Genomic DNA, 144179 nt, shown 5'->3' with positions numbered 1-144179 from the left:
AGGAGGTATAAGATTATTTATCGGGGATACAGAATGTTGCTCGAAAGGCTGGCTCAAGTATCCCGCAGCCTATGACCAACTTTACCAATAGTAACAGCCACAAATCGATGGATTTTGCGTATAATCTCCTCATATGTGCTATTCATGAAGCATGTGGACGCTTTTAAAAAGATTTTGCTATTGTAGATATTGTTCAAACTCCCCTGGTGGTCTCTAGAATTACAAGCTGAAAGATGTCTCCTCAGAGCTCTGAGAAGAACACTGGCAGCACATGTACCAAGAGAATGGCGCATAAATGAATTTTATAAGGCGCCGGCTTTGTATAAGAAACACATAAACCAGGCGGAACTATTCTTCTGGAGAAATGGTTTAGCTGAACTACACAAGCCTATGGGCAAGCGTGCAAAGTTGTGCAAAGGAAATATATTCCTTGTAAGAAACCCTAATGCACAAGTAGTCAGGTTCCTACTGGACATCATTTTCTACAAGGATAATCCCGGAGATGATATGGAGGAACACAGGAAAATTTTTCACACAAGTCTTCGCTATCAACAAGATGGAGAACTGCCTCTTACAAAAGCAGAACTGAAAAATATTATTAATCTCTGAGCATCTCGTAAAGTCTCTGGCCCTGGCGGGGAAGACAACACCTTAATCCTTGGATGGCTGCGAGATTAATAAATTCCTTTTTCCCAAATACGCGCGATATCTGTCAGTTTTAAATTTATAATGCGAGCAATGTTCGTTTGCACCCACTGTGGTGTGTAACTGGAATGCGAGCTGAGTCTATTGATGACAATCAAAATATAATCATGATTATCTTTCACGAGCACCAAGATATGCTGATGGCCTTCCTGACAACATGCTGCGTCTACGTCACATTCCTATTGTAAAAAAACTGCCGAAGTAGCAATGTTTTTGAATTAGAGGAAAGTCAGAAGCCATCACACGCAGTCATAAGCCAGACTGCTTACTGCCCTTTGGAGCAAAACTGTTAGATAGGGTGCTACCTGTAAAGCTGACGTATTATATGACTATCTCTGAGGGTATATACCAAGATCAATTCAGCTTCAAAGCAGGTTATTCCAACGAACACGCTTTAACCATACTGATGGACATAGAAAGCGCCAACAGAAAGGAGGATAACACAGTGATTATTACTGTTGATGTCAAGTGTGCCTTCGAATCCCTCTGGCGGCCGGAGTTTGTGAAGAGCCCGGATAACTTGAACTGCGCAAACTCAACACAGAACATGCTCAGCAACTCTCTAAAGTACGCAAACCACACTAGACAGGAAAATAGTACAGAAAACCTTCCCACGAGGATACCCACAGACCTCGTGCTCAGTACTGACCCTGTGGAATCTAGTAGCAAATTCAATATTTACTCTGTTGGAGAAAATGACAGGAGTGACTTTATTGTCGTATGCAGATGATTTTCTGTTAACGGCGTTGCTCCGCAGTGATCTGGAGAATGATGCACAGGAGTACTTAAAACTTTTGCACAATGCTCCACTGCAATTATGCGCTCCCAAACTGCAAGTTCTAGTTACAAGACGGCGTACACTCTTGAGAAGAAATCCCTGCTTCAGGCTCCTATGATCATCAAGAGCTTAAACATTTGGTAATAGTGCTTGAAAACAGACTGTCATTTCTCTCGCATATCTACTCCCTCAGAAATAAAATTACCTCACTCACGGCCTCAATGAAACCTATAACCTCGAGCAGGTGAAGCATGTCAAACAGATTACTTCTCATCTAGTATAAGATAGTGGCGGTGAGGATTGTCCTTTATGGAGCTGCCATATGGGGTACCAGGCTCACATCTCACGCGAGACGAATTACACTCTCCTTATAAAGTAAATAGCTGCTAGTGATACGTTGAACATACCGCATGACATCCACGGCAGCGCTGTACATTCTGGCAGGTGTGCCACCACTGGATTTCGCAGCTGAAAGGCAGTTTGCGATATCAGATGTTAGTAGATTACAGGGCACGATGACGCTGTGGGACTAAATCGACATTCACACGGATTAATGAGCAACATAGATTGCTGACTCCTTTCCATCCAGCACGTAACAACGTAGAGGAATCGGAACACAGGAGCTTATGAATATCAGTGATGTATATACAAGTGAATTAAAAACATCAGTAGGCACGGGTAGTGCTTTCTGCTGCGTTAAACAAGGCAATCTTATACATGAATGGAAAAGGAAACTGAGTGTCCATAACTCCGTTTAACAGGCGGAACTACTCGCTATCAGAGCAAAACTCTGATTCATAAGGAGAAATCCAACGCTGCCAAGACAATTATTTAGCGATTCAGCCTCCAGCTTGGCTGCGTAAATGAGCAAAACTCTCTAAGCCCTATCGTGAGTAGCATCCAAAATATAATGTTACAGTTTCCGGAAGTTCGCAAACCTTTATTCACATGGGTGCTTCTCCATACGTGCCTAATAGGAACGAACGAGCGGATCAGATGCAACAAGTAGCAAAAATCTGAGAAAGGCCTCTACCTGCAAACCTGTGACAAGCTTAAAAAGGCAAAGCCTCCAATAGATAATAAGCAGGTGGCAAGCTGAATGGGATCAGGCTGCTACAGACCGACAAGTATGTAGATTCATTCCGTCAGAATACCGAACATTGAATACACTTTCCACCATTAACTTACGGGCCACCCTACCTCAGGAGGTTTGGTCTTAGAGTTGACGAAATTGTGAGTATGGGGTGACATTAATAATAACCTAATGTCTCACAATTACATTAGTAATAACCTAATGTAATTGTGAGTACTGTGACATTATTAATAACCTAATGTCTCTACAACTTCTGTGTACTAAGGCGACTTTGACTATCTGGTGTTCTCCTGCCCGCAGAGATTGGCAACAACTTAAAGAAAGCTTATGAATAACTTTTGGATGCAAAACTATGAATTGTTTTATTTCAAAATTTGAAACGGAACAAATTCGCACAAATAAAATTAAAGACCGTTCTGGAAGACTGTACAGGAAAATATGCCAAATAATGGAATTACTCTTTAACTACAGCACAGATTATGTAATTTAGTTTTAAGTGATTATATATATATATCATAATACGAAGAGGAAGTGTAATCATGTCATAACATAATAAGATATTATAAAGAGCAGGAGTTACCGTGGCATAGCACTGTAACTGTACATCTAATTACATTATTACATTGAGTACAATTTTAACATGGAAATTTATGATATTAAGAGATTTATACTATCTATCTAAATACGGAGAATTGCAAACCTGTCTTAATAGTTAGTGCATTTAGATAGTATTATTTTTAAATTATGTAAATTAAGTATAGCTGTAGTATTATATATTATACACTGATGTTCAAAATTTTAGGACGAGAACGGTCTTTGTATGTAACGTCGTGTAAAAGTGTTTCACATCGAAGTAAATCATGCCATAAGATCCCCAAGCTGTGAAAGTATGGGACAAGTGATCAAAACTACTCAAACAATGAATAAGAAAGATAAATAGGCACTTTGCTGAAAAGGTAGCTCCAAGCCCAATTGAAAAGAAGCCAGAACCATTGATATGACAGGCGTCTTGCAAAAACATCCAGTCCTTACAAACGGATATGATCCTCCCTGACTGTGATACAGAAATTACAACGTCTTTCCATGCTGACGAGAAGGCTGTCAAAGAGCTGTTGAAGCATCACGGCCCACTCTTCTTTCAGAGTTAATTTCAACTAATCACTTCTGACGTATAGTCACATGCTGCCAAGGGTCTCTCGAGGAGGTCCCACACCCATTCTATGGGACTGATATCTTGAAACTTTGCAAGTCAACCGGTGCATTGAATAACTTCATTTTTCAAGAGCTCTGAGACAGTTACTTTAAGATGAGTTGTAGAGTTGCTGTCCATGAAGAAGAAGCTCGAACCCACAGAATGTCTAAACAGATGTATGTGAAGCAACAGAGCCTCGGTATAATAGCCGGCAGTAGTGACTGAAACTCCTTTGAATATCTGAAGGCCAGTACGGCTACCAATTATGATACCACCCAAATGAGAATTTCAGCACCTCCAAAACTGCCCCTTTCGATGATATTGGAGGGGTAATTGCGTGTTCCATTCTCTCTCCAGCTGTGTATACGTCCAGAATTACTCTTCAGACTAAATTGGCTCTCATTCTTAAAGAGCAGACTCGACCACACTCCTGTTGTATCCATTTCTTGTGTTCCTGGCACCTGAGAAAACGGCATTTCAAATGAGTAGGCTTTAATGGCACACATCGTACTGGTCATCGTGCATATAGACCACGTTTGTACAGCCTCCTGGTCACGGTAAAACGAGATATCGAACTTACAGTAGTCTTTGGCATATCCTTGTGATATATGCCGCTGTAGAACAATATACCGATCGTCTGCCGCCGTTGGTGCTCGTGGACGACGACTACTGAACGCTCGAACAGCTGTTCCTGCCTTTTGAAATGCTCTCCAGGCTTGTCAAACGATTCGTTGCGCGATATTGAACTTTTACGACGCACCTCGATCTTTTTCCAACTTCCCAATGGCGCGGTCTCGGGTAACGTCATCCAGGTGATGTGTCCTGGATTGCCTGTTGGCCACATGATATGGTAGTAGAGACTCGACGTCGTTGAAATCACTGTACACCGTGTAATATCTTTCACTAAATTGCTGAGCATACACCGCCCGTGTGCTTTATACCCTTCCGACACTCCTTCCCCCTAAATCATGTGCCATTTATGCGCATGCCCTACTATACCGGTCTCAACCCTATGTCCTGATTGATTGGTATTTTTGTACACTGCGCAAAAAAAAGGGGGGGATAGTTCTATATCTTACATTCTACTGGGTCTATTGACGAAATTCAACTTGCGTTTTTCATGTCTCCAAAGCGCAACTTAGGATATGTATTAGATTTATATATAACATTGTTTTAATATAGGTATTTTGACTCAAAATCGGGCTTTTTTCTGCAATGAGATGCCAATTTTTTTTCCATATTTCGATTCTACGACTCTAATTATGCCAAACTACCACGTTTCGTAAAAATCGCACGAGTACCTTTTTAAAAATTGGCTCTCAACATTTAAGTTCCTCAGTGTTATCTGAATTTGATATGTATTTATTAATATCTCTTTTTTATTAAACTTACTTGATTCCTTCTTCCAGAATTCTCGAAATTTAGGCTTAATCCAAATATAATTCGCACATTTTTTATGATTTCTTTTTTAAATTTGTATTTTTAAATATTTTTATAAGTTTTTTGTATTATAACTTATAAAAATTTTAATATCATATTAGAGTAAATGTATTTCTAAGCATATCTACCAAAAATTAGAGTTTTTTATTTGAATTTTCTAAGATATACGTGAATTTACATTTTGGCACGTTTTGATAGTTGGCGCATTTAATATAAGCGGTAATAACGAAAATGAGGTTTAAGCACTTTATTAAAATTATTTGAAATAATGAACGATGGACCATTTTTTCTCTCGTGCATCAATGAAAAAATAATTAAAAGTAAGTAGGTTAGTGTAAATTAAGAATTCCGCCAAGTAAACTATTCTGAAAATTCCGAACTGAGAAAAATCCGCCAAGATAAATTTTTTAATTTAATAAATAATATATAATTGCCGACATTTGATTATCTGCAGGGGTTAGTTTGTGAGCAACTAACCGTTAAATTGAATTGTGTAGTCTTTGATTACTAAATCCTTTTAAATTTGAACTTAATTGCTATGTTAAATTCGCTCGCCACAAGTGGTTGGCTGAATTGTAATCACGAGAAGTAAAGGGTGGTGCAAGAATACCCTCACGATTTTAAATTAAAAAAGTTTATGAAAAGTAAATTTCCGTTTTGAAACACATAATACAAAGTGTGTTTTTTGAAGTTTTCATTCAAAAAACTGATATCTAACAAAGGAAGTCCTCTTTCGCGATGACAAATTATGAACTCATTTTAGCACATCTATCTTCCATCTTCGCCGTCTTCCTGCCCTCCTTGCGTCTCTTACTGAGCCAGTATCTTCAAATTTGGCAGCAAGTTGCAATATCGTAGGGTTAGAAGGAGCATGCCTGATATTAAAATATCTTTGAAAGTTTCGCTGAGTAGAAATAATGCTTCTTCCCTTTTCCAAAATAAACATTAACGATTAAATAACGATTTTTATCCTTTTTGCAAGCGTGTATCGCTCCACTTCGAAACTCCCAAGTGTTTATTTTAACCTAAAAAGTGAAGCTGAATAAAAATTAATTCCAGAAAGAATTATTGAAATTAAATTTCGTGAAAGTACTTTTAAGCTACCCTGTACACTTTATGTTCAAGTTCTGATTTAATGAAAAATTTGGTTTTAAAATCCTCTTTAGACTCTCTAGTTAACTTTAAGACTTAGCCATAATTCGCTGTCTGAGTAAAGTTTGGATACAATTTATAATAGCTAAGAAAATTAACCGTTATATGTATATGCATGTTATTTTATGCGAGTACACTATACAGGCATAATAGCGCCATCATTTGTACTTACCCTTTTTCAAACTAATAACACACCTCTTGTTTGCATCCCATTCTTAATTTGGGGATTAACTAACAATGAACTGAACAAGTACATTTAGAGACTCTAAGCAGGTACTGTTTATATTTCAGTAGGGCAACAATATAGCATGCGAATCTGTAATACACTGGTGTGCAAAAATTAAGGACGAAGTCGAAAAATTAGCATATCAGCTGAACGAAGAGGCAGAGCGGACAGAAAGACCAATCAGGAGATTAAGTAAGGTGATGTACGGTAGCACATGCGCAGATATGCAGGTAGACGTAATGGGGGAGTGTCTGAGTAGTATAAAGCATGTTGTCGGTGTAAGATCAGTATTTCTGGCAAAGAGATTGCACGCCGTATAGCAGTTAAAATCACACCGAGTTGCTGCCTCAGCGAGAAATGGCGAATAATCAATCTGTTAGACGACATCTGGATGCTTTTACCCGAGGTCGAATCATTGGGAAGTTGGAGGAAGGCCGCAGTGTGATAAGTGTGGCTGCAGAATTTGGAATTGCTCACAGCATCGTTTCACGACTTTGGAGACAATTTCAAACTACAGGAACAGCTATCCGGGGGTTTAGTAGTGGTCGTCCACGAGGAACCATACCCGCAGATGACCGGTATATTGCCTTTCAGGCCAGAAGAAACAGGCGGCAGACAGCGGGAGAAATCGCTAGACACACGACACAGGCGACTGGACGACCGATATCGCGTTTTACCGTGGCCAGAAGGCTGCACGGTGGTGGTCTGTTTGCACGACGCCCTGTACGGTAAGTACCTCTAACGCCTGCCCATCGGAGAAGGCGTTCTCTGTGGTGCCGGGAACACCGGAATTGGAGAGACAATGAATGGGGACGAGTGCTCTTAACAGATGAGAGCAGATTCAGTCTGAGTAGCGATTCTCAACGCATACTCATCTGGAGAGAGCGGGGAAGCCGCAATCATCCCTCGAACATCATTGAAAGGGACAGGTATGGAGGTGGCGGTGTTCTCGTTTGGGGAGGCATCATGCTTGGTAGTCGTACAGACCTTCACATCTTCGACGCAGGTTATCCCATACAGTCAACGGGACCCGTTATTGTAACGAGATTCTTCTTCCATATGTGTGTCTTTTTAGAGGCGCTATGGGTCCGCAGTTCCTTTTCATGGACGACAATGCACCATGTCATCGCACAGTAGCTGCCGAACAGCTCTTAGAGAGTGAGGATATTGAACGTATGGATTGGCCGGCACGATCTCCGGATCTCAATCCCATCGAGCATGTATGGAATTTTCTAGGCAGACGCTTGGCAGCTCGTACCTTACCACCAGTAACGATTCCGGAGCTTCGATTGGCGCTGCAAGACGAATGGGCAGCAATGTTTCAACAACTCATTGACACCCTCATTCTCAGCATGGACAGACGCTGTGAAACCTGCCTAGCAGTCAGGGGAGATCATATCCCCTATTAAAGACCGGATGTTTCTTGCTGGACACCCATCACAGGGATGTTTCGGCCTTCAGTCGCATTGCGCTCCATGCTACTTTTTCAATAAAGCTTCTTTTTATCCCTCTGATTTCTCTTTTAGTAAATGTTGCTTACATTACTCATGTCCTTACGTATTGAGGATCTTACGGTATTAAATGTGTTGATTTGGAAAGCTTTTGTACAAAGTTATATTGAAAAAAAACCGCCTTGTCCTTAATTTTTGCACCAGTGTATAACATTATACAGAAGGATTTTTCGTAATATTGGTGTTACGCTTTGTAGCAAGATGTGCTCGTGAGATCATTGTTACAGATTTTCTGTAAGCTCTCGTCTGACAATACTATGAGATAAGTTTAAATTTTTTTACCTACCGCACGTTATTTTTTTGTTGAGTATGTTTGTGTATAGCGCTTAATTTCTAAAACTGGAAGCGTCGGAAACTATGGACGAGTGTCAGGGAGAAAGGCAAAATTAAGTAAATAAAATAAATATTAATTAAGATAATAAAATTAATAAATTAAATTTAAAGAATTACAAATAGATAAATAAAATTAATAAATTAAATTTAAAGAATTACAAATAGATAAATAAAACATATAAATTATTAAATTAATTATAAATAGTTAAATAAAATAATATAATACCGGACCTCGTCTTATTTTTTGCTCCGGCTGGAATTACGATTTCACTTAAAAACTAAGAAATAGCTCAGACTCCGGCTGAATTTTAAGCCTTGATTATACGATATGTACTATTTCAATGGATGCATACAAAAAGCATTCCTTCTGTAGCACAATCATGAACAAAGATAAAATGTTTAAAGCATCACTAATGAAAACAGCATGTTAAAAACAGCGTGAGAATGCTAGAAAGAGTATTAGAAAAGTGCTAGAGAGAATGTTAGAAGGTTGAGAGTATAGAAGGAAATTTTAACGGAGAACTATAGCTTTGAAAATAAATAGGAAAGAGTCCAATATATTCTGATCGTGATGCCCTGGCGATGTAATTTTAGCCATCAAGGAGAAATTTTCAGTGAAGCTGATTCGATAACAATGTAAGAATAAACTTTAGGCTCCTCTATACAAGCGACACTTGTAATCCCGTGTTTGGTTACCGTTGTTTAAAACGTCTGCAGTAGGAAGCTACTAGCGTGATACATGTATAAGACCAGAGTGTTAGCTTTTTCCGGAACGAAACAGTTATTCACTGTCATAAATTCGTTGCAATTCCTGGAAAATAAGCATTTGACAAATGGTTCGGATTTTTCTTTTCTTAAAATGTTTCAACCTCTGTCCAAGACTTGTGCCCGAAGGAAAGGCAAACGTGCAGTCAAAAGTTAGAATCGATTTTTAAGACATATTTATTATTGAAGTAAAATTTGTCTCCTGAAATTGCGGTTTTTGTTCTTCACTTACATAAATTAAGTGCCGGAGCCCTTTTATTTAGAGCTCCTGTGCGCTGAGGCTAGAATTATGATTTATCTCAGAACCTGAGAAGTACCGGAGCCAGGTTCGGTCTGATCCGGTGCAATTTAAGCATTGACTGTGCAACATTTTGATATGAAATCTTTTGCACTTTACGTACTACGTATAATCATTTCGGTGTGTTTAATGAAATTATCTTTGTAATTTTTATGTGCATGACTGTGTGATTCTATACTTTTACTTATGATTCAATAAATGCCCTCTGAGGTGACGGCCAGGCCCCTGGGTTGTGCTTGGCTGATAGCGACATTTCCTGCTGAGTTGATGTCTCAATTCGGAACGCTTATTTTATATATCTTGGCCGGAAGCCAACTGAGTGATTTACAATCACTAACCACTTAAGAATGCAATATCAATTCTATGCCAGATGAAATTTTAGGTACTACTGAGGAAATTCTGATAGGGTTACAGATAAATCTAAAAGAGTATTTTCTTCCAGTTCATATGCACAAAGCATGGATAAGCAACTTTTCACAATTAATATAGAATCAAGACGGAATTACTGGATTCAGATACTGAAATCCATTACCGAACTATCTTGTGATACAGCGCTCAAAGGCAGGTTCGACAAAATACCATTGAAAGCTTTTTGGCTGTCCTGTTGTCTCATTCATTTTTAGCACAAAAGGCAATTAAATTTCTAATGCTTTTTGTTACAATTTACAAATGTGAAACAACCATGCAGGCCGTGCAACCATGCAACCATGCAGACCGTGCAGGCCAGGGCAGCAATCGAAATCCCTGTGTATCGAGGAAGGTCAGAACACGATGTGCAACATGTGGTCTTGCATTATCTTGTTGGAACATGGAGTTTGGGAGTCTTGAAGATAGGACACAACCACTGGACGTAAGATGTTAGAAATGTACCCATCTGCGTTCAAATTACCGTCGATACGAACTAGAGATGTGCGTGTGATGTACCCAATGGCTGCCTAAACCATCACACCAGCTGCAAGGCCCGTATGCCGGTACCGAATAAAAGAAGGCGACTTGCATTCTCCTCGGACACTCCAGACACGTATACGGTCATCAGAATACTGCAAGTAGAACCGGGACTCGTTTAAAAAGGTGACACTGTGCCACTCTTATACCCAGCTTTCTTGTTTGGCGCATCAGAGCCGCCATTGTCAAGGGAAGCCGAAGTAATGGTCACCCTGCTGCAAACGTCGACGCAACTTACGAGTTGATACTAGAAAGGCTGCAAACTTGCCCGTTTCCTGACTAATGGTCCGTGATGTGGTTGTACGGTTTTGCACGGCTAGACTTCACAATATGTCTGCCCTCTCTGGCGTTAGTCATGGGAGGCGTTAAGATTCTATATGCCATTCAGTATGACCCTTATAAATCCATTGATTACGTATTTGCACGACAATGGTTGGATGTCGACCAGTGCGATGGGTTATGTCACGGAACGATAATCCACACTCTCGATAGGCAACGATCCTGCCTCTGTCGAATTCCGACACTTGCTGGTAAGCATTTCCTCTTCTTAGTCGAGGCATAACACGATATTCTGAATAAACTCCGACCTTACAAAGCACTTTCCGAATGAGAAATCCCTTATGAAACTCTTCTTTTATGCAGTGCTTCAGATATCGTTTCTCCCTCCTGCGTCGTCTAAATGTGCTGAAATACTAATCATTTGCATATCCCAACTTCTTCTTTTCGTGTGATTTTGACGTGCGTCAGATCATTCCTTCCTGGTGTTGCAATTTTAATGGTTAGCAGAGTAGAAAACAATTAGAGGGTGAAACAAATTTAAGAATAAATTTGCCACTTTTTCTGTAGCCTTGAAAATTCTAGTTATTAAGAACAGCACTCCACTTCTCATTAAATCTTTTTTATTGTTATAAGCATTTTACTGGGTTATAAGGTATTTCTCCCACCTTCTTACCGTGCCTTCATGATGTAGTGGTTCTGCACGCTGGGCCGGTATTCCAGAGGTCCGTGGCTCGATTCCCGGCGAAGGCCATTGCTAATTTTTCATCTTTCCTGCTTCCAAAAATATACCTAATGTCTCTACATTGGCGCCCGAACTAAAAGAGTGTTGGTTGAGGATTCTCCACACCCAGGATTTGGCGATTGGGTTCCCTAAAAACCTCAGTCGCCGTTTAAAAAGGGGAGTATATAAGGTATTTCTCCCACCTTCTTACCGTGTCTTCGTGATGTGGTGGTTCTGCACGCTGGGCCGGTATTCCAGAGTTTCGTGGTTCGATTTCCGGCGAAGACGTTTGCTAATTTTTCATCTGTCCTGCTTCCAAAAATATACCTAATGTCTCTACAGGGTTACGAAGGAAAAATATTAAAATGACCTTGTCAGCAAAAAAAAAAAAAAAAAAAAAGTTTGGGAAACCCTGGTCTAGGTCATTATAAGTCAAATCTAAAATATTTGTCTTAACGTCATTCCACGAGCATGATACAACTGATGTTCCAATGTGTTGCACTTAATCAAGAATCACATATGGGATCAAATACCTTTTTATTTTTATGCTGTGTTTTATGCCAAGTTTTATATCTATGTAGTAAGAACTATATCCATGTAGTACGTCCCAATGTAGCGAAATACAAGACCATGTTTATCCATTTAACACTTTTACCCGATTTAATAAATGCCGTCTAATTTGTAAGCCTGGCCTTGGGGCTGTTGTCTGGCAGATAGTCACTGACATCTGCTAAGTTAGTGACCAATTTATGACGGATGTAGGAAATATACTTGGTTCGGGAGGCAACTCAGAGGTTTACTTACCTAACCATTATTCCGTCTAGGAGGCAGTTTACTAATGGCATATATTCTAATTTGGTGACAAAAGGTTCGCTGCACAGTGATGTCTTTCATGAAGGTGGCGGTGCTTTTATGCAGGGCCGATGGAAGCCGACCTGTAACAGACCCTTCTCTGACAGTAATCAACCACATGAATTTTTTTTAATAATTATGCATAATTATTAATAATTATGTTTATAAATAAATATTCGTTAACAGAAAATTAAATATTAAGTTAACAGAAAAATATGTAATGCTAGAAACTGAGTTTAATACAGATATATAATGTAAAATATCTTTAGAATGAAAATAAGAAATAAAACTTAAGGTATGCGGAAGCACAAGGCGGTAAAATTTAGAATCGGGAAAATCTACAGGTTCTGAACGGTAAAAAGGATTTATAGGTTCTAAGACGGCCCCCTACGTATGTTTTCAATATTTCTTTGTAAAAACGTCTGTTATATCTTTTTCTTTCGTCATGTTGTTGAAAAGCACAACAGCTCTGTACAAAGCTATATTATCATTAAATTCAAGCTCAATTTAGTCATCTGTACTAGGCTGTTTGTCTCATAAAATATTACAGCCTTTATTTTTATATTTCTACATCTGCACTTTTTTTGTTTCTTTCATTCGTATTTTCAAACTCCTGAACACCAGAAGTCAGAGGATCGATATTTTTGCCTTAGTATCGCCAGGCCATTCCTGTTTCACGATAGCAAGTGATCATAAATTAGCATTGAATTATATTCATCCAAAGGATAGCAGTGAGATTCACTGTGCCAAAACTGTAAGTTCCTTCCAAAAGCTAAAATTTCAAAAGTCATTTTCTGTTCCTTGCTCCCCCCCAAAAAAAAAAGAGCTAGCGAAATTTTGCGTGACGATGCCCGGATAGACCGGATAATTCACAGATGCATAACCGGGATTTCAGTGTATTTTCAACTTCAGGGCCCATCAGCGGACAAGTGATAAAGGAGCTGAACACTGGCAGCTCGCCCTGGGTACGATTCCAAGAATTTCTTACTCCTCTCCCCCCCCCCAAAAAAAACGTTCCTGATTATATCTTATAACGTCTTGTTTCCTTGGCTATCATAAACTAAACTCGACGTTAGATGGCAGTTCAGTGAATAATCTCTAAATCTTTAAAACACTAAAGTCGGGAAAAGTGTGTAAAGAACCCTTTATTAATTTAAATAAGGTTCACGGACGGCCTTAACTCGTGCATGCAAAAGCCAGCAGTTTTGACTTAGCTCAAAAGGTAATGAATAACTTTAAAATGATGAGATTAAATATAGCCTATAGGGTTCACATGTTAACTATCGAGCAAGCTGGCTCTGACCCGAAAAGTCGGCGTAAACAAGCCTAACGGTAAGTATTGCTCAATACCACAGAAATCTAATCTCCAGATAATCAAAGTTAGCAATGTGGCTTTCAGGCAGGCAGAACGCGCTCTGATTTCACCTTCCAAAACGTTCCCGTAAATACTAACTTCTTTCTGCTTCACTTGATTACACGCGCGCTAGTCGATTTGCAATCTGACAAGAAAGTGTGGCTTGAAACTAAGAACGGTAGGAAAGCTACTTGAACATAAAATAACTGTTAAGTAAATTAAAGAAATCCCCCCAATCTTTTATGTCTAGTTTCCTCACTTTTACGCCTGTTTTTGCAAAATTCAACTCAGAAGAGAACATTATTGATTTTGGTAGAATACTTCTTGCGAGAACACTTTTCATTGTTTGTCATTGCATTATTGTTTTTTAAGTCAAGCATTTTAAATACCGGGGCTAGATTAACCATTAAGCAATATATGCACGTATTTAGGGCATTAAGCAAAGGAGCCACCAAAAAATTTCCCATCGTCGGTTTTACCGTGGAATGTATGGTGCAGCTAAACCAAAACCAAGAGGAAGAATGACTGAAGGAAAAACTGGCGTAAACATATGGTGGGGGCACCAAAATGTTTTAAGTGCTTAGGACCTCTTAAGGTCTCTTGTTATTTTTCAGTGTTTTGAAAATATTATTGAATAATTATTATATAGATATTAATAGTCTGTCAATAATAATTTATAAACTGTTCAGTATTATTAATCATTCATTAATTAGTTACAAATCTTACTTACGTAGCAGTATTAAAAAAATTGAACACATTTTAAAAATCATTATTAAGAATTTTAACTATTTAGAAAATTAAAATAAATAAGATACTAATAAAATTTATTTACATAAAATTCGCTTGTAAATGTTAAACTGGCTCATTTTATGGGACATTTATCGTTTTTGTTGTACTCCTTTAAATGGATAAACTGTGTGTTGAGTAAAAACGCGTTAACAATTTCATAATATATCTAACAGCCGTCTGTAATGTATTTAACCTTCCTCTGCAGCCTTCTGTTTGATTATGTAACGAAAATATGCATGGAATAATTTTCGAAAATACTGAACATCTGTGGGGTTCCAAAATATTCCAGGTCCGCTCCGACTCCACTGCCCCAGAAGTCCTGTCACTGCAATCAAAATATAATCACAGTAGTTTTAATTCAGAGCTTGAAACTTTAGCAGTTTTGATAGGAAGGCTTTCGTAATATCTTCTGTTACATAATTCCTGACATGCAGAATTTTAAATGATTTTTTTTACATAAACTTCTACGGAAAATTCAGGTCAGTTGCATTTGCCTCTTATGCCAGGGCACAAAATTGAGAGAACTTGAAACTGTGCTGCCATCTATTGGTAACGTCTAATAATAATTACCGGAAATATATTAATGGTTCCGGGACAACAACAGAGGAAAAAAAAGACTTCATTTAAATAAATAGGTCAGTAAATAAGAAGAGAAGTTGATTCTTATATGATAGGTTGTTCTAGTTACAAATTATCTTTACAGTTACATAGGTGTGCTCGACAAATTTAAATATACGTGGCAGATAGTTATGTAGCAACTGTCAAGAAAGTCGGGCATGCTTTGTTCTGGCACTGCAACAGTGACGTCATACAATACATGTTGAGGGATAACTTGAGAAATAAATATTCGTAATGTAATAAACCTTAAAAAATATTTACAAAAATTTTTTTTCTGCTATCCTTGTCTAAAATCCAAAAAGAGCATTGTGTACCTGTTCCTTCTTGAACGAAATAATCCAAATGATCAGAAAGAATTTTCCTGGAGAAAAATCTTGACCACGTACAGAGGGACCCGTTAAGGAATATTCATCAAAAATGGAAAATACTGAAGTTCAATAATCGCTTCAAAAGATGTGCGAAATCAAGTCTGGAATTATAAGAACAACCTTCTTTCAAATTTTACGGCTGTGATTTCTAGTGGATCTGCAGCGCCTTGATCTAAATTTTTTTGATCCTATCCAGAGCAGTTTTTCCAAAATATTCTAAAGCAAAGCCTTCAGTATTTCTAGGCAAGTAACTCTGAATGTTTCTTTCCTACAAATATTAGCCTTAAGTTACTCATTCTAAAAAGAACAATTTAGTGAGGAAGGTAGAAAAAGTCATGTCTTTAGAAATACACATGTATATAAAAATTACAAATAGATTAATTATTTTAATTAGTGATAGTAACATTCTGCTTTGCTTATCTCTGTTGTAGTCATCCGAAATCTCCTGGGAGGATATTTAGACGCGGAGAATTCTAGCGGGTGGCGTCCAGAATGCGGTCAGGAAGGGGACTTTGACGTTAATTGCGAAAGGCAAAATAAACAGGTGCGTAAGGGATCATAAGGGAAGATATATTGTAAAAGAAAAGTGTTTTTAGGTCTCATTCAGTATCAGTATATCAAAAATAAAAACCTCAAGGGAGCTACAGAGTTCTCCACTATTCTTCACTGTAAATCCGTAATGTACATGGTACTAGAATGGAGACAATTATATAGGATGCGAAAAGTTTTGAAGTGCTCTCTTGTGTATTTATTATACATTTTAATGATATTAGTATGCACTTTTGGGGATTATAAATAACATACATCTCCTTATAACTGCAAATTAAATTATAATTATCAAATGAATTTAATGATTATATTTATTTGTTTATTAACATTTCATTATTACATTATTTTCGTCTAGGAATTTCCTTCCCCCCCCCCGAGCATTACATACATGTAAGTCACGAGGCTGAAAAGTACTGCTATAAACAAATAATCCGATCCAATTACAGTTGAACAGCACTAATTAGCACTAATTGCTTACGGAAAGTATCCTAGTTTTGAATTTTTGTGCTTATTTAATTGAATATGGCAAAGCATAAAAGGGTTGGCTGGGCATGATTTCATGGAGAATTTTCTAAGGAAAATCGGCTCAAGGAAATCCACGAAAATCCTTACAAATAGTGGTAGGCTGTAGGAGGGCTCGTTCAATCCATTTGTTAACTTTGCATCTAATGTTCAAGTGCCTTCCCCCTTTTTTTTTTGGCTAGTTTATGCATTCAAAGGCAAATACATGCTACTCATGTATTTACTACTAACTTCGCACTTTAGTCTGAATAACCGTTAAACCTGATGAACAGTATATTTCTGTGACAAGGAGAGCTTTCTGACTGCACAATCTATTTTACATTTAGCGAGCTTGTGACGAATAAGTTTATTCACTATTTTATTTAATTTCTGCAATATTGAACTTTTCTTGACAAAATAAAGCTTGATTTTCTTTTAATGCTAGGTGAACAACATTTTGGGCCATGAGAAAAATTAGAAGTTTATCTTTCAAAAAATCTCAAAAGCCAATGAAAAAATACGTTACTTTGTTTTTATAATTTCACAGGTATTTTAAGATGCATACATGTTTAACAGGAGTAGTTTAAAGTCCAGATGAAAAAAAAAAAAGTGCTTGATAAAGAAGAATGCTTTTAGTCTTCTAGTCGATATGATGAAAAAAATTCTTTTAATCGTGAAAAACGTTCTCTGAAAATATAATTAAAGGTTGAGTGCGGCAAGCATTAAAAAAAAAAAAAAAAAAAAAAAAAAAAAAAACTGAAGCACTACATTGATGGAGGAAAATATGGTGAATCATCCCTTCATATTTTCTGCTTTTCCCATTACTTCTAAATCTTTGTAAACCAGTTAATATCAAACAGCTATTTTTTTTTTTTATATTTATCTCCAATTTCAATCCTCCCTTCTAGTTCTTGTAAAAGTTAAGGATAGTTTGACAAAATAACTACAGCAAAAGTAAGGTGTTCGTAAAAGATATCTTTGGTATTACCCAAGGGCGGGTTAAACCAGTTGGGGGCCCTGGCGGAAAAATTTTTGGGTTTCCTGAAAAGTATTTACTTACCTATATGTTTGAAATATCGGTTCGCAATTAGTGTTGAAGCATAATAAATAATTAAATACACATTATTACTTAAAATTATTAATATTTTAATAAAATGATGAATAATACTTTTAATTCTAAATATTAGTATATTTATTCAAGACTAAAATACATAAAAAATTAAATATTCCGTTGCAGATACTTTTATGAAGGTTGCTCAACTAAAGCTAACAGCTGAACTTAACCATTTCACAGTCCTATAAAACTGAAATATTTGCTTTCTTTCGTTCTTTTTTCTTCCCCTTTCCCCTCCAAAGATAAACTTTTTGCGTCTGAAGCTGGCCTTAGAAATGTTTTCCCCCTCTTTCACTGGCTGTCAAGACCTATTTAGAAAGGCAGCCTACGTAAGAAGTGGCTGTATACCGTTCTGAAAGCGATTCAAGTGATTATTCTTTAGACATAATAATAGGAGGAAACATAAAAGAATATTCGCAATATGTCCCAATATCTGTATCAATCCATTTCAACACTACAAATAAATTTATACGAGGTAAAAATAGCTTTTTGAAATGGATATATCTGTAAAGGTAATATATTTTCCCATTTGATTCAATTTTATAAGTCTAGAATTGAAATTATTTGCCATAAACTAATTTTCTTGCACTGTGAGATGAGTGAATCCATCCATATATCCAAAATAATATTTAATAATTGGACATGTTAGCTCTAATTATTAACTCTAACTAATTAGAAATGTTAATTTAAAATTAGAATATTAATGTTAGCTGTGTTAATCATACAAAAAAAAAGTAAATAAATAAAAGTAAAAACATAATTTTGTATGAAAAATACATATTACATATACATAATAAAACTTACAAATTCTTACAAATGCATAACATATTAACTAAATAGGTTTTACTAAGATTAGGAATTCTTAGAGGTTGAATTTGTTGAAATACATATTCACAGGAAAAATGATGCAAATATTATTTTCTCTTAAAAAGTTACACTGCTTTTTGCTGTTTAACAAAATTAAGCTCTTGTTATTAATAATCTAATTAAAAAATAAAAAAAGTACACTAAACAATTGCAATTAGTGTTTTACCATCTTTAGAAGTTTAAAAGCACTTTAACTCGTTAAAATTGAAATTTAAACAGTTATTTTGGTATCTGATTGACCGGAACAATTTTACAGTCGTTTTTACTATATGCATGCCAAACCTATTCTAAATTTCGTAACAAAAGTGTTACGAAACGACCCTCAGAAAGTTACGGTCTTATCAGACGGAACAAAATAGAGGAGGGAGTTCATATTGAGGTTATTAAAATATACGTAATTTTGTATTTTTTAACACTACAAGTGATAATGTCATCATTATAATTTAATAAGAACAAAGTTATATCATTTAGTTTCATATGCAAATCGACAGGACCGTTCCTAGGCCACTGACTGCCCGCGTACTTTTCTAAGATTGTCGGCCCCAAGTTTAAATAAAATGCTCAATGATTAACAAAATTTTTATATCATACTCACTAAGTACTTACATATGACAAATTGTAAAAAAAAAAAAAGTACTTACATATGGCTAGTATTACAATGAATTAAAAATATTTAGGCGTGCTGATGCGAGAGGCCGGCCGCCCCTCATTTTGGCCGCCCGCGTACTTTTACGCGCTGCATCCTTGCTAGGAAAGACCCTGCACATCGATTGTATACGCATGTGGGAAGAAGTAGGATAAAATGGTTTTAATTTAAATGCATTTTGATCTAAAACCATAATAATTTTCCCACTACAATGAATCAACTCCTTTTAAATGAAAATTCTTTTTCTCTTGACGACGCTACATTAAAAGTACTTAAGGAATATAAAGTATATTGTTTAAAGTATCAAGTTTCTGTAAATGAATTTAATTGGAAAACACTCATATAGATAAAGGCCAGTTATAAAATTTTATCGTTAATTATTATGTTTTATTTTTCATGCAAATGAAAGTATATGTTTGGAAGAAAAATTTTTAGCAATGATACTTAGTATATTCCTTCCGAAGCATCATTTATTAACTATACTAGGGGTGAAGACGTTAATAAACTTATTGCAAAATATTTTAAGAAACCAATATTGTTTTTATATATGTCACTTTGGCAGGGAATACGCTGCTGTGATATGAAAGATAAGTGAAAAACGGTACGTGGCATAATTAAACAAAGTTTCATTGTTTTATTTCAAACTAGATTTTATCAAAAATTAAAATATAAACACCAGAAAGAATTTTCTAATATTATTAAACTAGCGGAAGTACCAGATGCCAGTTAAGTTAGATTGAGAGTAATGTATTATTTTACTCATGACATCATTTGAAAATTCGCATAATAGCATATAACACGTCATAAGCAATATGATGCGTCATTGTAATGCATAAAAAATGCCAAAGAAACAAAGTAATATTCAATAGATGTACCACAACTGACTACGTAATTATAGACTCGTGTGGTATATATACTCATATGACATGGCATTTTCATTTGGGTCAGCAAAAATAAAAACAAATACATCATTATTTTGAGCAAAAAATACGATTCATAGTCATACAGTTTTCAGTCTGATGCGATGTGGAACCCACAAAAGAATTTCGATAAGAAAAATAAACTAATTATCTCTAATGGTATCACTGTTACCATTGTTGCTGATATCAGCACTGTTGTCACTCGGAAAAATGACTTATTTTGTCTGGCTTTGCTCTCCCGGCCTCTCGTTTCGAGGGGGGGGGAGACATGTAAAATATAAAAAATACAATGGCTTTGCTCTACGTGAACAGGCAACCTCTAATTAACTTTCCGCAATTTCAGGATCTTCCCCCTAGACCAGTACTTTCGAGAACATTCTGGCATGTTATATAATCACTACTCCAAATGTAGAGTTCGCGCCATTTTTCATCAGATTGCTTTTCTTCTCCTGCCGTTATAAGACCCTTGCTGCCGCTCTTCCCGTCTGTCTTTCTTTGTTTAAATAGTATGACGCAGTAAATTTAAAGTCAATCCTCTTTAGTCTAAATTACTATCGCATATGTAATGTTGGAGAATATAAAAGAATAATGATTTGCTATTTGAATTGAGTAAAGATGTGGAATCAAAATAGCTAACTTCTGTGTCACCATTTTATGCCAAGCTTCATTCATGTGCCCGACTGCCAAAATAACATATGTATATGTGTGTATGTATAAATGTTAGAAAGTACTGAAGAGAATTTTAGCTATGCTGGATATTTATTTCGATATATTATATTAAATTTTAAAAAAAAATTGATAAAGCTGAATAAACAGCTAAACTGATTATAACAAAGAGGTTTTACATCTTGATACAATCTCATAGAACCTACTACTCATACTGAGATGTCAGGATTACCCAACGATGTGCTGAGTATACATTATTAATTATTTTTGATTTTATAAATATGAACTGTGAAGTTTTATTGTTAAATTTAAAACGATGTATAGTTTTTTCCATATAAAAAGAAATCAGTTCTAAAGCTAGCATTTATGAATAATGCAACAGAATAGTAAAATAAGCAAACTAATGACAACGCGACAAAGATATATTCAAGTTCAGGTACAAAGTATCTGATGGAATATTGCGCCCTTTGATGGGATATTATCACCAGAAAAAAAGCTTATTTAAATAAATTGTTTAACACTTCAGTGCCCTATTAAACTTAGTAGTTCAGGCCTCCCATATAGCTCACCCCGTATCCGAAATTGACAATGATGCCTTTGTCTAGGTCTAGAACATTCATCAAAACTTTTCGGCGCTGCTTAAAATTCATCAGTGACACGCTTATTATAGAGCTGATTTTTAGCTGTATATTGCATTAAATAAGCAGTAGCTTGGGCCATATTCGAAATAAATATAAATCCGAATCCTTCGAAATGATTACTTCATCAAGCAATTGTGTTTTAATCCCAAGTTTATAAATGTTTCGACCAAAATAAACAATGAGTAACATAAAATGCAGAAGTGTTACTTTTTTATCATAGTTTCGCGTCTCTTCTTATCAATATAGAAACTGATACAAAAACTGCACTGAAGTGACACGATTTGGAACTCGTTTTTTGCTACTGATTATTACTATAGACATTCCTTTAGAAAACCATGTATTTAGATTCCGATTTCGAGGAAAATGAATGCAAGATTTAAGAAAGGACTAATTTCTCGGAATGAAGGAGATACACCCACGTGAAATTTTAATTCAGAATTCAGTGTCGCCCTCTATTGCCTATGAAAAAAAAAAAAATATTTTTCAAGCAGTTTTCATAAATTGCGCTCTATGTTTTAAATAAATTGCTAAAAATTGCTAAGTGTTAGTTTCTCGTATTACTGGAGGCAAAAATAATTAAAAAGAGAATAAAATATTAAAGCACTGGATACTTAAAAATAATTCATTAAAACTTTGATGCTGATTTATTTTTAACTCATATTCAGCATTTCATATAAGGTAGTTCTTTAGGTACCTAATTATGGAAAAATATTCAAATTGCAAATAATATTTTTACAGCAAAGACTATATAAGAACATTCTGTTTATAAAACTAGTATTTAATATCAGTTTAAAGTTTACTTTCTTAAGTTAGACTACTAATGCGAATGAAATACCAAAGAAATAAATTATAAAAATATTTTCGTGTTCATAATTATACAAGCGAATTTAATAAAAAAAAATACGGCTGGGAAATATACATGACTGGGAAGTAAATGATTTCTTCTTACCACTTCATGTAAAGGTCTTGGTTTCATGTAAAGGTTTTTTTTTTTTTTTTAATAATAATAATTGCTGTGGTTTCACGACTGCGTGACGGAAATAACATGTTTAATGTTATATCTCAGACAAATATGAACATATTGGTACAATTCATTTTCTTTTTCAGAAAATTAGCTCTAGAGTTTCTTAAGATAAATTAGAGATAGCCGGTGTAAGAGGTTAATGACGTGGTTAATAAGAGGGGTGGGAAAACGTTTATTTCGATTAGATGATCAGAAATACTAATAAGATGCTAAAAGAATATGAAAATCGCATGAAGTTTGTAATTTTGTTACGTTTCTTTCGTTAGACCCTATATTCAGCTATTCACTTGCTGCATAGTCTACAGCTACTGACTAGGATATAAAAAAATTTCAGATAATAGAGAATTAGTCTGAAAAATTTGACGTTTTCTGATAGAAATTCACAAGAAATTCAAAAGTATAACAGAAAAATACGTCAGTCCCAGAAGAATGACTAAAGTAAATTTTTTCATGACGAACTTTTGCGTTGTTCACCGAGATATTATAAATGAGGACGCTAAAGCCATTTTCTATAAATGGCCCAAAAACATTTATAATGGGACAGCCAAGACCAAAACTGCTAATTTCGACTTACATTTGGTTTGGGAAATTTTAAAAACGAGTTCCTTTCTACACTTCATATGCTTTTTACTTTCTGTTTGATGTTTATAAAGTTGAGATGTGTTGTGTGTTTGTCTATTCTTTCTGAGCGCGTTTCAATGTTTTGCTCCTTCGACTCTACGTTCTGATTTACCGAAGATGCCATAATCTGAAGGTTAAAAACGTAAGGACATTATTTCGACTCCCTCAAATTCCTATCTGATTGGAGATGAAAAACATAGGCTTTTGTTGGTAGTCAATCAAGTTTAAAGATTATTTCAGTTATCTTACTACTGCCGTTCAAGCTTAATATCATCATCCTTGAACCGGCAGGTTCCTTTCAACGGGCGCCTGGACGGAAGGGTCCTATCCCGATCGAAGTTGCGTCTCTTTTCGAACATTATGGGCATAAGTGTCGTTCGGCAGAGTGATGATGGCATGTCTATAAGCAATGTGGATGACATACAGTCCAGCAGAATGATGATTTGATGATACCTGCACTTGGGGAGAAGTATTCAGAGGCTAACTCCTAGGTTGAAAGTCGCTGCGCTGAGGTATAGTAGGCGGCGTCGGTGGGCGGAGAGATCTTGAAATCTTCAGGTCAGGTGGGTGAAAGTGTCCAATAGGACAAAAAGTTGGAATTTGGAAATAGAGCTGAGGGGTCTCATGCAAGCAAGTGTATTATGTTAACAGATCAAAGATATAATTTAAGAGTTTTTTTTTTTCTTTTTTTTTTCCTATTATTTAGCTAAAGATGTTAGCTTCCTCGCAAATAGTAAAAAGAATTAATAGTTTCTCCATGGGTGTGTCTGCTGCTTTTAATTGGTGTAAGTTATTTTTGAGAGTGGAAAAGAATTTAAATATGTTATTGTGGCCGAAAATATTATTGAGTTCTTTTAGTGTAGAAAAAATGTCGGTGAAAATGTTCGCGTTAGATGTAGTGTTGGTAGTCTGATTTCTAATGTCTTGTGTATTGTTGGAAGTAACTTGTGCGTATGTTCTGCCTTGTGTAAAATTTGGGGTGCTATTGCTTGGTGTAAAAGTGTGATTTGGTGACTTATTTGTGTTTCTGTTTTTGGGGAATTTCTCGCAACCGCGGAATGAAGCTGGATGATTTTTTTGGCAGTTTGCGCATGTGGGGTTATCTAATTTACCTTGTGTTGGGCAGTCTGTTGTTTTATGTTGTTGTGCGCATTTAACACACCTAGGTAGGAAGAAACAATTGTCTGATGAGTGATTAAAACGTTGGCAGTTGTGGCATTGTGGTGTAATGTTTTTGTTGATATATTTTTCGATTGTGATAATGAACATACCTAGGTGTGTTTCACTGTAGATTTTGTCGATGTTTGGTGTTGGCATGAGTTGTATCTGAAATAGTGGCATGGGTTGTTTGGTCTTGAATCTTGTGAGTTGTACTACTTTGTGTACAGTGTATCCGAGGTGTGTGAGTTCCGTGGAAATTTCATGTGTGTCAGTGGTAATGGGTAGGCCTCGGAAATACGAGCTTCGCAACAAATGAAAAACCAAAGTAGTAATACCAGTTGAAATAATGCGAGTTAATTCGCCAGGTTTCTAGCAGGATTTGATGTTTTGTAACAAAATGGCCTTTTTTTTTTTAAATAATACAAAGTCTGAATGGCTATCCGCACTGACTCATAAATAAATATTACAGTATTATGCTCAATAGGCAGCTTTGCGGAAAATTCTTTAGTACCATATATGCGGCATTTAGACGTTGCCCCCCCCCCCCGATGCACCGCATGAAGGTGGATCTGAACACCGGTTATTGTGGAATTAAAGGAAACAGACGAAAGATGTATCCAAAGGTCATGTATTTAAAAGTAAAGTTGTACATATTTTTATCATTTTTATACACCTGTGTTTTGCATCCAAAATATATTATTTTATAGTCTTACATAAATGAAAAATGCTGTTACAATATACAGTATCCCACTTCTTGAAAAATAAATTTTATACCGTAAATACATTTCTAATTTTCCGTTAATAATACGTTTTCTTTTCCGTTCGATCATATTTTAAACGAAATTATGCAGCACACAATACAATTTATTTTGATTTTATCGGGTTTAAGAACTAAGTATTGAAATAAACTTGAATTGGAAAGACTAAAAATGTACTTCTTTGTAATTCTGATTTTTAAAAAAATCCAGACAAATTAAGTTAAGGAAAACTAAAATGCGAGGATTTATAAATATATAAAAAAACGGCAAGACAACAGTCAAGTTTTCATATTTTTCATATTTTATCCTTGGAAGACAGCACTTTCATTTTAATTTACGGTTATTTAATTAAATTAAATTTCATAGCGGAAAATATGAAAATCGTTTCACTGATATGTGTTATGACTTCTAATTGTTATTTGAAAAGGAAAGGAATCAAGAAGCTTAAAACTGAGTAGTAAAGTTAATAAAAATATGTTTCTAAGAGATAACATGGACTTATCTGTTTGAATATTTTGCAAAATCAATGTTTCCAAAACTGCATTTCAGTTTATTAAAATTTTCATCATTTCAGAAAATGCGTAGCTCTCGAATTAGCTAGTTGCCTAGGTGTTTTCTCCATGTGTAGCATTGAATGAAGCCAGCTTCCCTTAAAATATCTCCCATTAAGGCATCCTTCAATAGCGCTTTGCCATAAGCTGTTAAACAAACTGAAAATGCAAAGCACTGATAAGTTTTGATCATGATTTGTTGTGGTAAGATCGAAAATCTTATAATTAATAAAAACTTACTCCAGCAAACTGGAGAGCAGCATGCGGCTCGCTTCGTAATAAGCAGTAATTTTATTTATGAAGAATATAATTAAAATTTTACGAAAATAACTTCGCGCTTACGATTCTTGTTTTTATGTATCAGTAACGTAATTACGTATTTTTTTGACAACATTATTTGCGTATAATAAGTTCAAAATGTATACAACGCGTTAAATAAAGTAATAAACGAAAGAAAACAAAACAAACAAAAAAAACTATAATCAGGCCTCTTTGTGTAAAATTTTAAAGTTATGCGAAACAATGCATAGTTCAGTTTTTTATAGGTTCCCCCGTTGTTTATGCTAAGGCCTCGTTCTTGAACTCCAACAGCTGTCTATGGGAACCGTTGAATAACTATCATTATTATCATTATTGAAGCTGAACAGCTATAAACATTTACTGCAATGATTGAAACCTTGTCAGAGCATGTAATAGGAATGTATTTTAAAGCTGAACGATAAACGATACAGTTAGTTTGCTACAGAGAAATGACCTAAAGTGAAAAGGACAAAGAAAAATCTGCAGACATCGATCTTCAAATTTCTAGGCAATGAAATTACGATAAATATGCGTTTTTAAAAATTCTTCATAATAAAGAAATTTGAATTTTTAAATTTCGTTTTATTTATTTAAAAACAGGAAAGGGAAAAAAGATTTTTTAAACCTGTCATCCTATCCTGTATGTATTCATTTTTCAGTTAGTCCGATTTTAAATAGTCTGGGTAAATAGTGGACCGATTAGCCGGGCTATGCAAGGTTATTGCTGTATCTCAGTTTTGCGTGAATCTGTGTGAAAGACTTTTGTTTTCAATTTAAGTTTAAATTACATTTTATTGTTAATCAATTTCAAATCCATGTGAATTTTATTTGACCATTATCGGGTAATTTCAGGGTTGAAAGAGTGGAGCATATACGGTATTCTCCCTTCGGGCGCCACTTGTAGAGTTATTAATTTTTTTTTTTTTTTTTTTTTTTGAAAGCCAGAGAGATGAAAAATATGCAACCGCCTTCGCCGGGAATCGACCCACGGACCTCTGGAATACCGGCCCAGCGTGCTACCGTTACACCACGAAGGCACGCTAGGGAAGTGGGAGAAGTAATTTATAAGCGAAGCTTGCTTCTTATCTTCTTCTTTAATTTTAAATTATTAGCGCAAAGGAGAGTTAACTCAGAAGGGCTATCAATTTCGTTTCGTCATTTTGCTTCGATTCACTATAAACGGCAAATCACTTTTGAAATTGTTGCCACCAAATATTATTGCCCTGTATTGCATTTAAAGAAATTAAATAATGAAGAATCTGCATGAATCTATGTATGTTTTCCGCACTGTGAAACAATAAAGGTACCCAGAGACTTCAAATTTTGAATAACGTAGTCCTTCACTCAAATATAAGCATCTGGAAGCCAAATTTGGAATTTGTTTTATTATCCATTTCATATTTTCTAACACTTTAACGAATTTTTGATTAGCAAACTCAACGATTTCAAAGCGAGCAATGGCAACACTGTACGGGGAGGGGGAATTTATCTCCACCGCGCAAGACTGTTTATCGGAAATCCTAAAGATATGCTCTTTTAAATATTTTGCGATATTGCTGTTGGAATGAATTTTAGGGTTTAAGTGCGAAGAACATGATATTTAATAAATAAAGGTAAGACACAAAACGTTAAAAAAACATCCCTTTGGGCGTAATATAAAATTGGAAAGCTTTCAGATTTTTTTTTTAGTCCAAAGGGGCTTAGTCCCTGAAGGACTATTGTTTTCGTTAAATTAAAATTCGTTAATTGTTTTCGTTACAAATATGCAGTTGTGCGCATGGATAACTAGGAGAAGAGGAAATTAAGTGGGGTACAGAAGTTTTAGCTAAAAATCCACTATTTTCCTTTTTGGCTCAAAATCCACGTTTAAAAGTGGACATCACCAAATTTCTACGGTTTTGAAATGTCCGGGTATCCTTGAATGTGATGTGTTGATTCACCCTTGAAGGTGAAGGTTTGAAATATAGCATAAATTATTTTATGAATGGTAAAACATTTTCTCAGTTGTATACTTTGGATGTAAATGTTGGTAGCTCATTTCCCGAACTTAATGTGGTGGTTGTTGCGTATGCTTTGATGCCCTGTAGAAGAAGGAAGATCTAAAACAAAGTTTTCAAGCTTTAAAAAGGACAATGCTGGATGAAATCCGAAAGACATTGTAATTAGTTTTGAACAAGCCGCAATTAAATGCCTTTTACGTTGCTCATTTACCAATATAGAAATGATACGATATAATTACCATTTCGTAGCAACACTATGGTGGTGCTACTAAAACATGAGAATAGTAAATCTGTATTTTAAAAATGAAAACCTCTGACTAAATGTCAGAATACGCGTAACATTACAGCATGTTCTCCAACAAATGGTTGATGAAGAAAATTGCTTAGATAAACCTAAATTGAGAGAATTTGTTTGATTAAATAAAAAAAACCATTGTTCTATGAAAATATAAGAGAATCATAGTGCAAACAATACTGTTGAAGGGTGGAATTACAAGCTCAGCAAATGTATGCAAAGACCTTGTCTGAAATTCAGGACGTTCTTTAAAATATTTAAAGAAGGTTCAAAATACAACGACTACTAAATTGATTGTGCAGATTAGAATTTTTCTGGAAAGAAGGGGAAAAAAAGAAAGAAAAATTGCATACAAGCGGATAAAAATTCCAAAATAATCTTAGTTAATTTAGAGGCAACGAATGATGTAAAAATATGCCTAAAAATTCTATTATGCATCGCAAAAACCGGAATACGCCTAAGAATGTACAAACAAACACTCATGATTTTAATTGATAGTTTTTACTTTGATCACAGAAAACTAATAGACCCATGATTTCAAAAATAAATGCGTAAATAAATTTTTGCTTCAACGATGAAAAGGCAAATCCTTTGATAATTGATTAAAGAGGGAAATATTTTTTACGCGTTCGAAACCGGATTAAAGAGTGAAGAAAAACATTAAATGCTTGCAAGATAGATTTATAATTCTTTGCACAAATACACGTTTACACGCACATAATTTAATATAATGTGAAAATCTCTATTTATACATTCCACTAGTACGAGTAATAATTCTTTGCACAAATACACGTTTATACGCACGTAATTTAATATGATTTAAATATCTATTTATACATTCCACTAGTTAAAATTTTCTAATGTAAATTAATAATTAAAGCATACTGAAGGACAATCAAGTGTAATGAGTAGTTTTGTAAATGCTGCTAAATTATACAAATTACGACTATCTGCAGAATTGTAAATATTTCTTTGTGCAGAAATGCTCATGAATTTTACTCTTAGGAAGTGATTTGTATGGAAATGCCATTAAATACTCTTTGACATATAAATCTTAAATGCCAATAAACTATCTTTCAAACAGTACCATCTTTAACAAGAAACATTGTATTCATTCTGTATTATATTTTAAAGAACAGCGTTAATTCAAATTATTAACTGCCGTTTATGTAATTTTCCGTACAAGAATTTTTAGTTAACTTTCCACACCTATGATTTCGTTTACATTTGCATGTGCTTAAACAAAATCTAATAAGTTGTAACGTTGCGCGCCTCCAACTTGCACGCAACCAAGAGGTGACTGTGACAACTGGATAAAATACAGAATCTTGTGAAGGGTTTAAGTCCCTTTTTTATTCAACGTAATAAATTACAATTGCGTGCTCTTGACGCTCACAGACTGCGCCTACTTGGCGGTTAAATAAAAATAATAACCTGAAAAGAAACTAAAGACAAGATTCTAACTACGAGGCTCTCTAAAATAACTAACTCACCGCGTTTTACAATATCGCTGCTAATTCAGCAGACTTGAAGCTCACTTGACGATTAACACTACTTCCCGCCAAGCACATAGGCCGAAACGCGGGGTTCTTCAATTCTCGCTAACTCCGCGCTCGTGAACCTCCGCGCTCGTGAAGTAAGAATATCACACCGAACTCGTTTCCTTCTATTTAAATCATAATACTTCCGCTGATAATTTGAATCCTTGCGCGTTCTACTAAAATTTACATATTCTGGCATTGGCAGTTCCAGGGGAAAGTAAGGCTTGACAGGAAAGATAGTTTAAACTTAAAATAAATGTTAGTTAAAATAAATATAAACTCTACATTTGCCGCTGCCAGAATTTGGAAAACTTGGAAGCAGGTCCTACAAACGACCTGTTGTAAGTTTCTCTAATTCTGAACTAACTGGCGAGAACCTCGTTTACACAAAAAAATCTTATGTAACAATTTGTATACTAAAATTCTGTTGATCGTTATAAAGCTCTATTCTTACAGCAACTTTTCCTGGACTTCATCAATCAATCTTGGTCTTTCCTTCCAGCATCTGGAAGGAATAAGTATCAGTATCTTTCTACATACATTATAATTTACACTTTCTTGACACAATAAATTTTTGTTTTTAAACGATTCGTTTTTCTTAGTTATTGCTTAATTCACATTCATTCAATTTTTCAAGCATTAATTTAACTTTACCCTGGCTCTCCACCGTGTGTGGTGTCAAACGGGAATATTCGTGTTTTAGTCTTACAACACTTCCCCTAACCACCATGATTTGTTAGAATTCAACGACCAAATAGACACACCTTACTCGACATTCTACAACTCAATGAGCTACTTTAATATTCTTAAAAAATTCAAATGTAGGTGGAGAACCCTACAAAACACATTCATTCTAACTTCCCCCTCATTCATCTTTAAACATGCAGGCTTTCGCTCTAAAGCATGACTTTACAGTTTAATACTTAAATTTTGACTTCATTGCTTTTAAGCATTCACTTTTAGCATCTACAATTTTATGCTTCTAGACTAAATTCTACTTTTACATAACATTCAAGTATTTACGTACATTTACAAAATTTTAATACATATGATTTTTACAATTTACCATAAAATGAATAAGAGAAAATAAATTTTTACTTTACTCATTCTTCGCCAAGCTGGCGGCACTGAAACTAAAATTCTTATTAATACAAGAATACGAAGTTATTTTTATCTTCGGCCAAATTTTGGCTTTAACATAACAGAATTAGTCTTTCGACCAACAGAAAATGCTTGTTTTTAGCTTTTACACTTAAAGAAAATAATACTTTTGCCTTAGCTAAATAAAGTAAAACAAAACTAAGTCTCAACCGAGACATATTGACTTTCGTCAAAACATAGAACTTCGTACTTATGCATAACATTTCGGAACAAAAGAGAAAAAAAATTATAGAAGGTTTTAACTTATCTTTGAGTTTTCGATGCTTGAAACTCCGTCATTCGTTTTTGGCAAAATTGTTCCCAAGTTAGAGGTTTCATGGATGTCAGTCTTCTCCTTATTGCCCTCCGAGTATCGTCCACACTTTTTCTTTTGCGTCCTCTACATGCTGGCCTCTTGGCGGAGTAATCGTCTGGTTGTTGGCATTTCCGTTTTTCCCTGGGACGGCTGGTCTTGACGTCCTCCGGTCTGGAGTCCTTGAATTTCTTCTGTTCCTCGTATTTTTGTGCCTCCTGTTGGCGTTTCAGTTTCCGGAACGGCGGCCTTGCTGGCACCTGACTCTGTGGCCGTGTGCGCGTTCTCCTTGATGTATAATTTTTCCTGCAATCCTTTGTAGGTGGTGTTTTTCTCTTTACCACGGTTTCTTTACCCGGTGCATCTGTATATCTGTATTTTTGTTTTTCTTAAACGCTGGAGTTTGAAAATTATTTTTTCTTTTTGATACCGACGTCCGGGTTGTAGAAGGGCTAGGTCTCTCTTCAGTTCTCTGTTTCTTGGGTGGTGGAATAGTTGTTGTAGTCTCTGGACCTTCTACTTCGTTTAGTCTTGAGTCCTGCAAGAAACTTTTAAGGATTTCAAAATCATTTGGATTATAGTATTTTTTCACCTGGTCGGGACTTGCTTTACAGATTTCCCCTCTCTCGTTCTTAAGATATAAGACTACTCCTTTGATTTCCTGAATTACATAGGGGCCTTCAAACTTTGGAGCTAGCTTTGCCATAAAATTGTCTGGGGCACTTGATAAAGAAAATTTCCGCTTCAATACTTTATCCCCAACTTTAAAATCTGCTTCACGGCGTTTTCTATCATAATATATTTTCTGCCTATTTCTTGCCGTATCCGAGGTTTTAAGCGCCTGATCAATCAGCTTTTGCACATCTTTTTGTTTAAACTCCTGCTCTCTTTGTTGCACAAAGAATAATTTATCTAAAGGCGTAATTAATTTTCGGCCTAAGAATAATTCTGCTGGAGTTTTTCCCGTAGTATCATGATGTGCCGTTCTTAAAGCATAAGCTAATTCATTTATGTAGCCATCCCAGCGCTTGTGATGTGTGCTCACGTAACTGCGAATTATTTTTACTATGTTTTTATTAACTCTTTCTGCTATGTTAGCCTGTGGTCTATACGGAACCATTTTGATATGGCGTATGCCAAGTCCATTGCATATGTTTTCAAATATTTGACTAATGAATTGTTTTCCGTTATCGCTAATGACTTTTATCGGTGCACCGTATTTTAAAATGTATCTGTGTAAGAATGCATCTGCGACTGTTTTGGCTGACGCGCGTTTAAGTGGAACAATTTCTGTCCATTTTGAAAAATGATCTACTATTACTAAAAGAAAACGATTTTTATTTAACTCGCTCTGGGGGAAGGGACCAAGGAGATCTATGCCTAAAATTTCATTCGGAAATGTAGCGCGAATGCTATTTAAGTACCCGGCCGGGCTGTAATTAATATCATTTATTAACTGACATTGATTGCAGGACCTGACATATGCCGTTACTATTTTGTATAATTGCGGGAAATATACCGCCTCGCGTACCCTTTTTAAAGTCTTTCTGACCCCTAGGTGGCCCGCTGTTTTTGCTTCGTGCAACTCCTTCAAAATGCTTAATCGAAGCGAGGCTGGGATGACTGGTTTATACTCAAGATTCTCGTTTGTTGTTTTCGTATAAAATAATAAATTATCTATTATTTCATAGTTTTTTGCTCTATTTTTTATCGCATCGATATCTGTATGCTCAAAGCTTTCGGGGTCTTTCAAATAAGCATAGATATTTCCAAATTCAGGATCAGCTTTCAGTTCAGTAATAACCGTATCTCTAGAATCTAAAATTTTTGAAGTCAGCACAGCGCATTTAAGTTCATTTCCTTCATCGTCCAGTTTTATACGAGAAAGTGCGTCAGCTACATTGTTTTCCTTACCCGGTTTATATTTTATTGTGATATTATATTCTTGGAGTTTTAAAGCCCATCTTATTAACCTGGGCGTTAGGTTTTTCCCCGAGTAAAGTCTACCAACAGCCGCATGATCCGAAAAGACTGTTACTGGCGATTTGCCGAAATAAACTCGAAATTTGTGTACAGCCATTAATACGGCTAATGTTTCTCTTTCTGTAGCTGTATAATTCCTTTGTGTCTGATTCAACGTTTTACTAAAAAATGCCAGCGGATGGTTATTTTGCATAAGAACCGCACCCACCGCATAGTCTGACGCATCTGCCGCAATTTCCAGGTTTTCGTCCCCTTCCGGGAATTTTAAAACAGGGGCATTAATAAGCGCTTCTTTTAATCTTTCAAAAGCTGTGTTAGCTTCCGCTGTCCACGTAAATTTAGCCCTTTTTCTTTTGATTACTAAGAGTGGTTCAACAATATTAGCGAAATCTTTTATGAAAGATCGATAGTAAGAACATAACCCAAGGAAGGAAGAAAGTTTCTTGCCGGTGTTGGGCGGTGGAAAATTCTTAATAGCTTTTATTTTTGAATCTTGCGTTTCTATACCCTTTTGCGAAATTTTATAACCGAGATATTTAAGTTCTTTAGTTGCGAACTTGCATTTTGAGGCGTTAATTGTAAGACCGGCCTCTTTTAATAATTTAAAAACTTGTTCTAAATCATTAATATGTTGTTCCAACGTACTACTCGTTATAATTATATCATCTAGATAAATTAAAGTTGACTTTTCTAGGACAGGCTTTAGAACAATGTCCATAGCTCTCTGGAATGCTGATGGGGCCCCACACAACCCAAAAGGCATGCGTAAAAATGCATAAGTGCCCGATTTTGTTATAAACGCAGTTTTATGTATATCTTCCGCTCTCATAGCTATTTGATAGTAGCCAAACGTTAAGTCCAAAGTAGACATATATCTTGTCGATTTGATCTGTCTAATGATCTCGTCTATAACCGGCAAAGGGTAAACTGGAAATTTGGTAATACTATTTAGTTTTCTGTAATCAATAGCAAACCTCCAAGCCCTTTTATCCGAAGGAGGAAACTCGTTCTTTTTCCTACATACTACGACTGGACTCGCGTACTCACTATTTATGGGCGTTATTATTTTATTCTTTAACATCTCCTGAATATGTTCTTCGATGATTAAGTCTTTTTGTTTGTCATAACGGTATGGCTTAGTCCTACAAGGTTTTTCGGCATTTAATTGAATCTTGTGCGTCACTATTTGGCAGTTTCCTGGTTTTTCTGAAAACAAATGAGAAAAATTACTCACCACTTGCTGTATTGCTTTACTTTCATGGTCATTCAGATGGCTAAGGTCCAATTGCGGTGTCTCCACAGGTTCCACCACCCTCTGGTCCATCTCCAACACCACGGAACTATCTTGAAAATTTAATTTGGCCCTCGCGGCCCTTAAAAACTCCATACCTAAAATAAGAGAATGTTGCAGATCTTTCACCACAAAAATTAATACTTTGAGACTTTCCTCTTTTACCTGTAAGTTTAATGATAATTTCCCGATGCAGTGACATGTTTTTCCTTGCGCCGCTATAATTTCCGTATTTTTGGTTTTAAATAGTCGTACCCTATAAAAATTCTTTTTGAAGAAATTTTCACTCATAAAATTTCCTTCTGCTCCTGTATCGATGAGGGCTTCTACTGGTACATCGCCAACCAGGACTTGTATAATTGGTAGCTGTGAGTTTTTTACGATGACCGTATTTAAATGTCTATTTGAGGGTTTTTTTAAAACTTCCGGGGTCTGGACCCTCCCTTTCACAGGCCCCTCTACTCGTTTAAAGCTTTCCTTTCAATTTGTGTCTTCTGGGTACGCGGATGTTTATTTTCAAATTTTCTTTTGGGGCCTTGACCTTCGAGTTTCGATGCGTTAGCTTGATAGTTCTTTCCCCCATAAGAGCGATTTCCATTTCTGGTTTCCTCATTTGAAGATTTCCTTCGGGTACTTTGAGAATATGTTTCCCCTCTCGCTTTTTCCGCTATTCTGCGATTTTGAAACTTCACCGCCAATTCGAAGAGTTCCTGCAATGTGCTTGGGTTTCTAATTTCAAAGTAGTCTTGAACAGCGGGTAACAATCTTGGTAATATTATTTCAATAATCTCCGCATCGGGCTTCTTTCCATACAGCATATCCGTTAGCTTGATTTTTCGTAGAATAAAGTCCGTAAATTCTGCTGTATCCCGTTGATAGAAACTATATAGTTCGGCTTCCAGCCGTGCGCGATCTTTCACTATGGGGAAGGCCTTTACTAACGATTTTTTGAAATTTTCAAATGTATACGTCTGGCTTCCAAATTCCCCTAATAAAAATTTGCCTATGTTTTTCCACCATAGCGCGGCCTGTCCTCTTAGTGCTGATGTGGCGATGGCGACTTTTTGTCTTTCGGGAACAGGGTAGAGCTGAAAGTGGTTTTCTAGACCTTCTAGAAATACCGCTACCGAATTTTTTCCGTCGAAATGGACGTTTGGCTTGATTGACGCTCTCAAAGTCTGGACCAGGTATCCAAATCCTTCTAACTGGCTTGTCATTTCTTGGTGTTGTCCAGCGGCTTCCATCCAGTTTTCGGCCATTTCAGTTCGATAAGTGTTCGGGCGCCAATGTAACGTTGCGCGCCTCCAACTTGCACGCAACCAAGAGGTGACTGTGACAACTGGATAAAATACAGAATCTTGTGAAGGGTTTAAGTCCCTTTTTTATTCAACGTAATAAATTACAATTGCGTGCTCTTGACGCTCACAGACTGCGCCTACTTGGCGGTTAAATAAAAATAATAACCTGAAAAGAAACTAAAGACAAGATTCTAACTACGAGGCTCTCTAAAATAACTAACTCACCGCGTTTTACAATATCGCTGCTAATTCAGCAGACTTGAAGCTCACTTGACGATTAACACTACTTCCCGCCAAGCACATAGGCCGAAACGCGGGGTTCTTCAATTCTCGCTAACTACCTCCGCGCTCGTGAAGTAAGAATATCACACCGAACTCGTTTCCTTCTATTTAAATCATAATACTTCCGCTGATAATTTGAATCCTTGCGCGTTCTACTAAAATTTACATATTCTGGCATTGGCAGTTCCAGGGGAAAGTAAGGCTTGACAGGAAAGATAGTTTAAACTTAAAATAAATGTTAGTTAAAATAAATATAAACCCTACAAAGTAAATGAAAATTATGAATTCAGTAGAAATAAAAGTATTGGATAATCCAATAAATAACGGGTATTTTTATATTTCTTTTATTTTTCAAAATTAAGATAAACAATTTTTAATCTAAAACATACTTTCCTTCATCGAAAGCTGGTTTCTTAAATAATTACGATGCTATTATATTCCATCAAGTTGTAGAGACATTAGGTTAATTGGAAAATCCGGAGAGATGAAAAATTAGCAAAAGACTTCGCCGGGAATCGAACCACGGACCTCTGGAATACCGGCCCAGCGTGCAGAACCACTACACCACGAAGGCACGCTAGGAAAGTGGGAGAAATGAGAAATACCTTATAATGTTTTGCAGGGCTTCCTCATTAATCTCTGCAGACCTTCAAGGAAGAGGCTCGTCTTCTAGTACTAGGAATTTCTGGAACTAGTACTAGGAATTTCTAGAACCATCAATGACACTGGCTTACGATCTCGATATATGCCATTAATATTCTTATTAAAAATTATTTAGTTGAACACATAAAGCAAATTATGCTGAATATGCTCTCTTCTCATTTACTTTGACATTTAAAAAAGCAGCTATTAAAATTGAAAATATTCAAAACTTGCTCTAATAATAAGAACAAAGTAAAATTGCTACCTGTATTTATAGCAAGTCGATGCAAGTAGTTTATTCGTCTCCATCAAACTTTTAGTTCACGTAAAAAAAAAAAAAAATATTTATGGGGTGGCCTAATAATTTGCGATGTAATGTGTGTGTGTGATTATGGCAAAGTCTCGAGGGCTATCTGCGTAAGGGCAGGGATGCCTTCGTGGAGGACTTTCTAAGGGAAACTGGTTCGTATAGACGTTACACACGGGGAAAACTACGAAAACGCCCATGCAGCCAGCCCGTTCGCGGTATTCGAATCTCGGATCGAACTACCAGTGTTCAGCGACTTTACCGCTCGGCCGCTGGTGGGCCAATTCGCGATGTAAGTATGTCTGGGACTACGAAATTTAATTCATCGAATTTATTCACAGATTTGTTGTTAAAGGCCTTGTTTGGCATAGAAAAGACATTTTTTCTTTAAAAATGACATACGTTCAATGTACGTATCATTTATCATGTTTAGAAAGTGGATCTATTTGAGCTATACCCTTTGAAAGATTTCATCTGTTATTTTTAATGCAAGTAATCCGCATTATTACTTTTAAGAGGTAAAGGTAATAACTACACCGCTTATTTCTTTTAAGAGGTAAAGGTCATAACTTGTCGATATATAGGGAAAATACAAGCTACGTGTGATTGCGTATGCTTATTTTTGTATTATTCATAAACGAGTATTTGTGTCAGAAAGCATTTAATTATTAAAAAATATTATTCCTCAATGATTGATGTAAGAAAAAAGTATGTATTTTTTATAATTCCTTTCTCCATGCAATGGAATTAACAGAAAAATAGAGAAATGTTGGCTCAAGACTAAAGAATGGAAATGAAGTGAAATGTTAGAAAGCGAACAGGTAACTTCAAGAAGGATAGCAGTAACAATGAATTTTAGCTTCAGTGGTGAATTAAAATTCTGGTTCTGGTTTGGAGGATCTCACTATTCCTTTTTTAGAGGTTTGGTTGGTCAGTTACTGATGTAATGTTCGACAGTATCCGGTAATGTAAACATGAATGACATAAGCCACTTGGAATTATTCCCCGGACAGGGCTTAAATCCCCCGCTTAAAGGAAAAAAAAAAAAAAAAAATCATTTTTCATTTGTGCCAATTGGGGGGGGAGGAAGAAAAAACAAGGGTGGAGGGAAAGATTTTCACAAATATCTGAATAATTTTCTGAACAAAATTAAACGCTTACAAAAATTTATTAAAAAAAAAAAAAAAAAAAAAAAAAAACACGCATATTTTATGATTTTTCATAAACACGTGAATAATTCGAACTTGTATTATCTATTGTGTAAGACTACCACTGCCTCATATGAGTTTATTATTTGTCACTATGCACATACAAAGCCAATTTGTATTTCGCCCGCCTACAATATTTCTTGTATACATAATATTTTTTATGATAAGCCTGTAATCATGTTTCTGATTATCTATAATAAAATGTCTGTAACATCTGTGTGCCCCATCTGCTTCCACACTTCACACTTTTGCTTGCATATTGACTCCAGAGATTGAAATAATTTAATTAGTTGTTTAAGCGACCCTTACGCTAAAATATAGTAGATGCTATTTCGTAAAACCTAATGCTTGGCATTAAGGCTGAACCATATCATAAGATTTCTAATTAAAATTTTACTTACCAGAAAAGATACGACAGTAATTTTTAATTACAATACATTCGGAATAGTTGTAACAGTTTGGAGATAAAGCACTACCACCCTGTTGGCATGGCGGTAGGGGAACCGGCTGTCGTAGCCTTAGACCCGAGTTCATCTGCTATGTCATGTTCATCCCAGACTAGGCATGTCAAACTTGCGGCCTTTAACTCATATTTCGGCGGCCCTCGGTTCACTCCGAGAAACTAACAAAAGTTTTATAATTATAATGCACCATATTCCCTCGCATATCCCCCATAGACTTTTAACGCTAGGTTCTTATTGGTAAATTGTATTCCCTTGATTACTTTTATCTTATTCAGTGTATTCAACTTGTAACTGCGTTTCTGTATTATCATTTCATCCAATTTATTTTCTCTTGCATTTATTATTTAAAAAGCATTTTGTACCGCCATTTGTCGTTAAGCCTCCCAGACCTGGCAGGTCCTCTCACACTTCAGAAATTTTCGAAACATCTACTTTCGTCTTGCTTCTATTGTTTACAATCTAGCTCATTGTAGCCTTATCTACCGCTGATGTGTTTAAGCTTTAGAAATCCGGGTTTTTGTTTAACCCCCTCCCCCCAATCACCTTCGTTCCTCCGATAACGTTGGTTGACGGTAAAAAATTGCCGCCTTTAACAGTTTTTAAACAGGAGACAATGCTGAAAAGTAAACTGCCTCATGGTATCACAGTTAGGTTGAAACACATAGGCTGGATGTTGTCTGATTTACTGAAAGAGTGGTTTAAAATTGTATGAATGTTCTATGAAATAAAACAATATTAGTCTTGCACAGTTTCCTCGGGCATCTCATGGAAGATATAAAAAAATGAATCGAACGAACACTGTTCTTGTCATTATTCCAGGAAGACTTGTATTGCATTTCTTTGAACCAGTAGAAGTTCAAAGACTACCAAACTCAATTCAAAGGTCTCTGAAAGTTGAACACCGAGTGGATATCAGAAGAGTAGCACAATTTTACTAGATCCGCGAAAATCGAGAGACCATCCACTGAATTGATTTGGTCGAGTATTTTGGCTGCATGGGTTCTAATAAAGCAATAGTAGTGAATATTTTCAAGAAAACGGAGATATCTAATGCTCTATTTCTGGAGAACATGCTCTAGTGGCAGGAAAAAGAACTTAACTGTGGCGATATGCAAGCTACAGCAGACGAAGTAGACAACAGTTTCAGCAGCACTGAATGATTTGAGGACTAAGGAAGAGCAGTGAACAACAATATGAATCGCAAGATTCCAGTTACTGGGAAGTAGAAATAAAGTTATTTTATGAAATACTGTAATGTTAATATTACTATGTATTCTTATTGGAATGTAGGTTTAACATATAGTGTTATAATTATAAGGTATTTCTCCCGCCTTCTTAGTGTGCTTTCGCGGTGTGGTGGTCTGCACGCTGGGCGCGTATTCCAGAGGTCCGTGGTTCGATTCCCGTTGAAGACGTTGCTCATTTTTCATCTCTTCTGCTTCGAAACTGCCTAATGTCTTTACAGCGGTGCCCGAAGAAGAAGACCCATGGCAGAGTTTCAAGAAGAATTTGATGTACCTGCAGCATCGGCTCAGAATCCAGATCTGCCAGCCACCAGCCTAGAAGGATTCGGCTGCATCGTCCAGATCATGCGGTCAGCAATGAAGCCGGCGACAAGCTTCGATGGGAATTCACCGGTGAATACCTTTTTGGAGAAACTAGATGTCCATTTTATGTTGTATCCAGTCCACGAATTCCAGAAAGTGACCTTAGCTACCAGCGCTTTGACGGGTCAAGCGCTTAATTGGTTCAAGTGCATCGGAAAGAATCTCTTGGGTCAACTTCCAGTGGAAGCTGTCTGAACACCAGGGTACCTGGGGAACGGTGTCTACCCCTTGTAGAAAAGTTAAAAATTTCGAATGATAAAAGCAAAATTACCGAGATATACATGTAAGTACCACATTTTTTTAAAATTAAAACATAATAAGATACTTTTAATAGTTAATTGGATAAACTAGGTAAGTGCTAGCATGTAAATCGAATGAGAAAAAGCTGCGAAAAGCCGTCGAACTGGTGATCAAGACTGTGTAACTAAGGGAAGCAAAACATCTAAGGTAGCACGAATCAAATGACACTCTGAACCCTTGAGAAATACAGCAAAGATAATGCAAGTCATACAAATTAAAAATACACAAGAAGCAGTAATAAATGCTAGATAATAATAAATAACTAAATGAGGGTGAGATTGGATTAACTTGCAGTAGGCAACAGGTACAAAGATGTAAACAACTATTGTAAACACTGAATTAAAAAATATTTAATATACCGAAATAAAGAGTATTTTGGAAAACATAGAACACAGTATACAACGTTAGTAAATAAGTAACATTAAATAATGTGAGTAATTAGTTGTTATCCACAGTACCAAACATATCTTCGAATATTGAGAAAACGATAAACAACTTATCTATTGCGTTACTTGTGGCTTGTATCTCAGGTACTTTTAAAGTGATTTTGGCAGGAATTTCACGGAGGGAGATTCCCCGAAATGTTAATGTTGATAAGTGCCAATTTGCAGCTACAGAATTACGTTATTTGGCGTATAAAATTTCTTAGAAAGGAATTGAAACAGATAAATGGAAAATAATTGCCATTCAAAATTACCCGCTGTCAAATACTGCGAAAAAATTATCTTCTTAGCTAGGTATGTGTTCATACTACAGATCCTTCATAAAGGATTTTGCCATTATTGCTAAACCGGTATTAAAATTAAAACGAAAGAAGGCAAGATTCTCCTGGACGGCCGAAGCTAACACTGCTTTTGAAAAATTAAAACAAGCATTAACACAAGCCAATAAAAACCCCAGTCGCCCTTTAAAAGGGGGAGTATATGAGGTATTTCTCCCGCCTTCTTAGTGTGCCTTCGTGGTGTGGTGGTCTGCAGGCTCGACGCGTGTTCGCGTGTTCGAGAGATCCGTAGTTCGAGTCACGGCGAAGGCATTGCTCATTTTTCATCTTTGTTGCTTTAAAAATTGCTATTGTTGTTGCTATTTTTCATCTTGCCTGCTTCGAAAATACCTAATGTCTCTACAAAGTTACCAATAGTTTATCCAAGATTGCTTTTCATTTGTTATGCCTCTATTGTAACCGTGTCTTTCGGGAATTAAATCTTTTCTTTTCGGGCACTCGCATAAGTTTTTCCTCTCAATTTTCAGACGATAATATAAGTACAGAAAAAGAGGGAAAATACTCGAATAAATATACTATTGACAAATATTAGAATTTCACTCAATATGAAGGGGCATATAAACACCTCAGGTGCTGAAAGGAGTTTTGAGACGGTCTCTTCACAAAAATAATTTTCAACCAATGTTCAGTACGAGCGAACCCATTTACAGACGGAACTAACAGAAGTTCAGTGAAACTGAACTCTAAAGAAAAAATTTAGTGAAGTGGATATCCCCGAATTTTACGAATATTTACCTGCTTGTTTCTCAAAATGCCAAAAAAATTTGCATCGTAGGGGATTTCCATATTCAGCAGTACGTATCATCGGGAACAACTTTCCTCACTTGCGAAAAAGTCCCCAGCGAGATCCAGATTAACATTCATCCGATTTTTTTTTTGCTGAAAATCGCTATTGCGTATAGCAGCTTAATTTCAGACATCACAGAGCTGATTCAAGGAAAAAGATGCCTGGTATCAGGTAAGGAACACTAGGTATCCATCCACTACTAGGATTTCCTTCAGAAAAAAAGATGTCAGTTATCAGGTAAGGAACACTAGGTATCCAACTATTACTAGGATTTCTTTATTTTCCTTCTAATTTTTAAATAAGCTCAGTATTAGGTAAGGTTTCATGTATTTGTGTATTTTTTAAATACATCAGTAAGCATGAAAACGATATTTCTCCTTGCGTCCCGCATTATTATACACTGATGAGTGTTTGCCCGCTTCAAGTGTTGAGTTTGACATGCCTGCTCTAGACCCTACCAAATTCAGATATTTTAGATACATTAATTTATGAGATTAAATTACGTTCATTTTTATACATTTAATTAAAAATACAAGGTCAGTCCTAGTTCTATTAATGAAATAACGTATTGCTTCCCATCGCAGACGAAAAGAAAAAACCGCTCAAAAATAGCCTCTCTTTTGTTCTTACTAAGTTATATATCTTGTTCCTCTTTCAGCTATAAATTTAAGCTGAATGGAACATCATGTATTTTAATTTCCGGTGATTTATTTTAAATAAAATTACTGCAACGTTTAAATACTTCCATTAGGCACTTTTCCACTAGAGAACAATCGACCATTTTTTAATTTAATTTCTTTTATTTTGTTACACATACTTTATTGAGCGATTTCCTGTCAATGTTCATCATCATTCCATGGCTAGTGTTTTTCTCTATTTTTCTTTCATACTCTAAGCTTAATTATCCATCTTCATTTGACGGCTGGTTAAGTTTCGGGTTTTCTGCTTAGTAAAGCAAGTTTTTAAATATTTTTTTTAACGACAGGTATTTAAGGTATTTAAGGTACGACAGGTAAACTTATTTTATGTATGTATACATTTGTCTGCGAGAATCGAGCTATTTTAGTAAAGCAAATTACTGCAGAGGCGTGGAGACTGCGCGTCGCCTAGAAGTTTCAAGAGGAGGGTAGAAATTATTGATTTTGGGGAGTGGAAAGCTTGCAGTTGAACGGTAGGAAAGCTGCTCGCTTTCCCCCATTCGTGGTAAAACAGAAGTGATATAACGTTAACTCACAAACGAAACGTTTGTTAAACAATTCCTCGCATGAGAACGAAGTCATTTCTGTACCGTACTCCATTTTCTATTTTTATTACTTTGAGAGGAAATATTATTTATCTTCAATTTTTATACAAAAAAAAAAAAAAAAAAAAACAATAAAAATCAGTGATTACTACATTTGTACAGTTTCACATTTGACTGTGTTACCTAAGAAATGAATTACTCACGCACACACACAAACGAAAAACAAAACTGCTAAGATGAAGAAACACTTCACTTTTTTTTAGATAATATAATTTCGTGACTCTAGAAAAGCTCCCTTTTTAAAAGATTTTTCATTTAATTTTTCAGAGCTTTTCGGCTAATAAAGGCCTTCGAAATGAGCATTTTTTTTCGCTGGTACTCGTTCATAAGTATTTATCTTTCATTTCTTTGTAGGGTTTATATTTATTTTAACTAACATTTATTTTAAGTTTAAACTATCTTTCCTGTCAAGCCTTACTTTCCCCTGGAACTGCCAATGCCAGAATATGTAAATTTGAGTAGAACGCGCAAGCATTCAAATTATCAGCGGAAGTAGTATGATTTAAATAGAAGGAAACGAGTTCGGTGAGAGAGTTATTCTTACTTAGCGAGCGCGGAGGTAGTTATCGAGAATTGAAGAACCCCGCGTTGCGGCCTATGTGCTTGGCGGGAAGTAGTTGCAATTGTTCCAGTGAGCTTCAAGTCTGCTGAATTAGCTGCGGTATTTGTAAAACGCGGTGAGTTGGTTATTTTAGAGAGCCTCGTAGTTAGAATATTGTCTTTACTTTCTTTTCAGGTTTTTATTTTTATTTGACTGCCTAGTGGGCACAGTCTGTAAGCGTCAAGAGGACGCTATTGTAATTTGTTACGTTGAATAAAAAGGGACTTAAACCCTTTATAAGACTCTGTGGTTTATACAAGCTTTCACAGTCACCTCTTGGTTGCGTGCAAGTTAGAGGCGCGCAACGTTATATCTTAATTTCCTCTTTTAATCGTATGTCCACTTCCTAAACATAAATTTTCCATTTTTTATTGAAAATTTTCTCTTTTTTATGTTAGCCTGAAAATTTTTTTCTTTCTTTTCTTTTTTTTAATACGACATTAACGTTAATATGGTGTCACAAATTCAATGTATCCTGAGGGTTAATTGCATATTTTATTTACTTCTTAAAAGTAACCTGAATATAGTCAGAAATTTAACGCTGTTTGCAGGAAAAGCTATGAATATAAAAAGATTTGAGGTTTTATTTTTTTACTTTAGTATTGTTTAAACTACTTCCAATCTCTTTTTCGAATTATTTCTTAGATTTTATTCGGTCACTCATATTTTTGTTGTTTTTCTGCTATAAATTCTTCTAGAAAATGAAAACACTGGTAAAAGAAATCTGAAAGCCCTACAATATGCATGAACAGAGAAGCCTCAGTACCTAAGCTTGGTTATTTTAACATGGCAAGGGCTATTTGTCTGAGTGAAGGGGTGTCTTCCAAGTGGGCTACACGTTAAACATGGAAAATATTACTAAAACTAACCATATAGTCAGGCCGTTCGCCTGGAATTGAACCCAGAACAAACTTCCAGTATTTAGTGCTCTTTGTCTATTTTATTAATATTAGGTTTGAAGAGGAGCTGGGGGTTAAAACTTGAGCTCAGTGGATCATTTAGCACTTTTAACAAAGCTGAGCAGTTCCTTCAGTTTTAATTTATTTCTTTCAAAAAATTTTCATTTTTTCGATTAAAAACAGAAAAAGGCGCGAAGGTACTTCAGTTTTTCTGAGTGTTTTGAAGTATTTTGAGTAGAAAGGATATAGAACTGCTGGCAGCTGCTCGAAAAGCGATGAATGTCAGTTTTCTTACCTCTGTGAAAACGTCAAGGTCACGTTCTCACAGTTCTGTTTTGGGACCGTTTGAGATTTGAACAGTAATTTATGCTTAAGCGTTTCCATACAAGAGCCGTAATAAATCCGGATATTTTTCCGAGCAGTGAGAATTAAAGGGAATAAAAATATCGCCTAACTAAAAAGAGATGAGAAAAAAAGAAGTTCAAATCGCACAAGAAAATATACATCACATGAGAATACGTACTACATTTCACTAAAAAATTCAGTCGCAATTTGAAAACATAATATCAGTTTAAAAACATTTCTATGATAACTTTAGCAGTCTTTATTCACTTATCTATTTATTTAACTCTTTTTGATTTTAATTGTGCAATAATATCCTGAAAACATTTCGCTACATGCATCAAAAATGACTGCAAATTCTTGCAACAGATAAATTACTGACGCTGTGTTGACACTAAAGTATTTGTAAAAATTTGTGAGCAAACATTGAATTACGTAAGGCTCGTCTTACAGCAGAAAAATTGCTTAATTAAATTGTTTTCATGGGTAACATTCTCATCGATCTAAATAAATTATTTATTAGATACTTCATTGGTTTACTTTGAAAGATTTCACCCCATACATATTTTAAAGTGAATAATAAAATAATCATTCTTTTGCCTGCTTTGAGTTTCTCTTAGCCCAAAGATTTCCATTCTTTACCTTGCATTGACCCCTTTTAAAGAAATGATTTTTCCCATCGATCCCTTATATTGTTCTATATAATTTGCAGCATAAAACATAATCATAATGCAAATAATTGCACATAAATCACTTAAAGATAAGAATTAGATTAAAAATATGAACAAGTTTTAAGAAATGGTTTCATGACATTTATGTTTAATTATTTTTCGGATTATTATTTTTAATTTTACAAATATAAACAAGCTTTCGGGAACAAGATTATAGATTCTAATTGCATAAATGTTCAATTTTAGTTAATGTATTGGCTATGCTTTACTGATGCAGTTTTCTTAATATTTGGCACACAACTGCTAAATTTAGTTTTTAAATCATCTCATTTAAAAATATTCAACCTTGATTTTTTGTTTGTTTGTTTGTTTGTTTGTTTGTTTGTTTCCCATTCTAGTTTTGCGTTTGTTTAAATGTATTTTTTTGGTGTTCTTGTTTTTATTTTTTTCATATTGCACTTATATAAAAAATATACAAAAATGATCTCCTATGAAATATAAATTGAAAGTCAGACAATAGATGTGTACTACTGCAGAAATTAATAATTGCAATTTGTAAATAATTAAACTGGAATTTTTAATTAAAATGCAAAACTAAAGACTAAAATAAGAGAATTATTGTGATTCCATAGAAAGATCCCGACTTATCAAAGGGAACTGGAACCTCTTCATACAACCACCAACAATTCATGAGGAGCGCGTTTCACATTTCGCATTTTTGAACAAAATCTCCACTTAAATTAAAAAATTTCAATCAATTTTATAAAATCCAAATTTAAATCTTAAAGAAACTCAGAAATGTAAAGTTCTGTATGATTTAAATTGATTAGTCGGGATCTTCCTAAGGAAATCAGCAATATTTTTTTGTTTTATTCTTTAGTTCCGCATTTTAATTAACAATTCTAGTTTAATTATTTACAAATTGCAATCACTAATTTCCACAATAGTACACATTTACTACCTAAATGTCACTTCATATTTCATATGAGATAATTTTTCATTTATGTACTCATGGAGATCCATTGAATTTATCTAACAGTTAATTTTTATTTTAAAGTGACTTTCCTTTGGTTCTCATTTTCACCCACGCTTTCTGGTCAGAATGTTAATAAGCTAACGTGCGTGCATTCAAATCAGGTAGAAAGAAGTAGTATTTAAAGAACAGAAAACAAGACAGACAGACTACCAGAGACGGGCTCCTGCACTAGCAATTTGACCTTTCAGGAATCAGCATCCATACCATCCAAGCGAGTGCAGTCCCACGGTCCTCACCAGGTCACAAAGGCACTGGAAACCTGGCCTACCCTGGCCGCAACATAAACAAATGATGGTGGATCTCCGTCTGAAATGTCAGTCGCCCCGAGAGAAAGAGGCTCCCAGACCCAGCCGCTCGAGGCAGCCACACACGATTAAAAATGCCTCAACCTCCGGAGGCCATCACAACCCCTCGGTCAGTCCACGAGGACTTAAAATGTCACACAAAGTCTGGGGTTAAAAATATCAACGCTTAAAATACAAAGTCAGCGCGCAAAGTTAGACATCGACTGTCCCCCAGCCCTGACCAAGGGGAACCCAATTCCTCAAGGAAAACCTGCGATATCTAACAATGTCCGTCCCCACAGCCAAGGGACAGACAAGACAGTACCATTACGGTGCCTGCCCAGCCTGAACCTACCAACGAATAAATGACGGATCTAATCACGGTGTGAAGACAGTTTATTTACCCCAAAAGTCGAAGCTGTCTAGATATGTGTTTAGCCAGTACACTTGGGATGGTGAGTCCCAATCGACCCCCAGGGATGGTTATCCGAATATAGTCAGTCCAGGCGAACCTTGTTGCCTGTGAGGCCACGAGGAGGCCTATGCCGGATTAGGACAGTGAGAGGCTATGCGGTGCGCATCACTGCCCCGTAGCTATATCCACTCTCAGAAGATCCAGGACAAACCCTGGGTCTCCTCCCATTAAACGGTCGGTTCTGGGAAATCTGATCCTTCCCAACCTCGAGGAAGCACAACTACTCCCGCCAGTATTTAAAGGAATTTTGGAAGGTGAATTTAGAGCGTGTTATGCCTGCTTGAAGGCCACGTTGTTACTTTGATTTACTAGCGATTTGATTCTGGGGCCTTCAATGCTTCTATACATTGGGCTTGTTTCCACCGGCTTCTACGAGTCAGAGCCTTCCTGCGCGTTTAAATTACGTTATTAGCCATTAGGATAGTTTAATTACATTTTATTTTGAGTTCAAGTTAAACCAGAAGGGTTGGCTTTGCGTATGCCCGAATGGGGCCATTTGTGAAAAAATATTGAGTGAATAAAGGGTTCTTTAATTAAGATAAAATAACATGCCGAACAAGTATTCATTTAGATGTCAAACAACAAAAATCAGCGTTATATTTGCTAATTTTTACAGGACTAGTTTCGATGGTTTTACCGAACCATCATCCTGTGCTGCCAAAGCGCAAATGAACGAGATAAGATATAGTGATTAGATAAAATAAGATAAGAATGGCTAATCAGGAGTTAAGCTACTGGCGCCATCTATTTCTGAAACAAGAACTAAAACATAATTTCCGTAAAGGCTGAAGGCAAAGATGGATTGCAATTAGGGTCGTTATTTAGGAAAGAAATATTTTTTAGACGTCTCACATTCAAAAAAATATTTCTGTTCTAGTTAATGAACCTAATTGCAATCCATCTTTGTCTTCCGCCTTCAGGGAAATTGTGTTTCAGTTCTCATTTCATCAATAGATAAATTTAGTAGAATGTATCGAAATGAGGTAACCCAGAAGTATTAAATTTAATTCTTAAAATTGTTTTTTAAAAGGAACTTGAATGTAAATCATGAAAAAAAATTTAAGGGAACTTGAATTTACATTATGAATAACAAAAATTCCAACTTTGTAAAAGAAAATTTAATAAACCAAGTAATTATCGTCATTGATCGGAAATTAGTTGACTTTTCGAGGGGAACAAACAAACTCCCATTCAATGAACAATAATTAATAAATGGCAAGGTGTTTCGTCTTTTACTCAAGTAAGAATGAAGATTCCAAACTGGCAAATTTAGATAAGTCCAAAATTGTAGTTCCGTAAAGTTATTGGATTTTTAGAAAATTTGAGACATTAAAGCCAAATTAGAGTACCAAAGAACTCATTCTGAATGTATCATTTTCGCTAAGACAATAGATTCTTTAGAAATTTTGAGTGAATAGCCAAATTATGTTGTAAAAATTACATGATACTTGACAACGCAACTACTTATCAATTAGCAAACAATACAGAAACATCTATAATTAACAAAATTAAAACTTTTCATAAAAACTAAATACATCTTTAAATCCAAAATACAACAGATTTACTAACCTATATGTTCTTCTCAAATTCCATAAAACACCATTAACATTCAAATTATAGCAAATGGAACTAATAACTACAAGAAAAATGTAGACTATTATTTTGCCCTTCAGCTTAAAAATTTTTTAAAAATTATTTTTAACGATTGTAACACTAATCATATTGATGGATCATCCAAAATAACAATCCTGTCATTAATGCCATTCAGACTATCGACATACAAAACATTAACTGCTATGACTTTGAAAACTTACATACCTCACTTCCTTTAGAAGAAATCTATACTAGTCTACTAAATCTGCCTAAACTCGTCCTTGCTATGCTCACGATTATGAACTTGAGTAAATAGAAAACCTACCTAAAATGCACCATTTTCATAACTACATTAAATTTCAAAGTCAACTTTTTAAGCAAGTCAGAAGACTTCCAATGGGCGCACATTCAAGTACTTCCGTCTATAATCTCTTTTTATTTGTCAAAGAATTTACTTTCCGAAAAATTTTACAACAACAAGAATTAAATTACTACACGCACATTTACAGATTTATCTTACTTACGCACACTTACAGATCTTATTACATTTAATAATTTTAATAAGACTGAAAACTCCGAGATTTATCCAGAATGCCTTACACTTAATAAAATTAATCATTCGCAAAATATCATCGACTATCTTGATCTTCAAATAATTAACTACCATAAATTTTACTGTTTGACAAAACAAGAAGCTTCAATTTCAATATTAACAAATTAATAAATTGGACTTCCAACATCTCCAAAAAGTTATTGGTAATACTATCTTAAATCAAATACAACGTATTAAAACTATTTGCACAGATACAATAAAGCAAATATGCTCCTTATTAAAATTCTCAAAAAAAATCTAATCGGTTTATTAACCATTGTCTTAAAAGAGCAGGCGTTAAATACTCTCTCTAAATCATTTAACTTATAGGGATATGAAAATTTGTTCCTAAACCTGAAAAGGCGGTATAAGTTTGATGATTATCAGTTGGAGGATTTGTACATAGTGCAGTTACAAAATTGTATATAATGTAAAATATCATTGTTTTCAGACTTTTCTTATGCTGTTACTAAAAACATGAGCCTATTTCATACTCTGTAGTCTGCTAAATAGTTCGTTAGCAATGAAAATTACTATATTTCTCTTTTCTTTCTCGTTACGCCATGACAATTATCCAGAAATTAATTAATTTCTATTCACTAGTTAGTATATTCAAAATTTAACAGACACCTTTTTCACTCACATGAAAACTCCGCAACAACCTTCCTCACACATATCACGTCCCTCCCACGTACCAAAAATAGCTTCTCAAAGGTTCACCGCCTGTAATAATACAAAGCATCCCCACTGCTGATGAGGGAATTTCGGATAGTATGGCCTACAACACCTCTTCTGAGTAAGAAACAGGTGTAAACACATTATCGACATCCCACTAGAAAGAACGTAAGTTAATTAATTCATATTCTGGCCATTTGTATTTTTCATGTACATTTCACATTGTACATTTCATTATATCTTATTATTTATATTTTAATTTTTCAACTTTTATTTCATTTGTTTTGCAAAGACAGCATAGTTTATTATGTTTCTTGTGTTTCTTATGTTTCTCGTGTTTATTTCAATTACTTTGAGTTCTATTTCATAAATCCAGTTTAGATTACTACACTTTATTATTTTTATAAAAATAGTTTTGAATTAACACGCATGAAAGCGAGGATGTCGGGGGACACTTTACTCAAGTATCATGTAATTTTTACTGCATAATTTGGCTATTCACTCAAAGTTTCTGAAGAATTTATTGTCTTACCGAAAATGCTATTGTACATTCAGAGTGAGTTCTTTGGTACTCTAATTTGGCTTTAATGTCTCAAGTTTTTTAAAAATCCAATAACTTTACGGAACTACAATTTTGGCCTTAACTAAATTTGCCAGCTTGGGATCTTCATTCTTACTTGAGTAAAAGAAGAAACACCTTCGCATTTATTAATTATTGTTCATTGAACGGGAGTTTGTTTGTTCCTCTTGAAAAGTCAACTAATTTCCGATCAATGACGATAATTGCTTGGTTTATTAAATTTTCTTTTTCAAAGTTTGAATTTTGTTATTCATGATTTAAATTCAAATACGTTTCAAAATCTTTTTTATGATTTAAATTCAAGTCCCCTTAAATTTTTTTTTCCAGGATTTACATTCAAGTTCCTTATAAAACACAATTTTAGGAATTAAATTTCATACTTCTGGGTTACCTCATTTCGATACATTCTACTAAATTTATATTAGAAGATAATATAATCAATATTTCTTTAGTAAATGAATTATTATTATCTTACTTTGTAGCTATTACGCAAGTATTAGAAAAATTTGTTTTCGATTTAAATGAATTTCAGTTCATTCAATATATATAGAGAGAGAGAGAAAGAGAGAGAGAGAGACAAAAAATAAGAAATTTAGAACCCAATTCACAGTCACGAAAGAAATTAAATTCAATAAAAAAAATTTTAAATATATTAAATATTCTTAGTGTATTTTCCCCCTTATGTTTATTTTATACAATTTCTTCCTTACTACATGATACGACTTTACATCAATAAACAATTAGTTAAGAGTTTCATTAATATTATTTTATAACCAATGGGATATAAAAATTATTATGCTGATCTATTATTATGCCGCATAAATTAATTATACTGATCCATTGCCAGTGTATATTCTGTTATCGACCCCTTGATCATCACTGACCACTTTTAAAACTTCATCAACGGCCAGAGGATTCATACTGATTCCGCTAGGAACCTCTGTTCTTAGCCTATTACTCGTCAGAGTTATGCTTGAGCAGCACCTCATGTGATTATAAGTCAAGTGAGAAATTCCGGAGCTATTTCTTCTAATTTAGTAGTTTTATGGTAGTTAATTTCTGAATTATACGTACAAATTCTAAAAATATTACTAATTTTACTGTATTTTTATTAATTTTACTATATCTAAAATATTACTAATTTCATTTCTTTTTTATGCGTTTTGATAATAGCTTATTCATAATCATTGGGATGTTTACTCTTTATATTGTTATCGTAACTGCAAAAATTTCCAATATAAACACGAAAACTTTCACGATTTCACGAGATTTTGCCTGACAGAAAGTAGCATAATGACGACGAGCGTAGAATAAAAACAACAGATATGGGTTTCTGAAAAGTGAAACGACCGTTTAGAGAGAATAACAGAAGACGAACAGGAAATGAAACAAAAGACAACACTTTAAAGGAAAGAAAAACTGTTTATTACGGACAAAAGTAAACAAATGTTCTACATGGTCACAGTTGCTGTTAATAGTACGCTTCACCGTCAACAGTTGAGACAACAGTAGTACGAAACACGTTAACTTGGATATTTAGTGCTTTCATCATGATGCTTTACTTTAAAACACTCAGTGTATTTGAATTATTATGCAGATTAGATACTTCTAGAGTCAAAGACTCATCGGTGTTAAATCAATGGAAAATAGAAGTTATGCAGATGGAGAATGGCATGAGATGACGCTATCGCCATCATGATCTTGAGGAAAAAAGCAATGAGACAGAGTTCTGCATCCCTATGACAGTTTGCCAAACATTATGTGTCTATAATTCAGGTATAATAGTATATTATGTGATATTATATATTCAAGTATATTATGTGATATTATATATTCATAATATACCTGAATATATAATACTCAAATATTATATATTCATGTATATTATGTCTCTTTAATTCAGGTATAATCACTGATGCATAGCTTGTGGTCTCGGATGTTGCAGAACCTCTAGCTGAGCGTTTTTCGAAAAAGCACAGTGCAAAAGGGGGTGATCAATCCCCGTTCGCGTAATGGCAAACCGCACATTGAGTTAAACAGTGTTAAACGAATGTCGCATACTGCGCATGCTCAGAAAAGAATTTGGCGTAATAACTATGTTGGCGCGATTTGAAAAGAAGATAAATACGGTATATGTACCGCCATCTGATTGTAAACAAATCTGGCGTTTAAAACTTCGTAGAGTATAATGTAAATGTAAATTAATTACTGTGTTAAAATACTATTTTTTGCTGTACTGCTCAAACAACTAGAAAGCTGAAATTATTGCGAAGTTATGTGAAGCAGTGTTTGCATTCAAAATGTAAGATATAATACTTCTGAAATTCTGCACATTCCTTTGGAACTGTACAAATTTTCTTTCAGAAAAAGACTGAAATTTAGGATATATTAGTTGAAAATTTATTCATTATACTTTTAAGCAATAAAAACAATTCAGGATTTACCATACGTTCCATTCGTACATACATAAAGAAACAATGAGGAATTTAACAAGTGCTTGCAAATAACACTGAAGAACTTTTACAAATCTTTAATGCTAGTTATTAAATTCTTCGAAATGAGAAAATAAAAGCGCGAATATACGCTAACAAACTAAGCGAGATACTCCAGTTTACAATTACTGAATTATAACATGTAAACAAATTACATTTAAATAACGAATTATTACGAACATATTTTAACAAATATTAAATGCACTGTTATTGACAAATTAAAATGAAACATATATTAGAAAAATAAGCAAGTGCAATCGTTAAAATAACTAATAAGCAAAGTTCCACAATATTGCAATTTTAAACATCACTCGAACACACTCGACAGCCATGGAGATCACGAATAAGCTAACGTAGGGTTGCTTAGTCGCCAATATTTCTCCCCGCGCCAAAGGTACACAATCAAGCATGCGCAGTAAGGGAAATTCGCTTAACACTGTTCAACTCAATGTGCGGTCTGCCATTACGCTCCCCGTTCCGATCCATTTTGGCATCGTGCGAAAGTTAAGTCGTACCAATAAACACAGTTCCTCGTCTTCGTCGGTCCTTAGATTTCGTAATGGAAAGTTAACGGCTTCTACATACCAGCTTTGAAATATGAATCGTTTTATAAGAGTCGAGATCTTTATAGGGTATCGCACTTTACCACAAAAACAAATATATTCATCTTTAGACACAAATATGACAGAGTGAAGCTATACGCTGGATAATGCTATCACGCTGATAATAATAATGCTATTACGCTGGATATTAAACTAAGTCTCCGTTTAGACAGCATGAAAACTGATAAACAAGAAAAACTTTTAGTTAGCTTAACTAAGCAAAAAAACATCTGCGATTTACAGAAAAAAATTCTTATCTGCAGTTTTTCTCATTCTGGCTTAAAAAACTGAAAACTGACTTTTATTGTTATTTCTAGCCAACGCTACTAGTTTAAAATGCTGCACAGCAGTTAAAATTTCAAACACAATATTTATACAGTTAAACTGAACCATTGCAAAACCTAAATTAGACGTAAAAAATGTAACTGCAAAATATTACGGAATTTCCTCAAATATTTCTCTACCCGACAAAAAAATTAATTAATTGAGAGTATTATAAAATTGTCGATTTGCTGCTCAATATATTCTCTATTGATCCTCGAGGTTTGTACGGGAAAACTCTTGCGAGATAACATTACATCATTTCATCATTGATACATTTTCTGTATAAAACTGGACACCATCATCAAATATTGTATTTGTGCGTTAAGTCAACGAACAAACCTCAAGGTCATCAACTGAGCGACAAAATTTCGTAACCTAAATGGTACTCCAAAGAATATGGATGGTTGGGAACTTTGAGACTTTATTTCTTTTCGCGGATATCGCCTGCACGCAAAGGCCCTTTGTCTTAACAGAGTCAAAGCTTACAATGTAACATAAACACGATCAGCAGACATCAATATTATTTTTCTATTTATTGCAGCTTTCAGTTGCCTAATGATAAAAGAAATACTTCACAAAAGAAGAGACACACTTTCTAAACTGATGATAATCGTCAGCTGAACTTCTGCAATAATTAAATTAATGCAAAAATATTTTGATTTTTGTTGCTTTTTCTTAATAAATTTTACTTTCTTGTTCTCATTAGGAAAGAAAGGTATTTTATAGATTTTTATTTACATGTATTCATTTCTTGAATAACTAACAGTGACATATGTAGCCTAATAAGAAAGTTACTTTCAATACTCATTAGTAAAATACAGTGAGGCAGCTAAAAATAAATGCATTTCTACTTAATGATTTTTGAAATCATATACAAATATACTTGTTTGTCAACTCATATACAAATATACTTTTCCACGCAGATTATTTCAGTTTTACTATAGCATTGAAATAGAATTTAATCCTTTAGCATTTTGTGCTGCTAAAAACCAACCTTTATTAACGTTTTGCCGTCTTCATTATTTTTCGTTTAAACTTCTTCATTGTTTTTCTTCGAATCGAAAACAAAGTGTTTCATAGCCAGAAAATATGGGCTCACATAAATTTTCTTCGAATATTTTACGTAGTTACACAAGACATGTAATTATAAAATCTAGCTTTGACCAGAAATCCAAATGAAGCTTTCTTGAATTAGCCGCTACATCGCCCACACTTGCAATACTGCAGTCGACCTTTCTTCTTCGATTAATGTAGTAGCTTTTAGGATATACAGTGGTTGGACAAAAATATGGAAACACCTTGTGAAATGCATGTTTGAAAAGAAAGATTGATTTTAATGAAATATGTAGGTGCGCTGGCGTTTTAGACTACTGACGCCACCTATACAACTTCGTAAATGTGCTAAACAGTTCAGTTGTTGTCGGAGTACTGTTATGTGAGGCTGTCATTGCATTATGTCAGAGTTAACAGACTTCGAACGTGGGCAAATTGTTGGAGCACGTATGGTAGGTGCTTCCGTAAGCAAGGTAGCCGAGGTGTTTAGTGTTTCAAGAGGTACTGTATCGAAGATTTATTCCGCATATTTGAAAAGTGGAAAACATCATCTGCTAAATCACAGCGCGGACGAAAGTGTGTCCTGAGTGATCGTGACAGATGATCATTAAGGGCAATTGTGACGAAAAATAAGAAGATCACAGCTGCAAAAGTTACTGCTGAAATGAATGTTGTGTTACCGAACCCTGTGAGTACCAAAACAATTAGAAGGGAGCTTCATAAACAGGGAATTGCTGGCCGTGCTGCAATTGAGAAGCCACTCATCAGTGATGCTAATGCCCGTAACAGGAAAAGGTGGTGTTTAAGTCATAAAGCCTGGACTATAGAGCAGTGGAAGCGAGTAATATGGTCTGACGAGTCTTCTTTCACATTGTTTCCCACTTCTGGCCGAGTTTACGTCTGGAGAACGCCATCTCAAGCCTATAATACAGACTGCTTGTTGCCAAGAGTGAAACATGGCGGGGGTTCTGTTATGGTTTGGGCAGCCATATCGTGGTTCTCTGCTAGCCCCATGATAACTGTGTCAGGGCACATGACTGCCAAGACTTATGTGAACATTTTGGCCGATCAAGTTCATCGCATGGTACAAATTTTGTTCCCCGATGGTGATGGTGTCTTCCAAGACGACAAAGCCCCTGTTCACACAGCTCACATTGTGCAGGACTGGTTTTCTGAGCTCGAGGATGAGTTGTCCCATCTCCCCTGGCCACCACAGTCACCAGACCTGAATATTATCGAACCTTTGTGGTCTACATTGGAACGGAAAGTGCGTTCTCGTTATCCACCGCCAACATCGTTATCTGAACTTGCCACCGTTTTGCAGGAAGAATGGTATAATATTCCCTTGGCAAACATACAGGAACTGTATTTATCCATTCCGAGAAGACTGCAAGCTGTTTTGGATGCCAACGGGTTTCCTACACCATATTAAGCAAAGAAACATGTTTTTTTAAAGGTGTTTCCATATTTTTGTCCAACCCCTGTATCTTCTCCTGTACGATATTCGATACTATAAATCCATGGGAATTATTTTTAGATGGATGACATTTAAGATGGAATGAATATTGGGAATATTGGGACTGATGGATGACATTTAAGATGGAATGAATATTTTAGATGGATGACATTTAAAATGGAATGAATATTATAAGAATTATCTACCCTCTCACAAAAGAAATGAAATTTAGGTGATTTTGCAACAACACTCATTGCGGCTATTATACTCGTTAACCATTTTCCTTTAATAATTTTCCATCACGATAGTGAATGGAATGTTCACTTCAAAGTAAACTACGCTATTTCATATTCATGTAATAAGCTATTTATTAAATTATATTGATGCTTTATCCCCTCACATTCCTTTTTTCTAATTTATTCTCCCTCATAGTTTTTCGAAGAAAGCTTATATCTAGAAGTTAAAATTGACAAAGACTGCAGAAATGTATCATTACCCGTGGATGAACTGTATGTCATTTAGCCAATTCCCCCTTTTTTCAAAAAAAAAAAAAAAAAAAAAAAAAAAAAAAAGAACAAAGGAAAGAACGTTGCAGTTGTGTCACTAGCAATTAGTTGGAACTAACCTAGAAAAAATTGTATTTTTAGTTAGCCATCGCTGGAATTACGCAGTAATGTTTCATTTAATGTAGCATTTGTACCTAGTTATATCTGTCTGGTATCGAAGAGGAAGTATAAGAATTATCTACCCTCTCACAAAAGAAATGAAATTTAGGTGCAGCAGTGAATATCACAAAAGGTTGGTTCTCTGATGTTAAAACTTTTCAAAAAATTTAACGTTTTCAGATTTAAAAGATAACATAAATGTATTTACTAAATCCTTCTTAAGCATTATTTTTTGCATATAATTTCCCTGTGCTAATTAACTTTTGTTTTAAAAAGTAAATTGTGTTTTTACCACATTTCCTTCTTTGCAATCATCGCAGCACAAAAGTCATAATTTTAAACACAACGCTGAATTTATAAAGATTTTATCATCAAATCAGTTTAATTGTTTGCGAAACAGTAGATTACTCTCAGAATAATAATACAAAACAAGAAAACAGAAAAGATTTAACTCAGACTGCTCACTACCAGATTTACCACTTTAGAGACTATGATTAAAAGATGTATATTTAAAAGAATTTAAAGTTTCAATTTAAAATGATATTAGTGCTTCTCATAATAACAAAGCATGTAAAAATGGAATACATCTCATCCTGAAGCTTTATGATGGCAAATTAGCAAATGAAGACACTGGAATTTCTGTTCAATGAATTGAAAAATTAGACTAGATTTAATTCCAGCAATAGTTTAAGGACAAAATTAGTTGTAAAATTTTAAATCTAAAAGAACCTCAGACTTAAGAAAAAACACAAAGTGTACTGGCAAACATTTTGCTGCATTTGCAAAATCGATAAAAAATTCCAAACTAGCATATTATATACAAGAAACTAGCATATATACAAGAAAACTAGCATATTTTCATTATTTCTGTAATTCAATATTTAGAAAGTAACCAGAGAGCTATTGTCCAGAATGTATCCGAATTCTTAAAGAAAACAGATTCTAATAAAAAATACGCCAAAGATGGAGAAACTATTAAGGCAATGCTTTCAAAGAAGTCATGGAAAAGTCAGTTCATAAATTTTCTAAGTGTTACTTATGGCCCAATTTTTCAGTATCTGCAAATTCTAATTTTTTTCAATCATCGAACAGAAATTCCAGTGTGTGTCTTTATTTGCTAATTTGCCATCATAAAGCTTCAGGGTGAAATGCATTTCATTTTTGCATGCTTTGTTATTATGAGAAGCACTAATATAATTTTAAACTGAAACTTTAAATTATTTTAATTATACACCTTTTAATCATGGCCTCTAAACTGTTCTGCTTCAAATAATGTAGCCTTCTGTTTAATACTTTGATTGCAAAAGATTCTAACACAGATATTTAGCATATAACGGAAGTGTAATTTTTTTCTGGTAATTAAATTAAAAAACAGCTTAAACTGCAAATGATTTAATGTAAATAATATGAAAAGTATGAGCTCAGCGTTGATTTACCCAAAGTCTTCTTTATTGATTTGCCTAGTAAAATGAAACAGAGTTAATCTAGTAGCACAGAATTATCTCAAATATTCTTCTAACGTTGGTTCAAATTACGAAAGTGGAGACAGTTGTAAATATTTTTTGGTTCAGTAACTCAAATTGAAGAAACAATTAAGGAAAACATGATTTCTGTGATAGATATAGTATATCATATTCATCTTGTGTAAGGCGTTACCGATGAGGAAAAAGTAACATTTCAGGTAAATAATACAGGTTTTTGTTATTATCAAGTAAAAACTGTTTCAGAGGTATTAGTTTTTCAATAATTGGTTCAGGAAGTAACCCGATAGTATTATAAATTCGACTTACCATCCCAAATACTATTCATACTAAAAAATCATAATTATTATATTCTGGATCTTTCCGATAAATAAACATTAAAAAAATGTAGAGTAATTTTATTCATGATATTTTAAAAATTATTTGCATAATTTTAGATGCTGCAGAAAAACTTATTTCTTGAGCGAAAGAGAAAATGAGCTAACAATAACAAAGGCAATTTTTATTTTGTTTTTCATTTCATTTCAGGTCTAAACCTTAATTCCTTGTATTAGGATTTTCCGATTTGGCACAATGGAAGTTCCAGAATTAGAAAATTTCCTTGTTGAAGAGTAAGTCGGAATTTTTGTTACTTTTTCTAGTTAATGAAAACTACACAATCTATTTTTTATTTAATTGACGAATTTTGTGGACATTGAAAGCAAATGGTTTCATTTTTGACTAAACTATTTGTAGACTAATATACTGCTACATATGTATGTTATGACTAATTATATAAAAGATGCATGACACATTGATAATAAAATATCTTTTTCACATAATAAGTACTTAAAGGACTTAATACTGGAAGCATAAAAGCAGATTTTTGAGTAGCTTTTGTAAGGTTTCTTGGCTTGAAGACTGAATTTCCTCTCAAGGAAAGAGAAGCAGATTTTTAGCGGTATCTCCTTATCCTATATATCATCTACAGGGTGATTATAATTAAAGTGACCCTATTCAGACCCCTGTAGAACCCCTTCTGTCTATCGGATTTTGATGAAACTTGGTATATATGTTACATAGACTATGGGGAAAAGATTTCTGCAATTAAAAAAAAAATAGTTCAAATTTTGACCACCAGATGGCAATTTTCAAAAATTCCTTATTCAAATTAGTCAAACCTATAAAAAGACTTGAAGTCAGAACCAGAAAAATCATTCTGCGTGCCTTTGTTATCGTTAATCATGCCTTTACATAAGAAAGATCGAGCTTTACTGGTAAAACTGTTTTATCAGAACGGCAGCAATAGCTTAGCTGCATTGCATGAATATCATTGTTAAGAGCAAAAAGGGCCCATGTTGAACTATTTTTAATTGCAGAAATCGTTTCCCCATGGTCCATATAACATATATACCAAATTTCATCAAAATTCAATAAGTAAAACAGGTTCTAGAGGGGTCTGAATAGGGTCACTTTAATTTTAACCACGCTGTATATTAAGGTAGGACCCACCAGTGGTGCTACCAATATTTCAAGGCTTAGAAACCATGAAACTCTGGTAGATACGTCCGAAGTCCAATTGTCAGAGATGACATTGGTTAGGCAGTTCTTTTCACATGCAGAGTTTATAAGCCAGTTTCTCTAAACGCTTTTCAGATGCCGTCCATCTAGACAGATAGTCCCAAGTGCTTGGCCTAATTAATAAATCAACTAATCATCTTCTTAAAACAGCCCTCTACAAAGGCTTCTCCCCCCTTAGAAATAAGCCTTGAAAACTTTGGTACAATTTGAAAAATAATATGGGTATCTGACATTTCTAATTTTACATATTCATCAATAATATAACAAAATGAAGTACTAATAAAATCTACTACTTACTGAAAATACTTACTGAAAATAAATGTACAATTAATGAGAGAAAGGCGAATCTCGTTTGAGTCCGAGAATTTTCTGAAATGTAAATTTAACAATTTTTAAACTTGTCAGTTCTTCTTTTTCTAAATTCGAATAATGATATATAAGAAATAATATTTTTAAAAGAAAATTATTCTACTTACTTAATAATGAAAAATTGAGGATGCTATATTTTTAAATGTATTAATTTCCGCCAGTAATAAATACGAAAAGTAAATTAAATGCACATACTTTTCTCTATATGCATAGATATAATTTATGTTCTTTTTTATTTCAAATTGATCCCGGTGTTCCATTGCTATGATGCTATTTTATTATCAATTAAGGCATGTGGACGTTTGCATGTATGTAATAATAATAAAAAAAGAGACTTAATTATTCAAAATGGAGCCGTGAATATTTTACTCTGGACGTCGTATGTACCAGAGGTGCAAAACATATTTGAAGTAGTAATTCATTTCAGATGAAGTAGCGATGGTTTTAGTTTTTCCAAAATAGGAAATCAGAGTAATGATAACAATAACACCTACTACAAAATCTTAAAAAATATTCTAATTACTCATCAAGATAGAATTACTCAGCAAGCTAGAAATATAAACTAGATTTTAAAATAAGAAAAATATACATCTACGAGATTCAGAGATACATCCTCTCAGCTGCAGCCACACGAACTTTTTTTTTTTTTTTTCAAATCATCATGAATACTGCTGAAAGACTTTTCTGCAGAGCATATCCCTACTGCCGCAGAACTTGAATGCTGTTTGTGAAAGCAGTTTAATAAAAAGCTTAAAACTAAATTTGATTGGTGTGGTGAAAATTTGGATGTAATTGACCCATACCTAAAATTATAGCCTTGGCAGATAGTGTTTCAGATGTGATCATTTATTGGCCTATTTAATAATATTTTAAGATAAAATAGACTCAGTATTTTTATAGAAAATAATAAAGACGTTGAGGTACCCGTAATATTTATCTGGGTAGATAAAAGAGACATTGCGTGAAATGCGATGATTCAGGGTCCAAATAATGCCAGCTGAAGTTTGAACAACCACCAACTCTTATATTAAATGAAAGAATTACGGTGAAAAACTTCTTCAAATCTTGAAGAATAATGAGGATTATTTTTTATTTTATTACATATATATACATATATATATATATATATATATATATATATATATCTGACGTTTTTAGTAGTGTTGCTCAAAATTCACGAACTCTAGATTTTAGTCATCCAGTCAAATCCGGAACATTTCTAAATAATTTTCTGGAAGTTCTCGAGAGTTCAATACGAATTTTTTCATATGTATGTATTGCTTCCAAGCCATTGTGATTTAACTACCCGTAATAAAAAGTAAAAACTTAAATTTAAAAGATAAGGATGAGGGAGAGTCCAGTGTGACTACTTTAAAACTATCAACACAGTCCTGTTCGAAATGCTGCTTGCAATAAAACATTTTCTCCAAATAAATATGAAAATGTCTGTTAACTTTTTTCTTTTAAACGGAAATGAATATTTTTGAAGCCAAATTATGTCTCTTGAATCCTTTAAACTTTTATTCAAGTTTTTATTCTTTGTTAATTTGAATAAATATAAAAGTGATCCATGATCTGCATATGAAAATTTTCAGGTGCCTGAAAATATACAAAACGTTACTTGCGAATGAAATATCATTCCAGGAGCGCATCAAATTGGAATGCACAGATGATGAGTAATCATACTGTATCATTCTAGAATGACAAAAATCATGATAAGAAATTTAATAAGGTATATACAAAAAATCCAAGTTTGGGGAAATTTCTTCTCATGGGAAAAATCATCTGTTCGGTGGATGAACATTATTTTTGACGGATGGATCTTGGGAGAAAACCTTTTCACAGAGAAAACTTTCTGGAAGAAGTGGTAAAAGAGTAAAACAAGTCATGATAGATTCCGTATCCTATTACAACCAAATTCTTGAATTAACCATTAATAACCATGTGTACATATTTGTGCGGTTATTTAAATAATTCTTGATTAAGATACTGGAGAATTCAATGAAAAATAATGACTTACCGAACATGCTCTGAAATGTAGCTATCTCGGAATTTCGTTGAAGACTTGCACTGAAATATGTTGCCACTGTCTGTTTTCGCTTGAGACTTAGACACTCTGGTAAGAAGAATTGTGTATTTTTCAGCGCAATTTTTTTCATGTATTTAATATTTTCCCAACTTATAATTGTTCCCTAATTTTTCATGTATTTATATTTTTCCAGCTTATAACTGCTTCCTAATTTTTATGTATTTTACCACCCTTTCATTCATGGTTTGGACAGTTATCTGTCTACACTTGCTCAGATTCCCCTCACTGGTTTCTTTACATTCATCTACAGTTGGAGAGGGAGCTGTATAATCCCAAATGCAGGAATTTACTGTGTCTATTGTCACTTACATATTTATCAATCTCCAAGACATTTATTCAATTTTTAAACTGTATAGAACTAAGTTTCTTGAGAGACTCTTGAATATGAACTTCAATTACCCTCATCAATCTCCTTTCCTCTCCTTTCTTTATGTTCAAATAAACTAACTTCTTCAGTGCTAAATTTCTCCCCCCCCCATTGAATCTCCAGCTTTTAGTTTGATGAACAAAACTTCATTCGTTAGTCTTTTATATAGTCTCGTATTTGCCTACAAGTTTAGAAGATCCCATCCAGAAAAGAAACCCAGTATTTTATTTGATTGCTTATCTCGAATTTGCCTACAAGTTTAAAAGATCCCATTCATAAAAGAAACCCAGTATTTGATTGCTTATCTCGGATTTGCCTACAAGTTTAGAAGATTCCATCCAGAAAAGAAACCCAGTAATTACTGCTTATCGTACATATCAGCTGGTAAAGTAATTTTATCTGAAGCTGTCAGTATTTACTCAAAATAAATAAATAAATCACAAAATAAATTTGTGAAACAAATTATACTTTTTAAGTTTTCATTGTTTTCTTGAATCAAAGTCTAGGACACGAAAGAATATGAGATTTGGGCAAGTTCCTTTCTTAATAACATGTGGGAAAGAAGTGTGTCCCTTATTTTTCCTCAGATAGCGGTTATGTATAACTGCTTTTATTTGTTAGACATTTAACTTAAAATAGTTTTATCTTTTTGAGTAATTAAATTTCCTGGTATAGGATAAGCTTCTAAAAAATCACTATTTTCTGGCATAAAGAGGTTTTTGTTTGGTGAGGAAATACGGAATGACTTGCAAAAGTACTGATCTCTATTAATGCTGCGCGGTGTTTTTAAATCCCTAAACTCTCGGATTACTCCCGTTTAACTCTCCAGCCCGTTTGAGTTCTCAAAATACGAGGAATTAGAGGCTCCAGGCTCTTTTATTCCTCGTATCCTGGTGGTGAAATTCTGAATTTCGTATCTCGTAATCTAACCCCTTACGAAACGTCACTCGTTTAACAGATTCGACTCGCTAGCTGATCGAAGTCGGGGGAGTCTGTAAACGGCGAATACTGTGACTATATTTGATTTGCTTAGCTTGGTATCTCGGTATTGTTGGTCATTGATTTTTCAAGGCGCATGCGCTTGTCTGTGCTGAAATGGGCAGAGACAGGCGTTTCAGTCAGTTGTAGAGGCCGAGGATGAAGATTCGACGGTATACCTTAGCTGGACTTTGAAAGACTTTTAAGATTTGGGAGGCCATTTGGTATGTTCTGTGGTTTAGAAAGGTAAAATATTACAAATTTAATAGTTATTTTTAGTACCTTTTAAGTCAAAACTAAAGTCTAATTTACCTGTAGTTAATGGTTTTGCTTACATTCCGAAACTGAGTGCGAGTGGTTCTTGGGCATGTAATTAAGAGTGAAAAAGTTTTATGAGTAAAGATCGAAATGTTTGAATTATGAAAAATTTATGTACTAATATCTATCTTTAGCAGTATTTTGGTAATTCTTTTATCTCAATGAGCGCATCTGAGAACTTTAGAAGAGATGCAAAATGTATGCGGCAAATTCCTGCATTGCGTTGCTCACTCCTTCCCTCCTATCCGTCGGAAAGTTAACAAACTTGTGAAGTTTTGTAGTACTCTGAAAGTTTCACGCGCTCTTGGGACTCGATTGCACTTTAATTTTGAAAATATTAGACAGGCTGCTTTCAAGCTTTATTAAATGTAAATAAAAAAATGGATGGAGAGAGCCTGAAAGATGTGGATAACTTTGCTATTTACCCTTTTTTTTTCCTTCGTTATGTAGAAAAATATGTCAATAAATTTTATTATTATGCTTCTTTAATTTTAGTTTATGGCATTGAAATTAAATGAGTATGTTTTGGGGCGAAATATATGTAGCTCACTTCTTTTCACTTTTCGTTCTATATTTGAAGTCCGTTCAAATAACAAGAGTTTAAATGCATATAATATTCAAGAGCAACAGTTTAAATTACATTTTATGGCGAAAAACTAAAATAAAAAAAAAATAGTTACGTTACAGTTTTCACTTTGAAAATCAATAAAAATTTAATTCAATAATTTAGAAATTTTTTTACTGTGCTTAATAGCTCTTTTCGCTTTCTAATCTTAGAAATAAATTGAGTTGCGGAAAGGTTTTGAAAATTTTAACATGTAGCTAGTTTATTTGCTTGTTCTTGTTTCTTCACCTTCTTTTCCATTAGGGATTGTTTATTGACATATACACCATTAGCAAACCCTTTCCATTTAATTGAGCCATATGTACTGAGGTTAAAATATATTTATGAACCTAGACCCTTAGATTTATTTTTAATACCTACCTAGGGAAAAAAAGGGCGTTATGACATTTATTTTAGGCCAAGATCACTAGTCTAAGGAGTGTTTAAGTGTAAAGCTACAGCGTCTAGACTTAAATACTCATTCTCTTGGCTATCTTTCAGCTAGACAATCATTATCTCTCGTGAATTTTCGCCCTCGACAGAAATCAAACTTTACAATAAAGGAGAAAAAATTTTAGTTTAATTTATTTAAGGATTACTTATGATTTACAAACTAAAATTACTGCAGACTTGGGAGAGCTGAAACAGACAGCAATAATTTATGGTTACTAAAGCACTTCTTTACCCTGGAGAAACGTCCATGACACTTATATCTTCCTAATAAAAACAAGTTAGGCATAATTGCTTTTTAACCAGTAATATCCAGTCAGCTCATATTTAGTTCTAATTGAAAGTGTAGTAGTAGCGAGACGCTATAACAGCTTCTTAGTCACGCCTCGAGCTAACAGTAACAACGATCATAATCAAACTTCCGCGTTTCTTCTTTCCCTTTTGTTTTAAATTTAACTGCATCTTTTGGAGAGAAATGGTGCATGTTAGAAATACGAGAGTCAGTACGACATCGTAATTAAAATTTTAGCAGTTAATCCTCAGCATAAAATTAGATGAAGTTCCATATTAAAACAGAGATCATTCCTGTAATTTCATTTATTACTAAAAATTGCATTCCTCCTTAATGCTGAATTCTGAGCTTTCAATTTTTGAATTTTTTAAAATTAATATGATATGAAGTATGTGTTTTTAGTCTTTTCTGTAATGCAAGAACGAATGTGACAACCAGCAGATATCACAGAGCCCATAAACGGAGGGTTAATTTAAAGGAAAACACTGACACAGGAGAGATGTAATACACAACGTACGGTACATACTAAATATGAATCAGCCGGTACTTTACCCTCAATATTAGTCGTTCATTAGAAATCATCAGTCTGCAGCATTCTTCTGAAATGGAGATTTTTTTAAAAAAAGAGATAGGTTATTATTTCAAGGTCATTACTCATTAGAGGTTGACATTTTGCTAGTTGTTCAACAAGGTAATAGTTGTTTATTAAATATTTTTTAATTATGCAGATGATGACCAGACTTAATCCGGTAATTCTCTTACTGTTTGTTAAAGTAAGCTGTTGTGCTATAGTCATTTCATTGTATTTCGGACGTTGACAAACTTGCGAATTTTTAAGTAGTAACAACAAAATAATCGTTCTTCCAAGTTCTCTTACGAGTCAAACATGCGCCATTCATACCTTAAATCGCGTATTTAATTATTATTACGAGGCCCGGTGGCGCAGTGGCTAGCGCATCTCGCAGCAGTACCACAGGTACGGGGCTCGACTCCCGGGCTGGGCAAGGTCAGCTCAGCCATTCATCCCTTGATTTTCTATCACTTGGGTCCATAAAATGAGTACCAAGTTCGCTTGGGGACCAAACACTGGAGGTCCTGCGACAAGCTTGACCACTTCTTCAGGGCATATGGTCAAGAAAGCAGATTTCGGGCACTGCAGGCCTTGGCCCATCAGGACTGTTACGCCGCTGAGTTTTTTAATTATTATTACATAAGAAAATCTGTCCATTTTTGAATTCTTTGGCTTTTCTCAAAGGCATCGAAATTTATGATTATTTTAACCTCCGGCCTTCTTCTTGCTGACGAATTAAATAATTATATAGAACAAACTTACAGTGTGAAAAATATTTGTTGGTTATAAGGTATTGGTGTCATTATTTTTAAAGCTTAAATAAATATTTTTCAAATGAAGTGTGAAAGTTATTTGCCTTTCTAATCTGTTTATTAGTCATCTGTTATTAGCCAAATCCTTAGCACGATATAATTTTTCGTGCTATATCTAAACAATACTTCCATATTTTATAATTCCCCATATCGGATATTTTTATTTAGGAGAACTCTGCTCTTAAAGCAACTTAACATGTACTTTTTATAAAGCATTGACGTGCTTAATGGACTTAATCTGATAAGGTAAACAGAGCTGGTTAAATACAAACTTCAAATTAAATTATGTAACTTAGCAGCTAAACTCCGAGAAGATGCTCAAAGCTTAACATAGCGTTCTGGTTTATAAATATTTTCTGAATTGTAAATATTAAATGAAATATCATATTTGATAAAAACTATTGGTAAATAATTCAATAAATTTTCATTTACCAAACATTACAAGATTATATAAGTAATCCTTATCAATGTCTCTTTTATATTCGTTTGTTTATATGTATATATTATATACATAGACTGCCAACTTCCTAACTAACGCGAGTAGATATCTGAAAGTGTTCTTTTTACCCTCAACGATCTGGCTTTCTGTAATTGACTGAAATCTTTCAAATTATTTTCCTCCTTTTATCACTGTTTTGAAGAAATTATTAAATGCCAACGCCAAATATCGTATAGACAAATTTATCTGAATACGTGGGTGTGGTATGAATGGAATATATTGTATTCATACTGAAACTCACAGGAAAGTCAAGCATCTTATGATACATAATAATAAAAAAACCAGTATTTTAGTCATTTAATTCTCGAACTTCTTCTGTTAGATAAATTCATCATAGCCCTCATGTGATTTTTCATAACCGACTGAACAAAAAGTCTCAAATTCATAAATGATTTTCGGAAAAAAACGGTAAGTTAATCATAGTTTATCTAGGGAAAATTTTTAAGACGATAATTTCTTCGATAATATTTAGAAAATTCTCCACCAAGACATCCCTCCTCAGGCAGACATCCTACACTGATTTATAGTAATAAAACAATCAACCAAACAAACGTCGATAAAGATAAATTAATATGGCTTTAGACTGTTAGTTAACATTCTCTTTTCAGGAAGGGATGGGGTCTTTTTTATCTTTAACAAATCGCTCTTCCGAATAGCAGCAATAAACTCACCGCTTGTTATTGCTTTCGATAAAATTTCGGATATGAAATCTCGCGGTCAAGCAACTCGAAAACTCTGTTTGTTGTTGTTTATGAATAGGAATGAACTTTGAAATATCAGAGATACTTTTATTATCAGACATACTAAAGATTTACAGAATTGTTAAATATCGATCGGATTTTATGATAATGCGGTATTTTCAATTGACAAAACTTCTCACTTTGAAAATCAAATTTCCGGCGAGGACTTAAGGTATTATTTTAGTAAAAATGAAGATATGAATATCTGAAATATCCCATGAGTACTGTTTTAAAAAATGAAGGTATGAACTCCTGAAAAAGCCTGTGAGATGAATGAGCACGAAGTAGAGTGAACTCCAATCTAAAAAAGGCATAAATTAAAAGCAGTCTGTTTAGTTACTCAGAGTCTGGTCATGCAAATCAAATAATCTTCATGACATGACCTCTTTTAAGGATTAGTTCATGAAAAGAAATACGTGAATTAGGATTGTCATTCATTTAAATACTTTTTCAGATATGCTAGTTGAATGAAGCAGAGTGTGAATAAATAATTTAATTTCGATGCATTAAAATTTTTTTCGCTGTTTTCTAAAACAATATGAAGGTTAGTACGGCGAATGACAATGACCTTAAATAAACTAATCTATTTTGTCAAAATCTAAACTTAAGGCATGATTCATAGCGTCTCTATTTCAAGCCATAGATAAACGATTTGAAAAGTGAAACTATACACTGTCACTAGAGAGGAAAAATATCGATCCATTATCTTTGATGAATTCCGTTGAGTGGGTGTTGAAACTGAATTAATCTCCCCCCTTCTCCAGTTGTAAAACTGAGGATAAGAAAACGAGTATTCTTCCTCCTCCTTAATTTGATCTTCATGTAATCTCTCAACTACTTGTAGAATTTTTTTCGATAGCTATGATTTTTTTTTTTTTAATTTCTGTTCCGAAAAATCAACTGCCTCTCTATCTGAGAAGAGGAGAGACGTACTCTAAAAAAGAAGAAAACTTCAAAATCAAAACAAGCAGAATCAAACATAATTCAAGTATTGGTTATGGATGTTAGTATATTTCTAGAGCTGCCATGATAAGAATATGACGAGTGAAGCAATCAGGCAATTATGGAAGAAGAGATATAAAGTTAAAATTAAATATTAATGAAAAGTTGTAAAACATGTATTCAATCGCTATTTGTTTTCTTTGGAATGTTATCCAGTTCAACTTGAAATTAGCCGTATCTGTGAGAATATGTATCTTCACATCAAAGTGTCTCTTCATCAGTCACACTTATATAGAATAACAGGTACCAAGTTGCTTAACTATTAAAAATTAGGCACAAAATCAACTTGAAATTGGAGTGTAATTGATTTGTTTGACTCCGGCAAAGCCTCGAGGGCTACCTGCCTAAGGGGAGAGATGTCATCGTGGAGGACTTTCTAAGGGAAACTGGTTCGTATACACGTTACACATGGAGAAAACCACGAAAGCACCCATGCAGCCAGCTCATTCCCTGGATTCAAACCTCGGACCGAACTACCAGTGTACCGGTACTACCGACTTTACCGCTCGGCCGCTGGGGGGGGCGGCATGTAACTGAATAAAACTCAAAATTTAAATACTCAAAATTTATATTTTTTCCTAATTTTAAATTTTACATTAGTTTCTCTTCCCACTAGATTCCTAAAAGGTCTTTTTCATATTGATTTAACATTTATTCGTATGCTTTTTCATCCATAAAAGTGACAGAACAGGTAAAAAGTTTTGTTGTTTTGTTAGGATTTAGGTAAGATACATAATCTGCATATGAATTCTAAACAATAATTGTACGAAGCTTGTAAGCTCCGCAAAGTCTGTATTCTAGATTGATAAAATAACATCAATTGATTAAAAGAAGTTAGCTGAAATAAAGCTAATCGTAAGATCATAAAGCTTTCAATCTAAGATCATTTTGCTTTTTTCTTTGATAAAATTGCTAGTTAACTCCCACATTTAAAAAACATCTGATTTTCTCTTTTAACAAGATAAAATCTTTCAGAATTTAAGAGTAAATTTTGATTATCAGTTTCTAAAATTTTCATGCCTTTGTCTTCAAAAGATAGGAGGCATTTTTATATTTCGGACTTCCAGAAATTTTTTCGCAAGCGTTATCATATGGTTATGATTTCTTTATTATGTTAGCAAAACTAGATGTGAAGCATATTAACCATATTTAGGTAGTGAAGATGGGGCAGAAAACAAATAAAATGGATAATTGTGCTATTTTCTAGATAAGTAGACGTCATGAAAGAGAGAAATCTTCATAATATGTTTATGAGAGGGTTTTATTTTAGTTCTTGTTTGAAAGATATGGACAGGAATATTTGTGCCGTAAACAGATATTCATGTTACATCCTTGGTAAAGATCGAAAATGACTGTAAGAAGTTTAAAATGTTTACATCAAATTTTCTCCGTGAAAGCAGCAAAATTTAATGCATTTTAGTTCTCATAACGCTTCAAACTTAAATATAAAATGCAAAAATATAAAGCTTAACAATAAAAATAAGATACCTTATTAATAGTTGAATTATGAGTAGTAAATTGATGAGCACTTTATGAGTAATTTAATGAGAAACATATTTAAACAACATTTTCTTTAAGGGGGAGCTGAAGAAAAAGGAAAGTGTAATAGAATGTCAGTATTACAACCGTAATATCTGAACCGAAACTCTGAAGAAGTTCTATGTCTTATAAAATTTAAGCTAGTTCGTATTTGAAGTATGCTATAGAATCTTATTAGCAATTAACGTACTTCAAAGAGTATAATATAATGAAATGAAAACGAATCTGTCTTTTAAGGGCAGTGCTTAAGGGTGAAAGAGTAATAAAAGGAAAAGGTAAAATTATATAAATAGATCAAAAACCGAAAATGAAATTTAAAGTCCTAAGTACTAATTATGCAGGATTATCGATTAAATATAGCATCCAGTTTTGCAAATTTGTTTTTTGAATGCGTGATGTCTGCAAATATTTCCGATTACAGAGCATATTAGCTTTCTACGTGATATTTGCTGATACTAATTCTTCCAGCGGAAAAAACATACTTCGAGGTACATTTTAATACCTTACATGCCTGTTTAGGTATATAGATTACTAACTTTCTATTCACATACATGTTTAGTTCACTTCGAAGTTCTAAAAGGTATCAAATGACTTTAAACATAGCTTTCCATTTTTATGTTTACTGTTTTTGTTGCTAGAAACGTTTACACTCGAGTCTTTCTTTCTTCGCGTGACACTGTGTTACGCTAATGCAATATTAATCAGTCCACATGGTAGCAAATTGCCACCTCACATACCTCTCATCACTCTTGCTTCAAAATCTTTAATTCATATTCCTTGACAATTGAAAATTCTTATTGGAGCAGAATACATTTTTTTTTCTTTCAAAATAAAAATCGTTGATGTTGTAACTTATTTCATTTGTTTAACGGCAACATCAAATCAAGTCCTTAAATTTTATCATAGCGAAGAGCACAGGGTTTCGTCTATCGTTGCCCAAACTTATAGGTGAAGAACGCCTTTGCCCAGTTTCGTCCCAATTTTGAATAAGAGTCTCCCAAGGGAATGGGGTTAAAAGATCTCCTACCTCTCTTCCACTGCCACTAAACCACTGGGTAAGACTTTGGGATCCCTGTGCATTTTAAGTGTCCCTACACCACAAAGACACTATTTACAAATGTGCAAGCCTTCCGGGATTCGAACCTGTGCCTATCTATATGGCAGCCAGCAACGCTAACTACTTTACCGATTAGGGCTGTTCAAAATAAAAGTATCCTGTATATAATGTTGACACACTGAAAGATTAAACAAAAACATGCTTATTTGAATAATTTTATTTTTAACAGTACTTACTGTAATTTATAACGAATCTTTACTGGTCCAATTCATTAAAGACCTTCTAATGCCATTATTTTGTACTTGGATACACAATAATAATTTGTATATTTAAATCATTTTTTAAAATCGTTTATCTTGTGAAAATAAATTTGATATCAATTTTCGCATGATAAAAGACTTTTCTTTGATTCTGGTGGCTTATTTTCTAGTTCTTTTAACCTATTATCAAAATACAAACAAATACAGGTATATAACTATTATTCGACATCTTTAATAACTGTATCCTATCGCTAACCATAGCTAACTATCGGTAGATGCATAGATATATAGGTAAATGAGTAGATATAAGAAGGAAATTTCAACTAAAAGGCCTAAATGAGAAGAACAAATATCCAAGACATTGTTTTTCTTCGAAATAAATAAAAAGGACACAGGGCTCGCAAATTAGCGACAAATTTAACAAATAGCTCCCTGATCATGACAGTTATTATGTATCTTCTTTACAACATACATAACAAGAATTTTGAACATATTCTTGTTAAAACAATATGTTCTTTATATCAGCAATATAGTGACTTCCCTTTCGAATTAGACTTCGTGTGTTCATAAATTAAGCATACCTTCTTTCTGCCTTTTCCCCCCTCTTCTGTTTTCAGTAATAAAAATAGCATGATTCACTACACTGTTGCTTAGCCAAAAAAAAAAAAAATGATTTTATTCACATTTGCTGAAATACTTCCAGAATGTTAAAAAATCAGCACATTCTAGAGTTCATGCGCGTCTGCTGTGACGACAGCTCTACACTTGAGGTCATTAGCAGAATTCCGTTTATGGAGCTGTTCGCAGTTTATTTCTCCCTAATCATCTTAATACTAGGTTCGATGAAAAAAAGTTGTGATAAAAAAATAACGAATTTATCATCTGCCGCATAGAGATTCTTCTCACTTAGCAACAACTTGAAACATACTCGTATTTTGGAATGTAACCATAAACTAGGTAATAAACACAAGAAAGATAGTGCATAATAATCGAGCTTCAGATTCTTACGAGAGCGTAGGACCGAGGATGATTAGTGACCGTCGAAATAAATTCATTTATTGATTATATGAATTGATAGATAAACGATGAAGGCCAAGCAGTGGCAGATGGACTATTGGATACACTAACTTAAATGGGGGAGAAATAATTTGATCTCGCTCAGTTTGGAGCTGAGAATTCAGAGAATCAGCACTGAAAGGATGTATAAATCAAATTGTAATAAAGTCCAATGAAAAATATTTAAGATTAAGGTCAAGCGTATTTATTCGAAGAGAAAAGAAAACATTCTAGCTATTATGCGGTGACTATACTTGTTTTCTTTTAATGTCTCTGAATGAAAATTATTTAAGATTAAGGTCAAGCGTATTCATTCGAAGAGAAAAGAAAACATTCTAGCTATTATGCGGTGACTATACTTGTTTTCTTTTATGTCTCTGAAAACTCTTGAAAGAAAATTCGAAAAATGTTCCTAATATACCTTTTTGAGATAGTTATCTTTTGTAGTCATTCGAAGTAAAATAGCACGGTCGAGCTTCTCGTTAGCAGATATTCACGGAACCAAGGTTTTTGGTCCGTTATCAGAGACCGTCTGCAAAATGGGAGTGCATTTGTCTCCTAGTTCGACGATCCGAGGATTTAGGGATCTATCCGTTAATGGAGAATGTCTTCCACTAAAGGAGGTTTGATAGTATTATAATGCTACGCTTCAAAAACTGCTATTAGTTTATACCGCAATACAAGATGATTCTTATTATGTGGGTTGATTTTAATGGAATGCTCATCAAAATGTATATCTTTTTTTTACTTTTATTTATTTTTGACACTGTTTTTTTTTTATATTTACATTTGTTACTACTTGCTTTCATATAACCTTGGCCAGACTAAATAAATCCGCAGGACATTGGGTGGGTGTCCCGACTTCTATCCTCGTTGTCGACAAAGTCTTACTATTTAAGGCTTTCGTACTTTTTCTCGTATCTAATGTAAATATGTGCTTATTTCACTCCAAAGATCTCAGCAAAAGTATCTTTTCTTAGGCATACTGCCCTTGTATGCTTTGTTAGCAAACAAACCGTTTAAAATATAAGATTAAAAGTATGAAAATTCACTGTTCACGATTATATAGAGAGAGATCGTATTTTCAGTTTTTAATTCGTATTTATTATTTTGAGTCTACTACCTAGCGTGATCTTTAAACTACATAGCGTTACAAAGATTGATTTCGAAATAACAGATACCGGCCAAGCTGGAACAATTTAATTGATTTTTCTCCATTTGCCAATACGAGTTAAAGATGGTTTCGCGTGAAAGCGTTTTTATATGTTTCCATTTAACTGTAACAGTATAGATTTACGTTCTGTTGTTACAATACTTTCATCATTGGGACATTTCTATTACTGCTGTATTTCGATCACTGCGATTTGAACTATTTGAAACAGATACTTTGCTTACAGATTTCTACAATGGATTTAAAAAAAAATGCTTTAATTAAAAGTACGTTTATGAAAATTAAGTATATATTTTGTTGGTGCATATTTTATTAAAGTTTATTGTTTTATCGAAATTGTGGTGCGTTTTATGATAAAATTCTTAAGAAAGTGTAGTAGAAAACAAATTCAAGTATTTAGCAAATGGCCATCCTGAATATTATAGCTAGACAGATTCATAGTGTCATACCTACAAATAGAATCTGGAGTTTTAAAATTAGCTGTCATCTTCCTACTATGTATGTGCGAGATTTGGACATTTAATGCAATTATAATTCTTTCGAAATAAAGTAACAGTTTTTATCTTCAATGTTAAAAAAAATCTTATTTGTAGCATTTCCACTGGTAACAGTACACAAAAGCAAACACAATAAATATTTATGCACGAATTATTACTGTTATTTTCAGAAGAATATATAATTGGGGCAATACAATGAACCTTAACGTTTCACGGCAAACCGCATGCTTTTGCAGGTCTGTAGAGACCTTATGATAGGCTCATTCAACTTTGTTTACGATTTATGTACAGTGCATTAAGCGATATCGGGTTCCGATATCGCTAAAAACAAAGTATGCAAAAATAAACTCACATGAAAGATAACCTAAGAAATCTGTTGCTCTTTAGATGGAATGTTCTGGAAACAAAGACTAAAGTTAGAAGAGAAAGAAATAGGTTTCCTCTGAGAGAGCGATAGCTTTCCTGTTTACTAATACCATTAAGTAGTATGTCAATGACCTTAATCTGATACTGAGTACTTTCAGTTGAGGACGTGTGTAGCCTAAGGAGGGAGGGGTCTCAGATAGTTCTGCATACGATGAGTTTTTCAAAATTACCCCCCCCCCCCGTTCTCTTTAAATTTAAAAATCTCCGAAAACACTAACAAAATTCTAGCTCAGAACAAAACGTATATTAACCTCTTTAGTTTTATGTGTGTTTGATTTAAGTAGAGGTGGAATGAATCTTGAATTTTCTTGAATCCTTTAAATATGAGTAATAGGATGGAGGAAAAACTTCTACATAACATTAAAAGCTTTTAATTTAAACAAAATTCGAAATCTGTGTTTAATGAAAACCATATTTAAGAATAAAGTATTTAAAAAATGCGCTTATATTTACTAAGAAGATTCAAATGAAATTTAGTAACATAATGTGTATAAAAGCTTTTGAAATTTTAGAAACATTTTCTCGACTTAATTTGATTTAAAAAAAAAACTTGAATTGCCAGGAAGCCCTGAGAGCTATTATTAACAAGTTATCTTTCAAGACTATTCAAGAGTTAATGTCAGGAATTTTCGTGAACGCGAAGCTCAGCGATTGCTTAAAAAAATTGCGACAGATTTTGCTAGCGTATTAAAACAGTGTGACGTCCAGACAAGCCACAAGGGAACATGGATGATCCAGGTACCGCTCAAATCCCAACAGTCGCGTTATTCTTTTGATGAACTCTTGTCCTAAACATCAATGCGATTAAACTTTCCAACATATAAAGTTTTTAGGTTAGGATTTGAAAGATTCCACTTCGAAAAAGCGAAAAGATTCAAGTTTTCGAAACTAAAAAATTTTTCAGTATTCTCGAGATTCGAGGATTAGAATTTTCCATCCATAGTTTCTTAAGTATTCAAAATGGGTCCAAGCTTTTTTAAATCGCTTCTGCACAGTGAACAGTTTTCCTTCATGGAAAGGCATGCAGTTAAATATTTTTCGTTAAGATTTTGCAGACTTGAAGTCTGAAGAGGTATTGCAGAAAACATTCCAGTAGTTAGATACACCCAGAAGAAAATTCATCAGCTTAAAAAAACTAACCAGTTTAAAAACATGATCACCGCCAAATTACTCCGTACTGTGAAACATATTTTGCTGTTTATAAATGCAAATCGCCAGTAAAAATGAAACGGAGATAAGAGATTTTTCACCCCAGTGTCCAATTTTGGATCTTAAAAATATAAGGAAGTAATTAAAAGAATTTTAGACATTTGATGAAAATATCTACATAAAGTTTAATTTAAAACTTAGAGTTTGACTTGTATTACAATGAAATATCATTAAAAGGGTTTTCGTGTCTAAGAGAACGAGATAAGGTTTTCTTAATTGCTTACTGATGAAATTTATAGGACTATTATTACAAAGAATATACGAATTGAAATTTTTAAGAAAATCTTTTTATAGTTAGTTGAAAATTCTTATAGTTAGTTGCACTTATTAGAAGAAGTTTATTGATTACCGCAGATAAATTTAGTAGCGATAAATCATGTCTGAAAGTTGATGATCACAATTTTTTGATTTAACATGTATATCTACGAAAAGTAAAAGCAAACTGCTTTTACATGAAAAGATATGAAACGTTTTTAAAAGTGAATTTTGCGAGTAAATAATCAATGTTACAACTAGAAACTTTAATACAATATAATCATAAAGTTCTCGAATTAGAAATTAAAACTTTTATTCCCGAATTAGAATCTAATTTTGCTTGAAACTTTTGCATATGTTACCGGTAAATATATACCTGATTTTCGACAAAAAATTAGGTAGTGTGCAATTAGGTGGTGACAAAAAATTAGGTAGTATCTAGATAATCTAGAAAATCAGCAGATTAACTAGGCAGATTCGGTTAAGTACAGGAAAATGATTTCATTTCTCACGTTGCATACTTAATCTGCAGATTTCCTAAACAATTTGCGCAATGTAAATTAGGAACGCGTCAAAGTAAAAATAAGATCCTTGCTCGAATAATAGTCACACTTTTGTATGCTTAAGCTAAGACAAAACTATTCAGTAATACTAGGTAGTACTAAGTGAAATACGTGCTATACTTTTATTTCATAAAGTTCTACGTAGTTTCGCATAATAATTAGCAAATAGCAGACTGTAAAAAATATACTGGTAATGATGAACTATAATAATATTTACTTACTTTTTAATTTGGTGTAATAATCAGCAAAATGTGAGTAAAAAATACTAACAATTGTTGAAACATAACGTTATTTATTTATTTATTTATTGATATATAAGCAATAAAGTTGATAGAATCAGTGGATCAGCAGTATACTTTATAGAATCAATAAATGAATAAAACAGAATACAAAGAATCAATTAAATTTTTTAAAATATTACAAATAAAGGAACTTATTTGAAAAAATCCTGATATAATTACGCTTACTTATTAATGCAATACAATTACTGCTGATACTTCGAATTGCATAGCAACTTGTAGGTTTTCTTTTAACCTGAAGACATAAAAGATGGTTAGTGCCCCCCTCGAGGGGACTCGAACGCTGAACCTCTCGAACACGCGTCGAATATGCTTGCAATTACACCACGAAGGCATGCGGAAAGGAGGTTACCTTACAAACTGACTTCTGTGACAGGAAAATACTTTACAATCTGATTTCTGTGACTAGAAAACACCTTACAAATTGACTTCTGTGACAAGCCATGACACAAACTATGAAAAAGTGACGCCGAAAACAAAATACCGCTGATACAAGCTTTAGAAAGAGGGAGGAGAAAGGAGTGGAGGAGAAAAAGAAAAAGCGAGGAATTTTTTCCCCCCACTTTAAAGATTTAGAACTCGTTAATGTGCTCATTATTTAGGTAAAGTGCGGAAAACTATTACTTCATAGATGATTCCGCACTGTAACGGAAAAAATCAGTTTGCAGATTAATTAGGTAATGTGCATATTAACAGCTCTCGAATTTTAACGGTAATATATAATTCACCAACTTTAGAGTATAAAACGTTGACGTATAAGATGAAGTGGCCTGAGAAATATCCGCGTTACAACACAGGTTATGGTCTAGTGCTGAAAACGCCAAAGCTGCATCCACAAGCTTTTGCTTATCAGTGTGTAAACATTTTTCTTACAGCATACATAGTTACTTTTAAATTCATAATTGTGTAAAATTAAGATCATCCTGTACCATCATGATCCAGGCAGTTTGAATAAATTTTGGAACACAGTTTTCAATATGATTAAAGTCGTTGAAGGCCACGATATAAAAGAAGTTGTTTTACATCTTATCAATTAAGATATATCAATGTTATTTTCTTAAAGTTCTTTAGCAATCGACAGCGTATGATTATATTTGTCGAACGAAATGTGAATGAGAAATTTTCTCTCAAATTATCAAAATTTTGAATCGTAACTGCATCCGGCGCAACTAAGTCTTGCAAAGAAGCGCAATGCCGGATGATCAAGAGCACGTTTCGCAAACAAATATACGTATAAAAATCAATTTGTAAGTGTTAAAAAAATGCGGCTTCGAATGTCCGACTGCTGAACTCCATGCGCAACTTGCATTGCCATATCAGGGCACATGAAGCGAAAGTGACGTAGGTTACTGGGAAATATCTTTTAATTTCGTTCTCATTTCTTCTAAAATATGCGATCACGCGTAAATAGATTACGTCATTGCAAATGCATTGTCAATGCGTGAGACAAATAAAATTCGATATTGCTTGGAAGATAAATATATTGAGCAGAGCTTTTACAAGACTTCCTAGCCTTCCTTTTTCCCGTCATTTGACTTCATTATTTTTTAATCATCATTCTGATTATTTTTTTCTCTTGAGGATCATTATTAAGTTTCTTAACTGGAAAGATGGATCAAACGGAGGAGTAATGAAAAAGAATGCATCTAAAAGACTCTCTCCCCATCCCCTCACATAATGCAGCGGTCTTTTTGAATAACTTACCTCGATAATACGACATAAAATCAAAATTCACTTTTATAAAACATAATATAATAATTTTTATTTTTAACCAGAGCAGCCGCCGCAGCTCTGAAACGTTAGAGTCGCTCAGAAACGTGCAAAATCCTAATTTCCTGTGCTCGAAAACCAACTATCCAACAGCATTTTTCACCGACAAATTAGAATCAGTTTTTTCTACATTAAAGGAAATCAATTTCAAATGAGAAATATCAAACAAAAATGTTTACTATTTTTTAGTTAAGTATAAAATAATTTACTCTTTGCATAAACTATAACAGAGCATTAACGCTCATCAACAACACAATTAAAATGTGACAGAAGTCGTTTAAAATTATTCTCGAAAATAATTGTATATATGTAATTCATTATTTAACAACACAGAAAAGAAAAAGTCTGCAAAATAATTTAAGTATTTTAATGCGATACTGCATATCTCATAGCATAATTTTATCTGCTATCTGTTACAAATTTTCTTAAAGAAATATAATAAAAATATAATTGTTCTAAATTCAAAAATACTTCATTTCATTACGATCTCCTGTTCGCGCTAGTAAGCGGTATTTGCTTTGCTAGTCAACACAGACCGTATTGGTCCAAACGAGACTATATATTTATATGTCTGATGTGTGATGATGTTGATATGTATTCTGGCCAGTACGTTATATGCATATCGTCTTATGTGAGAGCATATGAAACGCTAGTTCGCGCTTATAAACAATGTTTATCTCTCTTAGAAACCTTTCTAAAAGCCATTCTTGCCCTATATGCGCAGCCAAACTCTTTAAAAGTATTATAAGGTGATTTATTACTTATTTTTTACATTCAAAGAAAATACACTCTTAGTTTTATCATTAAGTATAACATTTAAACTATTTAATTATGCTCCTTGCGGAAACACCTTTAACATAACTGAAGCTGTCCTACATGCATAGCGTTTTATTTCTCATAAAACACAATACAAATGCAAAGCTCATCTTATATGTAAGACCACCTCACATCCGGGCCAATTTGCTAGATCAGACATGGCCAAATTGCGGCTCTCTGACACCTTGACTGGGGCTCGCGAGCAACTTGCGTTCCCTTGCCATCTGAAATGCGACTGGTTTTGAATAAATATAGTTTAACTTTTTAATGCAAATGGAATTTAAAATAGAAATCATGCCATGCTTCTTTATTAATCGCTAATTTAATTTCTGTTATTATGTATGTAAAAATGTGATAGATTTCAAATTGCCCACTGCTGGCTTATTGTCAGAGGAACAAATACGTAAGATTGCAAATAATTCCATTTCTGGTAATTACTATTCCGGTTATATTACTTTTTGAACAGGTAATGGTCACAGGAATACACTAATACGAGGTTAATATAAAACTCAACGCTAATATTTTTATTTAATTATTCTTCCTTATGCTTTTCCTGTCAAGTTAATTTTACTTCAAGCAGTATTTGCTTAAGTTTCTGTGCGATCCCATTGTTCACAACAGTTGTGATCGACCTGGAAGATTTGCTAATCGTTGTACGGTACTACTTTTTTTCAGTCCCTGAGTTGTGTGAGTAACTGCTGAAGAAACCTCTTTTGCCTTGCACTCCATATAAAGCTCTTTTAATATGAGGAAGAATTTTACGAGGATTTTATTTTTGGTGGAGTGAACCTTCAGCCTCTTACTTGGTTAGGAAACTTTTCTCAATTTTCTGCAGAACTCCTTCAAAATTAATTCCCTATTCCTAAGCAGCAAGTCAGGCACTTTTATGCAATTGCTTCACATATTTCGCAACCATTCACAATAATATGCTTTTTCCACATGAAACTCTATCTTTTGTAATACGTCCTTGGTAATCCTAGGCAGAGATCATAATTTATTTCACAAATGGTTAGGCATGCTGAAATATCGGGAGTCATGGGAAGAATCACTGGTTTGATAACGATTTAAATTTAAATCAAAATTTTTATTTTCCATTTTATGAAATATTGTCAGTCCAGATAGAGATATTTCACCTTAATCATCAAATCTTCATATCAATAACGTTGCATCAAGCAATGAGGGATCAACAGAACACAAACGTCTCTCTTCTCCAAAGTTTCTGTCAAAATCGGCATATTGATATTGGTGAAATCTCTTTAGCTTGTAATATTTTCTCGTATTTTTTATTTTTTGTTTGATGGCCTTCTTTCTTTCTACCTAGTACTAGGTTAGAGGCATTTTGCTGCTCTAGGTTAGAGGCACTAGGTTAGAGTCGCCGGTAAATATCGCACTAGGTTCGAGGCAGTTTGCTGCCCGGCATATCTAAAATTTTTCAGCCCTTAGTACTGACGCTCTGCAACTGCACCGGTTGCCCCGACTCTGATGCCAGCATAACAATTCTTTTATTCTGTTGATATTTTTTGTCATTCTAATTTTCGGTCATCATGTACGTCTGACACGGCCTTCATGAAAGCTTAGTAGCCAAACGAAAAGTTGTACAATGATCCACTGCTTTATAACTAATAAATTTCAAGCAATAATGTGAATTTTTGCTCCCGTAAAACATTTATTTTTAAAATCCGATCTTCTATTTTCTAAAGTATCCTCTGCCTACAGACTCTATTGCAAACTTCATTTGAGATTTATTTTATGTACAGAAGTTAGGTATCCCTATGGAAAGTTATACTATGTAACCATTAGGCTGATATTAATTTATTTTAAACTTTCTTCTGAGTTATTTTACTTAGAAATTCAAGACGAGATGGTAGGTCATTTGACCGCCTTTATGGGTCCATCAGTTAGAATATGGTGGATCCGTTCACCTATTTGGCAAGAACTTAAGAACTAAACTATTATGCAGACGTTTGCCGTGTTACAAAAGGCCTCCACATCGAACATCTGTGCCTGTCCATAAAAATATGAAGAGCTACGAATTCATGTTATATCTGCATTTTCGAATTAAATTCATTTTATTAGTTGAGGTATGTTTTCTTTTTGAAACATTAGTTTTGATTTGCCATGTATCTGAAAAACAGCTCAAAATTAAACAGCTAGCTTGAAGAGTTCGGCTGGTAGACAGATGGAATATGTGCTTGACGAAGCGTTTATATAGCCCGACATGAACTACTAGATTTTTTTAGCAGTAGGTTATATATGTTCAGAATTATAGTAACGATTCAAGAGCTAGTTTCGAGAATTTTCAATGATGCACATGAACTTCGTTATTTATGTCCAAAATTATCGCAATTGTAATTTTATGTAATTGTAGACCAATGAATATGCTTCCGATTCATTTTACTTCTACTAAAATAAAACAAGAATAATTATAAACGGAAAGATATAAAGGAAATCAGGAGAAAATATTCAGTTTCTCTACCTGAAGAAAAAAAGCTCTGTTGCCCAGTACAAGAGTTAATTTTTTTTTTTTTTTTCTTGGGACTTAACTTTTCTGAAAACAAAACAGTAGGTATAAGATGCATTTATTCATAAGTAATCATGTTAATCACACATTCATTAATTTACTTCAAAAGTTTCTTTATATTCAAAACCTGTCTCAAACAGCACTTTATATAAAATTCTTAACTTTCTTTAAAACGTGTTTATTGCTCTCCAATATATTATTCTTTTCACGTAGGCCGCATCAGCTATAATGTCTTCCTAGTAAGACATGTAGCTAACTGTAAGTCAGTTATATTATAAGGTATTTCTCCCGCCTTCTTAGCATGCTTTCGTGGTGTAGTGGTCAGCACGCTCGACGCGAATTCGAGAGGTCCGTGGTTCGTGGTCCGTGGCGAGAGCATTGCTCATTTTTCATATCTCCTGCTTCCGAAATAACCTAATGTCTCTACAATGTAGAGAATTTATTTGCTTCCATTTCTGACCACAAGGATAAATTTTACACAAGATGGCTAAGCTGCAAAGGGTACAGAAATAAAGATAATTGTAAAAATATAAGGATGTCAAAATTTTTTTTTCTAAAAATAATAAAAAACCTAAAGAATTAAGTTTATTAAAAAACTTAAAGATAAGAAAAACCATTGAATGGTTCCGAGTTAATAACACTTATGGTTGTTCAGAAACATTTGCTGATGTAAATAGCAGTCTAAAAAATACGGTTTTTCCGGTGCAAACAAAATCGGCAACTTAAAACTTTTTCTTCAGGAAAGACGTGAAAGTCTGGTAACTGGAACGATACTTTTACAAAGAACTCAGATATTTTAAAAAATTAGCTCCTAAATTCATTAAAATTCCAAAATTTGAGTATGTTAGTTAAATTTTTAATTTCTGCTTTTAAATTCATGAATATAATGCAAACGAGATTACATCAGACCTGACACAGATAATTCAAAGAAAGGTGGAATATTAGAGTATAAAGATTTGATCTCTTTGTTAGTATGATTTGATCTTTGAAGATAAAAATTCGACATCCCCTTCAGAGTCAGTTTAGTGGGAAAACTGATTGCATAGCGCACCTTCTTTTAAAAAATTTCTGTTCCTAATGCAAAGAAACTTATTTAGTTGGAGGATTTCTATTCTTTGTATAGCATACCAAAATAAGATAGCTTTGACTATGACTATGAATAACTATGACACTCGCAATGAAAAATTATTAATGTCATTTTATATTGATTCTCTGGGTGTGAAATTTATGTCTAGGGCGTTGCTTCCCAAATATAAAGGGCCTCCCAGAAGCAAAGTCATAATCATATTGTTTAGAAATCTGGGCTGACGGTAGGCTCTGGGTATGAATAATGCTGACAGGCAAAGGGTGTTCCTTTGCATGATTTTCTTACATTAGAGGAATGCACCACAAAAGCAAACCCTATCCACAAAACCAAAACAAAATATCTCCCTACTGACTAAACTGTCTACATATTTTGATGCCCCAGTGACTTCTATCAATTCACGCTTCATCAGATAAAAGTGAGTTTGATGATTTATTTGCGAATGCTATCTTGAAGTATGGACACTGTGACATTCTTTGACATATTTTGTTGTTGTTTCTTTTTTTTTTTTTTTTTTTTTTTTTTTGAGAGAGTTAGAATGGGTTAAGCACTTCAGAAAGCCAAGGAGGGCATGTTTGGGTTAAGACGGCCTTGGCAGTAGCATTCCACCCCCGCGGAACATTTACTTTAGAGTTTTATTTCCTAAAGCTTAATATGTTTTTATCTTTTTTCAGCTGTGTACATTAATGGTGAATATCGGTCCAAAACTGCTGTTTTTTGCTTTCAGTTGAATATTCAATAAATCGCAAGAGATACTCAAAACTTTATTATGAAGCAGGATTAATATTAAATAACTTAGGCCCTACTGTAGGTTAATATAAATCGCTGGAGTATATTTTTAAAGCAGATAACGTACGATACATTTATTAAGACGTAACCCATAACTAGTCAAGAAGCATTTAATTAGTTGCAGCCTTTGTGTGGTGAAATCATTTTAATTATCTGAAATCAGTGCTGCTAAGACTTTACCTGAGTATTGGCCAAATGCGGTTAGTGCATGCAGATAGGAAGAGTACAATGCTTATTTAATGAACTACGCCGAGTTTATTCAGCCAGAAGAAAGTTCGTTTCTGTACGCAAACGAATTTGATAAAATCTTAATTTCAACAGCGTGCGAATTTTTCTTTTTCGGAAAAGAAGAACTGAATTGCAATATGCATCAAATTTTACGCGTATGAGTATCTGTGAAAGTTATACATAGAGAAAATGTTTTCTAGGACCGTTTTTATAATTGATAAGTAACTAGAAGCGAATAAATAATGTTACTGCATGCCTAGAAACGGATGTGATCAATCTGATTTCAAAATGCGTTAAAGGAACGCTCAATAAAAATGTAAAACTGAAATTTAAACAAAATCTAATTTAGTTTTTAACCTCCAATTGTTATACGAGTGGCCAAGTAGTTAAAACTGCTGAATCCTGCAAGTTCGACTTGGTTTCGATCTCAGGCAAGTGAGCTGGCTACATTTGCCCGGGATCGTTTTCGTGTTTTGTCCATGCGTAACTTGATTACGAGCCAATTTCGCTTACAAATTTCTTCACGAAAGCAACCCTTCCCTTAGGCAGATAGCCCCTTGCGTGTATTGGCCATATTCGAATAACCTAACCTACTCAAACCTGTTTCTTTCTCACGCACACCTCTCCTTCCCTCCATAAACAGAATTACAGATTTTATATTACAATTTCTTTGCGGATCCAGATTACGGATTTGTTTTTCTTCAACGGAACCTAGTCACCTTGTTGTAGGTTGACACTTGCACATGCAGAACTACACAGCCACTTCTTTCGTCGCATTGTTCTAACATGTTACGATAAATAATCTCACAAAAACTCAAAAATAAAAGTAGCCGAATTGTACTCTTAGAAAAATAATTTAAAAAATCCTAAATATCAAGCCATATCTTCTAAAAGCGTTCCAAAATCCATAAATCCATCATCTCGTCACGTTAACCGTCACTCATCTAAAAGGAGTATAAACTTACTAACACTTTCCGTTTCTGTTTTTCGCCTGATCAGAGGGAGGGGAAGGACACAAATTGAGTTCTTGTAATTCTTTTCTTTCAATTAGAGATTTATGATGATAGCTGAAGCTTCTGATATTTATGGCATCATATTTCCGATGTCGTCACTATTTGGAGGTCATAAGGACTCCGACCGTCATTAACACCGTCACAGACTATTTAAATATCTAATAAACATACTAGTACGAATTCCAATTTAGTGTATATTACAAACAGCGTATTTGTGATCGATCCTTTCCAGTTGGACGCTCTTAGAAGCTGTGCGCATTTTTTGCGCTCTCCAACGTACACAGTATTTATTTTTGGATAAGCGTTTTCACTATTGACTTTTTGCTGTGATTTGTTTAAAAATTGTTTTTAAATGTATTTTTGAATATATGGAAGTTTAATATTATACCAGTGCTCGCAATGAATTCGTTTAACCTGCTTTGATCCAGAGCCGTTCCGAGCGATTTTTTAATACCTGAGATAAATCTCAAAATTTGCCATCTCTAAATAGTTTTTATCACTTTAATACTGAAATTATGTGTTTTAATCCTAAACACTCAAATCCATTTAATTTTTAACCCTAAATGCATTAAAATTTTTAAATTTTTATTTAGGCCCCACACTCGGCTCTGCTTTGATCAAAATCCTGTCTAACTTTTTTGTAGTTTAGAAAAAATTTTTTTCAAATACTTAACAGTATTCTAGGAAATTACCAAAACAATTAAAATTTCTTCTTGCCAAACATTTTTAATTAAACCCATGCCTAAATCAAAACCAATAAAGATCATGAGAGTAATTGTCATAGTGTTATCAGTGTTTAATACGAAAATAACATTTATAGCATTTTATAAATACAGATAATAGGAGCAGTTGAAGAACATGGAGCTGTATGAGATTCTCTCCAAACATATACAGCATTTCTCTAAAATTAATAACAAATGAATTAATAACAAGATGAACTCTGCTTAAAGTTTATTCAACGTATTATGAATTTTTTTGACCTAGTTCTGTTATATATATTATGGTAGCAACAATTTTAATGATATTTTTTTGGCCGGAAGATTTTTTAAGTACAATATAAACGACAGCATAAGATAATGCAGTGATATTCCTTGGAAAACAATAAGAATTCACCCTCCACATTACTAAAGCATGATTCCATATGTAAAATCTCACACGAAGAATAGTTGTTACATGAAAATAGTAGTCTTCTTGCATATGTTACCTTCTACTTTGCACATGTAGTGCCCATTAGCTTTTAATAGGCTTGAAAAAATTTTTTATAATATATGAAACGTAAAAATGTGTTTAATCTATAAGTAAACATACTGAAGGTTATCAAATTTAGTGCTAAATTAAAGGCGGGTGTATAATAGGATTTACATGAGATAAGTAAATATGAAAGGTACTAACCAATGTTCTTTAAACGTCTTAAACTGATATGAAAAGCATTTACCTCATATCAGTTTAAGACATATAAAGAACAATGTACGAGGTCAAAAAAATTCATAATATACCTATACAGCGATTAAGTTTTTATAGGAGCAGGAAACATAAAGAAACAACAAATGCCCACTCCGGGATTCGAACTCAGATCTCTCGCTTGTCTAGCTGTCGTGTTTCAAGGAAGAACGGGATAAAGAAGGAGAAAATTCCTCACATTCTTCTGCACTTAAAGGGCGATTTCTTGAGGAGGAGAGGCCAGTCACCAAATCCAGGTTGGGACAAATTATTGTCAATCTCATTTTAATTCGGGCGTCACTTGGAAAGACATCTAGAAGTTTCGGAGCGGGGTACATGAGAAAACAAGCTATACCCTCTCCTGTATTCGAACTCCGAAGCTCCTGATTTAGCCGGACAAGCTTCTAATTACACAACGAAGGCACGGAGTAAGGAAGAAGAAAATTCCTTACATATCTTCTGTGAATAATATCTTGGGCACTTTAATTATCATATGTGCTTTTTATCCGAAATATGGACATCAGATGGTAATCTAAAGTTTATAAAAAATACGACTATGAAGATTCCATAACAGGATTTGCGATTTTGCTTTCTCAGATGTTTATTGACGTTATCTACTTACATGTTACACAAAAATTCAGTCTTAAACACTTGCCGTCCGTCTGTATAAAATTATAGTCTTTTATGAGAGCATTATTTTTACGATTTGCAGACTTTTTTTTTTTAAATAGATAACTTTACAACACATTCTTTTCCATTCTTCATAGATCGTTACAGCTTAATCTTTTCCATTGTTCTCAGTCTTTAATTTCAAGTAAAGATGTCAAATTCATTTAATCTTTTTTCAGTAACCATATGTTGAGAATTACCATTACGTTTTCTGTATTAATGTTGTAGAATTCTATAGCAGAAATTTTGACTTCGTAAATACCGTAATATAATCTTTAACGTTTTAAGTAGATGGTATTGCCAGTGCTTTTTGATTCACAGAATTTCTAGTTTTAAGGGAGGAGACCTAGCAAACTTTTAAATAAGTCTTGCTCGAAAGACAACATTATACTTTTACTTCCCAGCATCAGTTGATTCGCTCTTCTTTCAGCGTGAGTCTTGCTCGAAAGACAACATTATACTTTTGCTTCCTAGCGCCAGTTGTTTCACTATTCTTTCACCGTAACCAAATTCAACGAAAACTAGTAAATAACACAATGATATGACGCAATTTATGCTTATTTATGCTATATAATGACTGCTTATTCTAAAATGCAATCGTATAGTATCCTAACGGAATATTTTTAAATTGTAGTACAAAAATATATTTTCTGTTCATACCTTCTTTTTTGTAATCAAATAACTGTCTTCTCAGAAACACACAGTTCTTAAAAAATTCATAGTTATTGTTCATAGTTCTTAAAAAGTTTCCATTTATTAAAGTATTTATTTAGTTTCCATTTTTAAATGTCATTTGTCATTTTCAAAATTGAATGCTTCTTTACTGTGCATGATTGTAAAAAATGATTTATCGTCTTCTCTCCTAGCCTATTTATCGTCTTATCTATCTAGCCTTGGTTTGACTTGCCACAAATTAAGTTTATTGCTGTGTAAATTTTATAATTTAATTATAACTTTACACTATGTTGCCCCTAAATTCTTCTTTAAATACTACCGAACTGTGAAGTTATAGAATCATTTGACTACCAGTAAAATGCGAAAGCAAAAGCAACACCTGAAGTAACGCGGTTTGATTGCTCTTTCATATCTTAAAACGGCACTGTAATAAATGCGCCTATGAGTTTTTGAGTGGAATTTGATCTGTTTTGGAGAAGTTTGTCAGTCCTAAATTAATTTCTAACCCCGAATAATGAAATAAACGTTTTTGCTAGGCATTTAGGCAACATTTGAGACATCATGCATTGGATTTAGCAAGAAGTTCAAAGACCTTACACACGCTCGCAAGCACACATAAAACACATTCTGACAGAGAAAAAGAAAGGGAAAAAATACAAGGAGGGAGAAAAAAAGGAGGAAATGATACTTCTTCAACAGCTGTGTGACAGTAGGGTACCATTTTATTCATTTATCCCAAACTGGGCGAATGAGATAATGTTTCTTTTCGTCGGAGCAAACTTTCAGACGGAGGAGTTTTCGTTTATTTGTTTTCCTCCTTAAAAACGAACAACTTGGTAAAATGGAAATAAGCATAACTTTAAAGAGAAATATCATATATTTATATGGAAACAAAGAGTCGCAAGTTCGTCCTATCTTTAATTGTGACACAGAAAAGAGAAAAAAGATCTCTAGATCTCAGTCAGTATATATAACATTCCAGGTCAATGGAACATAACTAGCAAAACAAATTTTCATCTGCTTACTAAATATATTTTTACAAACACAGAATTCTCTAAGCTGAGACGTTAAATTCACATTTTTTGGCTTTGAAGCGAAACGTCTCACAGCCACAATGTGAGGTTACGTTTAACGTATTCTTCAAAATATCCATAATAATATACAGTGAAGGCAAGATCTTATGCTTATTTTAGCACATCCAAAGTTATCAAAGCTATTCATTAATTTTTGCTAAAACTTCAGGGAAAATTAAACCAAGTGAAGTGCTTTCTAGTACGTATTTATCTCACTGAAGAAATTAAGATACAGAGCCTTTAAATTTTATATTGAATTATTTTACTATAATTGTAATTTCATGAACTCTTAAGCGAAAAACTGAATAATTTCATCATGCACATCAAAAAATTTGAGGATAAAAATAACGATTCTCTGACATATTTATATAATCTCAAGCGAAATTATATTTTCACTCGAGGATTTAAAAAACTCATGTATAAAGAGTAACATTTCCCCCTACAGAATTAGTTTTTCTTCTATGTTAAACACTTTTATAATTTAAAAGGAAGCATTTATGTTGAAACATACTAAAGAACAATGCATTTTACTTTCTAATTTTCTTTTTCTTTTTATGCAATATTATAAATCATTTTAATTCAGAGCGAACAAAGGCAGCTTAAAAATATTTCGCTTAATTTATTTGAGCAACTGAACTATAATTGTGTTATTCTCATATTGCTCAAAGATATCCAGGAATGTTATCACCTGTTATAAAAAAATTGTATTTATCAAAACGAAGAAAATTAATACTTAATGTAAATTGTGTAAATTATACCATCCGTTCAGTTGAAAAAAAAAAAAAAAAGAAAGAAAGAAAGAAAGAAAGAAATATGTCACAGGAATTGCAGATTAAATTCGATTTTCAATTAAATTTAAAAATAAGGCCATGAATCGTAATGTACGGTTAGTAGTTATAAACTTCTTAAATTTAAAAAAAAAAAGCCGCGAACCATAACGTAAGATCAACAGTTATAAATTTCTCGAAGTGGATGAATCATTTTTACACCTTCTGCGTCAGTATTTGAAAAAGCGTACTTTTCAAGTACTAACGCAGAAGTTTGGGAGTTCGAATCCCGGCAAGGGCATTTCGGATTTATTCGGTTTTCTGTCTTCGAAAAATCATAAATGACTTCTAAAATAGCGCCCGAATTAAAATATGGTGAACGATAATTCGTTACCACCAGGATCTCGCGACTGGGTCCCGACTGCCTAGTCCCTCTTTAAGTGGGGGAGAATGCAAGGTGTATTTCTGCCTCTACCGCATGCCTTCGACGTATAATTGGGAAGTATGTCCGGTTAGTAGTCGGAAGGTCTGAAGTTCGAGTCCCGGCTACGGCGCAGTTGATTATCTCATCTTTCCTGCCCAAAAACATTCTAAATGACTCTGCAAGCTAAATTAAAAACACGAAATTTATTTTACGCTTATCAGATGACTTTATATTCTTTTCATCAGTGAATATGCTTTACATTAGTGAAACATTTTCTTTATAATACAGTAATCACGTGTACTCACTCTTAATTTTACTTCGGAAAGAGGCACACTAGTAAAATTCATCAATGATTTGTCATCGTTCCACTTTACCGTATAGCAAACACAGTTCTAGTGGTCTTTGTTGTAAAGTGTAGCTAAATTGTTTTTGACTTCGAAAATGAAATTTGATTTATGGCACTAGTTTTAGGAGCTTCTCATATATGATACAGCAACTGAAAATGCGTTGCGAGCTCCTTAAAACATGCTACCTGGTAATGTGAACAACCTGACGCATTTAACGGAATATACAATCATTTAATAGACTGTTCATCATCCACTAGCAGACGCAGAAAGTTTCCCAGTTTTACTTTCCAAGCAGCCGGTAGTCAAAAGTAATGCTCTTTAAAATACCTCTCTTCTGTGATGCAGATGTTCAAAATTATTTAATTGCATAATAGATTCATTGCTCAATATCTACGTCAGTTGTCCCGGTCATTGCTCATTACGACGAAATGACCAATGAATTTAGTGGAATGAAACTGTCCTACATGGAACTGAAATTACTTTAATCCGGAAATGCCGCTATTTTTTAATATAATGGATAAATATTACATTAATGATAAACTTAAATGACAATCCCAATTAGCACCCCTCGAAGTGACACGCAGCATCCGGGGACTCGTTCCTACCAGTTCTAACCGGATCCAGAAATGGGGAGGGATGTCAGTCCCTTTAACTACGGGGTTAGTTTCTCAGTTCTTCTCAGACAATTGGGGGAGCAAGCTAAGGAAGGAGCTTCGTGAGGAGTAATGGAAACAGGTTCCATCTTTTATCAATGAGGTCGAGGGGCTGCTAAGAATTCATCAAATTCAATACATAACAAGACTGCTGTATCCAGGAATCCCTTATGTAACTGCCATATTAAAATTTCTTAAGTTTAATTTTTCAAACCAAACCAAATATTTTATTTGGTATATACCTGCAAAGTACGTATACTGAGAAGTGGTAAGTAGCCATTTATATGTATATTGATTTTATGCATTTAATACCAGAATTAAAGCAAAAATCTATTTGCATGATAAATGAAAAACCTGAACTTCTAATTTTGTACGAGGAGTGAAGATGCATGGAAGTTTCAGAGCCGTAATTGCACATATAAATATGATGCTCCAAGGATTTCTAGGCACCTGAACTGTTCGTACATAGTCAAAAATATTAGTTAAGTGTTCGCTGCCCCCCTTTTCTTATTGAGTGCCTTAAAGAATATCTTTATTATTTCCGTAAGATCATTATAATAGATAACCTAAAATTCTAACGATTGTGTTTTAAAGCATTCCAAAATTATGTTTATTAGCTTCTCCATAATATATGGAATAATTTAAACTGAATCTGAAAAATGTATATTTATAAATGAATTTGTATGTCCCTATAAATATGCACGTACATACTGAAAGTAAAATTTTAGGAAAAGCATAAAATTAAATCCTCTTCTGTACTCACAGCTAGAGTATGTATTTGAAATTACATCATCATTTTACAGAAAAAAGAAAAAATAAATAAAATGACTGAAAAAAAAGTATGCTGTAAAATAATGACCTAGTTTCAGATTCTTGCTGCTGTGGGGAAGATTTGATTTTACCCTTTTCCTAAAAATTTGTGAATATATAGAAACTAGATTCTAAATATTAAAATATATAGAAAAAAAGTAATTTAATTTTATCCATTTTGTAAATATTTTACTTTTAGCATATTATTAATCCAGCAGCTATATGCGAGCTTTAAACAGAAATTTTTTATTTTTCTTTCCTCTCAGATGAGTTTTGGTTCATATGTGCATGTAAAAATTCCTTTTAAATGAAAAAAAAAAATCAACCGTTTCTTAATGTTATTACCCTTTTCCTAAAAATTTGTGAATATATAGAAACTAGATTCTAAATATTAAAATATATAGAAAAAAAGTAATTTAATTTTATCCATTTTGTAAATATTTTACTTTTAGCATATTATTAATCCAGCAGCTATATGCGAGCTTTAAACAGAAATTTTTTATTTTTCTTTCCTCTCAGATGAGTTTTGGTTTATATGTGCATGTAAAAATTCCTTTTAAATGAAAAAAAAAAAAAATCAACCGTTTCTTATTGTTATTATTACCATATAATGAAATTTCTGTTATTATTATCATTATTATTATATAGCGAAATTTCATAAAAACCTGATATAAGATAATAAGGTAATAAAATATTCATATTTGCTTAAATCTTTGAAATATATTAAAAATATAATTCGAAACTACTGTGGGACACAAAGTTTAATGAAAATTATATTTAAAAAAGGATTTTCCTTCTAACACACGCAGAGAGGGGCAGCTCCAAAAGTATAAGGTAATAAAATATTCCGCTATTTTTCGTTGGAGACAAGAAAGAAGACAACGCAAAATTTCAATTGTTCCCTGTTCGGAAACAAACTTTACTCCAGTATTTTTTTTTTTTTTTTTAATTCGATGCTTGAACTATCACTTCCATTCATTTCCTTTGGCGAGTTCGCTGATCTTCGCCAAAGAGTTAATACTTGCGGGGCTTTAAGTGCTCTTTCTCATCTCAGTGTGTTGAACTTTATTTACTCAAAAACTGACATATTGTGAGAGAGCATTTTATGTGCGCATTTTATCTTTCCGCTTATATTGGAAATTTATCTTCAAAATTGTCATCTGTAGGAAATTATTTAAAAAAAAACACTGGGATACAGGGAAGGACTTTATTCTGAATGATATTCAGACTATTACCTATGCACGTTTTCTAAATAATGAGGGACCAGCTTTCACCAGCAAGAAAGCTTATTAGTTCTTACAAGTGTAAAATATCCTGCAATGTCAAATATGAAAGAATACATACAATCGAATATTCTGAAGTAGGCCGTCAATTACGTGCTAATCAAGTGTCAGTAGTAGAAGAATTTAGCAGTTTTCTGCATTTTATTTTTCTAATACTCGACAACTCTTTTTCAAATAAAACTAGCATCATCCAACTATGTGTATTTCATTTATACACATAGGAAAGAGAGGCCTAGTACTAAAACGTTTTTTGATTTGAAGTATAATTTAAATATTTCTGTGTATCGGAAATACCGGATGAAATAGAGCGATAATTCCTGTTTGGAATTGTTCTTCCTTTTCAAAGATTCACATTTTTTGTGCATAAAGATGTACGTAGGGTCATCATGCTAGAAAAATCCTGTCTTAAATGACGAAAGCATCAATTTATTTCAAGACATAAAAGATAAGCAAAATGAAAAAAAAAAAAAAAAAACATTGTCATACATTTCATTCTGTGAAATAGACATAGCCAAGAAGTGTAAAATTGCAGATAAATTTACGAAATCTGCATTTTGTTTGTCGTTTTATCCGCTGAAATTGAAATATATCAAATAAAGTAAGAACTTTACTGTAATAAAAGTATGTTCAAGAGAACCCATTAAATAAGATTAGTAACAGCTGCTTAATAGCATTAGTCCCCTCTTAATCAGAAATTTTTACACTGCCCTCGCCGTCACCCCATCTGTATTTGAACTTGTTGGACAGGTAGCATTTTTTTTTTTTTTTCCCCCTCTCAATACTTATTCAAAGTTATTTCGCTCTCAGGACGATTCCTTCTTTCATTCTACTGATTTTTGCTTGTATCCGGAAGGAGCACTGTATTTTTATCACCCAATATTACAGCGACCAAAGAATTAAGCAACCAAAGAATCAGCCTAATTGTGGTACTTATTTAAGCTAAATTTTTCAGCAAGATAAATAATTTTTTAGGACAAAATGTTCAACGGCTATATACCTTGCAAGGAATCATTCATGAAGGATTTTCTTAGCGAAACTGATCCATATTCATATTACATATAAAAGAAATCACAAATAGCTCATTGCTTCCAGCCCATTTTAGCTGCCAAAATTCATGTCACAAGAGCTACCAGTACTTCCTGGCCACTTTTAAGAAAAATTGCTCAGCTGACACAAATAATAAAATTAGCACGGGGACTATTTGGACCGAATGCATGCTGTCTTAATTTACTTTTAAATTTGGAAGGACCATACACGGTACAGTTTCTTAGAATTTCTTTGACCGCTTTATGTCGGTATATTTAATATGGTCATTTCTTGTTTCTTTAAATGCTTTTTAAGCAAGGACGATCAGTAGTAGATTTGCTAGGAATATATATTAATATACAGCTTCGAAAGCATTTATTAAATCATAACTTATTGTAGTTGAATATAATTATCTATCAGTTTCTTATCTTTCTGTCTATTCATTTATGAGTTTAAACCCGATAAAACTATCATAAACACTTTTGTGCCATATCGAGCTAATAAAGTTCAGTATTATATTGAAGTTTTCGCAATGTAACAAATTTTTGAATTGAATTTTATCTATCAGTTTCTTATCTTTCTGTCTATTTATGAGTTTAAGCCCCGATATAACTATCATGAACACTTCTGTGCCATGTTGGGCTAATAAACTTCAGTATTATATTGAAGTTTTCGCAATTTAACAAACTTTTGAATTGAATTTTTTTTCCCATCTGAATAAGGATAAAATTTGCTTTAACACTTATTTTATGAAAAATGATTAGTTTAATAATAAACTAATCATTTTTCTATGATTGATTATTTTTAATATATTGCTTATTTTAAAAGGATTACAGCTAAAGCAGTTTTTAACACTCATTCAGTTATTCAGGTTTGGGAAAATATAATAAAAAATGTACAGAAGGCCGGTGAAATACTTTGCCACCATGTTTAAAGAGAGGTACAATGTAAACACACATAAAATAATTTTGAGAGTACCGGGCAGTGAAAAATTCGAAAAAAAAAAAAAAAAAAAAAAAAAAAAAAACAATTCGGGCTGGTCTTTGGACTCTATATCTATTTAGGTAAAAATAACACACCAAACAAATATTAACTTAAAAGTCAAACAATAACGTTGATTGAGACTGAAAAATTGATTAACGCTGATTGAGCGCGATTGTAATTGAGCGCGAAAATCAAGAACATTTAAATTCTCAAGCTTAAATATGCTGGAATTTCTTGTACTTTTATTCCAGAGCCAGGGCATATTTCAGAGCTAGGTAATTAACAAAACGCATTTAAAAAGACACACTGCATAAAATAAGAACAGTGAATTCCAGCACAATAAACAAAACTTTGCTGATAATTAAGAACCTGTTGATAAGTGAAAGGTGAACTTTACAATAGACGAAAGATATTGTAAGATAGGATAGCAAAGGAGAAAATTTTTATTCTTTTAGATTTAAGGGAAGAGCTGCAGCATGGCAGTTAGCCAAATTGAGTGTTTGCCAAACATTAAAATACTCTAGTTACAGGCCTTTCATTATATCTAGTAGATGCAACAATAGCATTTGAAGTCTACTGAACATTTGAAATTCTAAGATGTAATCTGAAGATAGGAAAATTATTGTTTCAATTGAGCAGTGATCCATAGATCCACAGAACGCATGCTTTAAACGTCTTTTACTTGAAATAATTTGACAATAATTTAAATAAATTTGCTTGAAAATTTTATGAATCTCTTCAGCATCTAAATCTTGTTTTTAATCTTTATTCCTAACTCATTTTCATATGAAAAGTTACATCATTCATAAAGTTAAAGGAACACTGCATTCCTTCCCGCAGTTATGATTTGCAGTGCAGGAAAAGGGCTGAAAGTATAGTAAGTGTAGATAAAGGATCGGATGTGAAAGAAAATAAACAAAATCATTTCATAATATAAAAGGGTATTTATAATTAATCTCGGTCTTTAATTCATCCTCTTAACTTTTTCTTTCTTTCTCGCTTAATTTTCCTTTATACATGAGCTACTTTAAATTGGAAAACGCACTGTAGATAGTAGGCAAAGTGTGAATATGCTAGAACATTTAAAGGAAGGAGGGTGCATTACGTCAGATTTCCCCACCCATTCTTTTCGGGAGGAAGGCAAAGCTCCCACGAGTACAATGAGAAGAAAGAATATGTTTACATCTGCATCCCAGATAGCAGAAAAACACATCCGAGTGAAAAGGGACTGTGATTCACCACTCTGTTTGTTAAGAATAAACAAACGGCATTAAGAATGTTTTTTCTTCTACATCACCACTGATTTTTGCATTTTGTGTGTGCAAAATGTTATTAGCTGTAAAAGGCTTTTCTCGAATTCTCAATTACTTATAAATTGAATATGTTAGATAGTAAGTACCATGAAAGTTAGATTTTCGTCATCAGAATTATTTAAAAACAGTGCACGTAATTTTTAGTAGTCGTCATAACTGAGAAAGACATTACAAAATGAAACAATCCCCTGATTCATCATTGCATTTTCAGCACTTAGCATTTCAGAAATTAAACTTATCCCTACAACCAAGAATAAATTATTAGCCCAAAGGGGGGGGCATTAGCCCAGAAGTGCTATTAATTTCGTTGTAGCATACTGCGTCGAAAACTTTAAATGTCCATTTCACCTTTCAGATTGTTGCCACCAAATATTATCGCTCTGTGTTATATTTAAAGAAATTAAATAATTAAAAATCTGCATAAATATATGTATGTTTCTCATACAGCGATAAAACAACGGTACCTAGAGCCATCAAATTCTGAATAACGTAATCCTCCACCGAAGCTGGCAGCTAATTTAGAATTTGGAATTTGTTTTATTATCTATTTCATAATTTGTAACACTTTAAACGAATTTTTTATCAACAAACTCAACGATTTCAAAGCGATTGGCAACACGGTACCAAAAAGAAAATTTCTCCAGCGTTCGAGACTGTATATCGAAAATTCTAAAGATACGCTCTTTTTAAAATTATTTTGCGATATTGCTGTTAAATTTTACGGTTTAAGTGCGAAGAACATGATATTTAATAAATCAAGGTTAAAACGCCTAAAGGCCGCCTTTAACAAACGTTAAAAAACGCCCCTTTAGGCGTAATGTCAGTTTTTTTTATTATAATTTTTATTTATTTATTTATTTATTTTTATTGTTGTTCTAAGTAAGAATACTTAGTTCAATTTTAAGTAGGAAAAAAAAGATAATACATCATTTCTTCTCAAATATCGGGTAATTAAATTTTCAGTTTCACCTGCAAATAATAAAATGCTTACATTTTTTATTCTCTTACTAGGAGAACGGGGAAAAAAAAAAAAAAAAAAAAATTACCAGATGCTTAAAAATGAGAAAGAGGTTCCCCCTCCCAACCAGCAATATGTACTAAATAATTTTTTATTGGTGTTTTTTATTATTATTATGTTTTTAAAAATAATTTAAATAATTTTTTATTGTTATTATGTTTGCTTTCTTTTCAAAACTCATCCAAACAGACCAAAACGATTTCACTCCCTGCTTACGACACCGTAAGGTAAACCTGTTTTTATCTCTAGAAGCAAAGAACTATTTTTTTTTTTTTTTTTTTTTTAATTGTAGTTTCAACCATGGAGGTAAGAAAGGACTTCCTACCTCCATGGTTTCAGCTGGGGGCTTTGAATAAGGAAAGTTCTAGTTCCGGGGATACAAAGTGATATTCTGATTTTTGCTCCTCTACTTTTCCCATGCTTGCGAACTTCTTTTCATGAGAGGGTTTTGGGTAACTTAGCCTCTGTAGACAGCAGAAAGATAGACTAGATTTCGTGTCCGATTACGCTGAAAAGAAGATTCGATCGAACTTGCCTTTAGAACTTCTGCAAACAAAAATTTAATGTTTGACCTTATTAAATATTTTGCAAGTGGGTCCTTAATAAATTAGAAATTTCTTATTCGTAACTTAAAAAAAAAAAAAAATTAAGAGTTACAAAATAAAAAAAATCAAATTTATTTATGAGACGTGGGTACACGGAGATTGTTTTCTTTCTCTCTCTCTCTCTCTCTCTGTATATATATATATATATATGTATGTATAATACGTAATATATATATATATGTCGTATATGTATAATCCTTTTGTCGCATAGCTCCTATAAACAAATACTTTTAAATTTTTGGAATATATGCATAAAATATGTGATTCTAGAAAAAATAAAAGCGATTAATAACTTAAATTTTAAACTAATTTATTTATTTATTAGAATAAAATGAACATATTTTTTAAATTCTCCTTTTTTCTTCGCTGAGACTGTTTTCTCGTGACCTAGAGAAAGCTTGCTTATAAATTTTTTCCAGAAGTATTTTCCATGACTAAAGCTGGTTCGACTTCATGAGACGTCATTTTCTATTTCCAGTTAGCTTTTCTAACACTTAGCAGTTCTTTCAAACTTGCTTTCAGTTAGCTTATTAAATGTTAACATAGAAAAAGGCAATTCAGACACTATAAGACGTAATCAAATGTGGAGAAACGTCTTCTTCCATCTGTCGTTTTTATTCTATAATCGAAGTAACTAATGAAGTTTTTTAATTCTGAGAACTAGATTTTCCGTATGAGCATTATCTTATTTTCAAATTGTTATACATTCTTAGATTCGTTTTTCTAGAGAAAGGAAAACCTCGAACTGTGAAGAATGTGCAGTTAAGGGAAAAGTAAATGTAACCTTCAAACCAATTATGGGATAGAAACTTTCCAATTTCGTTTACCAGATATATACAGTGTAATTAATTAGAAAAGCCAAACGTAAAAATATATGCACAAAATTATAACAACACGCATAAAGCTGTTGTTTTATAAAAAGTAAAGAAGCTAAAGAAACAGAAGTTTGTATTATTATTAAATAATGTCAAACTTGTGTCTCTCTTCAGTTTAAATAATTGTTGTACATAAATACATAGATATGAATTCCAGAACTTTTATTAATTTCCTAATTTTTTTTAATTCGGAATTTATTATACTTAATAAACATTTTGGGATTCGCACTTATATAATATACATTTTGTTGTACCGCTTTGGGCTGATAGAATTCTGGTTATGAATTCTTGTAATTCATTTGTAATTATTGGCTTAAGAAATTTACACAAAAAATTTAGAATTTTCAGTATTCAACCTCAAAATTATAAAATTCATTTAGACATGATTTTAGAAAAGCGGCAGATTCGGGAAGACTTGTAGTCTGTTTCCTGACGAAGAACTGCAATTCTGCATAATTTCTCCTTCTCCCCGTTTCTTTTTGCATCTTTTTTTGATTCGAATGGAAATTTAGTTTGTCTTGTTGGTTTTTAGACGTGCCAACCATAACTGATAAATAAAAAAGTTTTATTCATTTACATATAAATGTGATTCCCAAAATTTTATGCACGTGCATTTATTTCGTTTAATTTCGTAAGTTTATATATAACTTTTCAGTAATTATAAGAAACATTGAGAATGATTTTTTGTTAACATTCATGAATACTATTTCTATCTCCTACTGTTTATAATTTTTTATTACTGTATTTAATTATATTTGTACTAACTGCTAATACCTTAAATGCATATATAAGGTGTTTCATAGATCATGGGACAAACTTGGAGGGTTGGTGGAGCGTACTAAAACATGCATTTTTTTTTATAGGAATGCAGGGTCTAAAGTGACGGCTTAAGGCAGGAACGTAAAAAACGACACGAGAGGAAAATGTGTTTATGTACAAAACAACGCAAAGTGCTTCTTTGTAGCAATACAGTATTCACAATAAATATTCAAAATTGCGACCACCAGCAGTAATACATGCTTAGTAACGTCGCAGAAGGGATTGGCGAACATTTTGAAAAACAACAGGCATTTCGCGCATGCTTGCAGCCGCAATGGATAGTCGTGCAACGAGGTCCTCCAGGGAGTCAACGGGAGTCTCGTAAATGATGCTCTTCAGATGGCCCCATAAAAAGAATTCAATCTGAATAAATCTGGCGAACGCGGTGGCCATCGAATGGGTCCCCCACGGCCAATCCATCGGCCCGGAAATGTCCCATCCAAGTAATTGCCGATCCGCACTTGGTTATGGGCTGGTGCACCATCATGCTGGAACCACATGCGATCACGAACGACAGCCGGAACATCTTGCAGCAATTTCGATAGCATCTCTTGCAGAAAAATATGATAACATAGCCATTTGTACGCTCAGATAAGAGGTATGGGCCTATGAGGTAGTCGTTAACAATACTCGCCCAACACATTCACGGAGAAGCGGGTTTAGAATACATGCGGACGTGTGCCGTGTGGATTATGAGTTGCCCACACGTGCATGTTCAGGCTATTGAAGATGCCGTCCTGTGAGAAAGTTGCCTCGTCCGTGAATAACACATCCGATGGGAAATCCGCCTGCGCCGCACACTGCTGCAAGAACCAATGACAGAAATGAACTCGAAGAGGGTAATCTGTCTCTTGCAAGGCTTGGACTCTCTGCAAACGGTAAGAATTAGAGGCTTCCTTCAGCCCACCTGGACACGAGTGATGCAATACTCTCCAAACGGTGCAGATGACGTGCAATAGATCTTGTACTTGTCTGAGGTGATTCATGCACAATGCTTAAGATGGATTCTTCAACGCGAGGTTGTCGTGCGCTTCTTCCACTTTTAGTGTCAGAGGTGGCTTCAAATGATCCGTTTTTACACAGAGACCGATGCAACCCCTCGAACACTGTGTGCTTCAGCATGCGCCTGTTCGGAAACCGTTCCTGGTACAAGCGTAGCGCTGCTCTGCCGTTCCCATTAGCAGCATACATGAGATGCATGTCAGCTTTTTCCCTCACTCATCACGCTCGACATCAGAGTTGCGAATGATACTCTGTTGCATCAGATCGTGGTTTGTCCGGCTCACTACCGCCCTCTACCGCTGCATTGCCAGCCCAATCACAGCTGTAGTTCCTATTACTGTTAGTGTTCCCTTTTTTGAACATTTATTGTGAATACTGTATTGCTGCAAAGAAGCACTTTGCGTTGATTTTGTATATATAAACACATTTTCCTCTCGTGCCGTTTTTTTTTTTTTTTTTTTTTTTTTTTTTTTTTTTTTTGCGTTCCTGCCTTAACCCGTCACTTTAGACCCTACATTCCTATACACAAAATGCATGTTTTAGTATGCTCCACCACCCCTCCAAGTTTGTCCCATGATCTATGAAACACCCTGCATAATGTAACAAAGTTATCCACATCATTTCCAGTTTCTCTTTTGAATGCAAGGTACCTTCACTTTATTTCATTAAAAGAGTGTATTATAAATAAGCACTTCGTGTTAGAAGAAAACATTTTGCTATGCAAGTATATTTCGCTTAGTAGGATATTTAAGGAAAATGTACCCAGTACTGCACAGTCAAGTTAATTGTCTGAATTGATCGATTCTGCATTTTTGAACGTTGTGCTTTTTTGTATATTTATTAGATTAGATCTTTTTAAAATGGAAATGTTTATAGATCTTAAAATATTTACGTTTGTAGTAAAAAACTGCATGCATTATAATTTCTGTAGACTTGCTGTATGCAAATTTTTCAGTTGTTGTAAATTAATCATGAAGTGTGGTGAAATTTTTCCAGGGTAGGCGAAGACAGGTATTAGATTTTGAACAAAGGATTTATCACCCCACTTTTAAGATTTATACATAATAAGAAATTTTCGAATTAAATAATGGCTTCCTTTTAGATCTTATGAGATCTTTTAGCAGCAGCCCACTAGAAGCCTAGTGTATAAAATCACCCAACACTGGTAGTTAATCGCCTGCTGCAAAAGTTTCCTCTCTTTAACTGGCACATGAACTTCCTTTGAAATTTCGTTTTCGAAAACACCTTAAAGCAAACAGACGTCGAGTTTATTGTTGAAATAAAAACTAATCTTCCAGCAATTAATAAAACAACAAAAAATTAAAACAATTATTAACTAACTATAATTATTTTCTACTTTATTAGTTTATAAACTCTCTACTTCTTAATTACGAACAAATAAATCTGTGAATATTTCACGAAAGTTTCAGAAATACGAAAATGAAATCATAACATTTTCACTTTAAAGTTAGGTAAAAATGTGGCAAAGTTTATTAATTAGTTAATTAGACAAATAGGACTGTGTAACTAAATACAAATATACTAACACGATTTAAAACAGCATACAGCGTGTATGCTATTGCTTGTTAACTCGAAAACGACAGCATACTTACATCGCTTCAAAGAAAGAGCGCAAATTCTTCTTGTCTTTGCCGGTGAAAGAAAAGATATGCTTTTGAACTTATTTGATAGTTTTAAAACACAGGCAAGCGTTTACAAAACATTAAACACAGATAAACGTTTGCATCAAATGAAGAAAAGTAAGTAAACCCCAGAAAATAATAAAAAGTAAATTATGCCATTTCTCGCTTACCCTGGCCGCACGTCTGTTAATTAAAAGCATATAAAGATTTATAAAGAAACTTTAAAAAATTGGTAATTTATTTAGCATGAAAAGCTGTTAAAAAGGGGGATAAGCAAACTTGTTTTCCATATATGTATCAGTATTATTGCTTACGCCGAAAGAACCAACTGTCATATGAGCGCTACGTAATTCAAATATCCTTAATATGAAAACCTATGTATGGCTTCAGTAGAAAGGCGCAATTAAATCATACTGAGCTTTCAAATGAATAATTTTAGGACATAATATAAATAGCTAGAGATAAATTTAGTCTCAAGAAAATTTAATAAAATATTTATGATTTTACTCAGGTTATGTGGCTAGAATTAAGAATTCGCAGGAACTTGTTAACAGCTAACTGAAATAAACTAGAGGCATAGAATTATTTTGAATAATTTCTTCTTATCAGGAATAGCCTAATGTCTTTATCTCGCTGGCTGTGCCATAATTCGATATGCATTCATTAAAATAACATTATAAAGAGATTATAAATGTGAATTTTGGAAGATTAATAGCATTTTTGAAAATTCTAATATAATTTAAAATGCATCTTGAAAAAAGTAATTATGATTAGTCCTTCTAATCGTTGTTATAAATTTCTAAAGTTGCTTATATCAATGTCGAATTCTCTTCACTGAAAGTAGATTTTAATGGTTCATTCCGTCCGGTTATTTGAAATTTAATCATATGAATTACCATTTTCTAAATTTTAAACAATACAAAGTATAATTAGTAATTATTAGCTGCATCTTGCCAAGATGCAACTAATTTTCAGTTCTTCAAACTGAATTGAGTTTCAATAAAAGAGGTTAAGGAATGTTAGCATAAAACATTTACTTGTATTATCATAAAACATTTACTTGTTTTATTAAGCATTTCTACACAATCATTATTTAAATATTGAAAGAAAGTTTTAAAAGAATACTTTAAAAAAAAAAAAAACTTTTGTCTTTTTTATTTTGCATTACAGTATTTTAATTACATTTAATTGGATTTTTTGTAAATAGGTATTTCTTATATATTTACTTTTTTTTATAAATGCATACTTGTCAAATAATTTTATAATTAATTTTTAAAATATTAGCGCGCTATTTCTGAATTAATATTCCAGCTTCTTTATCTTCTGTTAAATCTCTGCATTCGCAGCTGCAATGCAATCACATTTTGCATTTTTATTATAAAACGAGTACTGAACTTAATCATTTTATGTATCAAAATAACTGTAAAGAGTTGAGATCTAGTCATTATTTTATTGCATGTACTTCATTACAGAGAATGGCATTAGCAAAATTCAAAATAAATAAATTAATTAAAAAATAAGAATGGTTCTTAAATAGTAAAAGTATATCCTTATAACGAAAACTGAAATACTACTTAAAAGCAGTGGTCGAAGTTGTGATTTGATTTCCATGATATGATCATTTCCTTTAATCTTTTAATATTAAATTATTATTTACTCCGAAATAATTCCTACGTTTAAAATTCATTAGATCAAACAATTTCAGATGTTTATTAAACTTTCATGCGCGAAGTCATTTTTTGAAATATTTTCAGCCGGCGTATCTTTGGTCTGCTTCGACCTCTGCCGAATTTTTCTCTCTTAATTAAATTTAATACCATAATGAAGTACTCATATTGTTTTGATGTACAATGTGAGATGGTTGCTTAAGATGATGCAGAAATTCGACCGTAACGCCTAGTTTTATCGAGGAGAAAGCTCGCTTCTCATTCACAATGCAAGCATTTTCATTATGGAATTGTTTGAGGAGAGCAAGCTAAATTCGATTAATTGTCATCAGCAGAGCTAAATAATGGCCAGAAAACTGAAAGTCTCCTACCGAAATCAAGAATCTAAAGCACAGAGAACCTATACGAATCTTCAGGCGGCCCAAACTGAAGCATTACCTAGCCGTCTTCTTCGAATATTATTAATGAGAAAAACGCAAGGAAACCAGATGCATAACTCTCGATCGTAGGAGATTTGTTACTTCTAATATAGTGATGGCTACTTCCAGGATATCAGACAATTCTTAGTGCACAGCTGACTTTGAGACATCGCATTCTACTTTTTCCATGAAGACATATTAGGGAAAACCTACCAAAGAGCGAAGATTCAAGTGTGTTGGGGCTGGACACTGGATATGTATTGCGATTGGACACTGGACATGGTTTAGGACTGGACACTGGACATGGTTTGGGACAGGACACTGGACATGTGTTGGGACAATTTTCTGGGACTTTTGCAGTATCATGAGTCGCGTGGATGCAAAGCAGTGCGCTTGCGCTATTATCAGGTAAGACAGAACCGATTTATGGCATGTGAGAATGACTTCTTTCTGTTGGGATGAAGTACGTACTGCAAAAAGTAGATATGAATTATCTGAAATCTAAAATGTATGTTTGTATCTTGATAGATTTAATTCTGGTGTTTTCTGCTCAAAAGCTTTCTCAAAATCTTTTCAACGTTACATATTATTTAAATATTACCTAAGGGATAAAAAGAAATACCAAATTACCGTTTTAGTACATGCATTTAAATTTTCTTATAACCCTAACTATTCACACATAAAAATATTATGCAATCCTGTTATGCAATGTAAAACATTGACAAAATGAAAATGAGAATTTTAACAAATACATAAACTGAATGGAATATGAATTAGTTCCATACAAAAATTTTTAATACAACTAAAATAAAATTCACTCTTTCTTATTGTTGTATACATAAGTCGAAAAAACTCATTTTCAGAGGGTATTTCTAATGATCATTTAAATATATTGAGATTGAATTAAGTTTTTTATTAAACGATATAAACCATATCATTCTTTAATATCATTTGTGAGATAATAGATTTTCTTTAACTGTATTCACATGCATTTAACAATTTTTTTAAATTCCAGGTCCATGTTCTAAGCAGCTCCTACTAATTAGTTTTCTATTACTTTTAATTGCATATTATGTTATTTTGCTTAAAAATTTTATTTTCCGTTTTTGCATGTATTAAGTATTTCAAATCATTATTTACTTTTCATTTCTTTTTTTCTTTTTCTTTACATTACACGTTTACAACACTCATTAACACGTTACAAAAGAAATTTTTTTTAATCTAATCGCAGATAACCGTTTCCTTAAATAAAACTTTTATTTTAAGCTTAATGTTTATCTCGAAGTTAAAAAGTAAAGCAACCAACTTACACTTTATATATAATTTCAGAATAAAATATTAACTAAAATAATGACAATTTAATTAAATTTTTATAACCTATGGTTTTACCTAATATAATAATTTCATTTGAAGTTTAGAACTATCTTTTGTCAACAGAATGCTATTAAATTTTTAATTAAAGCTTTGCTTCATAAAAATACTTTTTTTCAAAATATTATTTTTCCACATAATAAAATTTTCATTTTTACACTAACGCTGATTTTGTTTTTTCGTTTCTACGCACATTTAATGCAAATAATTGTACTTTTATTTCTTTTGTGTGTGGCTTTATTTTAAAATATGATTTTAACCTTTTCAGATCGTCTCCAGCAATTGAAAACAAAAAAATGTTTCGTTTATTCGGTAGGACATTAGATGTGGCACGCACAGGCGTGCACTATTTCATGTTTGTCATCCTGGTAAGAAGTTCTGTAAAAATAACTGTAGATATTTCTAATTTTTTAGCTTGGTTTCTAGTTTTCAAACAATAGGAACAAAACTAATAAAATGTATGGTGCATTCATAAGTGCAATTCTTATTTTTATATCTTTTCTAAATTTATGGTTCTTATAATTTTCAACAAAGTAATATCTCACTGCAATATAAGTTAATTAAGATGCATGAAATAAATTTTAGATTTAAAGTCTTAATTTAATTTTTGACATTTTAAATTATTCAGATTTACCAAAACATTTCTCTTTCAAACTTTATTTCAAATTTTTCATTTCACAATTGTACTTTTCATTTTTTATTTTTTCCTTCTCTTTCACTTTATTCTCCGTTTTAGCATTTCAGTAGCCATCTTAACAACGTATTTAGATGTAACACTTTCTAAATGCGAATTTCCAGGATGGAATTTAAAACTGAAATGTATTGCTTTAATATTTCAATATCGGTAAAGACAAATAATTAAATAAATAAAAAAGGGGGGAAGGAAAAAAGAAAAAAAGAGAGAGAAAAAAAAGAGAGAGGGGAAAAAGAAAAAGTTTGTGACAGTAAGTGTGAGAAGAAAAGGGTATAATAAACATATATCTCTCTCTATATATAATATGCAACGGGTATAATAAAGTATCAGTGACAAAATGAAAAGAAATAGTCTGTCTTTTTTCTTTTCAAATCCCGCAAAGGTTAGATCAGTATTTTTGGAAAAAAAAAAAAAAAAAAAAAAAAACCACTTAAGAACATAACATTACTGAAATTCCAATAAGAATCTGAAATGTAAATAAAAACTGGGAGTAACAACACCTGGAATAACAAAAGAAACACACAATTTGAGACACTGACATGAATGAATGCCTTGAATTAAAAGTAACCGAGTCAAAAAAAGGCAGCCTAAGTTATGAGCAATAAACTGATTTTTTCTCTGAAAATTTATTTGACTTTTCGGAAAGAAAATTTATACTTCTCTACGTCACTGGTTGGTTGGTTAGACTACCAGAGAGTTCATAATTCAGATAAGAAAATATCAGGCTTGCTGTAGCTAAGGCAAAACACCCTATTATTTGAGGAATCCACAAGAATATGAAGAAATTACGCGGACTTTCAATGATGAAGACTAAGCAATGACGCAAAGGGAAAATATATGATAACTGGTTAAAATCGGTCAAATTTATTTAATATTTTAAAGATGGAAGCGTTCTTTTATAAAAGCTTTATAAGAATTAGTAAGATTACTAATCTTAATTTAATTACAGCAAACAGGGAATCCTTCAATATACCTTATGAAAGCTAAATACCTAGATAATGGTATGCTTTTATGCGCAGCTTTCTATTCCATGCAACTACATGAGCCAAATGATGCATACTCTCATATCAAAGTAGCAAAAACCAAACCAAAAATGAATTGTAAAAATTTTACAAGATGAAAAACAATTAAATATCGTAAGTAAATTGGGTATGAAATGAGCCAGTGTTAGAGCAGTTGAATAAAGTGAAAGTAATGAATATACATTTATTTGTATATGTTTAAAATGCAGCGACTATTTTGCAAAGAATGCTAATTGTGTTATGAAACAAATTCAAATGAATAACTATTGTATTCTTATTTGCAAACGCTTTAAAGAATCTGTTTTCTTTACAATACGTTTAGTGTAGCAGAGAGGATATCTTTAATCTGTGGATGTAAGATAGGCACTTGCCAGCGAAGTTGGTATGGTGGTTACAGATAGAAAGAGTATGTCTACATTAGGTGCTGAAAACTTGAGAAATGCCCTTAAGAGACTAAATCTTTAAAGGAACAAGCTCTTACCAGGATCCTGTTGAAATCATCGTTCAAATTACTAAATCAGAGTTACCTAATTAGCGGCGAGCGACATTTTTAAGATGTTCTTGACTTCAGTTAGAGAGCTTGATGAACGAAGCTGCTTCCTAAGCATTTGTTTATCTATCTGTAATTTTTTACTAGCTCTTAGAGGTATTTATTGCAATTCAAAATACTGCATCTTAAGGGGACTCGGTACCCCAAAATCGATGAAATTACCGATTTTTCAATTTTTTTGCTGAAAAAGTGCCTTAATACCCTTACTACACTGAAGAGAAGTTTTGAAATGATCTGACGATAATAAATGCTATAAAAAGGATTTTAAAACTTTGACACCCCTTTAAATGCCACACCCCCTCAGTGTTTATTTTTTATTTTATTTTATTTTATTTTATTTTTTTACTTCTTAATTTTTTCAGTAACTTAATAAAATCAGTGTTAATGAAAAGAAGTGTAATTAAATATGACTCCACCTATCAAAAAACTCTGTTTATGTGTATATACTGATTTATTTAAATACAAATTAAAGTTGAAAAAAATTTTTTTCACCTTTAAACTGGCAAGTTTATATATTTATACTGAGCTCAGCAAATAATTTTACGTGTATTATCAGTCAACTTTGCTATGCTTATTCAAAAATTGAAATTATCTGTGATTAGATACGAACAGAAAGAGGTGGCGTAATGAAAGTGATCAAGTATCTGACTGTAACATTATTGAAATAGTGCTGGAACAAACATTAAACTCTTTAATTAATTAAAATGCACATAAATTAATTTATAATGCAATTTATATATGAGAACAAATGGCTAAAATAGGAGAAGAAATGACATAAGCTGCTAAGTGGTTTTAAATAAAATGATTTATGTCTGTTAAAATTTCAAATTTTGCTTTTTAAAAAAGTCAATAAAACGACAATTTAATATTATTAATAATGATTATAAGCGTTTTAGAAAATATATTATAACTAATTCATGCATTAAAATTGTTTTGAGCGTGTTTTAAAAAACAAAAACATGTAAAGAAAAATTCTACTTGCATTTTATGATTTTTTTGCAATATTTCTAGCCAGATAAGATTTTAAACAAGTGCTTGTAATTTATGTTCATATTAATTAATTGAGCATTACTAAGTTTTATTTTATATATATATATATATATTGAAATTCAGTAATAAAATTTTTAAGAAATTTGAAATGATTTAATGACCATTCAGACAGTTTACATTCTTTAAATTGCGATTTCTCAGTTGGCAATTTTTCAAATATCCTTTTACTTAAAGTCCTAAAACTTGCTCAGATATGGAACAAATTATTTAATAATTTTGATGCTTTTTTAAAATTATATACTAAATAGAATCAAGGATGGGATTTGAAAAATAGTGAAAAGAAAAATTATTCGAAGTAAAAATGTCACTGAAATCATATTTTTCTAAAGTTTTTATACAAAAATGTGCTTTTTATTTTTTTTCTCAGAAACTAATTCATTAATTGCAAAATCGATCCCTAAAGTTATTAAGACTTTTATAAATACAATAAAAATGTAAAGCAAAAATATTGAAAACTGTGGAAGAAGAAAGAATTTTTAGTTGTTGACTTTTTTAAAAAAAATTTAAATTAAAAAAAAATTAATAGCAAAAATTTTTTTTTCAGCTTAAGACCATTTTGTCTCATAAAACTACTTAATATTATTCATAAAAAGTAGATGAAAGTTCTTAAATTTAAAAAAAATCATTCAAAATGTATCGAAGTCCCCTTAAAAACATAAATCAGTGCTTAGAAATTTTGCACATTCAAAAGACTAATGGATCCTCACAAATTTCAGGGACTTATGGTGTCCATTCCTGGTCCCACGTTGATTGACCTCAGACATTCAAGTGGAACAGACTCCAGTAGCATTTCCTTAATATTCTCGGCAAGGTCAGCTGGTTACCTGCTTGGCTCTCTAATAGGTAAAAATCTGCTTTTTTTTTTTTTTTTTTTTTGAATGAAATGCTTTTAGCTTACATTAATATACATATATATATATATTAAATTCCTGTATTTAAAATTAAAATTAAGAAAGCCAATCAAGTAAAATTCCAATTTACAAATTCGTAATTTTTAAATATTTCAAAACTTTTTTTTTTTAATTTTGAAAAGTTTTAGAATTTTTTTTAAAGTGTAAAAGCAATTTTTAAAGTTTAATAGCAAAAGGAAAATCGGCATGGAAATATTGCTTTACAAGCAATGGCTAATAGTAATAGATTAGTTGATATGCATAAAATCGTGACGCAAAAATTGTTAATAATAATTATAGCCATATAAAGAAAATTACGTAAAAATGAACAATTGAAAAGATAATGAAACGATACCGACTCTTCAGGGGGAATTAGCTCATTTTACACTTCCTTCAACCGTTCAGACATCGTGTTTCGTCCTTGCTATGCATACACAAATCGAAAGTAGAAATGTAATTAAATGTAACTACTTAATTCCCCAAATTTAGCAAACTCATATGCATATCAAGAATTCTTCTACACGATGTAAATTAATTTAAAATTAATTGGAAATGGAAAACTTTATTTAAATGAAAAAAAAAAAAAAAAAAAGTTGCAGCAAAATGTAAGTATTGAATCAGTTATATGAGCAAAATATGTGAAAATAAAGCATTATAATGCAAATGTAAATAAAAGGAGTACTCGTAACATTACAAAAATATTCAATTTAATGAAATTTAAAATTTTAAAAATGAATTAGGCCAGAATAATTTTAAAAGCCAAAAACTTACACTGCACATCGTACTAGTAGCAACAATGAAAGGGGTATTATTCTTTATCCTAAGGGCAGGTGTTTTGCTTGCAGTTGCCAGGTTTATGAGAACAGCAGAAATTAAGTTAGTGAAGATGGTAGTTATGGCATGGCTAGAAAGTGAGACTACCTATTAAATCGGATAAATAGGTAAATTTATTTTTAAAATATCTGTCATGGAAAAAAAAAAAAAAAAATAGAGTAAAAGTTAAAAATATTCACGCAAAACGAGCTGTAATTGCGACTTAAGAAAATAAATTGGTTCCGACTTAGTAAAAGCTTAGAAGCCAGAAAAAGAATATTACAAATTTATACTTCGTACTGTTTACATATGTATAAATCTTCCAATCTTAGCTATCCAACTTTATCCTCCTTATTAAAGGTTTCGGATATAGTATTCATATATCTTATACTAAAAGATTGAAATTAAAATTAATGCCTACCTTTTTGAGATAAAAATTAATAAATTGAGTAAGTATTTGGTTATCCTTTATTGTGCTAATTAGTAAGTAGATTACACTTTTAAAATTTTGAATGTCTGTACAAATATTCCTTATTCTTTTAATTTGACTTCTAAAAGTATTTTCTATTACGTTTTTGGAAAAATTAGAGTTTCAATTGATTAATTTAATAGTAGTGAACTTAAAATATCTTCTTTTGTCAAAAATTTTTAAGGTTTGATGATCAATAATTTGCAAATCAAGTAGTCTATAGCATGTTGATTATTATTAGTAGGATAACGTTTGAGAATGCTAGGATAGATTTTGAGATTTTCTTTTGCTTTATTATTATTGAAAGTAATAATAGCATCTATGTGCCTGTAGGTATTTGTTAATAGTTTAAATTCTAGTTCTTTTAATTTTAGCTGAAATTTATACTGTTGTGTAAAGAGAACTAAATACAAATTTGTGTTGAACTGTTAGAACCCATGGGATTTCCTCTGACCTGTAAAAAAATATTATTATACAATTGAATATGGAATAACGTACACCATAACAAGTTATGGAATAACGTATACTAAAAGAAATTTTGTTCCAATTTTCAATGCTAACTATTGAGTAAACGTGTGGCAATAATTTTGGAATTTATAGAAAATTGTCGAAAATATTTTTAAGAGGTAAAGATTTATAAAGGTTTTCAAAGTCATAGCAGTTTATTTGATGTATGTATAATTTTTAATAGCTTGTATTGCTGGTATGATATTCTTAATGATCCAGCTATAATTGTGCAATTTATAATATAGTCGACAAAGAACACGATTAGAGTGCCAAGTAAACTGTGGCTATAAATGTGAATTTAAATAAAAATGGAATTAATCTGCTTCGACTGCCAAATTTCTTGTTCATTGTGGATCGGCATTTCACTGTTCTACGCAATCAATATTCTTTCTCTTATGTGAGCCTCTTATAATCAATATTACTTATTAAAATAAAAGTTGTATAAAAAGTGTGAAGGAAATTATGCTTATCTACAGGACGAAAATAAAATTTTCAATTCAATTCAGGAGCTGTGAGATCAGCCTGTGTAAAAAAACTTTTTGTAACCTGAAACTTTCTTTAAATTGCCTAATTATTTGGCGAAAAGTGAGTTGCCGTACAGCGGTTTCATAACATTACACAGCTAAAAGGGTGGGGAAAAGGAGCAGTAGCAGCTAATTTGACACTTATATATATATATAAGTGTCAAATAACAAAGTGAAATAACAAAGTACATTGGGTGGCCAGTGTAGATGCTAAGAAATATAGAGAACTTATAAAAGCAGGAAAACTTAACATAAGATCGTCTTGTCTTAGAATTAAAGAATTTTTGAAAGTAACTCAATGTTTTAAATGTTCAAAGTATGGGGCACTTTCAAACAAAATGCCTAGAAACGCAAATATGTGCTAATTGTGGTGAAGTTGGGCATAAACATTGGGAATGTAAAGCTAGTCCAAAATGTATTAATTGCAAAGAGGCAAATGAAAAGTATAAATTGAAGCTTAGCGTTGATCATTCTATCTTAGATAAAAATTGTCATTGTCACAAACGACAAATGGATCTTTTAATCAGTCGTACTAATTATGGCAAGAATTCTTCACGAATACTTTAAAATAGTTCAAATAAATTTATATCACGCCAAAGCTGCTGTAAATCAATTATATATAAAAACTATTGAAAAGGGCTATAATATAGCCTTGATCTAAGAACCTTATGTAGTGGATAATAAAGTTCAGGGAATCCCGATGAAATTTCGAATTTTTTGTGACAAAAATTATCCAAGAGTGGCAATCGTTCTGTTTGACAGCTCTCCAGCAATGCTTTTGTACGCTTCCTCGAATATAGTGGCTATTAAAATGATCATTAATAATAGAAACATACATAGTTTTTGTTTCAGTGTATTGCGTCCCTAATGATGCCTTGAATGACTATTTATATTGTATTAACAGTATTATTGATTCGCATGATGACTCGGAAATAATTATTTGCGGAGATTTCAATGCCAAGAGTCCCCTATGGGGGTCCTTATGATCACTCAATAGATGCAAAAGGTAATGCTATAATTGAATTCTGCTCGACAAACGATTTGAATGTTCTTAATAGTCCTGATAGCCCGGCTACGTTTTCCGGTGCCAGAGGCGAAAGCTGAATAGACCTTACCATTGCAAGATCTTCTTTTGTCTTGAACTGGTCTATTTCTATGGATATATCATGTAGCGATCATCGCTACATTGAGATTGGACTTCTAAACAACTTACTTAGAGAGAAGAAATTTGAACGTTTCTATATTTGGGATCTGAATTGGCTAAATTTTCTTGCAGAACTGTATAACTTTATAAATCAAGTTTCCGAAGAAAATTTAGAAAATACTTCTGATTTAAATATTTATATTAAAGATCTTACTAACTCAATAGTGGATATCTGTAAGAAAAATAAGAAGATGAACAAATTTAAACAGAGCAACGCTCTGGGTAAACAGGTGTATTGGTGGTCCGAAAAACTAGCTGTTTTAAGAAGTCAAGCTCGACTGTATCGAAGAAAATTTCAGAGATGTTATAATCGTATAGAGAAATATTTGTTTAAGATTCAATATAAGAAGAAATTAGCTGAATATAAACGAGAAATCAACATTAGTAAAAATTGTGCATGGGAACAACTATGTGACACTTTGAATATTCATCAACCTTTTGGCATTCCTTACTATATTGCTGTTAATAAATATAAACCAGCTTTACAAATTTCCTCTTTGAAATATCAAGATGGGTCTTATACTAAGAATATAGAAATAACAAAGAAACAGTAAATTACCTCCTACAATATCACTTTCCTTGTGATTCTATTTATGGTGATGTAGCATGTCATTATCAATATAGATCAGATTGTAGGATACCTCCAGAGACCGTAAATGATTATGATTTTACTTTGGATGAAGTGGAATTTACTCTTAAAAAGTTAAATAAAGGAAAAGCTTCTGGTAAAGATGGCCTGACAATGGATATTATTTTTAGAAATCTTTGAATGTAATAAAATGTTCTTTGTAGCTATTCTGAATGAATGTCTTCGGAGGGGTATTTTTCCTGAATGTTGGAAAGAGGCTGATTTGGTTTTGTTCAACAAAGAAAGGATAGAGAAGATCCTTCCTCTTTTCGCCCCATTGGCTTACTGCCTTCCTGGGGCAAGGTGCTGGATAAACTCATGACCCAACGGTTACAATATTATTTGTTATCAAATAATCTTTTAAATAAAAATCAGTTTGGTTTTATGCCGGGTAAAACCCAGGCTATAGATAATTTAATTTCTGACATCCTTCGAAATAGAAGGAATGGTAAACATACTGCAATGTTATCCTTAGATGAAAAGAGCGCTTTCAGCAATGTTTGGTGGCCAATTTTGTTAAAGGAATTAAAAAATATGAAATGTCCAAGAAATATCTTCTTATTAATATGTGATTTTCTGAATGAAAGAAAAGTTTCCTTATATGATGGCAATAAGTGGCATCGCAGAAATTATCAAAGGGGTTGTCCCCAAGGCTCAATATCTGGTCCACTTTTGTGGAATATTATTGCTAATATAGCTTCAAACATAACCTTACCCCAAAATGTTAGTATACAAGCTTATGCTGACGATTTTGTTTTATTGGCCACGGGAAGTGGTCGCTATACTCAAGAATTGGAGAAGTGGTCTTTCCATATTAAATACAAATTTGATCCAAAGAAGAGCTTTCTTTTGGGTATTGCCAAAACTAATACTAGATCACTACATCCTAGGTGCAAACTGTATGGGCAACCAATTAGAGTTTCTAAGAATATCAAATATTTGGGCATTACGATCGATGAAAAGCTCACTTTTATACCTCACCTAGATCAAGTAACGATCGAATGCACCCATATTCTTAATAGACTTAGTCAAATGAATCTCCAAGGTAAAGTTCTTAAGAATTTATATAAAAGAGCTATTGAGAGGAAGATACTGTATGCATGTGGCGCATGGTGGACTGGAACGGTCCGAATGCGTAACAAAATTTTGCAAATTCAAAGAATCGCTTTATTGAGGATTACTAAGTGTTTTAAAACTGTTTCCACAGTAGCTCTTCAGATTTGGGTTGTATGTCCTCCGATCGATATTTTAGAGGAAAACGAATATGCTATCTTTAAATGAAAAGCTGGTAATAAAACTGTCGATTGTTTCAGTGAGATCTTCTCAGCTAAAGAGTTTGACTTTGAAAAAGGTTTAGACATTCATCCAGCTTTGTTGAAACGGTTGAATTGGCACAAAGGCCTCCCCAATATGATAGGATGCACGATTTTTACAGATGGATCTAAATTAAATGGTCATGTGGGGGCAGCCTTTTGTGCGTTCTCAGATGAGAAACTAAGCTTTCAAAGAAAATGTAGACTTTCTGACAATGCCTCTGTCTATCAGGCAGAATTAGTGGCCCTGCGAGAGGCCTTGTATTGGCTTATTTCTAATTCTGCGATAGATCCTGTAGAAATCTATAGTGACTGCGAAAGTGCAATTGTTTCAATTACGGGTGTTTGTCCAAGTAACGATCTAATTAAACAGATATAAGACATGCTCATCTTTCTTAGCGCTTTCAGAGATATTAAACACTTTTGGACGAAGAGTCATATTGGTACCATTGGTAACGAGTTAGCAGATAGACTGGCAAAGGCTGCCACTGAAAATCAAATTATTGATTTTGAAGTAAAGATTCCTTTCACAGTTTGAAATCCTTGTTGGAAAGAAAAAGTTTGACTGTATGGCAAGAAAAGTGGAACGACCCAGATTCTAAAGGAAGATTTACTTATAATTTAATCTCAATCGTAAGTGAGAAAAGATGCCTAAGTGATAAGTATCTACCAAGCTTTAACTAATCATGGACACTTTCCCTTTTATTATAATAGGTTTTCGATTAAAAATTGTGCCTGCTCATGTGGCATGAGTAATGTCGATATTGAGCACCTGTTGTTTAGATGCTCTTCTATGAAAAATATTGTTCTAAGATTTATTCCAGATATTGCTAAATTTAATACTCTAAAGGATCTAAGTAAAAATACAGTGAGTAAATTGAGATTGTCAAATTTCATAAAATATGTATCTGTAAATGAAATGAATTTATATATTGATTGTTTAAAATTTCCCTGTCTATTTAAAGGAAAACTAGAATGTTTATGATATTCTGTTATTTTATTTCTTTTCAATGTAAGTAACATATTTTTATGCATGCAAGTAACATGTGTTATATTTTACAAAGTATGTAATAATGTGCTTTTGTTGGTGCAGCTGGTAAATCTCACCAGCTCCTAGATTTCAAGTTCATATTTTAGTTGTTTACTCTATTTTAAGTTACTTCAGGTAGTTAGGTGAAAGTTCTACTGCTTAATAGCCCTGATTTAGGCCTTGTTTTAGATCTCAATGTTTCTTTAATTAAATAGCTCCACTAAGCCCTGTTAAGCCTCAACTGCGGTACAGGAAGTTCAACCAGTCTCATATATACGTATATATACGTTTTCGAATTCAATGAATTTTAGATCATTCAATATATATATATTTTCCAAATGAGAATTTGTTTCTCTATTTCGATTATAACTTTGTTTCCTAATTGATAGCTTGTCGTACATGCTTATAAATACTTCCCTTCCTTTTCATGTTTTGATTTATAATTTTTAGTTATTAGTACGTGTTTGATTGGTACACAGTTTTTTCCTTTACCTTTGTTTTACCTTATTTATTTGTGTGTATTGTATTCTTCGTGTTTGATAATTTAGAAATCTGTGCAGGATTGTATATTTTAAACTTTTTATTGTCATACTCCTGTTGTGCATTGTTTGATTTTACTTTGTGACTCCGCCTGCCACTAGTATGGTGTTTTACACATCTTTTGGTTCATTTGTTTCATGATTGCTTATTTGAAATATTATCTATGAAACAAGTCATCCCGGCTTCGGAACAAAGGTTTCCACTTTTCTTTCATCACCTATTCTTTGGATCATTCGCCCACCAGCGACCGAGCGGTAAAGTCGCTGAATACTGTCAGTTCCCAACCTGTGTTGGATTCCAAACGAACGGGCTGGTTGCAAGGGCATTTTCATGGTTTCCTCCATGTGTAACGTACAGACAAGCCAGTTTCCCTTAGAAACTCCTCCACGAAGGCATCCCTTCTGTTGGGCTAGATAGCCCTTGCATGCTTTGCCATAATGAAATAAACCAATCTGTGGAGCAATTACCTCATCAAACTTTACAGTTATGTCTTTTTAGGCAAATCTTTATTGAACAAGAGACGGCCCAATCAGGCCATAAGCTTGCACGCTTATAATAAATACTATATCCGTTATCTCTATTTATGGTATTTTAACTCGTAGTTAGGCATGAGTATATTCTTTTCTTTTTCAGTTAATCTTGTTGAAACTTTGCACTTTGGGACTACTGCCAACAATCAACTTAAATGTTTTTGCCCAGCAGGAAGCTAATTTTTATTAAATATTATTTATTTTTATTTGAAGAAATATGAGTGCATGTGTTGATGAAGCAAGAGTGTTTTTTTTTTCTTGAAATAACTAGTGTCGGAATACTTCACCTAGTATACCCAGTTCAAGCACATGATTTAAAAGTTTATTTGGAACACTCTGAAATACGTGTTTTGAGGAATTTATTTTTTAAATTGCTTCCATATTGTCACCATATTCCACTGTAAAAAAAATTACGGGAAAAAAAAAGCTAACTTTGCTAAAATTTGCTTACTGTAACAACTGAAGGTGGATCATCTTTGGCTAATGTGTGACAAGAAGGTTGAAGATTAACTATTTGAAGCCAATATATTAACTAATATTAATTAGTAATAAAATAGCTCCATTTCGTAAGAGTGTAAATAACGCAAAACAAGTATTGATTTCGTGCATTACGAATATTTATGACAGTTTTTTGCTAATTAGAAATTAAAAGGTTCTTACAGAGAGCAAATTCAGTCATTTTCCGGGACTGCCTATTAAATCATTATGAAGTTAATATTTTACTTATCTAAAGATGAATCACTAATTTTACTATTCGAACAATCAGAGAAACAGAGCTCGAGAATTGTAAATCAGTTTCGAGAAAACAGTGTAGATGGCGCCATGTGTGAAGAATGAATGATGGGCTGTTTCGTCGGACGTCTAGAAGAAACATTTTTAAAGTTGGAATTATCTTTAACTTCGTATATTGTTTCGGATTATTCGCCTCTGACGACTTTCTGACACCATTTTATCGCATTATTTTGTTTTAATATACCAGCGAACTTTCTTATTAAACCTGGACGTAGGCCAAGGGCATTTTTGAGTCTAAAGATAAGAGTTCCCACCTTTCTCCAGGAATTCCGGGATTCTCCCAGAATTGACTATTGAAAATTAAAATCTCCCGGCTCCCGGAAGGAATTTAAAATAAATATTACTCTCCAGGAATATCAAGTTTCTCGAAAATAACGACAAAATGTGCACGGACGAAATGGTTGAGAGCATCGAAAATCACACGACCGCACACTGCACCCAAAGAACGTTTATGTCAATACATATTCTTTACAGCAGCGATCTACGGTGAGCGGTGAGTAAGCGCCTTACGGGATGAGTCGTGGTTTCATGTCGGCGTGTCACACCCCCTATCTCCCCTCATCCTCTCATTTTCAATCCATTCTTTCATTTAGTCTGCAGTTAGTTAGCTATCTACAAGCAAGTGCGTATTTTGAAATTATTTAAATGCTTTCATAATAATGTTTAGTGAAAAATAACGATTCTGATTCTGCAAGTGCGATTCTGCAAAACGATTCTGATACCACCAAAAAAAGACAAAATATTCGACGTCATGTCAAGACAACTGGTTAACTGAATTTGATTAGCTTATGAAGAGAGACAACTTTAACGGAGAATGTAAAGTATGTCGGAAAACGGTTAATATTAAGTACGAGGATGTTAGAGCTTTAACTGTACATTCTCAAAGCAAGAAACACTAGTCGTTAATATTGAATAGGGATTCTTCGCAATCGGTTTGGAACTGTTTCATTAAGAAATTTTTAGAAGAACAAGACAATATATCAGCAATTGAAATTACTTCAGTCTATCATAGGATTAAGCACCATCACACTTTTAATAGCCAGGATTGCACAAATTGTATAGCACTCTATTTCCAGATTCTTCTTTTTTTCTACCACAAAAACGATTTCTTGTGGTAGAACAAAATGTACAAGTATTTACGAGAGTGTACTTGCTCCTGCAGCTCAAAAAATACTTTTAAACGAGATTAAGGAGGCAGAGATTTTTTTCAGTTCCGACTGAAAAGAAACTTTTTTTTCTTCTCCAGGAAACTTTTTTTTTTTCTCTCCCGGATTTTGACAGCTAAGAGGTGGCAACGCTATCTAAAGACGACTTATTAAATGAAAAATATGTCGGATTTATGATATTTTTGTCCGCATCATCTCGTAATCTTTCACAAACACTAAAAGAAATCTCTCTGCTCCTCCGTTTATTGCTATCTGAGCCTCTAATAGTTCTCTGACCTTTTTTTTTCCCCAAATATAAAGATGTCGCAAATGAGATGGACGTATTCCTAGATGTTTGAAAAAGTAAAGGTTAAAAGAATGCCAAGAACACCTACTTAAAAGTAAAATTATCGATCTGTAGTACATATACATTGAGTGAGCTCATTGTTTATACCAGAAAAATGTGTGACCATTGACGAATGATTGACATAACATTGGCGAATGATCTAGAAAAAAAAAACCCTGGCAGGTCATTCTCTGGCTTAATACACAATGGTTACTATAACATGTCTGCGCAGTACTGATCTGCTGTCACGGTTTGTTAGCGTAGGAAGAATGAATGATTAAAAGGATGATGATGTTAAGGTTGCAGGTTAAGATAAATGCGGACTGATGGCTTTTTGTCCGGTATTTTTACACCTGGTGACTGAATGGGCTAGCTACATGGTACTTTCGTCATTTAACCATAGTGTAATGTGAATGTAAGCTAATTTCTCTTAGAAAGTTCTCCACAAACACACTCTTCTTAGATGTATGGCCACCGTGTGTGTTTTACCATAATCATTTAGCCAATCAACTAGTTCACGAAAAAAGTCATACTTCGAATCTGCCTTGCCTAATTCCAACTTATGAAGTAGTGTGGAACCTCCATAATCAGATTTTCTTACTTTGCTTAATTACTGACAAGAAAGGTCTTCGATTCTTGAACTCTCAAATTTTTTTTTAATTTAAAAAAAAAAAAAAAAAAAAACTATGAACCTGCTCTTCTAGAAATATATAATGGTAAAAATATTAGCTTCCAATATTCTATAGATAAATAGTTAAAAATTGTAACAAATACTGATATTTGGCGATACAGCGCTATTTAGCTAATTTCAAAATTTTTAAAATGCATGTTTGAAAATTTGAAAAGTCAGCAAGCTGATGGATTCACGCAATAATAATAATAATAATAATAAATAAATAAATAAAGTGTAAAATAATGAATGGAAACATAAAAATGAAAGCAAGCATGTTTTGGCTGTCAATTCACACAAATGTAAAATTAAAGGTTTAATAGAGCTGATGTAAATTTAAAATTTGGTCAGAGTATAACAAATTAATTATATAAGCTTCCGAAATACAAAGCCACCGGCCGCCGAGCGGGAAAACCGCTTAACTACAGTTAGTTCTGCTTTGGTGGAAATCATGATGAACGAAGTAGCTGGATGGACGAGGGGTGTTTTTTTCCCCCTCTTCTATGCGTTACAAAAATACGAGCCATTTCCCTTAAAAAGGTCATCCCTTTCTTTCAAAATAAAAGCACTATAAATTTTTCAGCTGTTTAATTTTATTTAAAACACATTGCGAGCTATATTTCAATATTTTTTAAAATTGTTTACTATATTTTGCCAGAATTTTGCCGCTTTTTTCCCTTATAATTCCATAACACATGACTGAACCTTAGATGTCCCCCACCCGAAATTTTATTATTTGATGAAACGACTGTCAATTCTCAATTCGAAATATATTGTCTGATTCATTTACAGAGCTAGGCTCATCAGCTGATAAAGCGAGAATTTCTTCTGTTCCTTCATCAACCGTAATTTCCCTTGGACTTTCATATTTTTCACAACCACAGAAATCAGATTTTTCAGTTACTGTCCTGGGTTAAACCTGTTAATTTCAAATGCATGTTGTATATCCAGACCAGATTCTACGTATTTATACCACCAAATAAAGATACAGTTTAGAAATAAAAGTCTCCCTAAATTTTAGACCTTTGCCGATGAAATTGACTGCAATTAAAAATAAAATTATTTGCACCTTGCCAATAAATAAATAAATAAAGGAAAGGAAATGGAAAAGGCAGCAATTCGTATTTTAGTGAATACTAAACTTAATCGTGTAAAGAATCGTATTATAATTAAGTTTAAATAACAAACTGCAATGTTTTACAAGGCGAACACTGTGAGAATTTTCTCTTGATGTAATAAAGTTAGAGAAAATAAAGAAATTCTAGAATTTATAACGATCTGTCAGGCGCAATGCTAAAATTACGAGTTCGAGTGCTATGAATCTACTAGATTTGTAGCTGGCATTAATTTATTTAAATTGAAAATAACGTGTAATAGTGCCTTTGATTTACTCAGAATAGAATTTCACTAATAACACAATGTATCTGTAACAGAAATTATATATATAATTCAATAAAAGATAAAAATCTAAAAACTAAAGAAGAATATGTTAAGAAACAGACGCAATGAATCTGTTAGATTTAATACACAATAAAAGTACCTAATTATATGGTAAGTTTCAATTATAAAATTATACGTACAGTTTATTTCTGTAATATTTGAAAATACAAACATTATACATAAAACATTGTAAAGCATTATACAGAAAATAATATTTTGAATCTTCGTTTTGCAACGAATATGAAGGAAAAAATTTGCCTTTGATGACTAAAAAAAAAAAAAAAATTTTTTTTAATTCTTTATTTTTCTTACATGTATAGTAATTCAGCAGTTAATTTTATATCTTTGTGTCTGAATGTATAAAGTAAATTATATTTCTTCTCCAAATCCAGTTAGAGTTCGAGGAAGATCAGATTGCAATTTTATTGGAAAAGTGATTAAACGTTTAAGACAAATTATTATAAAGCAGTAACTGGAAACAGCAACGCATAAAAATGAAAATACTTTTTCTCATTGAGAAGAACATATTATTATAAAGATAACTAATTTCCGAATCAATGTAAGTTATTTAAAATATAAAAATCTACTATATTTGGCGACGCAGCACTGTGCTGGAGATTCAGCTAAATTTTAGAATTTTCGTCAGGACATTCACCCTTAAGTGATCAAATGTTCCCCACTAGGGATTAAAAGCTCAAACAATTCCCTGCTAGCAGTTAAAAAATCCAGTTTTTAACGATTTTATTCTTATTACCTACAGAATGGTTTCCATAACTGTTTCTGTCTCTCAACGATTTTCACTCGCACATATATACTAAAGCCGTCAGTTGCTTGCCTTAGCTGCAACTATTATTGTGTTTTCCTTGCTTGTTCGTCTCAGAATGTTAATTGCTTGTACGTCAAAAATCAGCGTAATTCGCAGTTTTCGTTTTCTATTCACAGAGTGAAATTCACGGACTCTATCAGGACATTTCATTTTAAACAATCTTTAAGACGTCTGCTTGAATTAATGTGAAGGAATATAGTAATCAGTCGCGTACATCCGATTACGTCATTTCATAGGAAACTATTCGTTGATTTTATACCAATTGACAAATTAGTTTAAATTCGTGTACAGCCTTCGGTTGCTCATTGGCTTAGCTACGGCTGTTATAAATAACCAAACCACTGAATGAATGGGCTGTTTTTCGGACGCAGCAAGATGATTCTATGTTATTCTATTATGACCTATTCTATTCTCTTGTAACCGATGAAATTTGCAAATTTTCTTATGGCCATCAATGTAAATATCTGTTTATGACGAAAGGTTTTCGCCAAAAAACGTTCTTAATAAAGTTAAGGAAAAAAAACATGGAAACAGTACCTTTAGTGCGGTTAGTAATCACCATCTAAATCTATAATTTTCTGCCAACGTTTTGGTAATTTTTTCAAAGCCTTCGGCCTAGAAACTTGGTGGCCGCGAGTACAAAACTTCATTTCGGATGTCCTATGCAGAGTGGAAGATTAGCACCAGCAAGATGTAGCTGTAGGTGTGAAAAAGGTAAAGTCCGAAGGAACGATGTCGGGGCTATATGGTGGGTATGGCAAAAGATCCCATTCGAGTCCATACAGAGTCCAGCCGGTGAATGCAGACACATGTGGTCTTGCATTACTCAGCTAGACGGAACTCAACTAGACGTTTTTCCTTGATAGTAGCGTCAACATAGACTAGGATCTCGCTGTACATCTTACTGTTGAGGGTTTTAATTTTTCCCAGATGCTCTTCGTGGTTAATACCACGGCAGTCCTACCAGATACAAAGCATGATTTTTCTGTTGGTCAAACTGCGCTTTGCGAAGCTGCCGACGGGCACACTGGTCGCACATAAACCCTCTTTTTGGCCTGTGTTGCAGAAGTAAATCCACTTTTCATCATAACTGACGATCCGGTCCAGAATTTTGTCCTTGCATTAATATTTGAGCAGATCAGTGCAGGCTGACCACGTCTGCCCTTATCTATTTGAGTCAGCTCATGTGGCACGCAGCGATTGAACTTTTACATCAAGTTTAAGCGATACATCGCGTGACTAATGGACAGGTGACGGAGAACTGGGGCACCTGGCGTCTACCAGAGGTAAGGAGGGGCATGTCCCTCGTCCTCCACTGTCCAGCGCTTATCGAAGAATTAAAGAAGTTTGGTGAGAAACATGGCCTTACAGGGGCTAGGTGGCTGTACAAAGGCTACAGATTTTGGAACAGAAGGTGTAAGAAACATATTGCAGTGCATGTAAGTATAACATAAAACATAAAAGTAATACAATAAATAAATAGCGCAATATAAAGTACATAAGTAAAAAATACGTAAAAAAATAAATAAGTAGTGGAATGGAAAAGAGACAGCTGAGCGAGTGAAAGTCTTATATGACCTGGCAGATGTCCTGTCCCATGGTTGCAATCATGATAATAGTCTGACATATCTTATGCACAGCCACACGATTTTGTGCAATAAAGTGTCTGTGAGTGTCTACATCGCTGAAGCACTGACGTAGGTGAGTGGAATTGGTGAGAGGGCATTGATAGACGTAGTGGTCTGGGGAGCCTCCGCAGACGTGACTAATGGACATGGCACTAACGTCTAATTTCTTAGCAAGCTCTGGAGTGGTTACATACTGATCTTCTTCTACAAGTTCTCGCAGGCCGACCAGAGCGCTCTACTTCTCGAATGTCATAGTCCTTGTTTTTGAACTTTACGTACCAAACCTTCACAATGTCATATGATACAACACTAGTACCTAAAGCTGTATACATGATTTGGTGACACTCTGTAGCTGACTTTTTGCAACAAAATTGGAAGTAAACGATGGTTCTAATTTCGTAGCGTGGTAGTTCCTTTTCAGACGCCTTGTACTTAATGATAACGATATTTTTTTTTAATTTTACAGTTGTTCTAAAGCAAGTCTCTTCTCTTTCTTTCAAATACCAGAAATCGTTTGACAAAATATGATTAAACACGCCAACGCGAACTGTTTGTGCAGATGATATTTGCGGTAACGGGAAACTTTCGTTAAAACCCGATAATTACCATGCATTCAAATTTCTTTTTCATCTAAACGTACATATAATTGTAAGTAAACAGTATTTTGTTGCTTTTCTAGGTGGTTTCATTTTGGATAGTATAAAGAATGAAGAAAAGGCGTTGATAATCAGTAGCATGTTCGTGGCTATGGGAGCTTATGTTATTCCTTGGTGCAGAAGTCTTGTCACACTCCTCACTACCTTTGCCATAACCGGTTTCGCGATGGGATTTAGTAATACTGGTGAGTATTCTCTTACAATTTGAACTGTATTATACTTTTGTATAGCTAAAATAATAAATTTAAGAGATGCACTCTTAAACTTTACTAAGAGATTGACTTTTCTGACTGCATTTCGAAAAGTTAAACCTTTTTCAGGAAACATTTCTTCTCCGTTACCTCTTTAGTTCATTTCAGAAGCATGCAGGATTATTATAAAAGAGGCATGTAATTTCAATAATTTATGGAGAAAAATGCCGTAAAAGCTTCAAGACGAAATTGTGTTTTCTTATGTGTTTTTATTTATTTATCTATTTATTTTTAATACTCTGCGTGCAGCTATGAATTTTTCCTACTACCGTACTATTCTATACGACGACGTAAGCAGTCACTATCTGTTAGCGTAATTCAATTGGATACGTATACATTGAAGAAGGTGTTTTGCATTTCAGAATTCAGAAAAATGAAATCCTTACTGCAGTTCCAACAAACTTCGATGGAATCTCAGCTTCATTTCAAAGCAGAAAATCCGCACATGATTTGTAGAAGAAGATAAAAGTATGGGTTATGTGTAAGAAGATATGAAGGGGGAGGAACAGAAAGAAGAAAAAACTGTAGATGACTTGACATTCTCTAAAGAACAAATTAAACATGCTTGTGGCGTTTCCTAACAAAGCATAACGAAATTAACAACGAAGGCCAAATCTAAACTTCAAAATTTTTAACCTTTGCTTAAAAAAATTTGCGAAAAAATCTTTTGCACCGACGACGGGGCAACTGGTCAGCGGAAGTTCTTATCATATCGGCTGCTAAGGCCGCTTTCGTATAGTTCTTTTCCAGTTTTGATACAGAACCCCATTTCCCCCCACTGCAAGGCAGCGTACCAGCGTCTGAGCGTATAGCCAATGTCCACCCACCCCCCAACACTGAGATCTTCTAATTGCAATACCACGCCGAAGGCCAAAATGACTGCTCAGGTTACGCATAAGAGTTACCCAAGGATATGACCAACAACTAATCTCATACAGTAACTAATGTGTACAGGTAAAAACATTATACTATTCTAAGATGCAGAACACTATAGTAACAATGAAGTAAAAAGTAACAATGTATGTACAATGCAAGCCAAGTAAAATATAATAGAATAAATTAAAGCATCAGTGAAAAGATACGGCGAAGCATGGGGATTAAAGTAAGCAAATAATATATAAAGAATTCTCTGGGAGAAAGATCATGAGGTCTCTTACCCCTCTTCCCCTATCATTAAACTCTCGGAGAACTTTCGGCTGAACAGTATTTTAAGAGCTCCCATGCCGCAAAGACACTGTATTTAAAAACATCAGTGCCTTCTCGAAGCCGGATACAGGTTTTGGCAGCCGCCTTCCCTACCACTATGCCAACAAGGCGGCTGCGAAAGACGCTTTGAACAGGAATGAGGTGGCTGATCAGGTGGAGGTTTAAAATACTTACTGTTAAGCCTACCATTGAATTCTCTTCAATGTTTGGTCTTGTGTGAAGTCCCCTAGGATTCCCTTGGCCAAATGTAACAGATAATATTTCACTTTGAATGTGTGATGCTTGTTTAAAGCGGATGTGATTGTTACAAGGCCACTAGGAGTTCCATTTCTGTTAACGGACTCGGATGAACAAAGAATGCCTGCGTTAGTTCCTGCTGGCAAATGCATAATTAATACAGTTCTTGCCTACATAAACTACTGGAAACAACATTTTTACACACAGTGTTCATAAAAGAATACTAAAAAACATATATGAATAATCAAAAATGAGAACATACCTGATTACAAGTTAATAAAAGTAATGATAATATGCGTGAATACAAATTTCTGCGAATACACGCATACATGCGATAGAGAATTCATAGCTGTTTAAAGCAATATAGAAAATTACAAAATGATTATAATTTTAAGCTAATCTAAGAAATCATAAATACACTAAGTTCGTAAGGGGCTTTACTTTACTCTACCGACAGGCTAACTGGTCCAATTAGGAAAGGTTAAGATTTATAGCATACAAACTGCAATTGTAGCAGTATCTAGAAAAACTTGATAAAACAAAATAAAATCTCAACTTTGCATATGTGACCATTTTGTATTATGAGCATGGGGGAAAAAACTTCATAATGCATGCACATACCTCTTCAAATTTCATCATGACATTTTTCACTGTACTTCTTTTTTTATAAATTAATTGAAACTGTATGCTTCTTTTTCCTCGTAATATTCCGATATAAAGGTCTTTTGAAACTTGGCAATTTTTTAAGAAATTTAATAATACAGGAAACAGGTAAGGACACTTTTCGGTAGTCATCAGTTTAGCTGGATGATTCGGATGTCTAATTCTTGTAATCCTTTCCCCATTCTATAACATGAGTGACAGAGAGCTACTACTCACTATTTGTCGCTTGTGAATTGGCCTTACTTCCATTTAAAAAAATGAAAAGTGGCTGTTACCGTTACGTTACCAGAAGGATATCTGACACATTACGAAGATGTGTGTTTTCCTACAGAACTGCAGCATTTAAACCGTAAAACAGCAAGATTTTAAATAGTTTTAAGTATTTAAAAGACCATTATACATTAACGGCAATAGTTATACCATATACTTTCAAGACAAAACATTTAAAACATTCTGACAACATTAAAAAGAAAAAGAAAAAAAAATGAAAAGAAAAACTACCTTTCTTAATCTATGTTTGAGCTAGAAATTTCCATTTAATAGAGTAGCAACAAATAAACCATTTTAGAAGTCAAACAACAAAAATCAGCGTTATATTTTCAAATTTTCACAGGACTAGTATCGATGGTTTTACCTAACCATTATAACCTCAGCTGCAAAAAAGCAAATGAACGAGATAAGATATAATGATTAGATAAGAAAGCCTGGACATGAGATAAGCTGCTGGCGCCATCTGTTGATGAAAACAGAACTAAAACATAATTTCTTTAAAGGCTGAAGGCAAAGATGAATTGGAATTAGGGTCATCAACTAGAACAGAAAGATTTTTTTGAATGTGAAATGCCTCTAGAAAATCCAGTTCACCAATGGAAGATATTTTTTGAATAATTTTGGCAGCAGAAAAATTGAAAGGGTGATTTTCAGACCAAGACTGTTGGGCAACAGAAGACTTCTGTGTTTCCTTTTTTCTAATATATGCCTTATGTTCCTTAACGCGAAATTTTAACGCTCTCTTAGTCTGGCCAATGTAAATTAAACCACTCTGGCAAGGAAGCCTGTAAATACCTCAAGAATTCATATCCGGAATAGGGTCCTTGACTATGGAACTCGGAATTTTATTGATGGGAGAATAAACCACCCGAAAGTTAAATTTCTGCGAAATACGTGCAACTTTATAGCTAATTGATGGAAAGAAGGAAATGACAACAGAATTTTTATAATCTCTTAAAACAAGAGTGTGCCTTTTGGTTTGTTGAGCTGAGAATATTTTAACTGCTTGATTAAAAATGTTGGATGAAAAGCCCCTGTCAATAGCTATTGCTTTTAAATAATTTAGTTCTTCAACAAGGGATAGTTTGGAGGAGCAAACTTGAAGAGCACGGAAAACATAGGAATAAAATGAAGCAAACTTTTGTTTAGTCGGATGACATGATTTGAAGTAGGGTGGAAGGCAAACCGATGAAGGTTTACGGTAAACCGTAGTACTGAAATTGGATGTGTTACGTGTGACCAGAACGTCGAGAAACGGAAGAGAATTGAAAGTCTCAAGTTCAAAAGTGAACTGAATAGCAGGATCAATGGAATTCATTGTTGAAAGAACTTTATTTAAATCATCCTTATTACTAATAATGATCCTGCTATTCATTACTAATAATGATCCTGCTATTCATTACTAATAATGATCCTGCTGCTTCTGTTGCCCAACATTGTTGGTCTGAAAATCACACTTTCAATTTTTCTGCTGCCAAAATTATTCAAAAAATATCTTCCATTGGTGAACTGGATTTTCTAGAGGCATTTCACATTCAAACTATCTTTCTGTTCTTGTTAATGACCCTAATTCCAATCCATCTTTGCTTTCAGCCGTTCAAGAAATTATGTTTTAGTTCTGTTTTCATCAACAGATGGCGCCAGTAGCTTATCTCCTGTCCAGGCTTTCTTATCTCGTTCATTTGCGCTTTTGCATTTCACATCCAAAAAATCTTTCTGTTCTAGTTAACGACCCTAATTCCAATCGATCTTTGCCTTCAGCCCTTAAGGAAAGTATGTTTTAGTTCTGGTTTCATCAGCAGATGGCGCCAATAGTTTATCTCCTGTCCAGGCTTTCTTATCTAATCATTATATCTTATCTCTTTCATTTGGGCTTTTGCAGCTGAGGATGATGGTTCGGTAAAACCATCGAAACTAGTCCTGTGAAAATTTGAAAATATAACGCTGATTTTTGTTGTTTGACTTCTAAATTAATATTTGTTCGGCGTGTTATTGTATCTTAAATAAACCATTTCTTAACATTTAGGAAAAAGTAACCTGTCCCCTTCCAATTCCTGTTTAAAGTCTATTTACACAGGTTATATGCATACGTATAGCAAATCGATAACTGGCAGTCAGCAATTAAAAACTACTCTGAAAATAACATTAATGCAACGAAAGCGTCGACTTTCATCTCAGCACGACTCCATATTTTCTGCCAAAGAAATAAAGAAATCCTTTCAGTAAAATTAAAAAAAAAAAAAAATTATAAAATATAAATTTACAGCAATAAATTTGCCTAAATTAATGCAATAAATAGCCATTACGTGGACTATGGGATATTCACACGGAAATGATTAAGAAATCATTAAAGAGAAAAGAAAAGAAAATGACAGGAAACATTTTTGAAACCATGTGAGTGTAAATTACTTTTTCTTCATAGCTGAAACAATAGCATAACAGAAAGATGAAAGTAATGCCGTGGTAACTTTCAGATTGTGACCATTATTTGATAATTTTACCATATGCTCTGTTACTTCAAACGATTCTCCGATATCACGTGTATCTCCTTAAAAGAGAAAAGAATATTTCGATGACTGTTTATCTTGCAAGAATTTTTTTTTTAAATATTTATCCGTCAGTGGTTTAATGAGCAGTACCTCTAGCTAGCAGTTAAAAGATCTCTGATTTATTTCCAGCGAGGTCGCGGTTGAGCCTTTCAGGTTATATATATATATATAAACTTCACGGTTCTACAGAGTTATTTGAACTAAAATGTTGTGAACAATGATTCCTTTCCTACTTAATCTGGTCGACTAGACCTCATGCTGCATTGGCCATTTAGGTGGAGGGATGTAAAAACTTTCTGTGCGTCTTTTTTCGTTCTGTAGTGACAGCACTTGGAAGGCCTTGGGTTCGATTCCTGACAAGAGGGTACGTTTGACTTTTTGTGGTTTCTGCATTAAAAAAAACCCCACTAATGACGACTCTGTAACATTACATTCATTTTTCTATCGCAGGTTACAAATACATCAGGTAAGCTATAATAATAAGCAAGTATGCACACAAAACATATATATAAAATATCTTTTTTGGACTAATACATGTTGAAATTTCTAAACTGTTACTATTTCTTCCTTTTTGTAACATCCAGTTCGTTCTTAAATATTTAAAAAAATTTTTTTCACTTAAGTTTTCTTTCCAACTTTTCACCTCAGAAATAAATAAACTCAATTTTTAGCATTTTCTAATTTTTTCTTTTCCTTTTCAGGGAGTAACGCTTGCTGTTTGCGCATATGGGGAAAGAAAGGTGCACCGTTCCTTCAAGGTCTTCATTTTGCATATGGATTAGGTGGATTTTTTGCTCCTATCTTAGCTGCCCCCTTTTTGTCTGCACATGTTCCAACTACTACCGATTTGTCTCTTCTTGGCGTCACGCACAATTTTACCAACGAGTTACCAGCTTCAATTAATTTTCCTCAGAATATCAGCGATCTCGAATTAAGAATTACGGCCAGTGAAACTCATACTATTCCTACAATAACTGTTGCATATTCAATCATAGGCATACTTGCAACACTTGTTACTGGATGCTTTACATTTGTGTATATCTTCGCATCTAAGGAAAAAAGTGCCGCTGAAAATAGCGAACAAGAAAGTACCAGAGATCCCGGTCGATTGTTCACCTGCCTTGTAGTTATTCTAATATGCTTACAAACTGGACTAATATCTGGAGTTGAAGTTAGTTTTACCCAAATGCTTACATCATACGTAGTGAAAAGTATTCATAGTTTATCCAAAGTTACGGGTTCTTACATGACATCTGTATACTGGGGAGCCTTCACGCTAATGAGAGGCTTATCCATTATTTTAGCGTGCAAAATTAGCGTAAAAAGTTTGTTGATTTTTGATCTTCTTTTATCTGTTGCAGCGGCGTTAGTACTATTAACAATTGGAACATGGTCAGTCACCGCTCTTTGGGTGGGTACTGCCATGTTAGGTATAGGCGTAGCATCAATCTTCCCAGCATCTCTATCATGGGTTGAAAAGTACATCAATATCAACAATAGAATTGCTTCAATTTTCACACTAGTTTCCAGCATCTTGGAGATGACAGTTCCACATTGTATTAGCATCTACCTCGGTTCACAACCTAATGTTCTATTTCAATTTATGACGGGAGCTACAATTTCAAGTAGTGTGCTTTTTATTATTTCGAACATAATCTTTACGCGTAAGGGTGAAAAATACATCGGTGACAAGAAAGCAACATCTGCTTCTAAAGAAGAAAAAGAGCCAACTGAAAAAAATCCAGCTGTTTCAGTTTAAATTGCACTTGCAATAGCTAACTGTATTAGGGACAATTGTTAAAGCACAGATCTGTTTCCATGTATTATTCATTTTATCATTTATTTTATGGTGGTTGGAAAGTTTAACTATGAGCCAGAATTATGTAAATAATCCATTTTACATCTTATCATAAATTCTTTACATACGAGTATGTTTTAACTAAGATCGGCTATTCGATCTTATTTTCTTGTGATACAATTTAGAAGTGATAACATATGCAACAAATACGATCCAAATAAATATATTTTACAACTTCAAATGTATGTTCACTTCAGTGCATGCACACACAAAGAAGAGCACAATATAGTGATGCATAGCTGGTATTCACAACTTCTAGACTTTAATTTATCATTAGATTGGTTGAATAAATAAGGTCTAATTATCGAAAATTAGATACTATCTAATTATCGAAAATTTTTTATTGAATTGTGTCATTTATTATAGAGAAACTAAAAATGTACAAAAATACAGATTTCTCAAAAACTGTGACATAAAGCGAATGAATTTATTTGGAGTAATAATTTAGGGTATTTAGGTATATATTTGGGTACATTATAACGTATAATATAAATTGAAAAACTGAATACAAATGCATAAACTATAAAATTGTATTTTGAAACAAATAAAACTGAAATAATATGAGACAACGGAATCATAGAAAAAATATATTTCACATCTTCAGAAACAAATGCAGATTTTTGCAGATGGCAAATGCGAGGGAGTTATCCATCGATCATTATTCCTTCTCATACCATCACATGCATGTTCACAAAGCCTACAGACCGTTTCCTCTACTGTTTGCTCCGATTGGTTAAAACAGAAAACGTAGGTTTACAGAATCTTGTGCTTGGCAACTTTTGCTTCATCGCCTTTGCTATTTGAATATGAGTATTGTGTACCGCAAAGCGTGTGAAAATAATGGGAGAAACCGCAGTTAAGCGGTACGGTGCACGGAAGAAATTCTCAGACTTCTATCCCTGATCGTGACTTTTACAATCTCTGCACGGATTAATCTTTATTTTTATGCTTACTTGAATGACTTTGTCATTATCGGTCTTTTTGCCTTCGGGTACGGTGTTAAAACTTCAACACCTTTATTTTCTCTATTTTTGTTAATGCTAATTTTTCTTATTTTTATTTACTGGTTTGTACTCTTTGTAGTAGGTACCAGTAGCATGATAATGATCCAAGATCCCGAAAAGCGTTACAATAGAAATAGCGCACAATGGAATAAAATATAATTTTATTTATAATTTAAGTAAAAAAATAGGCATCCGACGCCCTTAAATGTTTATTGAATGTTTTCATTTGGTTTATTTTTTTTAATATTCCTTTATTTGTATAAATTAATGCGATATGGAAATTTACACAATAGACTCTTTCAAACAGAAATGACGAAAAAGTAAGTATACCATTTCCATGTAAACACTTTCTCTTAGAACAATTATCGTACTTTTAAGTGTTTAAACTCATTCTTTAACCAAATACAAATAAAATATTAGTATGATCATTAGGTTATTTAAAACATATTTCACACAGTTCCCCTTAGCTTTCATTCATCATAAAAAAAAAAAAAAAAAAAAAAAAAAAAAAAAAATATCGAATGAAATAAACGCTGTTTCTCCTCGTTTTACTGAAAGCCCACAAGGTTTGTTTGGCGTTAATTATCAAGCGTACAAGGCGATAACTCGCCATTCCAAATATGACCGCCAAGCAGATGTTTTATCCTATGAGAGCAGACCGTAGAAGAAAAGGTCTGTAGGCTTTGTGAATATGCCCATCACATCTGCCACCAATGTAACGGCCATATTCCCTAATGCTGGTGGGAAATGGCTTCCTTTAGATGTAAGAGCATTTAGAAGCAGATATTAAACTGAACTTCGACTTGTTATGGAAGGACTACACTGGTGTGCAAAAATTAAGGACGAAGTCGAAAAATTAGCATATCAGCTGAACGAAGAGGCAGAGCGGACAGAAAGACCAATCAGGAGATTAAGTAAGGTACGGTAGCACATGCGCAGATATGCAGGTAGACGTAATGGGGGAGTGTCTGAGTAGTATAAAGCATGTTGTCGGTGTAAGATCAGTATTTCTGGCAAAGAGATTGCACGCCGTATAGCAGTTAAAATCACACCGAGTTGCTGCCTCAGCGAGAAATGGCGAATAATCAATCTGTTAGACGACATCTGGATGCTTTTACCCGAGGTCGAATCATTGGGAAGTTGGAGGAAGGCCGCAGTGTGACAAGTGTGGCTGCAGAGTTCGGAATTGCTCACAGCATCGTTTCACGACTTTGGAGACAATTTCAAACTACAGGAACAGCTATCCGGGGGTTTAGTAGTGGTCGTCCACGAGGAACCACACCCGCAGATGACCGGTATATTGCCTTTCAGGCCAGAAGAAACAGGCGGCAGACAGCGGGAGAAATCGCTAGACACACGACACAGGCGACTGGACGACCGATATCGCGTTTTACCGTGGCCAGAAGACTGCACGGTGGTGGTCTGTTTGCACGACGCCCTGTACGGTGTGTACCTCTAACGCCTGCCCATCGGAGAAGGCGTTCTCTGTGGTGCCGGGAAAACCGGAATTGGAGAGACAATGAATGGGGACGAGTACTCTTTACAGATGAGAGCAGATTCAGTCTAAGTAACGATTCTCATCGCATACTCATCTGGAGAGAGCGGGGAAGCCGCAATCATTCCTCGAACATCATTGAAAGGGACAGGTATGGAGGTGGCGGTGTTCTCGTTTGGGGAGGCATCATGCTTGGTAGTCGTACAGACCTTCACATCTTCGACGCAGGTTCAGTCAACGGGACCCGTTATTGTAACGAGATTCTTCTTCCATATGTGCGTCTTTTTAGAGGCGCTATGGATCCGCAGTTCCTTTTCATAGACGACAATGCACCATGTCATCGCACAGTAGCTGCCGAACAGCTCTTAGAGAGTGAGGATATTGAACGTATGGATTGGCCGGCACGATCTCCGGATCTCAATCCCATCGAGCATGTATGGGATTTTCTAGGCAGACGCTTGGCAGCTCGTACCTTACCACCAGTAACGATTCCGGAGCTTCGATTAGCGCTGCAAGACGAATGGGCAGCAATGCCTCAACAACTCATTGATACCCTCATTCTCAGCATGGGCAGACGCTGTGAAACCTGCCTAGCAGTCAGGGGAGATCATATCCCCTATTAAAGACCGGATGTTTCTTGCTGGACACCCATCACAGGGATGTTTCGGCCTTCAGTCGCATTGCGCTCCATGCTACTTTTTCAATAAAGCTTCTTTTTATCCCTCCGATTTCTCTTTTAGTAAGTGTTGCTTACATTACTCATGTCCTTACGTATTGGGGATCTTACGATATTAAATGTGTTGATTTGGAAAGCTTTTGTACAAAGTTATATTGAAAAAACCGTCTCGTCCTTAATTTTTGCACACCAGTGTATTTCAGGCAGGCTTTCTTTTGTTTTGAGGTTAATGAAACAAGCAAATAAACAAACTTTGCGATTAAACATTTTGTTTATAGTTAGCCGCAATACATATCTTCCACAGGTGGATTTTGAGCTCTAAAGGCAATTGTCTAGAAGTGAAATTTCCGTTGTGATTTCCTAAAGACGGAAGCGGCTATTGAGATATAACCCCTCTTAAGACCTTATTCTGGTCCCCTAGGAGCCGTTGCAGAGTTTTAAAATTATTTCCCGACAGCTGAGAGTATGCCTGTCTTGAAACATTATTGAGCTATATGTGACGCTTACATAATTGTCTGCGGCCCACAGTTGTCCACTTCACACATTCTATCAAATGATATTTCGGCACTACGAATTTCTTTCGTTTTGCCATCGACAGAAAGCTGGTCTACAGATTAGGTGCTCATCAGCCTGTTTGAACCCGTTGATGGAATTATTTTTTTTTTAAATAGAGCTTTCCTTTATTGACTTATGTGAGAAATGCTGAAAGAATGACCAAAACAAAGAAGGGAGTGTGCATGGTGGAGACACCAACACATTAAACCCTGAACTGCAAAAATTCGCGAAACAGTTTGTGCATCCCTTGCACATGATAACATCATACTATTATTTGCATTTCAGAAAGAGATTGATTAAATTGGATTGAGTAGCGATAATTAGATTTGCCTTTTGCTTACCCCATGAAAAATTAATCCGATTGGTTCGTCCGACACATATTTTTTATGCATGTAGATATTAGGCAATGAAGTGCAATTAGTATCTAATTACAGAGTTAACTGTTAATTATTATTTGAGAATGTGTAAAGCAAATGTTTGCAGATCTTTTACCTCCATTACAACCGCTATGACATAAATATTAAAGTCATGAAAATATTACAGCATAGTGGAATAATTTCTTTTATTTTTAATGAGCCTCATTAATTTAATGACTCCTACTTATTTAATAAAAGAAAAACTACACATTTTGAAATAGAATAAAAAGTTTTGTTGGAACATTAATAATACACGACTACTATAAATAGCTGTTCATATTTTTTTTTTTTTTTTTTTTTTTTTTTTTTTGTGGGCTCCCAAAATAGGAATCTCAACTCTCCATACTCAAGTTTACTTTTTATTTCGTGCCACATAATAATATGCTCCTATTTACAATGTTACGCGAACTGTAATACAGTATAAAATACCCCATAACTTTAATAATATAAAAATGAGAAATGAACCTTTAATGTGTCCAAATGTTTGTTTTAAAATTAATGTGCTTTTTTACGTTGGGACAAACCTTTCACAATATTTGAGAAATAAGAGTTTATAAATGTCACACGCTACTCTTAATGCATCATGAAGATAAAAATCAGTAAGTCGATTTCAATATAAGCTCTTTGCGTATTGCATTTTGGAACTGGATGATTCACGGATATATTGATGCGATATTTTTTCGCATACTCGTCTTCCTTGTTTCGTCCAAATTGTCTTTTTAGTATCATATACTTAGTTTCTCTTCATACTTTTCCATCTGAGGAATAAATTTATTTTTACCTTGTAAACCACGATTGGTGGCACGGAAAGGTTCAAAGGCGCCCCCACTACCCATCACTATTAATTTCGCTAAATACTTTATTGGTTTTAGTAAAAATAAAATAACTCTTGGCTAAATGAAAAAAGAAAGATGCAAAACCTTTCCTCCGTTTAACCATCGCACTAAGTAGACAAAGAACGTCGCTAATTACTGATAAGTTTGTCGAACGATTTTAAATTTTCTATAATTCAGTTATTGCGAACTGATAAAATTCAGTATATTTATTACAGTCAGGGGTTAATTTCTAAATTTAAAAGTGCCAGAACTCTATAGAAAACTGCGAAGAACGAAAGAAAAATAAATAAATAAAATAGTTAAAAATTAAAATAATTAACTTTAAATTAGAAGAAATGTAAAGAGATAAAGAGAAATCTATTAAATAAATTTTAAATAGTTAAATAGAAAAAAAAAATTATCGGACCTTGTCGTATTTGGGGCATTGGCTAGAATTACAGCTCTACTCCTGAGCTAAGAAGCAGCTCAGGCGATCACCATTTGAGTTTAAGCTCTAATTATACGTGTAATGCAGTATTCCAAGATATGACAGGTACCACCCCTTTTTTTTTTTTTTTTTTTTTTTTTTGCAGCACACCAAGGAAAAAAGATAAAACGATTAAAGCTCTACTAAGGAGAATAGTGAGAATTCTAGAAACAATATGAAAATATGAAAGGAAAAGTGCGGCTTTGCAAATGAAGAGGGAAGTGTTGAAGACTTTCTGATCGCGATGCCCTGTAGATATAATTCTAGCCGTCAAGCGGAAAATTTCCCTGAATACACGATTCGGTAACAACGTGAAAATACACGTAAGAGTTTTCTGTACAAGTGGCAGCAGTGGTCCCCCCGTTTGGTTACATCATTCAAAAAGTCTACACGAACTCTGAAATAGGAAGTCACTAACGTGGAACGTGCACGACCAGGGTATCACTTTTAGTAGTTTGGGGAACACAAAAGTTGTCCGCTGTCATAAATTCATTGCACATCCTGCAGAATAAGCCTTTGGCATATGATTGGAGGGCATTTCTTTCCTCATAAGTCTCAACCTCTACACAAGGCCTGAGTGCGAAGGAGAGACAGGCCTGCATTCAGAAGTTAGAATTGATTTTTAAGGCATGTTTTACTATTAAAACAAAATTTATCTGCTAAAATTGTGGTTCACTTACATAGAAGAAGTGCGAAAGGACTCTGACTGAAATTATAATTTATCTCGAAAACTGAGAAGTACCGGAGCCGGGCTCCGGCGCAATTTAAACTCTGATTACAGTTTTCATCACTGCGTCTAGTATATTGTTACGAAATGTACAGGCGCGGTAAGATAGCTTCCCCGCAAAGCAGGTTTAGGGTTGCCATAAAATGGTAAGGGAAGGCGAGGTTGCCACATTTGGCGAGAAATCGCCCATTTGGCGACAAAATTTGCGATATCCCATGGACGGATGGAGAACCTTCTGGAACGAATTCTTACCGGTTTAGCCCAGAATGTTCTCGAACACAAGCCGAAAGCTATATAAACCCTGCTGGTCCGCAGTCAGTTAGTGTGTAAGTGCCTCGGCTAGCGAGCTGATAGTCAGTATCGAGTGTGTCTCGTCTAGCGAGCCGTGCGGAGTCGATCGAGTTGACAGCCGAGCGAGTCGTCGAGTGCATCGAGAGAGTGTCTTCGAATATCGCGGTTAGAGCTTCGTCGAGAGAGTGTGTTGAGCTCCGGGAACGACTGAATCGAAGAGTAGGGATCTGCGCTCTGTGTGTCGTCGAGTGCATCGCGAGTTGTAGCATGGAGAGTCTCGAGCGTACGTGGAGTTACGAGAACGACCGAGCAGAGTCGGGAGCTGCACTTTGATGCTTTGCGGTAAAGCTGTTTCCACCGTTATTGCCTGACAGTGTGAAGGCTGTGTCGCTGATTGTTCCAGCGTGTTTATAGAAGATCTTCGACGTCTGTAAAAGTGTTTTGAAGCTGTCCTGACAATACTGGAAAATAAAGTGTGTTTCAATTCTTCATCAAGTGTCGTCGTTATTCACTCCAAATCCACACAAACCCCTTACGAACTTGAAGGAAGAAAATAACGTAACAACTGGTGACAGAAGAAAACAAAACCGTAACACTATATATATAAAGACACAAAATGCTGTCTATATGCCTGCTCACGTTTTTGGGGGAGACTGACACCTGCTCATCGCCGGTTCATGCTAATTGTTAAGCTACCGCCCCAGTTTTGAGGAAGATGACCCTCCGAGGCCGCTTCGAGAGTCTCTCACCTCTCATCCCCTGCAACCAAGCTCTCGAGATGACTTTGGGGAACGATACAGTCAAATGATGACAGACTTGTTCAATTATCTTTTTTTTTTTTTTTTTTTTTTTCAATAAGGAAATTAATCCGCTTTCAGATCTCATAATTAACAGATAAGGAATCATGCCCACACAAATTTATTTCATTATATCAAAATAATTCTTTTCCCGAATAGCACTAAAAATATCAAGATAATTATTGTCTTCTCTTAGATTCTTGATAGGAAAAAGTTTTAAAAAATCTTTTATGAATTAAATTCTGTTCACAACATCATCTAACAAAGCGCAACACTGTGATGTTGCTGAATTTTCGGGTCTGCAATAGGTACAACTTTTTTAAAACTCTGTGATGTGATCAAAAATGCGTTTCCACTGTTTTCAGTGCGCCTAACGTAGGCAGAATCAGAAAGTCGCATATCTTTAATTAGCGCAATTATTTAGTTTTTATTACAAAAATTATTAAATAACACACTGGAAGCACAAATTCTACGTCAGTGAATGGAGATCATATATTTGACAATATGTAATAAATTTTATATGATGCCCTTACCATCGCTGTATCTTGTGAAATCGCCACAGATGTTATATTTTATTGTTGTTGCAATGATCTCATGAAGTTAATTTTTCACTTTTTATTAAAGACCCGCGAAACAACTGTCTCGAAATATAATGTGTTTTGTCATATAATGATGATCAACGTTATATTTTTTTAAAAATATCGCACGTTAATAAACAAGCTGTTGGATCATGTTCGGTTTGCTCAACCAAATATTCCCACTTGTCTTAAAATATTCTATTTTCTTCAGTTAATTATCGTTTGCTTTTGGAAGACGTTATTTCCTTTATGGATAATAAATTCCACGAATGTAAGGTTGATATTAAAACTCTATGCATTGACGTAATTACATAACTACAACAGTTCGCGTACGCGGTACTGATTGTGCATTCGGCAGCGGTCGCTATTTCGGTAGCCGTGTCACTGGCGTTATTAAGCTTTAAAGACATGTTAAACTTCAATATTAACAAGAGTTTGAGAAATTAAACATTTTACTGCCGTATAGGTGACACGAAATCTAACAGTAAATAAGTTACGTTTCGCGCACGTCCAGCCCGTAGGATGAGGGTGGGAGCATTAAAATGCATAGATGAGGTGGGAGCATAGATGAGGGTGGGAGCATTAAAGGGGATACCAAAATTTCCAGGGTTTCAGAAGCATATTAAAATTTTATTTTTTTCAGCCGCCCAGATGAGAAAGTCGTTAATGACTGATTGCCGTATCGAAGAGCCCGGGTTCGAATCCTAGAGAAGGAATGGATGTAAATCTTCAGTCCCTTCGTAAAGTGGTTAAAAAAATTATTTCATAAATGATTAAGTAATTAAAATTTTTATAAGTAGTACACTCATTCTCTCTCCCATGCTGAAAAAAGATCGAGATTGATCAATATTTGGAAATCGAATGCTATTTACTTTTTAAAAGGTAGTAGATGTACGCAATTTGTTTTTAAAAGATATTTTTTAATTTTTGCCAAGCTGTGCAAATCTTGTTAACAATACGTGTACATTGCAATTTTTAACAAATTATGCTTTTACTTAAATAAGTGGTCCCCAAAACAATTTGTTTATTTAATTCAATATGACAAAACACACAATGGCTATGTATTCAAGGAAGAGGGGTGCTTTCATGAAGGACTTTCTAAGGTAAAATGACTCGTATTTACATAAGGGTTTAACGGTTTCTTGGATTACGGCAAAGCACATGAAGACTATCTGTCTAAGAGAAGGGATGCCTTCGTGGAGACCTTTTTAACCCTCTGGCAACTTAAATGTAGCAAAATTGGTTTATCCCGCGATTTCCGCGGGCATATGTTTTTCTTCCTCTATTGAGAAGCGCATCCCATTTTTTCCCCGTTTAAGCATTGAAATAAATTATATACAGTATTAGGCGTTTAGTTTACGTTTTGGCCAACAGATATCGTTAGTTGTCCACTAAATTGCGGCATTTGAAGGCACGTGGTATCAGCGCTCAAACTTCACTTTTTGCCGCTTTTTTCTTACAAAAATGGCTACTAGAAAATGTTCAGCGATTATCTTGATTATTTAATTAAATTATTGAATTATTAATTAGATTTATTGAATCTGGTGCAAAAACTGTGAAGTTGGACTTTGCCTTGAACCCTGTTTTGACCTCTATCATACTAAACTGCATTTCTAAGGTATTTTTCCCTCAGCGCTTTATATTTTCTTAAATTTTATACATTTTACTTTTTTATATTATGCAATAAATAGAAATTAACTGTAATTCGACTAAAATTTATTTTTTAATGTTTTTTTTTTTTTTTTTTTTTTTTTTTTTTTTTTTTTTGTGAAAACATGTGAAATTGGTTTTTCTGGCAACTTAGTTTCTCATGATAAAAATCTATATAAAAAACATTTTCTAGTAAGAAAAAGTGCATTTTTCAATTCTCCAATATATATAGATTTAAAATATGAGAAAAAAAATACACAATTTTGGAAGCGATATCGGTCCACAAATTGAGCAGTCAGAGGGTTAAGGAAAACTGGTTTTTATTCACGTTACACGTGAGAAAAGACACGAAAACTCCCACACAGTCATCCCATTCGTCGGGATTTGAAGCGAAGTCGAACTACCACTAGGGACGCGCGCGGCTACGCGGGACAATTCCGAGAAACGAGATTCTAGTACCACTGCTTTAAGTGGGAGGTTTCCGAGAAATGTTTCGTCTAGCTAGGAGGAACATGTCCCGGCTACAAGCAACATTTTAAAACTTTTCCGAAAAAGTTCCGGCAAATTATTATGGATACGTAATAATCAGTTAAAAAATAATTGATGAGCATTTGAGTACTAAAGAGTGTATACATTTTGTTATTGGGTAATTCATAATTATATCATATATATGATCTACGTAATATAAACATGACTAATAAATAATAAGAAATGTAGCAGCTGTGCATTTATAACATTTGATTACTTAAAACAGTGCACAACTGATTATCACCTTCATGTGCGTTTGCATAATGAATTGTACTTTCCAATTAAGTGCACGAGCCTACTAGTAACCGAAGCATCGTTGAACACTGGTAGTTCTGTCTCAGGTTAGAAGAATGTCGCGAACGGGCTGACTACATGGGCGTTTTCTTGATTTTCCCCATTTGTAATTAGTATACGAGCCAGTTTTAAAAAATCTTCTACAAAGGGATCCCTCCTGTTAGGCATATATCCCTCGAAGCTTTGCCGTAATCACATAAAACAAACTCATGATGTGCACCATCTAATTTCTAGAGTTGGTATAATTAATGTGTTTTAGGTATATTACCGACTGTTCTATAAGACAGTAAACAACTCGCACATGTTTGATTGCTCATGTATTCATATGCTTTACTTGATCTTCATTTTGCTAAATAGTATCCACTGGCTGTGAGGAT

The 144179-nt window shown here is 33.7% G+C and overlaps 1 protein-coding gene across 4 annotated transcripts; it reads left to right on the top strand.

The window, feature by feature from the left end:
• Nucleotides 1–50599: 50599 nt before the first annotated feature.
• Nucleotides 50600–133670, top strand: LOC118202364 (sodium-dependent glucose transporter 1A-like). Of its 4 annotated transcripts, XM_085809036.1 has the most exons (6): nucleotides 50600–50616; nucleotides 59630–59712; nucleotides 107457–107556; nucleotides 111221–111347; nucleotides 126479–126640; nucleotides 132333–133670. In XM_085809036.1, the coding sequence occupies exons 2-6, from the start codon at nucleotides 59675–59677 to the stop codon at nucleotides 133388–133390; spliced, it is 1485 nt and encodes a 494-aa protein (XP_085665162.1). In that variant the 5' UTR covers nucleotides 50600–50616; nucleotides 59630–59674; the 3' UTR covers nucleotides 133391–133670. The 4 variants fall into 4 exon arrangements, with proteins under 4 accessions (XP_085665162.1, XP_035230417.1, XP_035230415.1 ...); XM_035374524.2 differs by lacking the exons at nucleotides 50600–50616; nucleotides 59630–59712 and adding an exon at nucleotides 64595–64710; XM_035374525.2 differs by lacking the exons at nucleotides 50600–50616; nucleotides 59630–59712 and adding an exon at nucleotides 92367–92621.
• Nucleotides 133671–144179: the final 10509 nt, after the last annotated feature.

This window comes from Stegodyphus dumicola, chromosome X2 (genome assembly GCF_044657685.1).
Source record: "Stegodyphus dumicola isolate Sdum_Otavi_A_Nest chromosome X2, ASM4465768v1".
Classification (NCBI taxonomy): Eukaryota; Metazoa; Arthropoda; class Arachnida; order Araneae; family Eresidae; genus Stegodyphus; species Stegodyphus dumicola.
The sequence above is the reverse complement of the archived record's forward strand: the minus strand, read 5'-3'. Positions and strand labels throughout refer to the sequence as shown.

Coding starts and splice junctions, on each gene's coding strand:
- LOC118202364 (XM_085809036.1), top strand. CDS start 59,675: ATGGAAGTTCCAGAATTAGAAAATTTCCTTGTTGAAGA. Junction 59,713..107,456: donor GAAAATTTCCTTGTTGAAGA/GTAAGTCGGAAT, acceptor TAACCTTTTCAG/ATCGTCTCCAGCAATTGAAA. Junction 107,557..111,220: donor ATTTCATGTTTGTCATCCTG/GTAAGAAGTTCT, acceptor CACAAATTTCAG/GGACTTATGGTGTCCATTCC.